Source organism: Stegostoma tigrinum, chromosome 34, assembly GCF_030684315.1.
Source record: "Stegostoma tigrinum isolate sSteTig4 chromosome 34, sSteTig4.hap1, whole genome shotgun sequence".
Lineage (NCBI taxonomy): Eukaryota > Metazoa > Chordata > Chondrichthyes > Orectolobiformes > Stegostomatidae > Stegostoma > Stegostoma tigrinum.
The window spans coordinates 18,764,247-18,908,425 of record NC_081387.1 but is presented as its reverse complement, the minus strand read 5'-3'; the positions used below and the strand labels follow the sequence as shown (position 1 = coordinate 18,908,425).

Here is a 144,179-nt window from a genome sequence, read left to right as displayed (position 1 = left end):
GACTGAATTCGAGGCAGTCGATTTGAGGTAGTTCCAGGAGGAAAATAGCTCACAACAGGGCATTAAGAGTTGAGGATGGGGAATGGGCTGTCCAATGGTCAGCTCCTTACCCCTTATGTAGAGAACGTCCTGACTCCCACTACCCCATGTGACTGACTAACCATGTTCATTGCTGTCAGGGGCTGCCTTTGACTTTCTGGGGCTAGGGACCACCCTGAGCGAAGGGTATCTCCCCTCACTTGACTGCAGCGTGCTGACAGCCTTCCTGGGCTTTAATCTGCACTAAAATGGCAAGGCAAGACAGAAGTAACACGAGCCCAGTACCACTGGCAGAGGGGTCCAAATTTAAAACAGCAAGGCAAGGCAAAGATGCTGTGAATGACCAGGCAGGCTCAGAGTCAGTGAATGAGTCCAGTCCAGAAGCTGCGTGTGTGTCCCTGAGCGTACAGTGTCGTGGCTACCCCATTACAATGATAGCCTGAGGTATAGCAATGAAGTGCAGAAACATCGAAAAGTGGATTGGATTTTACCACACAGGATTTAGAGACTGGTATGTTAGACAGACAGAATCCCTACGCTGTGGAAACATGCCCTTCGGCCCAACAAATCCACACTGACCAATAGAGTATCCTACCCAGACCCATCCCTGAACGCTACAGGCAATTTAGCATGGCCAATCCACCTAGCCTGCACATCTTTGGAATGTGGAAGGAAACTGGAGTACACGGAGGAAATCCACGCAGACACGGGGACAGTGAGCAAACTCCACACAGACCGTCACCCAAGGGTGGAATTGAACCTGAGTTCCTGGCGCTGTGAGGCAGCAGTGCTAACCGCTGAGCCACCGTGCCACCCTAAAGCTACCAACCTCACTCGAGCTGGGGTGGGATTTGAACCTACAATCTTCTGATCCAAAGTCAAACGCATTATCCATTACGCAACTCGCCCCCATGCCCCCTATGTTCTAGATACCGACGTCATTGGATTGGGGCGGCGGGGGGGGGGGGGAGTGTGGCTGGCACTCGTAAAGCATGGCTTGAGATGGGGTCTGTTTCTGTGAGGTGCATTTCTATGACTCTTCGAACCGACTCGACCACGCCGAGCAGCTATCGTAAACTGATCTGGTTCCATTAACCAGCGTTTGGCCCGCATCCCTCCAAGCCCTTCCAATTAATGCTCTTGGCACCTAGCGTCCAATATGGAGGCCCTTCGGAGTCAGCAGTGACTTAGTCAGCTGGTATCTGCTCTTGATACCTGACTAACATCAAAGATCCGCGACAAGAGCTCGGATAGGAAGCTGCTGAGGTGAGCTGTGCACTAAATAAAGTAAAGTAATTAACAGGGGGTAACTCATGGGTTGCTGCCTCATAAGAATCTTGCCCCAATTCCCTGAGTTAACTCAGTTAAAAGATCCCGATGTTGCGATGGGCTTTGCTGGATCCCTTGTGCAATCTGTCTCACTGTCGCTAATGTTGTTCAACTCCCTGCGAGATCTTACCCATTGTCCTTACATGACCAGCACTAAAGGTGAGCCAAGTCTCATCTCAACAAGAAAACAACAATGTCAACAAATGGTGCTTGGTAGAGATATTGATTCTAATGTACACGCGATCAATAGCAACTGAGCTCAGCATCATTTTAGTCAGTAACACGTGGGTTCATTCCCTCAGTGACCCAGGTTATTATCCCACTCCAGAGGCCAAAGCAGATAAGCCTAGGCTTCAGCCCAACACTGAAGAGGGGCTCTGCTGTGCCTCAGAGGAGACCTCTTTCAGGTCAAACACAGCAGGCTGTTTGCACACTGCAAGGCCCAACACACAGCAGCCCATTCGTCGCTGCTGGCCAAGGATTCTGTAACCCACCCTTGCCAGAGTTGTGGCCATGGGATTGTACATGCCCAGAGGATGGATAGGGCCCTGGTATTACATCTCCTCTGACCATCAGCGCTCCCTCAGCGTTGCACTTGTTGGGCCCTGGGTGAGGGTTGGGGATGCATCAGCCCAGAGGCATGGAGTTTGTACTCAAGTGGGCCTTTAAACCAGAACGCTCAGACTCACAGAGTGCAGAGACACCCACTGAGATACGATTGGCACGACAGCTCCTGCCCTGTGCCAATGAGGAGGCTGGAACGTAACTGTCAATCAAACCTTTATACACCACTCTTCGCTGTGTCTCAAGAAGTGCAGGCACGCCATCTTCTGGTTGGTTGAGAAGAGATTTTTTTAAAAAAAAGTCCCCCCATCAAAATGGGCAAATGGTGAATCGATAATAATTCATTCCTAATTCCAATCAATGTACTAATTTGATCCTACTTTTGTTCCAAAGCATGATGTGGGAGAGGCTGAATGGAAAGGGCTAATGGTTACACCCCTGCTGGAAATTCCTGAAGGCAGGTTGGCAGAGTATAGAACTGGAGCCAGTGTTCACATGGGTTAACAGTCCCTTAAAAGGGTTACACATTGCAGGGAAGCAACTTCTAACCCCAACACCACACTTGCAATCAGTTTCTTCTTTATGGCTCTCTAATGATCGCCCAGTTAATGCTCACCACCTGGATACAATTAAGCATAATTAATGTACAATGAGCATAGAGCATTTCCCGAGCAGTTATTAACCCCCGCCCCCACCCCCACCCTGAACTGTAATCACTGTTGTTCGACAGAGAAACCCAGCAGTCAGGCTGCGCACTTCAACCTCCCCAAAACATCGGCGAGGCACATGAGCAGCTCCATCTGGTATGGCGGTACCTCCAGGACAGCTCCCGTGATCCTTGTACAACACAATTTACATTGGACCGTTTGCAGCGATGCACCAAAGCAGTTTTAAAGCCCAGGCTGAATCTTTCCAGGGAGATTCCAGTCGGAAAACCCAACTTGACAAAGCGCCCAATATGCTTGCATGGTGTCTACGAAATCAAAGACAAATCTATGGCTTCAGGGCCCTTTTGCTTTTGTACCAAATACAAAGTGTAAATAATGGCCAATGCTGTTTGAGGGGATTTATGGCAGTGTCCCTATCTTTGGACCAGGAGATCTAGGCTCAAATGCCACCTGTTCGAGTGATGTGTCATGACGTCTCTGAACAGGTTTGATTAGAAAGTGTCTACACAGTGTTGGATAGAGTACTGGAGGACAGGAGCTCAGCTTTTTGTTTATTTCTGTAAGCAGACTCCCATCAGGTCAGGATAATAAAATGTGAGGCTGGATGAACACAGCAGGCCCAGCAGCATCTCAGGAGCACAAAAGCTGACGTTTCGGGCCTAGACCCTTCATCAGGTCAGGATGAGGTTTCTTCCGTTCTGGGAGAACAAACACACATTTGGTGACTGCTTTGTAGAAAACTTCCCTCCAGGAGAGCTTGCAGTCGCTTCTCATTTCAATCTTTCCATCTTCTCCCTGGCTGGCCCCTCTGCCCTCAGCACTGGTAAAACAAAGATCACAAAATACAGCACTGTAATAGATTAATGGCTAGAGGAAACTTATATGACAAGGCTGAAAGTTATCAAACAAAAAACAATGTTGTCCAGGATGATGATACACCTCAGCCCCTCTGGTACTCACTGCCTCTAAAATCCTATCCATGGACTCCTGAGCGCGGATGTGATGACGAAAGGTGGGCAGACAGTCAGCAATGATGACCTCCTCTGTTGGCCACTGCCTGGACCTGCTAATGACCACCTTGGCCAGGCCCAGAACTGCAAGAAGGCTCTCCGACTGGTCTGCCTCTCACCAGCACTGTAGATCAGGAGCATGGGACTGAAGAGCCAGCCGTAAATTTAAGTAATGGAAGAAAGGGACTGTGAATGGAAACACTGGCTGTCCCAGTGATACACTGCTTCATCCAGGCCACAAAAAATCTATGCACCTACAATTGCATGGGAGCACCGTGTGCAACATTCTCCAATGCAAGTCCCTGATGGAAAGTGGGAGGACCGCTCTGCAGTGGGCTCTCCACCATTGGAGAGTATAACACTACACTGCCTTGTATCCGAGCGATGGGTGAAGTGGGGAAGTAGACAGTGCATAGCTGCAGCCTGTACAGGGACGTCTCCACACCATACACTCTTCCTATAAGAGCCAACGCTTGAAGAACAGAGCCTTATCTTTCCATTTGGTGTTTTACAGTCTTCAGTTCTCAAAACCGAGTTCAACACTTTCAGTTGTTGTTGGCAGGCAGAAGGCCTTTCATTAATAGTGGGTCACTGGTAGCTAGACCAATGAGCTACTTGTTGCTGGCTGAAACATCCAACGTCAACACCCCCTGGCTCCACTACTGCTCGAACAAGCAGCTGTGTAAACAGCACTGAGAACGAGGGTCAGGTAACTTGCTCTAAGAAGATGCAGCAATGGCTGATTTTTAACTGTTCTTTTCCCATTTCAATCCAGAATAAAAAAAAAGGTGAAAGGATGTGGCCTTTAATTTTGTGTTTCTTATGACTGTGTGCAAGAAGTATGCAGGTGTGCCCACTTCTGGCTGGCCTTTCAAAATGATGACCGACCGCACAATATTTCACTGAGTCTTTGTGTACAATTAGATGTAAATCTTTGGAGGGATTTTTCAAGTCTGTCTACCTCTGAGGACGTGTTTGTATGATAGGGGTCAAGGAATGGGAGGAATCATTGCAGGCCATACCGCCTACCTTTCCACAGCAACGTCCCACCTTATAAACCCCTCTAAGTCCCTGCTCCTCTTACCCCAATGCATACAGTCACCCAGCATCTCATCTTTGTTCAATGTGGGAATATCACACACAGGAAAGCCTTTGGACAGTTCAAACCATTCACCAACATTAGAATTAGGATTAGGTTTATCGTTATGTGTGCTCAAGTTGCAAAAGAACAGGGTAATAATGTGTAAAATGTTGCCAACACAGCGCATCATCTTAGGGACAGAGTGCCTAGGTACAAAAAAGAGAAGAAAATAAATTACATCAAACACGAAACGTGAACAGAAATGAAACAGTCAAATCTGCATCTCAGAACAGCTGGGAGTTGCTTGCCTCTTGAGCACCAGATAGTTTGACATTCATTGAGTGGCCATTGTGCCTAGCTCTTGTCTACCAGAACCAGGTGTTAATGAAGTCTTGTTTGTGCCTGATGCCGCTGTGCCTTATCCAGCTCTATGTCCTCTTCCTCCTCAAAAAAAACTGCTGCCACTCTCCCAGCTCCTTGGCCTCCATCATGTTCCCTCTTTGCTCACTCCAATCTGGTAGAGAGCAGAGTACTAGGCAATATGGCCACATTCTGGCTGGTTCATACTTTTGGGGCTTGCTGAGACCAATCCCAGCAGCAGAACCTCACCTTCGGCATGCTTACTATTTGCTCCAAGTTGATCCTGGTAAAGCAATGGGTTGCATTATATTTACACTTTGGGCCTCATGTTAGGAGGCTCAGTAATGGAGTAGTCAGTCACACTCAGAGTGAAACTTGTCTCCCAGTAACTATCCTCATTAGGTCTACAGGTCCTAAAACACAACAGCAACTTCTCAGGGCCATTGGCCTCATGGTGACTGCAAGGGTATAGAATTCTTAGAAGTGCAAGAAAGCCATTCAGCCCATTGAGTGTGCACTGACCCTCCAAAGAGGATCCCACACTATCCCTATAACTCTATTTCCCATGGCCAATCCACTCAGCCTGCACATCCCTGGACACTATGGAGCAATTTAGCATGGTCAATCCACCCAACTTGCACATCTTTAGACTGTGGGAGGAAACTGGGGCATCCGGAGGAAAGCCATACTGACACAGGGGGAATGTGCAAACTCCACACAGTTGTCTAAGGGTAGAATCAAACCCAGGTCCCTGGCACTGAGAGGCAGCAGTGCTAACCACTAAGCCACCGTGCCACTCTACCTGACGGTCACAGGTGAATTGCACATTGATGGAATGGAAGGCTTTTGATCAGCGACCTCTGCTGCATTGCGATATGGGCCCATCAGTTCATTGTAGCTATGGTCTTCCTCACCTTGCCACTTTACTGTCACGAGGCTGGCATACATTGCACATGGGCTGTGTGCACTATGGACCTGGAAATGTTGGCACTGGGCGTCCAATATGGTGGCCCAGAGGAGCAGACAGCTGGCGTTGCAAGCCACCAGCTCAGACTTTGCAGTCAGGGAGTCTTTCTGGGCTAGGTTCTATCCTGGAGAGTGAGAGAGAGGGTGAAAATGGGGCATAGTTTGGTAGGAATGAGAGGTGAGCGATAGCGGCGAGGGAAGCCTTCAGGATCTCTGCCTCCACCCACAACTTGGGCAGTGAATCCCAGAAACAGACTAGCCTATGGGTATAAAAGGGCTTCCTCACGTCCCCTCTAATCCTTGGACAGGCTGCTTGGCTCCATTTGGATGCATTGGCTGTACTTGGAGAAGTAAGAAGGAGAAACGAGGAAAACCCAGGGATTACAGGCCAGTTAGCCTAACATCCATGTTTGGGAAATTATTAGAGTCTGTAATCAAGGACAAGGATAAGGAAAATGTTCAATCAATCAAGGAGAGCCAGCATGGATTCATGACGGAAACTCATGCCTGACAAACAGAAGTTTTTTGAAGGGGTTACTACGAAAGTGGAGAAGGGAATGGCTACAGATGTTGTTTGTGTGGACTTTGAGAAAGCTTTTGATGAAGACCTCATATAAGGAATTGTTAACTCAAGAAGAAACCCATGGAAGTGATGGCCAAAACCACCTGGTTTGAGAAATTGGTTGAGTGGCAGGTGATAGAATGTAGGGTTAATAGGTAGGTTACTCAAAATTGATAGGATGTGACCTGAGGTGCCCCATTAGGATCTGCATAAGGAGCTCAATTATTTACAGCATTTATTATCAACATGGATAACAGCACAAAGGCATATATTCAAATTTGCTGACGTCACAACATTGGCCTGTAGATGATGTAGACGACAGCTTAAAATTACAGTGGGATATTGGTAGATGAAGTGAATAGGCAAAACAGTTGCAGATAGATTTCAATGGAAGCATGAGGCTATCCATTTTAAAATCAGAAAAGGTTATGTGAAGTTAAATACACATGGGTATCCAAAGAGACACGAGGGTTCAGGTGCACAGATCTTGATAATGACATTAACAAATGCGGAAAATAATCAAGAAAGCTCTTGAGTAGAAGTTGATCTCATGTGCAAGTTGACCCCCTATTTTTGACCAAAATATCTGGAATTTTCCATACATCTCATGTAAATGTCAACCCTAGCTCTTTACAGATAACAGATTGGGTGGCATGGTGGCTCAGTGGTTAACACTGCTGCCTCACGGCACCAGGGACCTGGGTTCCATTCTACCCTTGGGTGACTGACTGTGTGGAGTTTGCACGTTCTCCCCATGTCTACGTGGCTTTGCTCTGGTTTCCTCTGACAGTCCAAAGATGTACAAGTTTTGGTGGATTGGCCATGCTAAATTGCCCATTGTGTTCAGTGATGTGTAGATTACAAAGGGATGGGTCTGTTTGGGGTGCTGTGTGGACTTGTTGGGTCAAAGGGCCTGTTCCCACTCTGCAGGGGTTCTATGACTTCTCCAGAGATCAACATTTGTTGACAGCCTCTAGTCTTCTGGCCACTCCACTCCTCCAGAATTACTGTCATTTTCTGTGTTTTGTTTTCTTTATTTGTTTAGGGGATGAATTGGGCTTCTACTAATGATATGGTATTATGGGCTGTCGTATGAATTTCAACCCCTCAAAAGTAGTACCCATGTAATAGTCCACCCCATAAATTTAACCTTATAAAATCTTAAGAAATTTCACTTCTACACGAATATACATGGTAATGGAATGCTGGCCTTTTTTTCTAGAGGACTGGAGGACAAAGATGTAGAGGTTATGTTGCAATTGTACAAAACCCAGGTCAGACCCCACTGTGAGCAGATCTGCGACCACACTTTGGGAGGGTTATGTATGCCTTGGAGTGAGTGAAACATAAGTTTACAAGAATGATACCTGGACTTCAGGGATGAAATTATGGGGAGAGATTATACAAATTAGACCTGTTTTCTCTAGAATTTAGAGAACGAAAGTGTGATCTGATCAAAGTCTTCAAGATACTGTTAGGAGAAGACAGAGCAGATACAGATGAACTATTTCCACTGGTTAGGGATTCTATATTGAGGGCCATTGTCTGAGAATTAGGGCCAGACCATTCAGGAGAGATGTGAGGAAGCCTTTTACAAACAAAAGGTGGTAGATGATTGGAACTCTCTTCCACAGAGGGTGGTGGATGCTGGATCAGTTGTTAACCTTACATCTGAGATGGATAACTTTTTTTGTGAGGCAAGCGTTGCAAAGAATGTGGGCCAAAGGCAGGTGTACTAAATGAATTTGTTGACTTGCTTACCAATCTGGTTTATTTTTGTTCAGACGTTTTGTCATCATGTTCCTTAATGTCTGTACATTCAGACAATGAAGGCCATCAATTTAATTGGGACACAGTAACCATAGCAGCCCAAGCCAAACATAGACACGCACGGGAACTCCAGGACGCATGGTTCTCCCACCCATACCTCAATCAACAAATATACTGAATTGAACCCCATCCAGGTCAAAACCGGAAATGACAATACTCACTATAACAGACTGGACAGTATACATTCCAAGCAAAGTAGAATTGCTTCATCACTGACGATGTCAGCTAGCATGGTGATGAAATGTCTGAACAAAAACAAGCCAGCTCAGCGAGTAAGTCAACAACTTCATCCATAACCCGAGCTACAGATCTTAACTTTAAGCGGGTGTATGGAGTTAGGCCACATGATTTTATTGAATGGAGGAGCAAGCTCGAGGGGCTGAAAGGCCTAAACCTATCCCAACATTCCTATGCCAGTGAGGTGACTGTCATTTCAGGACAAGGACAGAAGCGTGACGAGCAGGAACTGCCCAGCTATGCGCCCGCTTTGTCTGGCCAGCTATCTGAATTGTCAGGTCTCTCTTTGTTTAGACATTAATTGGAAAGATGAAGTTAATTCCAATGAGTTATTGTTTTAATGAGAGGCAGATTGATCTCAATCACTTACTGACTGTGTACTCGACCAGACTCAGAAGGAGGGAGCTCTCATCGCTGATGTTTATCTTGGTGGTAAGAATGCAAATGTTTGCTTCCGATCTGCTACTCTCTCAGAAACCCTGCATCTCTTTCAAATCTGAAACTCCTCTTGCGGACTCCCCACAAGTGCCATCAAAGCAGCTGAGCCGCTATAGAAAAAAAAAACATTCCAGGACACTCCTTACAAAAAGGAGAGAAATTCTGGACTTTTGTGTTGTTTTGGTCCTCAATCAACTTGTTCAGAAAAGTTGTATCAGAGATAATGGGAGCTGCAGATGCTGGAGAATCCGAGATAACGAAGTCTGGAGCTGGATGAATACAGCAGGCCAAGCAGCATCTCAGGAGCACAAAAGCTGACATTTTGGGCCTAGACCCTTCATCAGAAAAAAGCGATACGGTCTAGGCCCGAAACGTCAGCTTTTGTGCTCCTAAGATGCTGCTTGGCCTGCTGTGCTCATCCAGCTCCACACTTTGTTATCTTTGTTCAGAAATGTTGCCACCCACCTCTGGAGCAGGTGGGACTAGAAGCTGGACCTCCTGGCTCAGGGGGTGGGACACTAAGACAAAACCTCCTAATTTCCTGATGTTGTCAAGCCCCTATAACTGTTGAGGCAGTCCATTGTCCTGTGAAATGTTTGGTGTGTGCTCAGGCTTTGGTTAGGTCACGTGTTGTGTGCAGTTCTGGTCACCACACTGCATGATGGACGTGGAGGCTGTGGAGAGGGTACAGGAATGACTTAGCAGCGTGCCTGCCTGGTTTGGAGGGTACGAACTGTGATGAGAGATTGGATAAACTTTGTTTGTTTCCTCTTGAACACTGCTGGCTGTGGCGGGTGAATCTACAAAATTATGAAAGGCAAAATGGATAGCCAGAGCCTTTTACCCAGGGTAGAAATGGCACTTACTAGGGGACATAGGGAATAAGTTTAAAGGAGATGTAAGTTTTATTTCCCCACACAGAAGGTGGTAAGTTCCTGGAACACGCTGAAAAGAGGAGCTGACAGAGGTGGATATGATTGCGACATTTAAGCGGCATTTTGACAGAGAAAGGAATCTGTGCGGAATACAGGAATATGGACTGCGCAGAGGCAAAAGGCTCTTAGTTTGTGTAAGTGATAATGGGAACTGCAGATGGTGGAGAATTCCAAGATAATAAAATGTGAGGCTGGATGAACACAGCAGGCCAAGCAGCATCTCAGGAGCACAAAAGCTGAAGTTTCGGGCCTAGACCCTTCATCAGAAAAGGGGGATGGGAAGAGGGAACTGGAATAAATAGGGAGAGAGGGGGAGGCGGACCGAAGATGGAGAGAAAAGAAGATAGGTGGAGAGGTAGGGAGGGGATAGGTCAGTCTAGGGAAGACGGACAGGTCAAGGAGGTGGGATGAGGTTAGGTAGGAAATAGAGGTGCGGCTTGAGATGGAAGTAAGGGAAGGGTGAGAGGAAGAACAGGTTAGGGAAGCAGAGACAGGCTGGGCTGGTTTTGGGATGCAGTGGGTGGAGGGGATGAGCTGGGCTGGTTGTGTGATGCAGTGGGGGAAGGGGACAAGCTGGGCTGGTTTTGGGATGCAGTGGGGGAAGGGGAGATTTTGAAGATGGTGAAGTCCACATTGATACCATTGGGCTGCAGGGTTCCCAAGCGGAACACGAGTTGCTGTTCCTGCAACCCCCGGGCGGCACCCCCGCGGCACTTGCAGGAGGCCCACGACGGACACGCCATCCGAAGAATGGGAGGGGGAGTCAAAATGGCTCGTGACTGGGAGGTGCAGTTGTTTATTGCGAACTGAGCGGAGGTGTTCTGCAAAGCGGTCCCCAAGCCTCCGCTTGGTTTCCCCAATGTAGAGGAAGCCACACCAGGTACAATGGATCCAGTATACCACATTGGCAGATGTGCAGGTGAACCTCTGCTTAATGTGGAATGTCATCTTGGGGCCTGGGATGGGGGTGAGGGAGGAGGTGTGGGGGCAAGTGTAGCATTTCCTGCGGTTGCAGGGGAAGGTGCCGGGTGTGGTGGGGTTGGAGGGCAGTGTGGAGCGAACAAGGGGGTCACGGACAGAGTGGTCTCTCTGGAAGGCAGACAAGGGTGGGGATGGAAAAGTTTGTGTATATATTTTTAGCAATGTGTTGGCATAGTCTTGCTGGGCCGAAGAGCCTGCTCTGTGTTGTGCTGTCCTTTATGATGTTGATATCCTGGTGCTGATGCCAGGTGACCTGCAGAAAGGTGCACACAATCCTGGGGAAGGCCCTTTCGTTATCCAGGAGGGTATCCAGTAAACATTAGCACCTCTGTCTCTGACCTGCAGAAAGTCAAGGTCAGTATCTATGCTCCAGCAGCAGAGAGGGAGGCCTGGTATTTGACATGAGGCTGAGCTGTTTTGGTGGGTAGGGGACGGTGCAGTGTGGAGGGCAGTGTGGAGCGAACAAGGGAGTCACGGAGAGAGTGGTCTCTCCGGAAAGCAGACAGGGGAGGGGATGGAAAAATGTCTTGGGTGGTGGGGTCGGATTGTAAATGGAGGAAGTGTCGGAGGATGATGCGTTGTATCTGGAGGTTGGTAGGGTGGTGTGTGAGAACGAGGGGGATCCTCTTGGGGCGGTTGTGGCAATTCTTAAAAATAAAATTAAGATTACGCCCATTTCACGGCTCTGGTCTTAAGGACCAGGCCCCCAAGTTGGAACCCTAGGCCAGGCCCACCACATCATGGAGGCACAGACCAAAGCCAAAAAAGGCCACAAGCAGGCCCAGGCCAACATCGATGGAAACAGCCACCGAAGCTGCCAGATGGAGCCCCAGGCCCCGGCCAGACTGACCAAGCAGCTACAAAGTCACTGCAGAGGCCTGAGGGGAAATTTGGGCCTGGGCCCATCTCAGCTTCAGCCACTACCTTAGCCACCACACGAAAGAGCCAGATCCATGTTGGTGCAACAGCCTTCCGAAGCCTCCTCCCTCTCCCAAAGCCTCTAAAAGAAGATTTCGATGCGATTGATGTCGGGGAAAGATACTCCAAAAAGGAGAAAATAAAGAAGGATGTGCTAGGCCTAGGGCTAAGAAGCGGGTGCACTCAGGGGCCCGATTATCTCTTTCTATTTCATAGAATCCCTACAGTGTGGAAACAGGCCATTTGGCCCAATAAGCCCACACTGACCCACAGAGCACCCCACCCAGACCGATCCCCATATAACCCACCTAATCTACACATCCCTGAACACTACGGGCAATTTAGCATGGCTAGTCCACCTGGCCTGCACTTCTTTGGACTGTGGGAGGGAACCGGAGCACCCGAAGGAAACCCACGCAGACACGGGGAGAACGAGCAAACTCCGCACAGACAGTGGCCAGAGGGTGGAATTGAACCCAGGTCACTGGCGCTGTGAGGTAGCAGTACTAACCTCTGAGCCACCGTGCCGCCCCCATTTGAAGCATAGTGTGGTCAACAGGGATGGAGTGGGGGACAGGGGGGTGTGGAACGTGTTACATTCATTCTCAGGGCAGTCCCAGAGGATGTGAGCCGTGACTTTACGGATTGCTGTTATGATACTGCAGGAGGGGATAAACAGAAACCTGGTTTTGGGGGAACCGAAACGGAGAGATGCAAGAAAGAAGGTGATAGACCTGTGGGGCTTGCGGCAGTATGTTTGAGGAGGTTGGCGAGGGAAGGGGAGGGAGCAAGTTGATTGGTTTTCAGAGAAAGGAGGAGCAGTGGTGGTTAGTTTGAAGAGGATGGGGTCAGTTCCTGAAGATGGCCGCGGATAGGACGCTCCAGCCGGAGTTCATCCACTTCGCTCATTCATTGTTTCTTCCTTTACCTTCTGCCTCTCTTCCTCCTTGCTCTTGGCCTTGGACGCCCAGTTCCAGCCTCGGAAGATGGAATGCCAGTGAGTAGCAGCCCAGTGCGGGAGTCGGGTAGCGGCCTGGTGTGGGAGGAGTTGGGGAGCTAGCCACTGGTCGGACCATGTGATGGTCCCCTGCAATGGTCTGCTGCGAAGCGCCCTCAAAAGAGAAACTGCAATGTTTGTCTTTTTAAAATTTGCTTCTTGTTTTTCTGACTTAATGTTTCACTGTACTCGTGTGACAATAAAGCTCATTCAATTCACCTTATTTGATTTGCTGACATAGACTGCAGCGTGTGTGTGTTTGGATGCACAGGACCTAGAATGGAGTTGATGTTGTCTGTGAGCAGAACAACAGCTGTCTGCATCTACATTGCAACTTGAGTGGAGACGAGGCACTTCACTGGAATGAAATCCAATTAGAGTTAGAAACTAAGCCCAACAAAAAGAAATGAGGACAGGGGGCCTGGAGCTTGGTCAAAAATGGTGGGATTTAAAAGAATATCTTAAAAGGGATAAAGGGAGATAGAAAGCCAGTGGGGAGGGAGTTCCAGGATTCACAAACTTGGAACAGAGAGCAGATGGTTACTAAGCGAGGAGAGACAGAGTGTGGGGAGGAGTGCAGCAATCTTGGAGAGTTGTAGGTCTCAAGGTTGGTTGTAGGTTGGAGGAAGGTGGTGGGGTGGGGCAGGGTGGTAGAGGTGGGGAACGGTGATGAAACAGGGAGGCAGTGAGTCTGCAAAAGGTGTTTGAAAAAAAGGATGAGAAGTTTGCGATTCAAGGCACCTGCTGGTTAATGAAACTGACACAGGACGTATATGGCCAGTGGTTGAGCCAAACTTGCTGGAGAGAGAGAGCTGTATCCGAATCAGTGCTACCTTATGGCACCGACACAGCAATAGACTGTTCATTGAACCTCAGTTCGACAACCACCACTCAATTCCAGAGCCCAACACAGGCTTGGCTCTAACATTAATGAAAGACTGAATACTCAAAGTGAAGTCACTGTCCTGGACATTAGATATCAATTTCAATTTGCCATTGATGATGGGAGCCTGGTAAAATTAAAGTTAGTAGGAATCAGAGGGGAGGCAAACTTTCCACTGTTTGGAGTTATACCTGGCATGTAACAGGATGGTTATGATTGTTAGAGGCCAGTGATTTCAGCTTCAGAACATCTCTGCAGGAGTTCTTCAGGGGAGTGTCTTGCGCCGAACCATATTCAGTTGCTTCATCGATGACCTTTCCACCATCATAAGGTCAGGACTGGGGATTTTCACAGATGATTGCACAATGTTCAGCAGTATTTATGACTCTTCAGTGCGTGCTCCAATGTGACAATATCTGGACAGTGATAATAAAATGTGAGGCTGGATGAACACAGCAGGCCCAGCAGCATCTCAGGAGCACAAAGGCTGACGTTTCGAGCCTAGACCCTTCATCAGAGAGGGGGATGGGGTGAGGGTTCCCTATTTATTCCAGAACCCTCATCCCATCCCCCTCTCTGATGAAGGGTCTAGGCCTGAAACGTCAGCTTTTGTGCTCCTGAGATGCTGCTGGGCCTGCTGTGTTCATCCAGCCTCACATTTTATTATCTTGGATTCTCCAGCATCTGCAGTTCCCATTATCACTAATATCTGGACAGTGGCCAGGTTTAGTCTATTGCTTGGCAAATGACAATATGCCCTGGCATCAACCTCACTCTGGGCATGTGAATTCCACAGATTCACGACCCTTTGAAGGAAATAATTTCTTCTAATTTCTGTTTTAAATCTGCAACTCCCTTATCCTAAAATTATGACCTCTCTTGCTGGATTGCCCCATATGGGGAAACATCCTGCTTATGTCTACTTGGTCAATCTCCTTTAGCATTTCATGTATCTCAATTAGATCTCTTATCATTCTAAACTCCAGGCAGTGTGGGCCTAATTTGCTCAATTGCTCTTCAGAAGACAAAGCCTTCAGCTCTGCTATTAATTGAGGGAAGCTCCTCTGAACTCACCCCTAAAGCTGTGAAAAATATTCAGGTGACACACGCACACGCACAGACAGATCTGCACTGAAGCATCTGAGCAACTGAATTCTAGGCCCGAAACGTCAGCTTTTGTGCTCCTGAGATGCTGCTTGGCCTGCTGTGTTCATCCAGCCTCACATTTTATTATCTTGGAATCTCCAGCATCTGCAGTTCCCATTATCTCTGAGCAACTGAATTCATTAGCTTTCCATCTCACAGCAGGGAGCTGCTTTTTTTTAAAAATGGAGAATTGAAAATAACTCCCTCATTTTGCTGGGATTAAGTTTGTTCCTCTTTACATGATGGTGGGTGCTTGAGTGTGGAGGCCAGCCCTTACACAGAACCTATGGTAGATTTTCTGCCTGATTGCAGCTAACGACAAGTTGACTGTTCATACCCACATTGTGCTGTAAATGTCGACTAGTGTCTGTTTAAAACCATTTAGATTTATATATGGAGGACGACAGCCAAGAGGCAGTGAGGATGCCCTGCTCTAATTTGACTCCTATGAATATGTAATTAATCTAATTTCCATCTCTATTATCATTTAAAATCCTATAATCACCACACTTTACTGTTGTAATTGCTTTTTAATTAGCTGCTTTAATTGCTGTAATTGCTCTGATTGTCAAAGCTTAGGGCTGCCCATGCTAAGTGCTGGGTAATTCATTTCAGCTTGTTTCTCTCTGCCTGTGTGTTGCCATGTTTTCTCTCTGCCATCTTCTGCCCCCACCCTGTTCCTTCCTCCTCGCTGTTTGCCAGGACTGGTCTCTGCAGGTTTGCTCACAGTCCTTGCTGCAGCTTGGGCTGTGGGTGACTGCATATTGGGACAGGGAGGGCACCACAATCAGTCTGATTTGGCAATCTCCTGTTACATGTGAAATAAACATTTGAAGCATCGACGCTCTGTTTCTCTCTCTCTCTCTCTCTCTCTCTCACGCTCACTCACTCACTCACTCACTCACTCACACACACACACACACACACACACACACACACACACACACACACACACACACACACACACACACGTAGGGACACACATGAACTCTAACACACAGATATAGACACAAACGCAGATCGACTCACACACAGAGAAGCACATACATTCACTCTATCACATGCTCGCTCCCACACAAAGACACAGATAGATACAGACACACACAGACACACACACATGCACTCTATCACACACTCTCACACACAGAGACATAGACACAAAACCACAGACACATTTACACACGCACACACACATACAGGCACACACATATATACGCATCTAACACATAATCTCTGACACACACACAGGCACAAACACACAGACACGCATATGCACTCTATCACACACCATCTCACACACAGACACATAGACACACACACAGGCACAAACACACAGACACGCATATGCACTCTATAACACATTCTATCATACACAGACACACACAGAAACACACAAGCTCTATCACACACTCTGTCACACACAAATAGACACACACACACTGTATCACACACTTTCTCACACACATGCCCTCTGTCACAGACAAAAGACACGCACACGCACATGCATGCGCTATATCACACAGACACACACACACACACACAGAAACACATGCACTCTATCACACATACACACATACAGACAGGCAGACAGACACACACGTACACACACAGAGTCACACATATAGATGGAAATTGACACTCATAGGTGTGTAGAGATACACACAGACATACACACACATTAAGACAGGCATTCACACATAGCCATCCATATTTGCATGGATGCAGACAGACACACACACATAGACATACAAAAACATAGACACAGCTGTGACAAATACAGAATGTACATACACACTTTTGCAGCCATATACACAGGCAGGCACAGGGTGATAAACCTAAAACACATCTGAATAATCAGAAACATGCACATGCAGACACACAAATGTACATAAGACACCAACACACCAATTAACACACAGGGCTGCATTAGTCAAGCCTCCCACTCTGGACGGCAGTGGGTGGGTCAAATTGGGTCAATTCCCCTAACCCTGCCCTGGCCTCAATGTGGTTTGTTGACAGCAGGACCAGAAGGGAACAGTCTTTACTAGCCCTCCACAGGGAGGAAGACGCTGTGAGTGTAATGAGGAGCTGTGTTACAGTGTGGAGTGTCAGGCCCAGGGCTGGCCTGGGGGGAAGAGGGAAGAGGTGGTGATGAGGGAGTGAGGGAATCAGGAGTGGAGGAAGGTCATGAGGGTACCCATCAGAATGAGGAAACAATAAAAAGATATGATGTTTTTTCACCAGTTAATGTCTGTGATAACCAGAGGACTTGGAGATGGTGGGAATGGGCTGTTTATGGTCAAGCATTCTCCAGGCACTACAGGTGACAAGAGGACAGTGATAATGGCTAACTCAACAGAAACCCTTACAAACAGATTGTCTATCAAACCAAACTGGATAAACCAATGCATTTTCCAACAGTTAATAAAGTGTGGAGCTGGATGAACACAGCAGGCCAAGCAATGCTGCTTGTCCTGCTGCATTCATCCAGCTTCACACTTTATTATCTTGGATTCTCCAGCATCTGCAGTTCCCATTATCTCTCATTTTCCAACAGTTGCCAGCTTTGATTGGGCATATTCCTGGAGTCTTCTGCACATGACCTCCAGCCTCCAGGTGGCGCCTTCTTCAATATTTTCAAAACTAATAACCGCATTGATGCAAAACAATTGTAAAGAGGCATCACTAGTTTGGAGTGTAACTCATTTTTCGTTCCTGCATTTTCCTACACGATACTCTAAATAATAAAGCCTTTTGTTCTTGGTGGCTTCGGGGTAATCTGGGATGTGGCAATCTGAACGTTTTCAGTGCATGTGCCCATTAACTAGTATATCTTAGTAATTTCGATCCATGCTCCCATTAACCAGCGTATCTGATATTTTTATAACCCATGTTCCCCTTTACCGAGATATCACACTTGTTCAAATCCTCGCTCAATACAGCACCTATCCCAGGTTTTAAACAGGTGACTCTGGTGGCACTGTGGTTAGCACAGCTGCCCCACAGTACCAGGGGCCCAGGTTTGATCCCACCCTTGAGTGACTGTCTGCATGGAGTTTGGACATTCATCCTGTGTTTAAGTAGATTTTCTGCGGGTGCTCTGGTTTCTTCCCACAGTCCAAAGATGTGCTGGTTAGGTAGACCGGCCGTGCTAAAGCGCCCAGGGATGTGACAGTTAGATCGATTAGCCATGTGAAATGCAGGGCTATGGAGTTAAGGAAGGAAGGGTGGATCTGGCTGGGATGCTGTTCGGAGGGGCAGTGTAGACTAGATGGGCCAAATGACCTGCTTCCACACTATAGGGATTCTATGATTAACCTGCAGTCTACACAAGCTAAACTCTGTTGGGTCTCGTAGTGGTGGAGTCATAGAGCCTTCCAACACAGAAACAGGCCCTTCAGTTCAACCAGTTCATGCCGACCCAAATTAAACCAGTCCCGCCTGCTTGTGCTTGGGCCTTATACCTCCAAGCCTTTCTTATTCTTAACCCTATCCAAATGTTTATTTTTAAACATTGTAGCTGTACCCACATTCACCACTTCCTCTGGAAGTTTGCTCTACACACAAACCACTCTCTGTGTGAAAAATTGCCCCTCGCGTCAACATTCTTCTCCACTAAATCTAAAAATAAGCCCCCCCCCGGTGTTGAAATCCCCCACTCTTGGGAAAAGGCACCCACAATTCGCCTTATCTATACTCCTCCTGATTTTATACCCTTACAAGGTCACCCCTGAATCTCCTATGTTCCAGTGAAAAATGTCCCACCCTATCCAGCATTTCTTCATAACTTAAACTTTCTATACCCAGCAACATCCTGGTAAATCGCTTCTGAACCCTCTCCAGCTTAATAATATCCTTCCTATAACTGGGTGACCAGAGCTGGACACGGTGCTCCAGAAGACGCCTCACCTGTACAATCTCAGCATGATGTCCCAACTCCTACACTCAAAGGTCTGCGCAATGAAGGTGAGTGTGCAAAATGAAACTGTCCTGTCTACATGTGACGCAAAGTTTAACGAATTATGTACCTGAACCCCTAGGTCCCCCTGTTTTACTTTAAATTGCATAAGTCCTGCCCTCGTTTGTTTTATCAAGGCACAATGCCTTTCATTTGTCCAAATTAAACTCCATCTGTCATTCTTGAGCCCATTGACCCAAATGATCAAGAATCTGAGATAACAACGTGTGGAGCTGGATGAACACAGCAGGCCAAGCAGCATCTTAGGAGCACAAAAGCTGACGTTTCGGGCCTAGACCCTTCATCAGAGCCATGAGCCTTGTGGCAACAGTACTCCTGAGATTATGTCAATTGCTTGGCTTAGACTTGGTGACAGTAAATAAAGGATATATGCCCAAATCAGGATGATGCATGACTTGGAACAGGGATTGGCAAGTGACAATGATTCTAACATAATAAAATGTGAGGCTGGATGAACACAGCAGGCCAAGCAGCATCTCAGGAGCACAAAAGCTGACGTTTCGGGCCTAGACCCTTCATCAGAGAGGGGGATGGGGGGAGGGAACTGGAATAAATAGGGAGAGAGGGGGAGGCGGACCGAAGATGGAGAGTAAAGAAGATAGGTGGAGAGAGTGTAGGTGGGCAGGTAGGGAGGGGATAGGTCAGTCCAGGGAAGACGGACAGGTCAAGGAGGTGGGATGAGGTTAGTAGGTAGCTGGGGGTGTGGCTTGGGGTGGGAGGAAGGGATGGGTGAGAGGAAGAACAGGTTAGGGAGGCAGAGACAGGTTGGACTGGTTTTGGGATGCAGTGGGTGGGGGGGAAGAGCTGGGCTGGTTGTGTGGTGCAGTGGGGGGAGGGGATGAACTGGGCTGGTTTAGGGATGCAGTAGGGGAAGGGGAGATTTTGAAACTGGTGAAGTCCACATTGATACCATATGGCTGCAGGGTTCCCATGCGGAATATGAGTTGCTGTTCCTGCAACCTTCGGGTGGCATCATTGTGGCAGTGCAGGAGGCCCATGATGGACATGTCATCTAGAGAATGGGAGGGGGAGTGGAAATGGTTTGCGACTGGGAGGTGCAGTTGTTTGTTGCAAACTGAGCGGAGGTGTTCTGCAAAGCGGTCCCCAAGCCTCCGCTTGGTTTCCCCAATGTAGAGGAAGCCGCACCGGGTACAGTGGATGCAGTATACCACATTGGCAGATGAGCAGGTGAACCTCTGCTTGATGTGGAATGTCATCTTGGGGCCTGGGATGGGGGTGAGGGAGGAGGTGTGGGGACAAGTGTAGCATTTCCTGCGGTTGCAGGGGAAGGTGCCGGGTGTGGTGGGGTTGGAGGGCAGTGTGGAGCGAACAAGGGAGTCACGGAGAGAGTGGTCTCTCCGGAAAGCAGACAGGGGAGGGGATGGAAAAATGTCTTGGGTGGTGGGGTCGGATTGTAAATGGCGGAAGTGTCGGAGGATAATGCGTTGTATCTGGAGGTTGGTAGGGTGGTGTGTGAGAACGAGGGGGATCCTCTTGGGGCGGTTGTGGTGGGGGCGGGGTGTGAGGGATGTGTTGCGGGAAATGCGGGAGACGCGGTCAAGGGCGTTCTCGATCACCGTGGGGGGAAAGTTGCGGTCCTTAAAGAACTTGGACATCTGGGATGTGCGGGAGTGGAATGTCTTATCGTGGGAGCAGATGCGGCGGAGGCGGAGGAATTGGGAATAGGGGATAGAATTTTTGCAGGAGGGTGGGTGGGAGGAGGTGTATTCCAGGTAGCTGTGGGAGTCGGTGGGCTTGAAATGGACATCAGTTACAAGCTGGTTGCCTGAGATGGAGACTGAGAGGTCCAGGAAGGTGAGGGATGTGCTGGAGATGGCCCAGGTGAACTGAAGGTTGGGGTGGAAGGTGTTGGTGAAGTGGATGAACTGTTCGAGCTCCTCTGGGGTGCAAGAGGCGGCGCCGATACAGTCATCAATGTACCGGAGGAAGAGGTGGGGTTTGGGGCCTGTGTAGGTGCGGAAGAGGGACTGTTCCACGTAACCTACAAAGAGGCAGGCATAGCTGGGGCCCATGCGTGGCAGGCATAGCTGGGGCCCATGCGATGTCCATTTCAAGCCCACCGACACCCACAGCTACCTAGAATACACCTCCTCCCACCCACCCTGCTGCAAAAATTCCACCCCCTATTCCCAATTCCTCCGCCTCCGCCGCATCTGCTCCCACGATAAGACATTCCACTCCCGCACATCCCAGATGTCCAAGTTCTTTAAGGACCGCAACTTTCCCCCCACGGTGATCGAGAACGCCCTTGACCGCGTCTCCCGCATTTCCCGCAACACATCCCTCACACCCCACCCCCGCCACAACCGCCCCAAGAGGATCCCCCTCGTTCTCACACACCACCCTACCAACCTCCGGATACAACGCATTATCCTCCGACACTTCCGCCATTTACAATCCGACCCCACCACCCAAGACATTTTTCCATCCCCTCCCCTGTCTGCTTTCCGGAGAGACCACTCTCTCCGTGACTCCCTTGTTCGCTCCACACTGCTCTCCAACCCCACCACACCCGGCACCTTCCCCTGCAACTGCAGGAAATGCTACACTTGTCCCCACACCTCCTCCCTCACCCCCATCCCAGGCCCCAAGATGACATTCCACATCAAGCAGAGGTTCACCTGCACATCTGCCAATGTGGTATACTGCATCCACTGTACCCAGTGCGGCTTCCTCTACATTGGGGAAACCAAGCGGAGGCTTGGGGACCGCTTTGCAGAACACCTCCGCTCAGTTTGCAACAAACAACTGCACCTCCCAGTCGCAAACCATTTCCACTCCCCCTCCCATTCTCTAGATGACATGTCCATCATGGGCCTCCTGCACTGCCACAATGATGCCACCCGAAGGTTGCAGGAACAGCAACTCATATTCCGCATGGGAACCCTGCAGCCATATGGTATCAATGTGGACTTCACCAGTTTCAAAATCTCCCCTTCCCCTACTGCATCCCTAAACCAGCCCAGTTCATCCCCTCCCCCCACTGCACCACACAACCAGCCCAGCTCTTCCCCCCCACCCACTGCATCCCAAAACCAGTCCAACCTGTCTCTGCCTCCCTAACCTGTTCTTCCTCTCACCCATCCCTTCCTCCCACCCCAAGCCACACCCCCAGCTACCTACTAACCTCATCCCACCTCCTTGACCTGTCCGTCTTCCCTGGACTGACCTATCCCCTCCCTACCTGCCCACCTACACTCTCTCCACCTATCTTCTTTACTCTCCATCTTCGGTCCGCCTCCCCCTCTCTCCCTATTTATTCCAGTTCCCTCCCCCCATCCCCCTCTCTGATGAAGGGTCTATGCCCGAAACGTCAGCTTTTGTGCTCCTGAGATGCTGCTTGGCCTGCTGTGTTCATCCAGCCTCACATTTTATTATCTTGGAATCTCCAGCATCTGCAGTTCCCATTATCTATGATTCTAACATATTGCTCTGGTTGATCTTTGTGGCAAAAGAACGGACAGGGAACAGAGAACATGGCAGAAGTATGTGCCCATGGCTTTAGCCGAGTGGATGATCCATCTCAGCCTTCTCCAGAGCTCTCAGCATCACATATACCAGTCTTCAACTGATTCAATTCATTCCACGTGGTGTTGAGAAACGGTTGGAGACACAGGATACTGCGGGTCTTGACAACGTTCCGGCTTGAAGCCTTGTACTCCAGAACTTGCCGCTCCCCTAGCCAAGTACTTCCAGTATAGTTACAGCACTGGGATCTACCCGACAATGTGGAAAATTGCCCAACAATGTCCTGTACATAAAAACCAGGACAAACCCAACCCGGCCAATCACCACCCCATCAGCCTCCTCTCGATCATCAGTAAGGTGATGGAAGGTGTCAGTAACAGCGCTATCAAACAGCACCTGCTCAGCAATAACCTGCTCAGTGTCTCCCAGCTTAGCTTCTGCCAGGGTCACTCAGCTCCTGACCTCATTACAGCCTTGGCTCAAACATGGACAAAACACCTGAATTCCAGAGGTGAGGTGAGAGTGACTGCCTTCACTGATGAACATATTACAGTAGTTTTATTGGCCAGAATTACATAAAGATGTGATGAAACTTTAGAAGACAAGCCATATATATGTGGCTGAGAATCGACTTGTAAAATCCTTCTGGTATGCTCCAGTGGGAGGCGCTGAGAGTGAAGGGAGTAAAATTCTTGGACAGCCTTGAGGTTGAAATGAAATCATACCCTGTATCATCGTGCATAGCTCTTGGCTACAATGTGCATGTGAATGTGTATTTCGCCATGGAAACACAGGACCCTTGGTGCAGTGTTCCAACAAAGCACAGCACAAACATGAGGCGCGTCAAAACGAAGCCAAGAACTGCAGATGCTGGAAATCGGGAGCAGAGGCAGAAATTGTTGGCAAAACCCAGCAGGTCTGGCAGCATCTGCAGGAACAGACCAAACTCTGATGGACAGTCACCGGGCTTGAAGCATTGATTCTGTTTCTCTCTGTCTCCACAGATGCTGCCAGGCCTGCTGAGCTTCTCTAGCATTTTTCTGATTCTGCACCTTATTTTCCACTGAGATATGTGAAAACTTTGAGGTCTCAAAGGTCATTCACTGTATTGTATTTGTTCATTTTTCTTATATTCTCTCGCCCGACAAATAGTGTTGTATTTTTGTCTTGTTTATTTTGCCCTTAACACTGAGGGTCAATTTTTTCTCCCTTTCACACGTCTATTTTACATCTTTTTTTTTCTTTCTCCAGTGTTAGTAGCCCCTTTGTCTTTGGCATAGGGTCTCTACACCATCTGCTCTCTTATTCCTCCCCTGCGTTTGTTGACCCCACTCAGCCAGGCTGCTTCTATTGTTCCAACTCTTCTTCAAAAAAAAAACCCAAAGCCTCACAAACTGTTCAGTTTATTGAATTTAAATAGACAGTTCTACCCATCTGTATTAAAATTCCGTATTGAGTTGTGAGGAAGGGCCATCGGACCCAAAACTTTAATTCTGTGCTTTCCCTCATAGATACTGCTGGACCTGCCGACCTTTTCCAGCTATTTTGTTTTTGATGCCTCTATATTAAAACCATTCTTTAAATAAAGGGATAAAATACATCTCTTAAAGCCATGATATCATTGCAGTTCCATAGATTCACCAACTTTTGGCTGAAGAAATTCCTCCTCATCTCAGTCCTAACAAGCTGCCCCTTAACTCTGAGGTTATGCCCTTGGGTCCAGTCTCTCCTATTAGTGGAGACACCTTCTCCATGTCCACTTTACCCAGGCCCCTGTATTATGGGCTAAGTGGAGGTGTGTTGATTTTAGGAGTCTCGGCAGCCTCATATGGGCAGCCAACAATTTGAGGCAATGTTCTGATGGTTGACTGAGAGGCAGCAGTTTAGATTTGGTGCATCGGACACCTTAGGGCAAAGTAAAGAAAGAACCCATGACAGATACTGCTGTGCAGCCATTCTGTAGAATGGTGCTGTCATAGTGTGCCTACCTCTGCATTAGGGGGCCCACGTTCATTACCCCACCTGCTCCTGGAATGTTCAAAAGACATTGCTGAACAGATTGCTGAAGAACGCATGCACCATCCCCATTTTTATGATGTAAAAGTAGACTGGCAAGACCGGGATATTTTTTCCACTGGAGCATAGGAGGCTGAGGTGTGACCTTATTGAGGTTTACCAAACCATGGAGGGGTGTAGATAAGGTGAATGACAAGGGTTTTTTTCCTGGGGTGGGAGAGTTCACAACCATATTTTTAAGGTGAGAGGAGCAAGTTTTAAAACAAACATGAGGGGCAAACGTTTTTTGCACAGAGAGTGGTTCATGTGTGGAACGAACAGCCAGAGGAAGTGGTGGGTGCGGGCACAGTTACAGTGTTAAAAAGACATTTGGGTAGGTGTATGAAAAGGAAAGCTTTGGAGGGGTAAGGGCCAACCGCAGGCAGGTGGGGTTAGTTTAGTTTGTCGGCAAGGACGAGTTGGACCAGTTGCTGTATGACTCTATGGCTCTATTGAAGCACATTGAGCTGCCTTTCTCGCCCCCATTAATCCAAGTATCCGTGATAACAGTGCGACCATCTTCCTTGTGTTTAACATGTGTACATTTAAACGAAGGGAAATGGCTGTACTGTGTACTTGCTGGTCTTTGATTCTTCTGCCCTTTCGGGGTCGCAAGTTTAATGTTCCATTGCCAAATCAGAACGGGCATCAACTTTGCCCTTCCTCTTGTAGCCACTCGTGCACAAAGTTGGAATCTATCCTTGTGACAGGCTTCAACCACAGACTGCTGCCACACTTTGTAACGTGCCTCATTTGCCCTTCAAGCTGATAAATTTCACAATGTTCTTGATCATCAGCTTTATGCCCCTTGGTGACAAATCTTGCCATATCGTATGTCTGTGAAATTCTGCGAAGATTTCATTATAGTGAGATTGTTACATAAATGTCAATTGTGTTTGCTAACTTATACTTGTTAAGTGGCCTCACCCTGCTATGCTTCTGCACCCCATGGATTTGAATATCATCTGCCAGGAGTGAGATTGGTATCACTACCCCACCCCCCACCCCCGTCCCCCTGAACCTCAGATTAAACGGGCGGTGACTACCAAACCCAGCTGACAGAGCCCAGATGGAAAGATTGGCCGATTTCACTCTTCATCGGTTTGCACCTCCTCACCACAGAGCGAGGGGAGTGGGAAGTACGGGGTTTGCTGGGGTGTAGGTGATGTTGTCTCTCTCATTCTCTGCTTCACTCCAACAAACACTCTGCAGCAAAGCACAGTCAGGGAGAATAATAAGGGAGACAGCTTTCTGCCTGGCTTTGGTAATCCATAACAGCTCTAAGTGCAGTTTAACAACCTCCACTTTGGCCTCATGTTGAACACAAGGGTCCAGATCCAGCTTCTTCAAGGGCACTTGCTGAGCATGTGATGCCAGCAAGGGACCTGGAACTAATCTCTCCAAATGTAAAGGAGTTTTTACTCTGCATCGAACCCTGTGCTGCCCCTGCCCTGGGAGTGTTTAATGGAGACAGTGTAGAGAGAGATTTACTCTGTATCTAACCCCATGCTGTCCCTGTCCTTAGCAGTGTTTGATGTAGAGGAAGCTTCACTCTGCATCTAACCCTCTTGCTGCCTCTGTCCTGCAAGTGTTTGATGGCGTCAATGTAGAGGCAGCTACGCTCTGTATGTGACCCCTTGCTGACCCTGTCTGGGGAGTGTTTGGTGGGGTCAGTGTAGAAGAAGCTTTACTCAGTATCTATATTGTCCCTGTTATGGGGTCATACAGCACAACACGGAAGCAGACCCTTTGGTCCCACCAGTCCATTCTGAACATAATCCGAAGCTAAAATAGCCTGACCTGCCTACCCCTGGCCCATATCCTTCCAAACCTTTCCTGATCACATACTATTCCAAATGTCTTGGAAATGTTGTAATTGTAACCACATCCACCACTTCCTCAGGAAGTTCATTCCACACGCGAACAGCCCTTTGTGTAAAAGCGTTGCCCCTCCTCTTTTTTCAATCTCTCTCCTCTCACTTTAAAAATGTGCTCCCTAGCCTTGAAACCCCCCCCCCCATCCGAGGGAAATGATTCCGACCATTAACCCTATTTACACCTCTCATCATTGTATAAACCTCTATCAGGTCGTCTCTCAACCTCCTATGCTCCAGTGAGAAAAGGTCCCAGCCTCTCTAGCCTTTCCTTATAACTCAAACCATCCATACCTGGCAACATCCTGGTAAATCTCTTCTGAAATAGTAGGAACTACAGATGCTGGAGAATCTGAGATAACAAGGTGTAGAGCTGGATGAACACAGCAGGCGAAGCAACATCAGAGGAGCAGGAAAGCTGATGTTTTGGGCCAAAACGCTTCTTCAAGAAATCAAATTTTCTGAAGAAGGGTGTCTGCTCGAAACCTCAGCTTTCCTGCTCCTATGATGCTGCTTGGCTTGCTGTGTTCATCCAGCTCTACACCTTGTTATTTCAAATCTCTTCTGACCCCTGGAGTGTTTGATAGGGACCATGTAGAGGCAGTTTTACCAGCCTGGTAGTTGCACTGAGAGTGGATAATGCTAAGTCACCACAATGTGATAAGGAAATTGAGTGACACCATGAGGGGCAGTGAGTTAGGAAAGAGCAGGTGGGTTTTTTTTAGCCGCTGTGTCACTGGCCACGCTGGAGTGCACTCAGAGTGAAAGGAGGAAGTGCAGTGTCTAAAAATACAAAGCAGTGGCTTCTGGTGCTAAGTCTCACACACATACAGTGCCTGGGGCTGCAGAGGGAGAGTGAGCCTCACACAAACACACACAGACACACGGACACAAACACACACAGACACACGGACACAAACACACACAGACACACAGACACAAACACACACGGACACACAAACACACACAGACACCCATACACACAGACACAAACACACATAGATACACAGACACACACACACACACACACACACACACACACACCCTTACACACACACACACACACACACACGCACACCTCTTACACACAGACACACCCTTACACACGGACACACACACACACACACACACACACACACACACACACACACACACAGACACAAACACACAGTCCCCACAGATGGAGAACTCAATGGCACACAGTCTGAACCAGGACCTGAGCTGTACCATCTGTGCCCAGATGTACACTGAGCCTGTCACCCTGGACTGTGGCCACAACTTCTGCAAGGAGTGTGTCTTGGAGCGGTGGGATACAGGTGCTGCAGAAGTTTCTTGCCCCCATTGTGGGCAGTGCTTTCCCAGGAGGGAGCTGATGACCAACCAGCTCTTGGCAACCATCGTGTCCAGCCTGCGGAACCTGAACCTGCAGGAGGAGGTCAGGCTGGGTGGGCAGATGTGCCTACTCCATGGTCAACAGGCACAACTCTTCTGCTCCAAGGATCTCAGGCTGGTGTGCCCATCTTGCTCCCTGCAGGGCCAGGATGGTGGTAGCTCGACACTTATAGCTGTTGAGGAGGCCTACGCATTCTGTAAGGTAGGCTCAATTTCAGGGAACACCTCCACAGACTCACGTCCTCTGGCATCGCTTGGGCTGTGGCAAGCTTTCTGTAGGAGTGTGTATGTTTGCGAGAGTGTGTGTAAGGGTGTGTGTGAATGTATATGTGTGTGAGTTTGTGTGTGTGTGTGTTGTGTGTGTGTGTTTGAGAGAGAGAAAGGGTGTGTGTGAGTGTGTATGTTTGTGAGAGTGTGTGTAAGAGTGTGTGTGAATGTCTCTGTGTGTTTGTGCGTGTGTGTGTATGTGTGTGTGTGTGTGTGTGTGTGTGTTTGAGAGAGAGAAAGGGTGTGTGCGAGTGTGTATGTTTGTGAGAGTGTGTGTAAGGGTGTGTGTGAATATCTCTGTGTGTTTGTGTGTGTGTGTGTGTTGTGTGTGTGTGTGTGTGTGTGTGTGTTTGAGAGAGAGAAAGGGTGTGTGTAAGGGTATGTGTGAATGTATATGTGTGTGAATTTGTGTGTGTGTGCATGTGCGTGGGTATTTTTTTCCCTATAGTGTGGAAACAGGCCCTTTGGCCCAACAAGTCCATACTGCCCCGTGAAACATCCCACCTAGACCCATCCCCCTAAAACACACTCATCCCTCATAGAAGTGTGTGTATGTGTGTGTGTAAGGGTGAGTGTGTGTGTGTGTGTGTGTGTGTGTGTGTGTGTGTATGTGTATGTGTGTGTAAGGGTGTGTGTACGTGTGTGTGTGTGTCTGTTTAAGGGTGTGAGTGTGAATGGCTGTGTGAGGAGTGTGAGAGTAAATGTGTGATGAGTGGGTGTGGCTGTGTTGGCCTATGTGCATGTGTGAGAGTAGGGTGTGTGTGTGTGTGTGTGTGTGTGTGTGTGTGTGTGTGTGTGTGTGTGTGTGTGTGTGTGTGTGTGAGAGTGAGAGAGAGAGATTGAGTGTACATGTGTCTTTTTGTGTGTGCATGTGTACGCGTGTGTGTGTGTGTTTGAGAGTTGGACCGAGGAACATGTTTCCATGTTTTATGGCTCTAAGACTCTATGGCTCTATAACTATATCCATCCTTCTTGAAAACAGTCAATGATTTGGCACTTTCTGTGGGAGACAATTCCTCTCCCTCATTCCTGAATGGCCTACCCTGTATCATTAGACTCTGACCCTCTGGTTCTGGGCTCCCCAGAAGTCATCAGGAACATCCTTCCTGCCTTTACCCTATCTAGCCCTGTTAGAATTTTATAGGTTTCCATGAGACTGTGCCTCCCCCCGCCCCAGATCCCCTTTCCTCCTACACCCCGGACTCATTCTTCTAAAGTGCAGTTAATACAGCCCTAACCCAACCAGAGATAACATAACCAGAAAAGGGTCTAGGCCCAAAACATCAGCCTTCCCGTTCCTTGAATGCTGCTTGGCCTGCTGTGTTCGTCCAGCTCTAAACTGCGTTATCTCAGACCCCATTTCTGAAGAAGGGCCTAGGCCCGAAACATCAGCCTTCCTGCTCCTCTGGTGTTGCTTGACCTGCTGTGTTCATCCAGCTCTACACCTTGTTATCTCAGGTTCTCCAGCATCTGCAGTTCCTACTATCTCTCTAGCCCAACCAGCCTCTCTTCATGCATTAGTCCTGCCATCCCAGGAATCAGCCTGGGAAAGGCCCCACTTCTCTTCCTCAGGTAAAGAACTGACAGAGATGTGGATGAGATTGGTTGATGAGGAAACATGAGCAGGTTGTAGTGAACTGTAAATGCCTGTACAGACCAAGTGGAGCAAATAGCCTTTCATTGTGTTGTGCGCTTGATATATAACCCGAGGATGGTTTAAGCAGAAGCAAGGATCAGGCAGTGACTATCACAAGCAGCTGCGTCTTTTTTTTCACTTCTTGCCTGCTGTCCTCTTTTCAATCTGAGATTGAAGTACCATTCTCCCACTGCTGAGGAGAAGCAAATCATTCCACCTGGTTTTTACCCAATTCTTTCTCTGCTCCCTGCCCCAATTGCCCCTTGAACTGAGTGCTTAGTTCAGTTAGGAGGCAGCCAAGTTATCGTGGATCTCAATTTAGGCATTGGTTTGGCCAGACCGGGTACGCACGGAAGATTTCCATCCCCATTAGTGATCCAGACGGATTTTACTCCCAGTGATCATGGACGATAGTCACCATCACTGAGACTAGCTTTCAACTCCAGATTTAATCAACTGAATCCTGATTCAAAATCCAAAGTACTTGAAAAATCAAAGCACTCTACCTGTTGATCCCCAATTTAACAGAACTAGTATCAAAGCATCTTTGATTATTTGCTATCAGTTGGAAATCTGACTGCTACCCCACTGAGAGGTCTGGTAACATTTTATTTCGTGTGAAATGAACCCACAGCAATACTGGTGATCTCCTCAACAGTGATGAGGGTTAGTAAGGTTATAAAGTGATCTTGATCAATTGAGTCAATGGGCTGAGGAGTTGTAGATGGAGTTGAATTTGGATAAATGTGAAGAACTGCATTTTGGCAAAACAAAGCAGGACCGAACTTACACAATTAAAGTACGGCCTTGGGTAGTGGCTGTAGAACAGAGAGAGCTAGAGGTTCAGGTAGAAAATTCTTTGACTTTAGGAGTTGGGGCATCATGTTGAGGTTGTACAGGACATTGGTGAGGGCTCTTCTGGAGTACTGAATGCAGTTCTGATCACCTTGTTATAGGAAAGATATTATTAAGCTGGACAGTGTTCAGAAAAGACTTACCAGAATGTTGTCAGGAATGGGGTGTTTAAGTTTCATAAGGACAATTTGGATAGGCTGGGACTTTTTCACTGGAGTGTAGGAGATTGATGTTCATAAATTCATGAGGGATATAGATATTATGAATAGCAGATTTTTTTTCCCTAGAGTGGGAGATTTCAAGACTAGGGACAGTATTTTTAAGGTGAGAGGAGATATCGTTAATAAAAGACATGCAGCGCAACTTTTTTTTACAGAGAGTGGTTTGTGTGTGCAATGAACTGCCAGAGGAAATGGTGGATGTGGGTACAGTTACAATGTTTAGAGGACATCTAGATAAATAGGTGGATAAGAAACGTTTGGAGGGATATGGGCCAAGCTTGGGGAGACGCATTTAGTTTAGTTGGGGTTTATGGCCAGAGTGGACTGGTTGGACCAAAGGATCTGTTTCTGTGTGGAATGAGAAGGAGAGGATTAGGCAAAATGGGAGGATATTTAATTGGGGAAGAGGAAACTATGATGCGATTAGACATGAGTTAGGAAGCATGGACTGGGAGCAATTGTTCCATGGTAAGGGAACTATAGACATGTGGAGACTGTTTAAGGAACAATTGTTGCGAGTGATGAGTAAATACGTCCCTCTGAGACAGGCAAGAAGGGGTAAGATAAAGGAACCTTGGATGACGAGAGCGGTGGAGCTTCTTGTGAAAAGGAAGAAGGTAGCTTACATAAGGTGGAGGAAGCTAGGGTCAAGTTCAGCTAGAGAGGATTACACGCGGGCAAGGAAGGAGCTCAAAAATGGTCTGAGGAGAGCCAGGAGGGGGCACGAGAAAGGCTTGGCAGAAGGAACCCGGGAAAACACAAAGGCATTTTACACTTATGTGAGGAATAAGAGAATGGTCAATGAAAGAGTAGGGCCGATCAGGGATAGCATAGGGAACTTGTGTGTGGAGCCTGAGGAGGTAGGGGAAGCCCTAAATGAGTTTTTTACTTCTGTCTTCACGAAAGAAACGAACTTTGTAGTGAATGAAACCTTTGAAGAGCAGGTATGCAATCTGGAATGGATAGAGATAGAGGAAGCTGATGTGCTGAAAATTTTGTCAAACATTAAGATTGACAAGTCGCCAGGCCCGGACCGGATTTGTCCTCGGCTGCTTTGGGAAGCGAGAAATGCAATTGCTTCGCCACTTGCGAAGATCTTTGCATCCTCGCTCTCCACTGGAGTCGTACCTGAGGACTGGAGAGAGGCAAATGTAATTCCTCTCTTCAAGAAAGGAAATAGGGAAATCCCCGGCAATTACAGACCAGTAAGTCTCACGTCTGTCGTCTGCAAGGTGTTAGAAAGGATTCTGAGGGATAGGATTTATGACCATCTGGAAGAGCATGGCTTGATCAAATACAGTCAACACGGCTTTGTGAGGGGTAGGTCATGCCTCACAAACCATATCGAGTTTTTTGAGGATGTGACTAGAAAAGTTGATGAGGGTCGAGCTGTGGATGTGGTGTATATGGACTTCAGTAAGGCCTTTGATAATGTTCCCCATGGTAGGCTTATTCAGAAGATCAGGAGGAATGGGATACAGGGGAACTTAGCTGCTTAGATACAGAATTGGCTGGCCAACAGAAGACAGCGAGTGGCAGTAGAAGGAAAATATTCTGCCTGGAAGTCAGTGGTGAGTGGGGTTCCACAGGGCTCTGTCCTTGGGCCTCTACTGTTTGTAATTTTTATTAATGACTTGGATGAGGGGATTGAAGGATGGGTCAGCAAGTTTGCAGACGACACAAAGGTCGGAGGTGTCATTGACCGTATAGAGGGCTGTTGTAGGCTGCAACGGGACATTGACAGGATGCAGAGATGGACTGAGAGGTGGCAGATGGAGTTCAACCTGGATAAATGCGAGGTGATGCATTTTGGAAGGTCGAATTTGAAAGCTGAGTACAGGATTAAGGATAGGATTCTTGGCAGTGTGGAGGAACAGAGGGATCTTGGTGTGCAGATACATAGTTCCCTTAAAATGGCCACCCAAGTGGACAGGGTTGTTAAGAAAGCATATGGTGTTTTGGCTTTCATTAACAGGGGGATTGAGTTTAAGAGTCGTGAGATCTTGTTGCAGCTCTATAAAACTTTGGTTAGACCGCACTTGGAATACTGCGTCCAGTTCTGGCCGCCCTATTATAGGAAAGATGTGGATACTTTGGAGAGGGTTCAGAGGAGGTTTACCAGGATGCTGCCTGGACTGGAGGGCTTATCTTATGAAGAGAGGTTGACTGATCTCGGTCTCTTTTCATTGGAGAAAAGGAGGAGGAGAGGGGACCTAATTGAGGTATACAGGATAATGAGAGGCATAGATAGAGTTGATAGCCAGAGACTATTTCCCAGGGCAGAAATGGCTAGCACGAGGGGTCATAGTTTTAAGCTGGTTGGTGGAAAGTATAGAGGGGATGTCAGAGGCGGGTTCTTTACACAGAGAGTTGTGAGAGCATGGAATGCGTTGCCAGCAGCAGTTGTGGAAGCAAGGTCACTGGGGACATTTAAGAGACTGCTGGACATGCATATGGTCGCAGAAATTTGAGGGTGCATACATGAGGATCAATGGTCGGCACAACATTGTGGGCTGAAGGGCCTGTTCTGTGCTGTACTGTTCTGTGTTCTATGTTCTAATAGATTACATTCACTGTGGAGTAGAAATAGGATTTCCAGCAAGTAGAATCAATGGATATACAATAGAAACATGAATTCTGGATGTACCTCAGTCAGTTGGGGTAAAATCAGTCACAACTTTTGATCAATGGGTCTAAATGGTTTATTACAGTTCCCGTGTCTTCTGGTCTTATGGTGATTCATTCAGTTGGAAGAACATGGACATAACATTAAAAAAATGATATCCTTCTAAAAGGATTGCAGAAGCAGAGGGACTTGGATGTATATGTCTGGAGAGTTGGAGACAGCACTTAATAAAGAGGTGTATCGAGGAAAGGTCAAGCAAAGGTATTAAGGAATACGGGCCAAAGGAGATTTTTTTTGGAGAAACGATCATCTCATTGAATGGTTCAAGACGCTGAATGGTCTACTCCTGTTCCTATGTTCCTGAGCTTTATAATAAGGATGTAACGTATAAAAGCAAGGAGATGATCCTGAATTTGTGAAAATCACTTGTTAGATCTCAGCTGCAGTGTTTTACATGGTTCTGGGCTCCACACTCTAGGAAGGATATGAGCAAATTAGACAGAGGGCAGATGAGATCGACAAAATCGATTCCAGGGATGAGAAACTTCACCCAGGAGGTTAGACTCGAGAGTTTTGAACTGTTTGCTTTTGGAGCGGACAAGGCCAAGAGAAGATCTGAAACAAGCTTTCAAGCCAATGAGCTGGCCGGACAAGGTATCCAGGGAGAAGGTGTCCCTGTTCCTGGAGGAATCAAGAACGACAGAGAGTAGATTTAAAGTGACATGCAAAATAAGGCCCAGAAATGTGTGAAAAAATAAAGCATTTACACTCGGGGTATGAAATACATTGTCTGGAAACAGCGGAAGCAGGTTCATTTGAGGCATTCAAGAGAGGCATTGAATGGTTGTTCCAATAGAAACTATCTGAAAGGATATTGGGAAAAGACAGGAGATTGACGCCTTATCATGATGCTCATTGGGGGACTAGTGCTGACATGATGAGCTGAACGCCTTTCTCTGCGCTGTAACACTTCTGTGCTTCTGTGGATATTTATCCAGTTAGGCAAAGTTCAGCCTACCCAAGGCATGTATACACTACCATTTCTACCTAGTGCTGGATGCTGGAATGAGAAGGGTGGGGGAGAGAAAACCAAAATATGGAAAGTTATAGTTAAGAATTCTGATGAAGAGTTGCAGGACTCAAAACGTTAATTCTGTTTTCTTCCCACAGATGCTGTCAGATCTGCTGAGTCTCTCCAGAAAATTCTGTTTTTGTTTATGGAATGTTATTGTTCAGTATGATTACGTTTACTCACCAATTTCCAAACATTTCCTGGTCAGAATGAGAAAAATAGGCATCAGCAAGATATTTTTGTCTTTTGTTTTGAAAGCCTGTAAAATCTCCCTACTCCCGTAGAGACAACGACTGCAAATGGCTTCAGGCATAGGTCATTTCAGCAATTCTCCTTCAACTAAAGTAAATGGAAACAAACAGGAGCCGAGCAAGAAGCAGACAGTAAATACTTCTGTAGGCTTCCGAAGAAGTGGCGTATCAGACCTGAAACCATTCCTTTCCCCCCACAATGTTACCAGGCCCCTCTGAGTTTATCTTGGTGTTCTCTGACTTTGATCCAGATTTCTAGCACCCACAGTGTTTGTTAAGTAGTAAAAAATGGTGGAAACAAAAGGTCAAAGGCCCTCGTACAGTGAAAATACATTGGAGAGCAGAAACTAAATTGGAGTACTTTTCTCACTGTACTCCCTCAGACAGTGGACTCCAATGATCGCAGATGAAGACTTTCAAATACGGTGGGCAGTGAGAATAGTTCTAGACATCTCAGGCCTAGAGGTCCAGCCTCAAATCAGGCTTAGCTTTCCTATGCTGCTGTGTCGGCGTCTTTTACCAGGGGTCACCACATACTTCTTGTCAAACAGTGGCCCACGGAAGGGAATTGTTAGAACCAACAGTCTGCTTGTTTAAGAATCCCTCTGTAAATTCCCATATGTGCTCTGTGCGCAATTTGCAACAGGTCTGGACTCAGGTGAGGGGTAAAAATAACCAATTCAATTTCCCCAAAGTGGTCTGCCTTCCAATTACTTTCCTCTAAACTAGTATGCCCCAACTGGGCAGGGAAGAGGTGGGAATGGACAAATGCCTCCTTGATCGCCCAAAGGGCCAGTATCGGTATGATGGGCCGAGTGGCTTCGTTACACACTCTATCACTTGCTGCATGATTCTGAGTGGCGCCCGACACCATCAAGGCCAGTGGACAATGTTTACGAGCACACTCGTTGCCCCCTCTCGAGTCAATGTTTCTTTTAAACTGCACAATGTCGGACGCGCAGATGGCTGACTCTCCGAGGCAGTGGTTTCTGGTGTCAGAACAAAACCATCAAAGCTGCAGGAAATGAGAGTCATTGAATGCGTGTGACACTGCACCGAGACACAGCAACAGTGCACGCTATAACTGCCAGCGTGTACACGTCACTGAGCTGTCCAAGCGGCAGGCTCTTCTACAGTCAACCTCAGCCATACTTAGCTCCAAGTGGAGGCTCTCAGTCCACACTCACTAGACCACCTCACCACAGTGGCTTCATCTGCAGAAAGTGCTATTCTCGCTGCACTGAGGGCTGATCGCGACTTCAGATTAACACAACTAAAATAAAGCTGAGCTGAGCATGGGCTAGAATCTCACTCGACTGAGTTCCATGCAACTTAATCTCACACATTTTCAGGAAGTGACTGGCTGATGATGATTCCAGTACAGAAACCTGCTACTCCTGTACCTAACCCCGTGCTGTCCCTGTCCTGAGATTGTTTGATAGGGGTATAGTGTTGAGGAAGCTTTACTCTGTATCTAACACGTGCTGTCCCTGTCCTGGGAGTGTTTGATGGGGGACAGTGGAGAGGGAGCTTTACTCTGTATCTAACCCCGTGCTATCCCTGTCCTCGGAGTGTTTGGTGGGTAAGGTACAGAGGGAGCTTTACTCTGCATCTATTCCTGTGCTGTACCTGTCCTGGAGTGTTTGATGGGGATGGTGCAGAGGGAGCTTTACTCAATATCTAAATCCATTCTGTCCCTGTCCTGGACATACTGATGGGGACAGTGTCGAGAGAGTTTCACTCTGTATCAAACCCTGAGCCCTCTTGTATCAAACATCAAATTTTCCATAACGTGTGATTGGAAATGTTCACAGATACATCGGAAATTAGAGCAGGGAAGTGATGGCGTGAGAAATGGAGAGAGAAAAACTGAAAAAGAATCAAGCACTGGAGAAAAAGAAGAAGAGAATGGAATGTTTAGAGGACAGTCAGAGTATTTACGAAGGGATGGTGGAGGCATTGGACCCTGGGGCTGCTGGCACAAAGCTCCCCCTTGCTCTTGAACAATCCCACTCTTCCCTATTCTCTTCCTGTCATCCCAAACATCAGAAATACAACCTCCCCCTCCCTTCCTCAACGCCTGCTCAGCCAACCACTCCACCAATAATTTTCCCACACCCGGGACCCTCAGAATCTCAGGAGCAGGGTGCTATTTCAACACAACCTCTTCCAGGGCACTGCTGGGCACATGGGAACTGATGGTGTCTGTCTGCCCAAGCCTGGGGTCTCGATCAAGGGAAAGGTGGGACAATGTGTAGACCCTTAGTCAGGGCTGATTTGGAGTATTGTGCACAGTTCTGACCACCACGAAAAACCATGTGGAGGCTTTGGAGAAGGTACAGAAATGGTTTACCAGGGGATTGTCTGGCTTGGAGAGTATTAGCTGTAAGGAGAGATCAGATAACTCGGTTTGCTTTCCCTTGAGCATTAAAGGGTGAGGGGTGACCTGCTGGAAGTTTACAAACTATGAGAGGCCTGGATAGAATGGGTAGTCAAAGTCTTTACATTCTGGGTAAAAATGCCAATTAATCAGGGACCTAGGTTTACAGTAAAAGGAGATGTGAAAGAAGTTTTTTTTTTACACAGAGGGTGGTAAGTACCTGGAACGGAGGATCTGGAGGAGGTGTATACATTAGCAATGTTTAAGAAGCATCTTGACAGATGTTTGAATGTTCAAGGAATAGAGAGAGATGGATGCGTAGAAAGGCAAAAGGTTTTCATTTCAGAAAGATGCCATATATTGGCACAGGCCTGGTGGCCAAAGGGCCCGTTCCTGTGCTGTACTGCTCTTTGATGGTCTTGCCATTGCCTGGTTCTCATAAGGTTTGGTGGACCTTCTCTGGAAGAGGCAGAATGGGTTCTGAAGAAGGCTCACCATACCTGAAACATTAACTCTGATTCCTCTCCAGCAATCTCTGATTTTGTTGCGGGCCTTTTGTTGGCTCCCCAGCTGGCGAGTGAGATTCCTGAAGCCTCAGCGAGACTCTGTTTGATTACTGTCTCACCGTGTTATGAATGGCTGACATTTGTAGGCTGCGTGCCAATGTGCAGCAGGTGCTTGGCATCTTCAATGCCCAGCCAGAGAGTATGGTGGAGGGGGACGCAGTCTTGCTTTTCAAAACAGGCTTGGATCATGATCTGAAGAGGAAAGTGTCGCATAATGACTTCAGGAAGTTGAGTTGCACATCACTGGCTCTAAATAGTACAGCGTGAGCTAAAACAGACTGGCACGCTGAAAGACATGGACATGCAAACAACATAGAGTAGGTTGCCTTGAACCAAAGCTCACAATGTGTCACTTTAGATAAAAGCTGAGTGCAGCAATAAGCTCCACCATTGAGAAAACCATGGCTTAGTAAAAAGGAAGGAACAGATTTGAGACTGTCTAGAGAAGGGGGAAACACAAAATATCATTTTTGCAGGTACCTATTGGTACAGCTTTAAAACCAGCTAGTCAGAAATGTCACTGATCTGAAAAACTACTGTGAGGAAAGCATCTCTGAGCAGAAAACTACTCAAAATCCCCAGAAAATTGTAGATCTGAAAACAGCTTCTGCAGCCAGTGATAAGGGAAATGAGCCTTTGCAAGAAAAGTGAGGGCAGTAACAGCTCACAAACAGGTTAAGGGAACAAATTTAAATCAAGCACCACAAAAAGAGGCTGATTAGTGGACACCCAAAGCAAAATTGTTTCTCAAAGGGAGGAGACACAAAAGTGTTTCATTTTCACTGAAAAAAAACAGGTTGAGGATCAAAGTTAAGACCTCCAACAGTGTGTTAACAATTGTCTAATTTATATATTCTGTGACAACATCAGCAATATTGCCCAGAGACCAGATTTAAAGAAATCAATTGAATAAAGATCAGGAACAAAAATAATTATTGAATTTTGCGGTACCTCACTGTGGAATTAATTAAATCGTGGTAATTTTGACAAGTTGAACAATAAATTCAAATTTTATTTGACAACCATTCAATTTTGTTCATTGAAATATTTTTAGAAAATTGGATGAAGAGAAGGTACAATAATCTGATTATGTGATGTCGAATTCAGTGCTAAAATACCTCAGAAACAGAAAAATAAACAGATTGATCGATGTCACAACAGCGATCTTTGATATAACCAAAAAAACACTGATTCTAATTGAGTGATTTTGAGGATGTCCTTCCTGCATGTATTCTGAAAATCCTCTGGCACCTTGGAAATGAGTATCCATACAGTTGGTAAAACAAAACCTAAACTTTACATTGAAATCAGCATTTAGAAAATTGAAAATTTAATAGTTTTTCGGTTTAGAGCTACAACCACAATATTCACAACAATAAGGATTTGACAACAACTGTCATCATAGAGGAACACCGCAACACCACAAAACAGAAAAATGAGCATCACAGGAGGAGATTGAAATCCTAGCAATATAACCCTCAAAAATAATCAAGAAATTAATCAGTGACAAACTGGAACTGTTTTGACAAGAAATGTTTGAGCAACCAGATCAATGTGATAAATCAGTGAATTGGCAGATGTGGAAAAACCAATTCTTAGTATGTCAATAAGCTTCTGGATTGGGTGCTAAATAAAATACTCTACAGGTTAGGACATTTCTTGACTGCACAGGAAGAACATCAGATCACGTGTTACACAGACAACAGGCTGATAGAACATTTGACTATCTACTGAAGGTTTTGATCAATATTTCACTTCCAGAGTAAATAGTACTCTGGTGTGACAATGCTTTAGTAGCAGATGTTAACTCCCAGGACAGTCTGTAGATAGTGCATACAGGTCATCAATGAAACCATCTGATACCTTCAGTTATGGAAACTTTCAACAAGAGTTCATTTGAAATAGTGATGTTATTATTCACTTAAAGAAGTCAACTACTGAACTTCTTCAAACAAAAAGAGAGTCTAACTCTGGAATGAGCAGACCAAATCACAATGGATATAGCATTAGAAAATTGTTCAAGAAAGATTGTACTGCAAGGATCTATTAAATCCAAAAATAATTTACAAAGGGTGTTGGTAGAAAGAGAAACATAACCAACTTGTGAGCTCCTTCAGCCCAGCTAAACTGAATCTCTGGCCGAACAGAATCTAGCAGAGAAAGTGCAAGATCACTAGTTTTTCCCTTTCTCTTATACCTTGGTATACTTGATCCATCTACCGAAACAGTTGAATAAAGTCAGGGGAAGAGCCAGAGACAGAAACAATAAATGTAAATAAAAGTAAGTGTTGTAAAAAAGGGAATGATCTTGGTAGATCATTTGAGAATGCATGTAACCGTTGACCAGTGTTTATGATGGAGGAAGGAAGCTGGGAAGTGTTCTGTGTAAGGGCTGTAGGACCCTGGAGAAAGTTTGTGATGATGTGGTAGACCTTCGTATCATTGATCAGACAAGGTATATATCTACAGGTCCCTTTGTACTGTGGGTCTTTGACTTCTGAAATGCTTTTCGATCTTGACTGCTTTACCACCCCATGGTATTCAATCTGTATCACTTCATGTTGATTGTTTTTAAAGAGACAAATCCACCATGTAGTAGCTGCTTGTGGTATTATGTGTAATGCAAAGTAGATACAGGGATTCCATTTATTTGAATATCTCTGGTGGGTTTATTTACAGCTAAAGCTAATACAGACAATACAGACTGTTGTCTAGACACAGCTTTTGTCCAGGGTACAGCAATGCATCATGGCTTTGGGTCCTGGATGTGTAATGACATCCAGGAACTTAGCTGACTTGCAGGTTGATCTTCTTAAAGGGAGATCACCCTTAAAATGATAGCACTCGATGTGTGCAGGAGTGAATGCAAGGGACATTTTTTCACACAATGAATAGTAGTAACCTAGAATTTCCTCTCCTAAAGCTAGTGTAGATATTTGGAAGCCAACTGCTAATTTCAAGACTGGGATGGAGAAATTTTGGTTGGATATGGTTAATGTGGTAAAATAAGACTTGTCTAAACCAAGAGGATATAACTAGTCACATGATTCTTAAATCAGCGAGTGAGAACACATCAACCTGGAAAAAGGATTTGAACTGTGGGCGGTCTTAGACTCTGCACTAAAGAGTTATATTTGGGTAACCTACTTTGTGCAGGTGTAAATCAAGGAGTCTTGTGTGCTAAGTAGTCTTACTAACAGGAAGGGAGCAAGAGGTAACAGGGACAATGACACGGATGAAAGATTAATTGGGGATATGCTAGAATGTGTAGTTGAGGTTGAAATCAGATCAGCCACCATCTTATTGAATGGAGGTGGCAGATAATTGGCCTGCTCTTGTTTCTTGCTTGTGTGTAAGCGTTGATACTTGCAGCTAGAGATACATAAAGATAGAACAATATTCCCAATTTATAGGTGGCAAACAAGGCTCAGGGCAAAGGTCAAGCAGGAATGAAGGGATTGAGAATAAAGGTGGGTAATTGAAATTAAAGTGCAGGTCAGCCACAGTTTGATGAACTTCTGTATGCTTTCCCTACAGCACAAGTTGGAGAATTCCATGAGATTCCTTGAGAGGAAGTTGGAGGAGTTTTGCGAAGCACGGGTCTCCCAGGGAATCAAGATCACCAAGACAGTGGTAAGTCTTTTCTTTTGTAAGCCTGGTTGTGGGCAGGAGGGGCTGTGGATGAGGATAGCACTTTGGCAGATGGAGTATAATATGAGGTCATCCTCCTTGGCAGACAGCATTCACAAAGCAATATCAGGCATTATTAAAGAGCCCTCCCACCCCAGTTATAATCTCTTCCAACCTCTTCCATTGGACAGAAGATACAAAAGCTTAAACACATGAACCAACTGATTCAAGAGTAGTTTCTTTTGCGTTGTTATTAGACTTCTGAACGGACATCTCAAATTTTAAATTTTATGTTGACCTCGATCTTGGTGCACCTTCTCTGCAGCTGAGACATTGTATTCCTGGCTGTGTTCTACTATCCTAACACACTTTGTATGGTTGGCGTGTACTGCATGCAAAACAAAACTTTTCACTGTACTTGGTACATGTGACAATAACAAATCAAATCAAATTAAATCATTTTAAGTCAGAGAGGCTGCAGAAAGCTACAGTGTAGCTGAACCTGGGCAACCTTGGATAACTGGCAGTATAAAAGAAAAACATCACCACTGAGGTTTCTTCCAGCTGTTCTTTTTACTCTTGAGATTTCCAGCATGCAAGTGTTTTACTTTTGTATTCCAGAAGGTTGGTATATGGGTTCAGCAAGCAGTTGAGAAAGGCAATTTAATATTGGTCTTTATTGCAAAGGAAATGGGAAATAAAAGTAGAGAAGAGTAATTGCACAGACTTTGGTGAGGCCACGCCTTGGGTGCTTTAGTCTCAATATTAAACAGAATCACAGCATAGTTACAGAAGTAACTAGTGCAGAAGGAGGCCATTCAGCCCAAATGCCTGTTACTGGTTCTATTATCCAGTGCTAATCTCTTGCCCTTTCCCTATATTTTGCACATTACTCTGAATGAGCTAATTATCTAGTAATCCCTTGACTTCCTCAATTGAGCCCATCTCCGCCACATTTCCAGGCAGTGCATTGTATAAAATAAACTGAAAGAACTGCAGATGCTGTAAATCAGGAACAAAAGCAGAAGTTGCTGGAAAAGCTCAGTAGATGCGGCAGCATCTGGTGAAGGAAAAAAAGAAATCAGAGTTAATGTTTTGTGTCCAGTGATCCTTCCTCAGAAGTGGTGGTAGCTGGGAAAACGTCAGTTTATGCATTGTATACCCTAATTAGTCACTGAATAAAACAGATTTTTCTCACATTTCCTTGCTTCTTTTTGGAAATCACTTTATATCGATGCCCTCTCATTCTTAATTCTTTCATGAGCAGGGGCAGCTTCTCCCTTCCTATTCTGTCCAGCCCACTCATGACGTAAAAAACTTCACTCAAAATTCCTCTCGGTCTTCTTCTCTCTTAAGAAAGAACACTGTCCCAAACTATTCAACTAATCCTCAAAAACTGAAATTAATAAACAAAGAATGTATTTTTTTTTGGAAATCGTTCAGGGCACGTTCATTCAGTAGATGCTGGGATGATAAAAAGGTGAGCAGTATGTCCCTGTACACAGCGGTGTTTAGAAAAATTATTGTTGCTCTCGTGGATTCTGAGCATGGTTGACAGGGTGAATGTCGACAAGATGTAACTCTGTATCTAACCCCGCACTGTCCCTGCCCTGTCCTGGGAGTCTTTGATGGGGGCAGTGTGGAGAGAGATTTACACTGCACCTGGCACGGTGGCTCAGTGGTTAGCACTGCAGCCTCACAGCACCAGGGACCTGGGTTCGATTCCACCCTTGGGCGAACGTCTGTGGAGTTTGCACATTCTCCCCCGTTTCTGCGTGGGTTTCCTCTGGGTGCTCCGGTTTCCTCCCACAGTCCAAAGATGTGCGGGCTAGGTGGATTGCTCATAGTGTTCAGGGGTGTGTGGGTTGTAGGGGGATGGGTCTGGGTGGGATGCTCCGGGTGGGGGGGGGGGGGGGGAAGCGGTGGTGGGCCGTGTGGACTTGTTGGGCTGAAGGCCCTGTTTCCACACTGTAGGGAATCTAATCTAATCCCATGCTGTCCCTGTCCTGGGAGTGTTTGATGGGGACAGTGTAGAGGGAGCTTTGCTCTGTATATAACCCCGTGCTGTCCCTGAACTGGATTTGTTTGATGTGGACAGAGTTTGCTTCTACTTTATTGATCCTTGAATGTTAGCCCTGGACTATAGACCCCCCCCCCCCTCCCTGCCATTACTGCTTTGCAATACTCCATCTGTGTCTGAATAGTCCATCTCTTTGCATCTTGTGAGAATATACTCACCAATCTACTCCCTCTTCATTTACAGGAGCTGGTGAAGGTTCTTGAGGAAAATATTGAGGCAGAATTTAGCAGACTGCACCAGTTCCTGCAGGAAGAGGAGTGCACGCTGAAAGAGAAACTGAGGAGGGAGTCAGAGGAGTTGTTGCACTCACTGGAGGGAAACCTGCATCTCGTTTTGAAGAGGACCAGGTCCGTCGAGAAGTTCATCACTGAGATAAACTGCCTGATCCAAACAGATGATCAGGACCGATTACTGATGGTGAGGACTGTTGCTCTGTATAACAAGGGAAAGAAGCTGTAGTCCAAGGGCAGGGTATTGGGGCAAACACCAGCAATTACTGCACTCTGTTAGAGCCTGCAGGAAGATGCAAGTGAGCTTCTGACTGTAAATAACACACTCCATGTGAATGAAGATCTCTCTACATCCCTGTCTGGGGGCAATTACACAGCACCCTTTGGGGGGGTGGGGAAATTACACAGCACCCTGAGGGGGGGAGAAATTACACAGCACCCTTGGGGGGGGGTGGGGAGGAGAAATTACACAGCACCCTGGGGGGGGGGGGGAGAAATTACACAGCACCCTGGGGGGGGGAGAAATTACACAGCACCCTGAGAGGGGGGGAGAAATTACACAGCACCCTGAGGGGGGGGGGGGGAGAAATTACACAGCGCCCTTTAGGGGATGATGCAATTACACAGCGCCCTTCGGGGTGGGGGAGAAATTACACAGCACCCGGGGGGGGAGGGGGGAGAAATTACACAGCACCCTTGAGGGGGGTGATATTTACACAGTGCCCCGTTGGGGTGGATAATTACACAGTGCCATTAGGGGATAATTACACAATGCCATGGGGGGGGGGGGTGGGGGGCGGGGACGGTTGAAGTACACAGTGCTGCTGGGGGGTAAGTACACGGAGCTTACCGCAGAGAAGGCGATGGCCTAGTGGTATTATCACTGGACTGTTAGTCCAGAGACGCAGATAATGTTCTGGGGTATGTCCTGAGTGAGGTTATGCAATTGCCTTCACTCAAGTGGCATTCCCCAAGCTCAGTCAGGCTGGCGAGAGTGTCCACTTCCATCAGAACATTCTGCAATTTGTCTGCTCCACCTGTCACATTTTACAGTGATAACGCCAGTGGTAGTGCCTGTTTGAAGTCCAGTTGGGCTTCAGCTCTTGGGAGCTTTTGCATGGATTAAGTTCAAACCAAAGTCACATGCCTCTGTCACTTGTTTTAACCTTGTCAAAAATCCTGACATGGATTCCCCTGGTTCCTGAACTGCCAAGAAAAGCCAATACCCTCTGAGAATTAGAGGAAGCTCGGGGTTGTAACATTTCTCAACTAAATCCATCAACTCTTGAAAGGTTTTAGTATCTGGTGCCTCAGAGAAGGTCAGGCTCTTAATAACCAAAAAAGCCGTGGTTTCACGAGCTGTCAGAAGAATTACCCATTGCTTTTTATCAGCCCTAATGTCTTTTGCCTGGAAAAAAACCCCACAGTCTTCCCACGTACTGGTCTCGGCCTTCAACAGCAGGATTGAATGAGTTGAGCTTCCCAAATATCAGCATGATGCCACAAGTGCTTACCCCAACTCAAAGATGACTATTGTGAACAAATTTCTTCCAGGGCACTCTTTCCTATGATTGCCAATGAAATAACTTCACTGAGGCTGGTTTCCCAGCCCTAAGTCACCCTTTATTTCCATGTGGAAAGTCCTTGACACGGATGCAACTCTCAGGGTGAACACAACCTCTGATACTCCTGTTTATATCCTGTTAGCTGTGGCTCCCTGATTGGACCGAGTTAACAGCCCCAGTCAGGGAGCTCATATTCTATGGGGTCCACCTCACTGACCACAATACAATCATTACAGTGGTATTCACACAGTAACATTTGGTTGCTCACACATTTTGTTTGGATTATATGCATACCGTGCTGTCTGCCTGCTTCTCTGAGCTGATTAGCATTATCTGCAGTCCCTTGCTCTGGAGGTTGGGTGAGTGTTAATTATGTTAAATATTTGAATAGTAGAATCACTGTCTAAAACAAGTTCCAAAACTGAATTTTGCTGGAGCAGGCTATAAATATCTACTTGTGTTAATTTTTTTCTTTACTGCTGTGAACAGGTTATTAATTATGTTGTTTTATCTATATAGGATACCAAGAGTATTCTTCAAAGGTAGGTAACTCCATAAAACACCCCTCTATTTAAACTGCAAAAGTGTCCCTAACATTGTGTGTGTGTGTTAACTTGTGTGCTTCAGGGAGGAGGTCAGAAGCTCGGAATACTGCGACTAGTAACTCACCTCTTGACTTTGCAAAGCCTGTCCACCATCTACAAGGCACAAGTCAGGAGTGTGTTGGATTCTTCCCACTTGCCTGGATGGGTACAGATCCAACAGCGCTGAGAAATATTGACACCATCCAGGATAAAGCAACCATGTGATGGGCACTACATCCAGAAGGACTCACTCCCTCCACCATTGACACGCAGTAGTAACAGTGTGTATGATCTACAAGACACACTGTAGAAATTCCCTGCCTTGGGCAGCACGGTGGCTCAGTGGTTAGCACTGCTGCCTCACAACGCCAGGGACCTGGGTTCTATTTCACCCTTGGGTGAACGTCTGTGGAGTTTGCACATTCTCCCCCGTTTCTGCGTGGATTCCTCTGGGTTCTTCAGTTGCCTCCCACAGTCCAATGTTTTGCAAGTAAGGTAGATTGGCTAAATTACCCCTAGTGTTCTGGAATGTGTAGTTAGGTGTGTAAGCCATGGTGATGGGGATGTGTCTGGGTGGGATGGTCCTCAGAGGGTTGAGCGAATGACATGTCTCCACACTGTAGGAAGTTTAACTTCAAAGCTCCTTAGATAGGACTTGGGGAAGTGATAGCCTCGCGGTATTACTGCTGGATTGTTAATCCAGAGACCCGGATAATGTGGTGGGGACCTGGGTTTAAATCCTGCCATGGCAGATGGTGGAATATAAATTCAATAAATGTCTGGAATTAAGAGCCTAATGATGACCATGAATCCATTGTCGATTGTTAGGAAAACCCATCTGGTTCACTAATGCCCATTAGGGACGGAAACTGCCATCCTGACCTGGCCTGGCCGATATGTGACTCCAGCAATGTGGTTGACTCTTAACTGCCCTCTGGGCAAAAAGGCATGGTCAATGAATGCTTTTAGGCCAGCGACACCCTCATCCTGTGAATGAATAAAAAAAAACTTCCAAACTCACAACCACTTCCATCTAGAAGTCGAAGGGAGGCAGATACCGCACTTCCAAGTGGCCCACCAAGCCATTCAGTATTCTAACTTGGACATGTATCACTGTTTCTTCGCTGTCACTGGGTCAACATCCTGGAATTCTCTCCCAAACAGCGCTGTGGGCTTCAGCATCTCATTTTCCTCTTGGGAACCCACAGCATTCAGAGCTCAATAATTTTAGGACCTGAATAACCTATTCCATGTGGTTCACCCACCCCTGTGCCCAGTTAGGGAACTGAATCCTTACAGTTTGGAAACAGGCCATTCAGCCCATCGAGACCACACCGACACTCTGAAGAGCATTCCTACCCTCTTCGGCTCTCATGTCCTTTGGGGAAGGAACCCTGTTGCCCAGGCCTGGCAAAAAATGTGACCCCCACAGCAGTGTATGTGAATCTTAAGTGCCCTCTGAAATGGCCCTAGCAAGCCACTCAGTTAAAGGGCAATTAGGGATGGGTATCAGCCAGTGATATCCACATCACCACGATTGAAATAATGAACCAAAAAAAACCCATGCTTTCATTTAAGTACAACACCAGCGAAGTGCTGGTAAAGCGATGTCCCACATCGACTTAGCCAATCGTGTCGCTGACTTTTTCAGAACTGATTTACACAACAAGCCGATCCTGCAGCCTTCTGACCTCAGTTTGGGGGAGTTTAAAGGGCCTTTGCAGTATGCAACATGGAAGCAGATGCTGAGCGTCGTCAGTCCAGGTAACTCCATTGGTCTTGCGGATTTATAGGGTGCCATTCACACAGCAGCCCATTGAACACTCTACGTCAAAATGAACCAGCTCCAAATTCAGCTCGACACTGTCAGCTGCAGGTTTAGATGCCGCCATTCTAGTTTATTCCCAGCTGAACTTTATACAGAGCCTCAGGGTAAATGACTGCCACCTTACGATGCAGGTGATTTTTGATTTAATAGTTAATGCCAGTGAATTTCTACAGTGGTACATACAGTTATGTGAAGCCAAAAACAAGACCTGAAGCCCACCTGAGGCCTAACTATTTAAAAAATAAAGTTACATGCAGAAAAGAAGGATAGAATCTATTTTCATGGTATCACCTATACGTTCACTAGATACCAAAGTCCTTTCAACTCTCTAGGAACTCACTGGGCCTGCTTCACCAGCCTTTGTCATGCAACTCCCCTGTGTAGGTGCTGGCCATTGCTCACTCAGTGGCACTGCGGACTCTGCGACATTCTGGGTTCAGAGGCTTTGAGCAGCAAATCGAGGCAGATCCTGCCACTGCAGCATATGGGGTGTGGTGTCCCGCCAGAGGTGCCTCGTTTCAGACCATCCAAGACCACACACCCAAGCCATCCCCCACCCCCCCTCCCCACAACACCTCAGGTGAACCTAAAAGAGCATCAAACATGCACTGAAGAGCGGCAGAGGGTCTTCACGGCACAGAAAGTAAGCCATTCGGCCCATCAAATCCATGCCATTTCTCTGGATCAATCAAACCAGCCCTGTCAGCCACCAGCACCTGCATATATCTCTCTGCAGGTTATTTCCCCGAATTTCTGTTTCAGATCATTCATTATCTGTTCTTGTGCCCACTGCACTATGCACCCCACTGCGCCCCTCAATCCCATGGGCTGCCTGTTTCTGGTTAACTCCGTTTCTCTCTCCACAGATTCTGTCATACCCACTCAGTTTCTCCAGCATGTCGGTGAATATCTGTGTGTGTGTGTGTGTGTGTGTGTGTGTGTGTGTGTGTGTGTGTGTGTGTGTGTGTGTGTGTGTGTGTGTGTCTGTCTGTCTGTGAGTGTGTGTGTGTGTGTGTGTGTGTGCCTGTGAGTGTGTGCACATGTGTTGTGAGTGTGTGTAACTGTATGTGTAGGTGAGTGTATGTATATATGATTGTGTGCACCTGTGTGTGCATGTTTGCATATTAGGTGGTTTGTGTGTGTCTATATGAGTGTGTAGGTGTATGATTGTGTGTGTGTGTGTGTGTGTGTGTGTCAGGGGGTTTGTATGTGTCTGTATGAGTATATGTGTATGTGTGCCTGTGACTGTGTGTTTCTGTGTGAGTATGTGTGTGGCATTTTTGCTGTGCCTAGATTAGTTGCCATAACTTCTACATTATAATACTGTAAAGCATGGTTCATTGGGAACTTTGGGATAACAAGGTGTGGAGCTGGATGAACACAGCAGGCCAAGCAGCATCTTAGGAGCACAAAAAAGGAGCACAGCTTTTGAGCTCCTAAGATGCTGCTTGGCCTGCTGTGTTCATCCAGCTCCACACCTTGTTATCACGGATTCTCCAGCATCTGCAGTTCCCATTATCTCCATTGGGATCGCTCTTGGCTTATTTGATGGTGCGAGGTGCTGTGCTCAAAGGCTGTGAGAAATATGGTCTAGATGCAGGTACTTGGAGTTAGGCCACAGATCAGCCATGATCCCATTGAATGGCATAACAGTCAGTCAGGGGCTTTGTATGTATGAGTGTGTGGGCGTATGATTGCGTGTGTGTTTGTGAATGCCTATGTGTGTGTCAGGGGGTTGTATGTGTGTGTATGAGTATGTGTGTTTATGATTGTGCATGTGCGTGTCTGTGTATGTATGTGCATCTATGTGAGTGTGTACATATATGTATGTGTGTGTGTGTGTGTGTCTGGGAGGGGTGTGTGTGTGTGTGTGTGTTTGTGTGTCTGGGAGGGGTGTGTGTGCGTGCGCGTGTGGGTTTGTCTGTGTGTGTGTGTGTGTGTGTGTGCGTGCATTTGTGTGTGTGTGTGTGTGTGTGTGTGTGTGTGTGTGTGTGTGTGTGTGGGTATGTGTGTGTCACTTTAGCTATGCCATGATCTCATTGAATGGCACAACAGACAGTCGGGCCTCTTGTATGTATGTGCCTGTATGAGTGTGTGGGCATGTGACGGTATGTGCATTTGTGAGTGCGTATATGTGTGTGTTTGGGGCTGTATGTGTGTGTATGAGTGTGTGCATATAATTGTGTGTGTGCCTGTGTGTGTGTGTGTGTGTGTGTGTGTGTGTGTGTGTCAGCATCTGTGTGAGTGTGTACATGTATGTGTGTTTGTGTGTGTATGTGTCTGTGTGTGAGCGCCTGTGTGTGTGTATGTGTATTTGTGAGTGTGTATGTGTATGTCTGTGTGTGAGCGTCTGTGTGAGTGTGTACATGTATGTGCGAGTGTGTGTGTGTGTGTGTATGTGTCTGAGCGTCTGTGTGAGTGTGTATGTGTCTGTGTGTGAGCGTCTGAGAGTGTGGACGTGTGTGTGTTTGTGAGCGTGTGTCCGTGTGAGTATGTGTGTGGCACTTTCGCTGTGCTATGATCTCACTGAATAGCACAACAGACATGAAGGGCTGAGTGGCCGACTCCTGTTCCTATATCCCAACTAATTTCACAACTGTGTAAGGTGTTGAGTGGAGTGTCTCCCCCTATGCTCGCTGTGCTCCTTATCGGTATGCTCAGATGGTAGTAAGTCTCTCACTTGCCCTGTCCTGTGCGCAGTGCCAGCTGCTCTGGCCTTCGACCCAGACACGGCGAACCCCAGCCTAGTCCTGTCCAAGGATCACACCATGGTGAAGCAACGCTCCAGGTTCAAGCAGCTGCCAGAGAGCACCAAGCGGTTCACCTTCTGCGCCTCGGTGCTGGGGGATGTGGGCTTCGCCTCGGGTCGGCACTACTGGGAGCTGGACTTGGAGAACATGTCCGGGTGGATCGTCGGAGCGGCCAGTGAGACGGTGAACAGGAACGACGATGTCCCGCTGACCCCCGCCAATGGCTTCTGGACCCTCCGGCTGTGGAACGGGAAGGTGCACACCGCCGCCCACGGCAGCTCCGGCTCTCTGTGCTGTTCCAAGGGCAAGCCAGACAGGGTCGGGGTCTACCTGGACTACGATGAGGGCCAGCTGTCGTTTTACAACGGCTCCGACATGTCCCATCTCTACACCTTCTCTGATCACTTCCAGGAGAAACTCTACCCCTTTGCCCTCCTGCTGCCAAACCTGGAAACAGCCGAGGTAGAGGTCCTGAAGCTTTTCCATTTGTACTTGTGAGATTTCAGAGGGAACAGGAAGGCACAGACTGCTGAATATCAAAGGTGACGCTTCCCAGGTGGAGGATGGAATTTGGTTACAGTCCCACGAAAATAAAAAAAATGATAAAACCCACCTCCGATGTTGATGGTTTTCACTTGTGCGAGGGGGCTTTGAATGCAAGAGGAGCTGGTATTGTATCTATTTCCCAGTAGCTAGATCCTGAAACCGAAGGTTCTCTGACTCCGTGGATACTGTCCAACAGTAGGAACTGTGTTTTTCAAAGTGGAACACTGTATGTCCAAGCCAAGACCCGAGTGTGGTGAGCCGTAAATTTAAGCTGATACCTTCAGTGTATCACCTCACAAAAGGGGCTGCTTTCCCAATAGTTGTATCACTGTGAGGACTCCAAGTCCCAACTCTTCTCAGCTCAATGTAAGTGGTTCCCTAGACACTATTTTGGGGAAGGGAAAAGCTGCTCTCACAGAAGAACACCCCCAACCAAAACAAAACACGCTCACAGACGCCCACACTCACAAAGACACACAAACTGACGTGTGCACACAATCACACTCAGATACAATCACACACACACACTCAGACAGGTAGGCACACATACTCTCACACACAGACACTATCACGCACATGCACACACACACATACATGGGAATGGGCAAACGACAGACATGACTACACTTTGCATTGTTACAATTTTCACAGAGAACAAAGTAAGAAATGAAAATATTAACCAGTAAAAGATACACTAGAGGGTGCTGTTCTACATTTTTACTGAGGACTCCCTCCACCAGTTAACAGGGAGCTTTACACTGTGTCTAACCCCATGCTGTCCCTGTCCTGAGCTGTGCTTGATGGGGACAGTGTAGAGGAGCTTTACTTTGGATCTAAACCAGTGCTGTCCTTATCCTGGGAATGTTTGATGGGGACAGCATAGAGGAAACGTTACTCTGTTTCTAACCCTGTGCTATCCCTGTGCTGGGAGTGTTTGATAGAAACAGTGCATGGTGCTTGTCTGTTACATTCAGTGTCACTTGCTTGACTGATAATTGTCAGTCAGTGATGGCCTGTTAGTTGAATCTGGAATATTTGCACTCTGTTATAATATTCTATAATTTGTTTCGTAGAAATGCTGCTCTCGAAAACATGTTGGAACATGCTCCTCCTTGTTGGTTTGCCTGTCACACCTAAATGCTATCTCTGTATTCTGAGAGACATTGTCTGTAAAATTCTTAGAGCAGCCTGGGGGAAAGGTCGTGTCTTTGGACTTTCCTGTGACTTTCTCTCTTCTAGGAAGGTATTAATGAGAAAGAAAGACAGTGGCCACTCTTTTATATTTGGTTTCCCTGTCTCTCTATCCTGTCTGTCCGTCATCTTGTCTCTCCCTCTTGTGACTCTGTGTGTGTGTCTCTCTCTCTCTGTTTCGATCCACGTCTATTTCTGCATCTCAGAGCCTCATGACTCTCTTTCCCTTTGGCCTATAGGTCTGCCCCATGTATTTCTCCCTCTCTCTGTCTGTTACTGCCGAGATCTCTGTCTATATCTCTTGCTGAAGTAACTGCACGAGGCTGGTTTCCTGTCAATAATTCACCCTATATTTGTTTGTGCACAGTAGACTGGCTGTGGTTAGCCAGCTCAGAGTCAATCCCATGAAATGAAGAGATTCTAAATCCACTGGTTGCTTTTTTTTTCAATTAACTTTATTAACAGGGGAAAAAAAAACTTTTTTCACACCCATGTGGCCACAGAACCAGTATCAAGCAGGCCCCCCAGGGGCACCAGCTATGTGAAAGAAAAAGCGAGGGGAAGGGTAGGTATTAAGTCAGAGTTTGAAGATGGATATGAAGCTCTCCACATCCCCCAGGGCCCACCGGTCCCAAAAGGCATTGTAAGTGCCGGTGCTCCTTCTCCAGAGTGTGGACATAACCATGGAAGACAGTCAGACAGACAGTCGGACATAATGACCCTCTCCATGGCCCACTGCCTGGATTAGCTCATGGGCAGAGATAATGGGAACTGCAGATGCTGGAGAATCCAAGATAACAAAGTGTGAAGCTGGATGAACACAGCAGGCCAAGCAGCATCTCAGGAGCTCAAAAGCTGACGTTTCGGGCCTAGACCTTTTTCTGACGATGGATCCAGGCCCGAAACGTCAGCTGTTGTGCTCCTAAGATGCTGCTTGGCCTGCTGTGTTCATCCAGCTCCGCACTTTGTTATCTCTACTCATGGGCAGCTTGGCCAGGCCCCAGGAGCAGATCCACGAGGAGATCCTCTGATCTGCTCACACCCCCACCCACTGTGTTCCCAAAGATCAGGCGCATGGCGCCGAAGTGCAGCCAGAAACACACACAGATAAAAAACTGGAAAAGAAAGGAGTGCAAGAGCATTCACACGCAATACATACACAGCCCAAGGGGTCCACAGTCAGGCTGGGAGGCTGTGAACCACCTCAATCTGTGGTTACGCAGGACCACAGTGTGCAACACCCTCCACCCCCGGACCCCTGAGGGAAAAGTGGGGTTGGTGGGGTGAAGAGGGAGCTCTCCCATGTCGAGAGCCCTCCACTGGGGATCCCCGCCACCTGGTGGTAAGTGGGCAGTGGTACGCGCAGACGGGATCCCACCACACATCTGAGCATCCTCCAACTGGTGCACAGCGTCAGCTCTGAGCACTGCTGTTTTAAGGAGTTGGATGATGGTGGTCTGCGATTCCTTGTTATAATGGTCAACCAGTGCTGACCTGATTGGCTCAGGTTATTAGTACCAATCAAGGACCTCGCAGTCAATAAGGTTCACCTGATTCCAATTCCTACGCTTCTTCTGTCTTTCTCACTCTCAATCTCTCTTTCTATCTTTCTACCACATTCTCTCTTTCCATCACACTCTCTATTTCTCCCTGTGTATTTCTCTGTGCCTTCTTCTCTCTGGACATTATTTCATCATCCATCACTCACTGTGTTTCTCCCTGTGTATATCTCTGTGCCGTCTCTCTTTCTCTCTCTACCATATTCCCTCTATCCAACATTCTCTGTGTCTCTCCCTTTCTATATTTCTGTATCTTGTTCTCCCGATGTTATCCTGTTTCATTATGGCTCACTTTATGTCTGTCTGTCTCTCTCAGTCTCTCCCTTTCTCACTCTCAGCCTCTCTCTGTGTGTCCATCTCCCTTTTGACTCTCCCTCTCTGTTTTTCTGTGATGCTCTGTCCTTCAGTGTCCTTCTCTGTGTCTCTGTCTCAATTCCTGTCACACCTTATTGCACTCTTCGGTTCTCTCTATGTTTCCATTTCCCTGTCTCTCTCCTTTGTCTGTGACACTTTTTCTCTGTGTCATTCTTGTTTGTTCTGCCACTCTCTGTTTGTGTCCCTCTCCCTCTCTCTCGCGCTCTCTCTATCCCTCTGCTTCTTCTCTATCTCTCTCTCTCTGTCTCTCGTCCTCGATCTCAATCACTCTCTCACTCTATTGTATTCTTTGCCACTCTCTCCCTGTCCCTCACTATCTCATTTTCTGTCCCAGTCTATCTCTGTCTCTGCTTTTCTCCGTTGCCTGCTCCCCCCTCTCTCTCTCTGTGTCTCTCATGCTGACACACCACTTCCATTTCTCCTGTGAGCGTTCCTTCCCACTGCTCAAGTGTAAAGATTTTGGGGAAGAATTCAGTAGAAAGCCTGCGAGCGCTGCACATCAGGGCCCTATTCATGAGCCTGTTGAGAAGGAGGACCTTGTGTAGGTGTAGAAATCCTGATGTCTGCATAGAACCCTTCATAGAATCCCTAGAGTGTGGAAACAAGCCACTTGGCCCATGGGGTCCGCACAGACCCTCCAACAATCATCCCACCCTGACTAACCCTATCACTGTAACCCCTAACCATCTCTGCACATCGCTGGACAATTTAGCACAGCCAGTCCACCTAATCTGCACATCTTTGGACTATGGGAGAAAACTGGAGCAATCACCCAGGAAACTCACCCAGACACAGGGAGTAAGTGCAACTCCGCAGATCCTGACGCTGGAATCGAGCCCAGCTCCATGTTGCTGTGAGGGAGCCATACCAACCACTGAGCCTTTTGGACACAGTACATTGACCGGCGACCATAAGCTTACTGAGGAAGGATGCTCTTGGTCTCAAGGCAATGCAGCGTAGGTTTACCAGGCTGGTTCCGGGGATGACGGGTCTGACGTATGAGGGGAGATTGATAAAGGTTAGGACTAGAGTTTAGACAAATGGGGGAAATCTCATTAACACTTGTTAAATTCTAACGGGACTAGACAGGGTAAATGTGGGAAGGATGTTCCTGACGGTGGGTGTGTCCAGAAAGAGGGGTGAGGATTTGAGGGAGACCATTTAGAGCGGAGATGAGGAGACATTGCTTCACCCAAAGAGTGGCGAGCCTGTGGAATTCATTACCACAGGAAGTAGTTGATGCTAAAACATTGAATGTATTCAAGAGGTGATTAGATATAGAACTTGCGGTAAATGGAATCAAAGGTTATGGGGAGAAAGCAGGATTAAGCTGTTGAGTTGGACGATTACCAATGATTGTGATGAATAGTGTAGCATGCTCGAAAGGGCAAAATGGCCTCCTCTGCTCCTATCTTCTATGCTTCTGTGTTTCTATGTTTCTGTCTAGTCTGACTGCTCTCTCATTGTACAGCATTGAGGAAATTGAATTCTTTCGAAACTTTTGTGAAGAAATTATGTCATGCCCTAATAGGAACAATAAAGTAGTTACTCCCCTATAAATGAAAGCTGGAATAACATTTGAAAAGGGCTCACTGTTTGCTTTAGATACAGCTTTCCATGTTGAGGCTTATGTCTTTTTTTACGGGAATAGACGAGAGGACCACTGCTAAGAAGAGCATACACCCAAAAGTGATGTCAACAGAATGTTTTGTTGTTGTCAGAAAGATGACATCGTGCCGGATTTGATAAAATGAATTGACACGGTGAATCTCGAATCGTACACACAACTGTCAGTTTTGCAACCTTGAACCACATTTTTAAAACACAGCCTTCTGGTGAATGGAACATTGAATCCCGGCACGTTTCATTTTCCTAGAATAGATACAGCACCTTGCTTATTTAGCATTTGACAGTTGTATAAACTTGTGCTTAATTGAAAAGGGCTGTCATTTGCAGTATAAGTCTGCAAGGGTTTGACAGCGTAAACACCGAGGACAGCATGCCCCAATCTGATGTTCTCATGTGGACACGAAGAACCGATCGGGGCTTTAAGGGGTGAGGCCCAGCACTGAGATCTTGTTTCAGTCTCAGCAACAATGTCTACCGTATCAGCGGTGCATTGGTACAATAGAATGCAATTCCCTTTAGACAAGAACCCCTTCTCTTGAGCCTGTGGGGAGGTTTTCCTCTGCCACACTGGATATAGCCAGCCCTGACAAACACTTAAAGAGGATGATGGCCACAGCTTCCACGACGGACAGCGGCTCATGCGCAGCACTGTAATCTGACTGCGCCTACAGTATAGTCAGCAATTGTGTAGTTGTGACTGCCTTTTTAAAAAACTCACTCATGGGATGTGGGCAATCACTGGCCAGCTCAAAATTTGTTGCCCTTCCCTAATTGACCAGACGGCAGTTGAGAATCAACCACATCGCAGTGGGTCTGGGGCCACATCCAGGCCAGACAGGGTAAAGATGGTAGTTCCATTCCCTAAAGAACCATTGGTGAACCATACGGGCTTTAACAACAATTTCAAATTGTTTTCTTGGTCATCATTAGACCCTTAATTCCAAATTCTTTATTGAATTTCAATTTCACCATGTGCCTTGACAGGATTCAAACATTAGCTGGGTTTTTTGCAGCAATCATCTGGTGGAGCTGGTATTGATCACACAGCATATTGCGAGCAGCAGTGAGAGAAGATGTAAGGAGCCTGCAGGCTGGAAGATGTGGTGCACCTTTCCAGATTGGCAGTCTAAAGGGAATATCAACAGTAGCTGTCACAATGGGCAGCAGCTAACCTTTTTTAGTGTTCAGACCACTTATGCAATATGGTCAGCAGTAGAGGAATCATAGCTTCCTATACCACATGCTTCAATAGAAATTAGCGGGGTTGACGTCCAAATTTAGAGTGATTACACTGAGGATGAGGTACCACGATGATAATACCTCTGTGCGAGGTCTCCACATGCCCCAGTTTAGGCCTGGAGACACTGATTCATGGCAGGTCGAATTCAATTGATTCAATTAATTGATAAAACCAGCATTAAAAAATAATTCCAAAAATTAAAAGATGAATCAATTCACACAAAGGCTTCAATTACCAGTTGGGTCAGACCATTATAGGTTTGATTGGATGTTCCTCCTGGGCTCCCAGTAATGTCACCATGAAGCTCTGGTCAGTCATGATCAAAAACCATTCGGTTCACTCATGTCCTTTAGGGAAGGAAACCTGCTGTCCTTACATAGTTTGGGCTACATGTGACTCCAGACCTGCAGCAATGTTGTTGATCATTAAAAGTCCTCTGGACTAGCCTGGAAAAGGAGTGTGTTTTTTTGTACACTGCCACAGAGAGGACAACAAGGAGTGAACCAGAAGAAACTCCTGGCATTCACCCCAAGGCAGTGGAAATGACAGACCCAATTCTGACCACCTTGCCCAGTCCCCTTTATTGTTCAAAAGTTTGTGCCCAGATTAGGATTTCTATCCCACAGACTCAACTTAAAGACAATGCCCTGGACTACCATCTTTGGGTAAGGAAGGCATAGGACGAGGCAATGGTCTGGTGGTATTATCATTGGCCTTTTAAGCCACATAATGTGCTGGAGATCCAGGCTCAGATATTCCCAAGGCAGATGGCGGAATCTGAATTCAATAAAAATCTGGATTCAGAGTCTATGCTGACTATCACTCAAATGTGGATTGTCAGAAAAACCCATCTGGTTCCCCAAAAACCTTCAGGGAAGGAAACTGCCATCCTTACCTGGTCTGGCCTGCATGTGACTGTAGACCCACAGCAATGTGGTTGACTCTTAACTGCCCTCTGGGTATTTAGAGATGGGAAATAAATGCTGCCGAACATTCATACCACTAAGGAGTAATAAAAAAAAGTCCTATAACAGCGGCAGGACAAACATAGCAGAGGTGGTGGCACAAAGGTACATAGTTGGGAGGCAGCTGCCCTGGGACCCCTTAACATTGACTCTGGGCACCTTGATGTCTTGAAGCATTTGGTGAAATGTGGGTAAGGAGATCTCCGACTCATTACCACCTATCACTCCTCCAAATGTTCCCTCACCTGGTGAATTGGTGATTCCCACTGTGTGTGGTTGACATACCCCAGCCTGTTTGTTTGGTGTCTGAAAATAATCATGGAATGGTTATGGCATAGGAGGAGGCCACTCAGCCCATCGTGCCTGCACCAACTGTTCAAACGAGCACAATTCCCCAATGTCAAACTCACGCCTTTCCCCCATATCCTTTGCACACCATTTCTATTCAAATAATCATTCAGTGCTGCTCTTAAATGCCTCAACTGAACCTGCTTTGAACACATCTCCGGGCAGTGCATCCACACCCTAATTGCACAATGTGTGTAAAAGCATTTCCATAGTTTGCCCTGGATTCTTTTTCAAATCGCTTTGAATCTACACCCCTTGTGTTCTTGTCCCTTTTAAGTGTGGGAACAGATTCTCCCTATCTATTCTGTCCAGCCCACTCATGCCTTTGAAAACCTAGATTAGATCTCCTTACAGAAGTCCCAACTTCTTCAGTCTACCCTCATAAACCAACAGTTCTCATTCCCCAGAAACATTCTTTCTGATGTGTTCAGAACATTCCTACAATGTGATATCGACTGTACACACAGTACTCTAACTGAAGCCTACCAATTGACTTATACATGATCAACATCGCCTCCCTGGCCCTATTATTAAACCAAACCTTAATGCAACAAATCTTAATATTTGGGTGAATGAATTGTGAATTGAAAGTGTAGTATCGTCTTTTGGTTTCGACAGTCTGCCTCCAGACTATTATTCATACACTTCTAAACACATTTTAGGTTCAACTTGATGTTTCCTGTTGCGAATACTTTTGTGTTTCAAAGCAATAGAAACTCTCCCCCATGACTCAGGTTTGCTTGTGGATTGTTGAGCTGTAAGGCATGAGGATAATGTAAAGTTAGTGGAAAGAGAAAGGATCAGTGGGCACAGAGTGATGATACTCAGCCGAAGAACCGACGGATATACAATAAAGTAAAATAATGCTTTCGTACTCCAATGGGGTTTGGAGTGTGCCGTCTGAGAGTGTGGTAGAGGGAGGGCTGGCCGAGTCCTTGGAAAGTGAATCGGATGATTATCTGAAAAGGGAACACATGCACAGGTATGGGGAAGAGGCAGGGAAGCCGCTCTGAGTGGATTGCTCCTTCAGTGGGCTAGCACAGGTAGCTGCGGGCTGAGTAGACCCTGTATACAGCTCAGAACCATTGCATGATTCTCCTGACTGCTGCTGCTACTGAAGGCTAGAAAGGTGTGTATTTGCACTTTAAGCTTCATGATGCAAGCACACACAAGGCTACGGGCAGCTGAATGTGCAGCCACTAAAGAGCAGAGTGATGTTAATCACCGAACCTCCAGGTGCCAGAATTAGAGGAGAAGCAGAAAACTCAGAGGCTGGGGAGGTCAGAGGAGAGCCAGCAATGGTTTTGGAAACAAGCATGGAATGGGTCACTTCACAGGGAGCCAATGTAAGTCAGCGAGTGCTGGTAGATGATCCGAATACTGGCAGAGGCAGCTGAGTTTTGGATGAGCTGAGGTTGGGGATGGGCAGGTGTTGGAGGCTGTTTGGGAAGGCACTGGCTGTGTGAAGTCCAGAGGGAACTTAGGGAGGGCATTCTCAGGAGGAGGACTGAGGAAGTGATGACACCCTTGAAAGAGCAAATGCCACTTTTTACATCCAGCAGGAAGTACAGTGTAGTGACTTTGTTGGTCAATGTATTAAAGTAGGAGTCAGGATTTCACGTTATGGCTGTACAGGACATTGGTTAGGCCACTTTTGGAATACTACGTTCAATTCTGTCTCCCTGCTATAGGAAAGACGGTGTTAAACTTGAAAGGGTTCAGAAAAGATTTACAAGGACGTTGCTGGGATTGGAGGATTTGAGCTACAGAGAAAGGCTGAATTGTCTGGGGCTATTTTTCCTGGAGCATCAGAGGTTGAGGGGTGACCTTCTAGAGGTTTATAAAATCATGAGAGACATGGATTGGGCGAGTAGCTAAGGTCATTTTGCTGTGGTAGAAGAGCCCAAAACTATACAGCATAGGTTTAATGCGAGAGGGGAAAGATTTAAAAGGGACCTGAGGGCTAACATTTTCGCACAGAGGGTGGAGAGCGTTCGGAATAAGCTGCCAACGGAAGTGGTACAGGCTGGTACAATTACAACATTTGATAGGCATCTGGGTGGGTATATGAATAGGAAGGGTTAAGAGGGATACGGGCCCAATGCTGGAAAATGGGACTAGATTTATTTAGGATATCTGGTCAGCACGGACGAGTTGGACTGTCTGGCTCTATAAGGATGAGGAGTAGGATGACAACTCCAAATGTGCAGTGATTCCTCGCTGACTCCATCTCTCTTCGGGCAGGCTTGGATCAGACAAAATCTCCACGGATAGAACACTACAGGTCTTAGCCAAATGTTTGGATTTGGACTGTGTGCGCGTGGCAGGTGCTCTGCACCGCTGGCTGATGTTGGGACTGTGGCTGTGTAGCAATATTAATTCTGGCCAACATCGCAAAATGGATGGTATTGAAAATCACAAGATATGTGAACGGAAGAAAGTGAATGACGGCCATTGGTGTGAGCGACAAGGTCAAAGCAAGAGCCGTGGATCAAACCAGAACATAAAAACCAGAAGTGAAAGAAGGCCATTCAACCCTTCTAGCCTTCTCTACCATCCAATATGATGGTGGCTGATCATCCATCTCAATTCCATGTTTCCGATTTCACTCCGGTATCCTTTGAGCCCTTTAACACCAAGAACAATATCCTTCTTGAAAACATTCAATGTTTTGGCCTCAACTGCTTTCTGTGGCAGAGAATTTCACAGGCTCCTCACACATTTCTTCTCATAGAGTCGTAAAGGTCTACAAGCACAGATAAAGGCCCTTCAGCCCCTTGAGTCTATGCCGGCCAAAAAGAATCACCTAATGATTCTAATCTAGCCTACTCCAGTCTGCAATGGCCTACCCATAGACTATGTTTCCTGGTTCTGGACTCCCAGGTTATCAGTAACATCCTCCCAGCATTTAGCTTAGCTAGTCCTGTAGAATTTTAGACGGTTCTGTAAGATGATCCTTCTGACGTCCAGCAAAAACAAAGTCAAAACACAGGGCCATGGCATGGTGGCTCAGTGGTTAGCACTGCAGCCTCACAGTGCCCGGTACCGGGGTTCGATTCCAGCCTTGGTTGACTGTGTGGAGTTTGCACACTCTCCCTGTGTCTATATGTGTTCCCTCCCACAGTCCAAAGATGTGCAGGTTAGGGTGGCTTGGCTGTGCTAAATTGCCTGTAGTGTTCAGGAATATGTAGCTTGAGTAGATCAACCGTGGGAAATGCAGGGTTTGGGGATGATGCCCTTTGGAGGGTGGGTGTAAACTCTATGAACTGAATGACCTGTTGCCACACTGTAGGGATTCTATGTCGTGAGACACTGAACGAGGAAAGATACCTGCACTGAGTAAACCGTGAACTCAGCTCTCCACATTTGCATTCTTGCTCTTTCCCTCAAATACAAGAACAGTGGACTTCACCACCAAGATTTGTGGACCAGGAATGAATTCCTCCATTGCAGCTGGAAATTCCCCCCTGTGGGGGAAGAGTGCTACTGGGGATCTCCTCCTGGCAATAGGGGAGGAGCTCCTTCCTTCAGGATTCCCAACTACAGTTTGATGAGTCAGATGTCAAGCAAATCTTCAGGCATTCCGAGCAACAGGCGAGAAAAGAAACTGAAACTCTTGATTTTGCTTTTGTTTCAAGTTTAAAGGAAGAAGGGAACAGGCCCAACAGGTTCTGCAAGACAGAGAGAGAGAGAGAGAGAGAGAGACGGGTGGGGGGAAGAAATTGCGGACAGTTCTGGAAAGTTTCTTACATTTCAATATTTCCTTTCAAGCACTTGAAAGTTCTCAGGTTGGGCTGGTTGCCAGGGAAAGCCCTTCATTTGGTGACATTCTTGCTCATCTCACGGGGTTTTTAGGTTCACAAACGAGATTTGGGAATTTATTGCCCAGTCCTGATTACCAAGAGGGCAGATGAGAGGCATCCCGGTTGCTGGAGTCGACAAAGGCCGTAAGATATAGAAGCGGAATTACACCATTCGGCCCATCAAATTAGATTTGACCGTGGCTCATATGTTTCTCGATCCCATTTTCCCTGCAAGCCCTGCAAATCAGGGCGCAGTTGTACAGGGCATGGCTGAGGCCTGTCCTAGATAACTCATGCACTTCTTTCCCTTTGTTATTAAACGGGAGAAGCTTTAGCTGAGAAACAGAAGTTGCTGGAAAAGCTCAGCAGCTCCGGCAGCATCTGTGAAGAAAAAAAAAATCAAGAGTTAACGTTTTGGCTCAGCTCTGAGGAAGGTTCGCCAGACCCGAAACGTTAACTCGGATCTTTTTTTTCTTCACAGATGCTGCCGGGCCTGCTGAACTTTTCCAGCAACTTCTGTTTTTGTTCCTGATTGACAGCATCCGTAGTTCTTTCAGTTTTATTGAGGCTTTAGAAGAGATTTACCAAAATGTTGCCAGGAAGAGGGGATTTGAGGTATAAAAATAGATTGGAGAGGCTGGGACTTCTTTCACTGGAGTGAAGGAGGCTGGGGGATGGCCTTATGGAGGTTTATAAAATCATGAGGGGTGTAGAAAAGGTGAATAACAAAGTTGCTTCTTCCTAGGGTAGGGGAGTTCAGAACTAGGTATTTTTAAAGGGGGAGGAGAAAGATTTTAAAAGGACACAAGGGGCGACTATTTTCCACAGAGTGTGGTTCATTTGTGGAATGAACTGCCCATGGAAGTGGCTGACGCAGGTATAGTGGCAACATTTAAGTTTGGATAAGTTTATGAATATGAAAGGTTTGGACGGGTGCAGATCAAGCGCGGGCAGGGGGTACTAATTTAGTTTGGGCAGTTTGCTGGTCTGGACTGGTTGGGCCAAAGGGTCTGTTTCCAGGCTGTATGAGTCTGACTCTCCAACCCTTAATTCCTTACTATCCATAGAACATAGAACAATACAGCGCAGAACAGGCCCTTCGGCCCTCTGTCTCTCTCGGTCTTAAATATTCTCAATGACCTGGCCTCCACAGCAATGGGTTCCACAGATCCATGTAGGCGAGAACAGGTAGGGACAGCAATTTCCTTCCCTAAAGGACATCAGTGATCTAGGCACGTTTTCCTCAAAAATCAGCAACAGTTCCTTGGTTATCAGATTCTTAATCTTCAGTCAGATTTTCCTTGAATTCAAGTCCCACCACAGTGGGATTTCAATCCAGAATCCCACAAACATTACTAGGTTCTCTGGGTTAGTAACCTAGAGGTGATACTGTTAGCCCAATCGCTGCTTCCCGAATAAATTATGGTGTGCAGAATCACAGAGCATAGAACAAGGAAATTTGGCCCATCACCTCGGTGCTGGCCACATGGCAGATCCCTCTAGTTAGTCCCATATCCAGAACTTCTCTTCGTTCCGATCAGAAATAAGTCCACATGCAGCAGCTAAATGTGGTTCAGTGCAATTTATCCCTGTGGGGTTGTTAATTGTCCAAATTTCTACCCTTAAAATCGACGCGAAACGTACCTGCTTCCACGCCGGGAGTAACTTAGAATATAAAGCTCCCAGCCTGTCCACATGAAACGCATTCAGAAATAAGACTCCCTCTCTCAATGGACCATCCCAGTCAGCTACAGCATGGGTCACACAAAGATGGTGACCACCCCACTAGCCCATACTCCCCCACTGTCCCCCAGGGTGGTCCGTGAATCTGTGCCACAGCGCTAAACATCGCACTCAGAGCAGCGAGGCTTCGTGCTTGTCTAGTTCTTCCTTCTCATTCAGGCGTCTCCACCAGCGAGTGTTGCCCATCCCTAATTGCCCCCTGAGAAAGTGGCGGTGTGCCACCTTTTCAGAATCACTTGCGGCAGTTTCTCACCAGCGAGTAGATAGGTCATTGTGGTGGGACCGGAGTCACTTGTAATCCAGACCTAGGTAGGACGGCAGCTTTCCTGCCCCGATGGACAGCGATGAGCCAGATGGCTTTTCAACCGACAGCAATTTCCTGCCCATCACTGGGTAGGTTCATAGAGGTATACAGCACAGAACTAAGGCCCTTTGGCCCATCGAGACTGTCCCTGTCAGAAAGACGGAGTTTACTATTCTAATCCCATTTATCTTAAGTGAATTTAAATTCCGCCAACCACAATGGGGAGTTGAGAGTTGGGTGGGGGGGGGGGGGGCGTGGGGTGAGGGTACAGTCTTGAACCAACGTCTCTGGACTATCTTGGTCTCTGGGTCCCTTAGCCCAGTGGCATTGCCATGCGGCATCTTCCTGATGTGGTCATTTCAGAGTGCGGTCTGTGTTGGCCATTTCCAACAGCTGAGAATGAACCACAAATTGCAAACACCAGTTTGGACCCAGTGGAAGGAGAGAGTTCTCCAGACAGTATGTCAAACCGTCAGGAGAGAGAGAGAGCTGCCCTCAGCCTAGAACATCCGTTGTCTATCTTTTGTGAATGTCACATCGGTTTCTATTTGTCTCTAATCTGCAAGCAGACTGTGTTGATGTGCAAAGGCTCTGGAGCTGGGTGGTGTTACAATACTGTCGGAATTTCCCTCTGGTGTTCCGAGTTCTTAAATGAAAACGAAGCGACTGTCGTCAGAAGCAACGGAACGAGGAACTGGTCGCTAGAAACCACAGTCGCTGATCATTTACAAACAGACTGCAACTGAGCAAGGGAGGGAGACTTTAAAAAAAAGATAGAATCTGAGATAACAAGGTGTGGAGCTGGGTGAACACAGCAGGCCGGGCAACATCGGAGGAGGCGGGAAGCTGACGTTTCGGGTCTGGACCCTTCTTCAGAAATGAGATAGAAACTGATGGCCAGGGAGATAGGTACCAGCTAAGCAAGCAAAGAGCGTAGTGTACTGGTAAAGTGGTACCGTGCGTAGAGGATAAAAGAAACTGTGTGAAAACAGAGAGACAGTGTTAACACACAGACAAATGAGTAGAGGGGGAAACGGGGAGAGGAAAGAGAGGGAATCAGTTAGAGAGACAAAGTGATAACAGATAAATGAAGAGAGGTAGAATTGGGGAGAGGAAAGATAGAGAGAATGAGTTAGAGAGAGAGTGATAACACAGATAAACGAATAGAGGTAGAAACGGGGAGAGGAGAGACAGAAGATCAGTTACAGAGAGTGTGATAACACACGGACAGATCAGTAGAGGTAGAAACGGAGTGAGGAGAGACAGAAGATCAGTTACAGAGAGTGTGATAACACACGGACAGATCAGTAGAGGTAGAAACAGAGTGAAGAGAGACAGAATCAGTTACAGAGAGTGTGATAACACACGGACAGATCAGTAGAGGTAGAAACAGAGTGAGGAGAGACAGAATCAGTTACAGAGCGTGTGATAACACACGGACAGATCAGTAGAGGTAGAAACGGGGTGAAGAGAGACAGAATCAGTTACAGAGCGTGTGATAACACACGGACAGATCAGTAGAGGTAGAAACAGGGTGAGGAGAGACAGAATCAGTTACAGAGAGTGTGATAACACACGGACAGATCAGTAGAGGTAGAAACAGAGTGAGGAGAGACAGAATCAGTTACAGAGCGTGTGATAACACACGGGCAGATCAGTAGAGGTAGAAACGGGGAGAGGAGAGACAGAATCAGTTACAGAGAGTGTGATAACACACGGGCAGATCAGTAGAGGTAGAAACAGGGTGAAGAGAGAGAGAATCAGTTACAGAGAGTGTGATAACACACGGACAGATCAGTAGAGGTAGAAACAGGGTGAGGAGAGACAGAATCAGTTACAGAGAGTGTGATAACACACGGACAGATCAGTAGAGGTAGAAACAGGGTGAAGAGAGAGAGAGTCAGTGGCTGAGTGTGCAAGACGAGAGGAAGTGATGGCCGACAGTAGAGGTAAGGCTGCCCAGCGACGACCAAAGGCGGCCGATGACCTGAGCACTGACCTCAGCTGCTCCATCTGCCTCGACTTCTTCTCCGACCCGGTGAGCCTGAGATGCGGCCACAATTTCTGCAGGGAGTGCATCCAGCACGCCTGGCCTCAGACGGCACACGCCTGCGGTGGGATCTCCTGTCCCCAGTGCCGGCAGCGATGTAACAGCCTGGATGTGAACAGCAACCGGCTGCTGGCCAGCATCGTGGACAGCTTCAGGAGGCTGTGGAAGCCGAATCGAGCCTCCACGCCTCCTCTCAAGTGCCGGCTCCACCAGCGGGAGCTCGATTTCTTCTGCTCCGACGACCTGCAACTTGTCTGCCAGGTTTGTTGGAGGTCCGAAGAGCACAGGAACCACAGCCGCACCACCATCTGCGAAGCTTACAAACTCTGCAAGGTAGGAATGCCAAGAGACACGTTTTCTTTTTTTTCTTTCTGTATATAGACCGGGCAAGTCTCTCTCAACGAGGCAAGGTCGAGAGAGCTCGGGATAGAAGGGACTGCAGATGCTGGAGAATCTGAGATAACAAGGTGTAGGGTCACCGGACCCGAAACGTTAACTCTTGTTTTTTTTCTCCTTCACGGATGCTGCCAGACCCGCTGAGCTTTTCCAGCAACTTTGTTTTTGTTATAACAAGGTGTAGAGCTGGGTGAACCCAGCAGGCGCGGCAGCATCAGGGGAGCAGGAAGGCTGGCGTTTCGGGCCTGGACCCTTTTTTCAGAAAAATCATCCTGCTCTGCACCTTGTTATCTTGAGCGAGCTCGGGCTTTTCTCTTTCAAGCGATAAAGGATGAGAGGTGACTTGATAGAGGTCTACAAAATGGTCAGAGGTATAGATAGAGTGGCCAGCCAGAGACTTTTTCCGAGGGTGGTGGCAGCTATTATGAGGGGGCATAGTCTTAAAGTGAGTGGAGGTAGATATAGGAGAGACATCAGAGGTAGGTTCTTTACTCAGAGAGTGGTAGCAGCGTGGAAGACATCGCCAGAGAGGGTAGTGGAGTTGTCCTCATTCGGTGTATTTAAGTGGCTATCAGGCAGGCAAATGGATGCTAGTATAAGGTAGGGGTGGAGGTTAGATAGACCTTAGATTTAGGGCAAAAGTTTGGCACAACATTGTGGGCCAAAGGGCCTGTACTGTTCTATGTTCTCTGTGTAAGTCAAACCAGTAACAATGCTGTACAGGAATCTGTATGGGATGTTTTTCTGAATCAACTCATTGAAGAAACCCAATGAGAGAACAAACCATGCTAGACTGAAAAAGTAATGTGCAATGAGAAAACAACAAGGGTGCAGAGGAGATTTATGAGGATGCTGCCTGGAGTGGGGGTGCTGGGCAAGTTTTATGATGAAAGTTTGAGGGCGCTAGGGCTTTTCTCATTGGAGCCAAGAAGGATGAGAAGTGACTTGATAGAGGTGTACAAGATGATGAGAGGCATAGATATAGTGGGTGGTCAGAGACTTTTTCCCAGGGCAGAAATGACTATCACGAGGGGGCATAATTTTAAGGTGATTGGAGGAAGATATAGGGAGATGTCAGAGGTAGGTTCTTCACACAGAGAGTGGTGGGCGTGTGGAATGCTCTGCTGGCAGTGTTATAGGAGTCAGATACATTAGGGACATTCAAGCGACTCTTGGATAGGCACATGGATGATAGTAAAATGTAGTGTAGTTTGATCTTAAAGTAGGGTAAGAGGTTGGCACAAAATTGTGGGCTGTAGGGCCTGTACTGTTCTATGTTCTCATAAAACAGGAAACAGGCCCTTTTGCCCCAACAAAGTCCACATAGACCCTCAGAGCACCCCACCCAGACTCATCCCCGTAATCTACAAGTCCCTGAAAACTATGGGCAATTTAGCCTGGCCAATCCACCTAACCTGCACATCTTTGGACTGTGAGAGGAAACAGGAGCACCCAGAGGAAGCTCACGCAGACACAGGGAGGATGTGCAAACTCCACACAGACAGTCATCCTGTGGTGGAATTGAGCACAGGTCCCTGGTGCAGTGAGGCAGCGGTGCTAACCACTGAGCCACTGTACCATTATATTCTATGTCTTAACAACTATCAATCTGGCTTTGGGAGGCCCCTTGGGGAAGAGTGATCATAAAATGACAGCATTCTTCATGAAGATGGCAAGTGATATAGTTCATTCTGAGATTAGGGCCTTGAATCTAAATAGAGGATGCTATGTTGGTAAGAGGTGGGAGCTGGCTGTGATAGTTTGGCAAATTTTACTTAAAGGGATGACAGTCTACAGAAAATGGCACACATTTAGAGGAACTGCAGCAGTTGTTCATTCCTGTCTGGCACAAAAATAAAACAGGGAATGTGGCATGACATTGGTTGACAAGGGAAATTAGGGATATCATTAGATTCAAGGAATATAAGGCATACAAATTGGCCTAAAGCAAAAGACAGCAGATCTGAGGATTGGGAGCTGTTTAGATTACAACAAAGGAGTGCAAAGGGATTGATTAGTTGGGCGTGGGGGGTTTGAGGGAGAAGCATACAAGAGTAACTTGGCAGGGAACATACAAACCAACAGTTAATAATTCTACAGATATGTGAAGAGCAAAGGATTAGTGAAGACAAATTGGGGTACCTTTCAATCAGAAACAGGGGAAGTTATAATGGGGAACAAAGACAATTAAATGCATATTTTACATGTCTTCACAAAGGAGGACGCAAATAGTTATTCAAAACTATGGGGGAACACACTGTCTAGTGAGAGAGAGAACATAGAACAGTACTATTGTATGGAAATGGTGTTGAGAATATCAATGGGATTAAATATTGACAAATCCCCAGGGCCTGATGATCTACCTCCCAGACTACTTGACGGAGTGGCCCTAGAAGTAATGGGGGCATTGGCGGTCATCTTTAAAGATGTGTGGAAACAAACCCTTTGGCCCAACAAGTCCACACTGAACCTCAGAGCATCTCACCCAGACACATCCCATCCACACATAAGGCAATTTAGCATGAACAATCCACCTAGCCTGCACATCTTTGGACTGTGGGAGGAAACCCAATCATCCCCACACACAGATACAAGGAGAATGTGCAAACTCCGTAGAGGCAGTTGCCTGAGGGTGGAATCAAACCCAGGTCCCTGGTGCTGTGAGGCAGCAGCACTAACCTCTGAGCCACCATGCTGACCTACAATTTCTATGAATTGGAGAGTAGCTGATGTAATCTTACTACTTAGAAAATGGCGGTAGAGAGAAAACCACAGAAAAGGAAAGAGCTAGAGTCAATTATAAAAGATTTGATAGCAGAGTACTTGGAAAACAGTGACAGGTTGGGACAGAGTCAACATGGATTTACAAGAGGGAAATCATGGTTAACAAATGTACTAGAATTCTTTCACGATGTGACCAGTAGAGCTGATAAACAGAAGCCAGTGGATGTGGTTTATTTGAACTTTCAGAAGGCTTTCGATAAGGTTCCATCTATGTGTAAATAATTTCGGTGAGAGAACTAAATGTAATATCTCCCAAGTTTGAAGATGGCTCAAGCTGGGTCAGATGTTGACCTGTGGAAACAATGTAGAGATGTTTCAGTGTGATTTGGACAAATTAAGCAAATGCGGAATTGCATGGCAGATACACAATAAAGTGAATACTTATGCGGTTATCCACTTTAGTAGCAAAAACACGAAGGCAGATTATTATCTGAATGGCAATAAATTGGGAAAGGGGACGTGCAATGAGGCATGGGTGTCCTTGTACACCTGTCACCAAAAGTGAACATTGCAGGTGCAGCAGGAAGTGAAGAAGGCAAAAAAAGAAGACAAGTGATGAAGGAGGATACAAGTACCCAGGCAGGGATGTCTAGTTGTTGTTTACATGGTCTTGGTGAGATCACACCTGGAATACTGTGTGCAGTTTTGGCTCCCTTATCTGAGGAGGAATGTTCTGGCAATGGAGGGAATGGTGAGACTGAAGTATGAAGAGAGGCTGGATTGGTTAGAACTATATTACCGGAGTTTAGAAGATTGAGGTGGATCTCATAGAAACTTACAAAATTCTGACAGGACTAGACAAGGTAAATCAGGAAAGATGTTGCCAGTGACTGGGAAATCTGGAACTTGGGGTCACAGTCAAACGGTATGGGGTTAGCCATTGAGGACTGAGTTGAGGAGAGAATGGTGAGCCTCTGGAATTCTCTGCCGCAGAAGGCGGTTGAGGCCAAACCATTGAAGATATTCAAGAAGGGCTTAGATATAGTTCTTAGGGCTAAAGGGCTCAAGGGGCATGAGGTGATAATGGGAACAGGGCACGGATTTGGATCAAATTTAATCGAATTGAATGGTGGAGGTGCTGAATGGCCTACTCCTGATCTTGTTTCCAGGCCCGTCCCTCAGCAACCTCCTGCCCATCTGCCATGCCCACCCCAATAAGAGAGATGCCTCAACAAGGGGCTGGGGGCAGTGGTTTGTACCTGTTTTGATGGGTCAGAGACCTTGCCCAAGTGGTCACTCTTCAGGCAAGCCACTGGGGCAGCAGGCAATGGCAAAATCACAACAGCCCTCCTCCCTTGGCCTGGGACAGGGTGGAAAATTGTCGGGTTTCTGCCCGTCCTGTGCCAGGCAAAGCTGGCATTCTGAACGCAGCACCCACAGGCCCTGGGCTCCGAGGGCCATGTGAGTTTGGAGCTTCACTGCACAAAACAGCTGGAGCAGCAGTGAGGGAGTGCTACTACAAGAGACACACTCTAAAAAGGCCAGACAGCTTGGATACCCAAGCTGCCCTCCGATAAAGGGGAGGTAAAATGGCGAGTAAGGCATGGGAGCTACAGGGCGTGGGTGATGGGCAGAGGTGACTTTCAGTATCTGTGGAATTATCAAGGGGAGAGAGGATAGCCTTCAACAAGAAATGGAGGGATGAAGCAGAGAAGAGAGAAGGGAATCATCATGTGGATTACAAATGTTGGACTGGACATTCTTGAAGGAGTAGGATTGCACAGAGCTTCTGACTGGTCCTTTAAGAGCTCTGTGTTAGCTTAAAATGAAGCTTTGAATGAGACTGAGTGAGTTGGTGATACTGATAAACAGACATTTTATTCTCTCCAACACATCAAGTTCAAGTCAATTCAACTCCTGCGGGAGAAACTGAAAGAATATCGTGAGGCCCAGGCAGAAAATGGACTGAAGATCTCCAAAACCCTGGTGAGATTTTACATGTGAAACTGCAGGCGAGGGCTTGGATGATGAAACTGTGGTATTCGTTGGGAGTGTGGGCGGCTCAGTGTGTGGGGGGAATGTGAAGAGGCACATTTGCTTTACAACCCCTTGGCTTGATGATCAGTTTTTTCAAAACCCACAGGCTCGTGCGATATCTAATTGACCATGTCATAGAATCCCGACAGTGCAGGCAGAGGCCATTCAGCCCATCGCATCTGCAGCGACCCCCGAAGAACACCCTACCCATCACCCTACCCTTGCAACCCCTCTTAGCCTGCACTTACTGGACACTACGGGACAAATTTCATCATGGATAATCCACCCTAATATGCACATCTTTCAACTGTTGGAGGAAACCAGAGTACACAGAGGAAACCCACACAGACAGAGGCAGAGAGCAGATTTAGCAACTTGAGTCCAGTGACTCTTTTTCACCTGACATTATCACATGTCATTACTGGACTTGCTGTCTCTCCAGAGATGCTGAAGGACCTGCTGAGTTTTTCCAGCGGTTTCCGGTTTTGTACCTGGTTTCCAATATCCACTAATCACTGTTAGCTCTTCAGTTTTGAAGCAGAGTTATCTTGGATTGAAAATGTTGTCTCTGTTATTGACTCTGTTTTGTTTTTCTCTCTCTGCAGATGCCCCCCTGGCCTGCTGAGTTTCTCCAGTGTTTCTCTGTTTCGCATTCCGATTGTTTATCATTTTAAAATTCTTTCACAGGATGTGAGCATCACCTGTTGCCCATATCTAATGGCCCTTAAAGTGATTGACTCTTTAGAGTATTCAGAGGCAACCACATTGCAGTTGGTCTGGAGTCACGTGTAAGGATAGAAGATTTCCCCTTTCCCCAAAGGACATTGTGAGCCATATTATGCTATGACAAATATGGACAGCAACTATGTCATTATCAGGAAGCTGGCTTTGCAATTCCAGTTTTTTGGTCTTTGGAAGTTGATCAAATTCAGTCCCGACTATTTGCCACAGTGGGACTTGATCCCAGGCCCATAGAGCATTAGGCTGCATTGCTGGCCTCATGACATCACCTTGATGCCACCACCTCACCTTAAGGGCTTTATTGCTGCATTTGATCATGAATGTACTTTATTGTGGGTAATCAATCCAAGTTACCTTTACTTTGGCTACTTATCAAGAAATCTCACAGATAATCAAACACTGAAACAATGATTTAAATATAAACTGAAAGAGCTGCGGATGCTGTAAATCAGGAACAAAAACAAAGTTTTTGGAAAAGCTCAGCAGGTCTGGCAGCACCTGTGAAGGAAAAAACAGAGTTAACGTTTCGGGTCTGGTGACCAGTTTTGAGGAAGGGTCACTGTACCTGAAACATTAACTGTGTTTTTACCTTCGCAGATGCTGTCAAATCTGCTGAGCTTTTCCAGCAACTTTGTTTGCGTTGAACAATGATTGAAACTTTATTACAAGTATCAGTCAAAAGAAGACCCAATAAGTAAGCAAGTCAAACTTCGCAACTCGACTTGGCCATTGTCTGATTAATGATGGAATTTAGCTAAGATTCCAGCCAACAGTATCTGTCTCTGAACTTCCAGGTTCAATCCTTATGCAGTTGTTCTTCGAAGGCCCGCTGCTGAATTGTTCTGGTGTTGCATTCTTGAACAGATTTTCTCTCTTTCAAGTTTGTGGTGTGATGTTATTGCTGATGCATTAATTTTTTTTCAACTCCAACATTGGTTAGATTTCTGGAGATCTCAAGTCTGCAGCTTTCCTTTTTATCAGAAGTAGCTCCCCTGTTCCTTATTGCATCAGGGTTAGCTGTCTGTTTAAAACACAGCTTTTCCTGCAATGAGCCCCTTTACTTCAGGACATTCCTTCTGCAAGCAGACTTAATTGCCGTTTTGTCACAAGGCTGCAGATTAACCAACAGTGTGATGTCCTCTCTCCCAGGAAACGGCTTGTATATGTTGCTTCTCCGCAGAGTTGGTAAATTTGCACGTTGCTTCTAATTTTTTTTTGACATCTTTTCATTGTCCCTTTTTTCTCGGGAAATAGTTCATTCCAGAAGGATGTTTTTATGACTGTCAATCCCTCAAACAGTTACTGAAGTTCTGAAGTTTACATTGTCTCAACTTAGATTGATATAGCACTTCAGATGCCAGGACAAGCTGAGAAACTGTGCAACCGGCAAAATGCTTTAGAAGCGGCAACTCCACCGTCGCGTAGAAAACGTGACTGGAAATTTGGACACAGCGCGATCCCACAAAGGTGGTGGTCAACCATACCACGATGATTGGCAGTTGACTGCCATGTGGGGAGGACGGGGACGCGTCTGGTGGCTGGCGCCTGTATGCTAACAATGACCTCTGGTTCCAGGAATGGATGAACCTCCTGCAGGACCAGATCACGGCTGAGTTTGCGGAACTTCGGCAGTTCCTGCAGCAGCAACAGCGAGCTGTCACCCAGAGGCTGAGAGATGCCGGGGTCTCTGCCATCGATCAGCTGGTGGAAAACATGGAGCTGATCTCTGACCGCTGTGACCTCATCGAGGAAGCCCTCGAAGACATACAGTCAATGCGGAACAAGACACAGCTTCTGACGGTAAGACCAGCCTCGGGCTAAGTAACAACCAGCAGAATCTGACATGCTTTGTTGCTTGAATAACAGCTGAGGGTGCTGCCTTTATTGTTACATGGGGTCTGGCTATCACGGACAAGATCAGTGTACAGTCCTCATCCCTAATTACCCTTGAGCTAGCTATTTCGGGGGGCAGTTAAGAGTCAACCATAGGTCTGGAGTCACATGTAAGCAAGACCAGGTAGAAATTTTTCTAAAGATTCGTTTTTGGAATGACAGCATCGCTAGCTAGGCTAGCACTTGTTGCCCATCTTCAGTTGTTCAGAGGTCAGTTAAGAGTCAAACACATTGCTGAGGGCCTGTAGTCACATGTCACACAGACCAGGTAAGGATGGCATATTTCCTTCCCTGAAGGGCATTAGTGAACCAGATGGATTCATGGTTATTACTTAAACTCTTGATTCCGCATTTGTTTTTCTTAAACATTGAATTTAAATTCCACCATTTGCCACAACGGGATTTGAACCCAGGTCCCTAAAACCTGACTGGGGTTCTCGGCTAACTCACCAGTGATAATACCACTAGGTCATTGCCTGGCCAAAAGCACAATCGCTTTTTGTTTGGCAGAGCGTGGCAATGACGCTGATTGGTGGTTGAGGCGAAGATTTGCATTGGTCCAGTCACCACCACCAAGCAGGGGTTTGTGAAGGAAGTGTTGAACAGTGTTTACGACTGCATGGAAAATTATGAGAAAAGAGATGGGAAAGGAGAACCCAGGCGGGGTTATTAAAGTCTCCAACATAGACGCAAATAGGACAGAGTGTTTGGAAATCAAACTTCAAGCACATGGGATTAACAAATGGTAATAAGAAGAGGGATACTTAATGCAGGAATGATGGTATTATATCTGAATGCACACAGTGTAAGATAGAAGGTAAATGAGCTTGTGGCACAGATAGAAATTGGCAGAAAAGATGTGGTGGGCTTCTTGGAGACATTGCTGCAAGGAGATTAGGATTGGGAGCTGAATATCCAAGGATGTACATCTCATCCAAAAGTTAGGCAGGTGGGCAGAGGGTGTGGGGTTGCTTTATTAGTTAGAAATGAAATTAAATCCATAATAAGAAACAAAATAGAGTCACATGGTTTAGAATCTGTGTGGAGAGGGTTGAGGAACTGCAGTGGTGAAAGAACCAAATTTGGAATTATGTACAGGCCTCCAAACAGAAGTCATGAGCTGGGGTGTAAGATACACCAGGAGTTAGAAGAGGGTGTAAGAAAGGTAAAGTTACGGTGATCGGGGGGGATTTAAATATGCAGGTGGACTGGGAAAATCAGGTTGGTAGTGGATTGCAAGAAAAGGAATTTGTGGAATGTCTGCGAGATGGCTTTTTGAAGCAGTGTGTGTTGTAGCCCAGTACAGAATAGGAAATACTGGATTTAGTGATGTGCAATGAGGCAGACTTGATAAGAGAGCTTAAGAGAAAGGAACCCTTAGAAGGCAGTGGTCATAATGTGATTGAAGTTACTCTGCAACTTGAGAGGGAGAAGATAGAATTAGAGGTAATGGTATTACAGCTGAATAAAGGCAAGTACAGAGGCATGAGGGAGGAGCTGGGCAGAATTGACTGGGAGAGGAGCCTGGCAGGTAAGACAGTGGAACGGCAATGGCAGGAGTTTCTAGGAGTAATTCAGGAGACACAGCAAAAATTCATCCCTAAGAGAAAGAAGCGTGATACAGGGATGATGAGGATGATGTCAAGGTAAGCTTACAGATTGAGTCAGTGGTTAGGACAGCAAATGAAACTTTGGCATTTATTTTGAGAAGACTTGAATGTAAAAGCTGATGTACTTCTGAGGCTCTATAAGGCTCTGGTCAGGCCACATTTGGAATGTTGTGCATAGTTTTGGGCCCCATATCCCAGGAAAGATATACTGGCCCTGGAGTGGGTTCAGAGAAGGTTCACGAAAATGATCCCAGGAATGAAAATATGAGGAACATTTGAGACTCTGGGTCTATACTTGATGGAGTTCAGATGGTTGAGGGGTGATCTTTTTGAAACTTACAGAATACTGAATGGCCTAGACAGAGTGGAAGTAGGGAAGGTGTTTTTATTGGTAAGAGAGACTAGCACCTGAAGATATAGCCTTAGAGTAAAGGGAAGATGTTTTGGAATGGAGATAAGGAAAAACTTCTTCAGCCATGGAATTCACTACCACAGAAAGCAGTGGAGGCCAGGTCATTGAGTATATTTAAGACAGAGATAGTTACGTTCTTGATTGTCAAGGGGATCAAGGGTTATGGGGAGAAAGCAGAAGAATGAGATTAAGAAACGTATCAGCCATGATTGAATTGTGCAGCAGACTTGATGGGCTGAATGGCCTAATTTCTGCTCCTATGTCTTATGGTCATCTTTAGATCATGCTAATGAAGCAATTTATAGCCAATGCCTTTAGACTGCTATTCTTTGGGATGAAGGCTTATCGAGAACAGCTAAACAATTTGGGCTTTTATTCATTAGAGTTTCAAAGAATGATCTTATTGAAACAAACAAAATTGTTAAGCCCGAAAGGGCTTGAATCTTGAAAGAGGGAACACAGTTACAGAATAAGGACAACACTCATTTATGGCTGAGATGGCAAGGAATTTCCTCCCGGAGGCTGGTGAAGGTTGTCTGGAATTCTCTATCCCAGTGAGTTATGTAGGTGAGACTAAAATGATTTAAAGAAGAGGAAGAAAGATTTTTGAAACATTGGGGAATTCAGGGTTATGAGGAGCTGGCGCAAAAGTGGAGCTGAGGCCTGGGGCAGAACCATCATGATCTTGTCAAATGACAGGACAGGATTGAGGAACTGAATGGTCTCCTCCTACTCCTATTTCTTATGTCCTTAGATGACCTGGACGCTCTATGTATGACTTGAAGCCCACAGCAATGAGGTCAACTCTTAACTTTCCTAAAGAGCACAACTTGTACAGTAGATGCTGGCCTAACTAGTGTAACTCATGTCCTTTGAATGAACAAGAAAAAAAAATGAAAATCAACGATTCTTTCCAGATTTAATTTAATCAAATTTACATTTCTACCAATGAGCCTGATACATAGGATTCTGGACTGCATGACTCGGTGTACATAATGTAAGGAAGCTAATGCTAAACTATGAGAAATCGCTGTTTCGGATCATTCACTACGACAGACAGACTGCTCTCTGTTAGAGGATGGTCCGTGGTGTTGGGGTGAGTTGTTAGGATCCAGACAGCCTGACATTCAGGGGACAGTTAGGCTCAAATCCCACCATGGGACGTGAGGAAATTTAAATCCCAGCAATGGAACAAATCTGGTTGAAAAGCTGGCCTTAGCGAGCAGGAATTAAGAAAACCACCAGATTGTTACGAAAAGCTCATCTGGTTCATTTGTTTTGTTCAGGAGAGGGAAATCTATCTGACACATGACAACACAATGCTTGACTTTTCACCGCCCTCTGACAGGGCTAAATGTATGGCTGGAGGAGTAAGCCTGAGCTAGCCAGTGAGACTTGCATGCCTCCTCTGTTCTCCCTCTCTGCTGACCTTTCCCTGGACAATTATTGATTTAGAGACTGACACGAGTCTGCTTCCAACTGCTGCTCAGGCAGTGCTTTCCAGATCGTAACAAATAAATTGCTTCCCCATCCCTCTCCCTGCTTTCTTTTGTCTTAAATTTGTACCTTTTGGAAGGCAGGCCAATAGAGGTAATTTATCCTCATCTAGCCTGAACCGTCCATGTTAATTCAAACTCCCCTTTCCCCCTCCGGTGGAGGGAGGGTATGCTGGTTAGAGTGTTGTCCCTACTCTTTGCAATTAACTGAAGTCGAACAACCATGGTTTGATCCCAAAAGCCTGGTCCTCTCATACACTTGGGCACAACATGGTGTCAATTAGAATTTAATCTTTTTGACAAAAAAACGGAGTTAAAAGCAAGCCTAAAGGTGACCATATTCATTTATTATAAAAAAAGATGCTTGGTTTGCTAATTCTCTTCAAGGGATGAAATCTGGTTTCTGGTGCAGTGTCCAGAAAAAGACGAGGCATCAGGTCCCTGCATGGTTTTGTACTTCAGGCTTTGGTTTGTAAAGACCCCAGCATCTATTGGTTTAACAGTTGCATCAGTTAGTAACTGCCCCTTCACGCAGTTTTGTATCTGATTATGTGCGCCACCTGTCCTGGGAGGGTCTGACTGGGACAGTGTGGAAGAAGATTTCCTCTACATCTAACCCTGTGCTCTCCTGTCCTGGGTGTGTTTGCTGTGAACAGTGTAAAGGCAGTTTTTACTCTGTGTCTAACCCTGTGCTAACCCTGTCCTGGGAATGTTTGATAGGAGTGTCATAGAGGAACATTTATTTTCATATATAAAAGAGTAGAGGAACATTGCTCCTTCTCTAACATCATGCTGTATTTGCCCTGGAAGTATCTGAAAAGGCAGTGTAGAGAAACCTTTACATTGCATCCAACCTTCTGCTGTCCCTGTCCTGGCAAGTTTAATAGTCATAGTGTAGAAGGAGCTTTAATCTGTAACTAACCTTGTGCTGTACATGCACTGGGAGTGTTGGCTGGAGTTAGTTTAGAGGGAGCTTTACAATGTGTCTAACCCAGAGCTGCCCATCTCCTGGAAGTGTTTGTTGGGTATAGTGTAGAGAGATCTTCACTCTGTATCTAACCCTGTGCTGTCCTTATCCTGCAAGTGTTTGTTGGGTACAGTGTAGAGAGATCTTCACTCTGTATCTAACCCTGTGCTGTCCTTATCCTGGGAATGTTTGTTGGGGACAGTGTAGAGAGATCTTCACTCTGTATCTAACCCTGTGCTGTCCTTATCCTGGGAGTGTTTGATGGGGACAGTGTAGAGAGAGCTTCACTCTGTATCTAACCCTGTGCTGTCCATCTCCTGGAAGTGTTTGATGGGTACAATGTAGAGAGACCTTCACTCTGTATCTAACCCTGTGCTGTCCTTGTCCTGGGAATGTTTGATGGCGACAGTGTGGAGGGAGTTTTTGCTGTATCTAACCCTGTGCTGTCCCTGTTCTGGGGATATTCAATGGGGACCAGATTAAGCAGTTCCTTGGCTCAATATTTGGATGAGTTTGAGCACTGGACTGGCTTCCAAGCATGACCGATTTGGGGCACGTGGTGTGAACTACCTTTGTGGTTTGTGCTACTTAGCAACGCCCTTGAGCAAGATGATACCTACACAGCCCACAGGGGATGTGAAACCGCGGGGTGAGCTAATCATTGTTTGAGACACTATGGTTAGAAAAAGCAGGCTGTATCATGCAGCAGCAGCAGCCGCACAGCGTTAAAGCTGCATGGGGTTTGAGTTCTGAAGCCTTACATGTTGCTTGTGGTTAAACTCAGCAATTGAGTGAGATGGGGTGGGCCGAGCATTGTTGTGCAGTGGGAAGCAGACAGAGCGCTGGGCAGGATTTCAACACTTGGCCGCCCATTACAGACCACACTTGACAATTCCCTTTCAGGGTTTGTTTACTCTGATGTGCAGGCAAGCTGGATTTATGCTAACATTCCAGCCCAAGGAATGTGAGAATTCAATGTCATCGATACACCTCCCCAGGCCTTGGCTTAGGTCAATTGAATGAAAACCATTTTGGGGCAAAACAGGATACCAGCAATTTTGACATCATTTTCTGCCCTTCCATATTATTTCAAATGATTGGAATTTCCAGTGCAATTTCCTAATGCATTTTAAATCTATATTTACATGTTTCAATTTGGTTAGCACTCTTTTATTTAAATGACTTGTATCGATTCAGTGCTTTATTCAGAGTAAAACATCACAACTCCCATTGCGGGAAGTGAATATCAGTCAATTTGACCTGCTGTGTTTGGCAACACAGGTGAGAGAGGTCAAAGAGGTATGTTTTAAGGAATTTCCAGAAGCAGGACCAAGAGACAAGGAGGATTTCCTGAGGTTAGGCAGTGGTACGGTGATGGAATTCAGGAATGGCCCAGGAGGCCAGCATTTGGAGGAGCAGAGAGATCCCAAATGGGCTGGCAGGCTGGAGAAGCCTTCTTGATACATCGGGTTTTTAGCTGAGATCTTTACAGAGGGAGCTTGCTACGTCAGTTAAATGTTACAGTCATAGAGGTGTACGGCAGAGAAAACCCCTTCAGCCCATCGAGAAAGCCTCTTCGGCCCATCCAAAAAGGCCTTTCAGCCCACTGAGAAAGTCTTTACAGCCCAGTCGAAGTTGCCCCAAAAGGATAGGTTGGACTGGCTGGGCTACTTTGAGCTGGAATTTTGAGAAGCGAGGGGTTAATTGATTGTAGTGTGTCAGATCTGCACAAAGTGGCCATGGGAAAGATGATTGTTCTGGTGGGTCATTCCTGAGCAGGGAAGGGTGGGGTGGAGGTTATGTGATAAAATTAGAGATCATCCTTTCTAAACCAAGAATAAAGATAATTCATTATTTTTTTGTTACCTTGTCAGAGGTCTGAACAAGTTTGGAACTCTCTGCCCAGATGGACTCCACAGGTGAATTCCTGTGGGCCGAGGAGAACCCTAAGGGTATGATGGATTGTTGGGAGTGCGGGATTCAAAGCACAAACAGATTACACCTTGTGGAATGGCAGAGCAGGGTTGAAGGGCCGAATGGTCGACTTCGGGTCCTAAAATGTAAGACATGAACTATCTAAAGGTGACTGCAATATGTTCCTGGCCTTATTTGGGCTTGGCGACAAACTACACATTCAGTCACGGCGATTGTGATCCTGTGACCTGTTAACAGAAGCTTCATTCACTCCCAGTGAACTGTCTGTCTCATTGACAGGACAGATCATCAGCTTGAAGAAATGATCATGTACAAGTGACTATTTACTTAACAAAAGACACCCTCTGCTGACCTGAGTGAGAACTGCGATAATGAAATGTCGAGCTGGATGAACACAGCAGACCCAGCAGCATCTCAGGAGCACAAAAGCTGACGTTTCGGCCTAGACCCTTCATCAGAGAGGGGGATGGGGTGAGGGTTCTGGAATAAATAGGGAGAGAAGGGGAGGCGGACCGAAGGTGGAGAGAAAAGAAGATAGGTGGGGAGGGGATGTCAGTCCAGAGTAGACGGACAGGTCAGGGAGATGGGATGAGGTTAGTAGGTAGGAGATGGAGGTGCGACTTGGGGTAGGAGGAAGGGATGGGTGAGAGGAAGAACAGGTTAGGGAGGCAGAGACAGGTTGGACAGGTTTTGGGATGCAGTGGGTGGAGGGGAGGAGCTGGGCTGGTTGTGTGATGCAGTGGGGGGAGGGGATGAACTGGGCTGGTTTAGGGATGCGGTGGGGGAAGGGGAGATTTTGAAGCTGGTGAAGTCCACATTGATACCATTGGGCTGCAGGGTTCCCAAGCGGAATATGAGTTGCTGTTCCTGCAACCTTCGGGTGGCATCATTGTGGCACTGCAGGAGGCCCATGATGGACATGCCATCTAAAGAATGGGAGGGGGAGTGGAAATGGTTTGCGACTGGGAGGTGCAGTTGTTTATTGCGAACCGAGCGGAGGTGTTCTGCAAAGCGGTCCCCAAGCCTCCACTTGGTTTCCCCAATGTAGAGGAAGCCACACCGGGTACAGTGGATGCAGTATACCACATTGGCAGATGTGCAGGTGAACCTCTGCTTAATGTGGAAAGTCATCTTGGGGCCTGGGATAGGGGTGAGGGAGGAGGTGTAGGGGCAAGTGTAGCATTTCCTGCGGTTGCAGGGGAAGGTGCCGGGTGTGGTGGGGTTGGAGGGCAGTGTGGAGCGAACAAGGGAGTCACGGAGAGAGTGGTCTCTCCGGAAAACAGACAGGGGTGGGGATGGAAAAATGTCTTCGTGGGAAGGTGTTCACCTGTATTCCGCATGCAGATGGCCTCAAGGCCCTCCGCTTCTTTCTGTCCCGCAGGCCCGACCAGTCCCCCTCCACTGACACCCTCATCTGCCTAGACAACTCGTCCTCACCCTCAACAACTTCTCTTTCGATTCCTCCCACTTCCTACAGACTAAGGGGGTGGCCATGGGCACCCGCATGGGCCCCAGCTATGCCTGCCTCTTTGTAGGTTACGTGGAACAGTCCCTCTTCCGCACCTACACAGCCCCCAAACCCCACCTCTTCCTCCGTTACATTGATGACTGTATCGGCGCCGCCTCTTGCTCCCCAGAGGAGCTCGAACAGTTCATCCACTTCACCAACACCCTCCACCCCAACCTTCAGTTCACCTGGGCCATCTCCAGCACATCCCTCACCTTCCTGGACCTCTCAGTCTCCATCTGAGGCAACCAGCTTGTAACTGATGTCCATTTCAAGCCCACTGACTCCCACAGCTACCTAGAATACACCTCCTCCCACCCACCCTCCTGCAAAAATTCCATCCCCTATTCCCAATTCCTCCGCCTCCGCCGCATCTGCTCCCACAATGAGGTATTCCACTCCCGCACATCCCAGATGTCCAAGTTCTTCAAGGACCGCAACTTTCCCCCCACAGTGGTCGAGAACACCCTTGACCCCGTCCCCCGCATTTCCCACAACACATCCCTCACACCCCGCTCCCGCCACAACCGCCCAAAGAGGATCCTCCTCGTTCTCACACACCACCCTACCAAACTCCGTATACAACGCATCATCCTCCGACACTTCCGCCATCTACAATCCGACCCCACCACCCAAGACATTTTTCCATCCCCTCCCCTGTCTGCTTTCTGGAGAGACCACTCTCTCCGTGACTCCCTTGTTCGCTCCACACTGCCCTCCAACCCCACCACACCCGGCACCTTCCCCTGCAACCGCAGGAAATGCTACACTTGCCCCCACACCTCCTCCCTCACCCCTATCCCAGGCCCCAAGATGACTTTTCACATTAAGCAGAGGTTCACCTGCACATCTGCCAATGTGGTATACTGCATCCACTGTACCAGGTGTGGCTTCCTCTACATTGGGGAAACCAAGCGGAGACTTGGGGATTGCTTTGTAGAACACCTCCGCTCGGTTCGCAATAAACAACTGCACCTCCCAGTCGCAAACCATTTCCACTCCCCCTCCCATTCTTTAGATGGCATGTCCATCATGGGCCTCCTGCAGTGCCACAATGATGCCACCCGAAGGTTGCAGGAACAGCAACTCATATTCCGCTTGGGAACCCTGCAGCCCAATGGTATCAATGTGGACTTCACCAGCTTCAAAATCTCCCCTTCCCCCACTGCATCCCAAAACCAGCCCAGTTCGTCCCCTCCCCCCACTGCACCACACAACCAGCCCAGCTCTTCCTCTCCACCCACTGCATCCCAAAACCAGTCCAACCTGTCTCTGCCTCCCTAACCTGTTCTTCCTCTCACCCATCCCTTCCTCCCACCCCAAGCCGCACCTCCATCTCCTACCTACTAACCTCATCCCACCTCCTTGACCTGCCCATCTTCCGTGGACTGACCTATCCCCTCCCTACCTCCCCACCTATACTCTCCTCTCCACCTATCTTCTTTTCTCTCCATCTTCGGTCGGCCTCCCCCTCTCTCCCTATTTATTCCAGAACCCTCACCCCATCCCCCTTTCTGATGACGGGGCTAGGCCCGAAACGTTAGCTTTTGTGCTCCTGAGATGCTGCTGGGCCTGCTGTGTTCATCCAGCCTCACATTTCATTAGCTTGGATTCTCCAGCATCTGCAGTTCCCATTATCACTGAGTGAGAACTGCGGTAGCCATGTGGAGTCCAGGTCTCAAAAACAGAGTTGCTGGAAAAGCTCAGCAGGTCTGGCAGCATCTGTGGAGGAGAAACAGAGTTAACCTTTCGGGTCTGGTGACCCCTCCTCAGAACTTGGATGAAGGAAGGGTCACTGGACCCGAAATGTTAGCTCTGTTTTCTCCTCCGCAGATGCTGCCAGACCTGCTGAGCTTTTCCAGCAACTTTAGTTTTGTAGCTGATTTACAGCATCCGCAGTTCTTTTGTGGTTTTTTTTTTGGAGTCCAGGTCTCCACTGCCTCAGAAAATTCCCCTACAGCCAAAGGCCACTCCAAGTGAATGCAGCACCTTTTTCGCAGTCTTGTTTGATTTTTATTTGACTCTGCGATCAAGACCAGCCGAGGAGAGCTGTGTGACTGAGGTTGCATGTCCACAGATACTCAAGAACAGAAGGACAGGAAGTTGAGAAGTTTATAAAGAACGACGGGAAAATTCCCTTTACTGGTATAGGTCCAGGTTACACCAGAACTGCATGTAAAGCCCTTGCTAGATGCCCTTGTGGCAATGTCAATGGATTAATGGCTCTACAACCCTAGACTAATGCCTTGGTGCTTTGGATTCAAACACTAATGTGGTGGCAATTGGGATTTAATCTTTTTGACAAAAAAAGGAGTTAAAAGCAAGCCTAATGGTGACCATTTTCATTTATTTATAAAAAAAGATGCTTGGTTTGCTAATTCTATTTAAGGGAGGAAATCTGGTCAGGCAAGACCCATTCAATGTGGTTGACTCTTAACTAACTTCAGAAATGGCCTTAGCAAGCCACTTACATCAGGGGGCAATTAAGGAGGGGCAATGAATGCTGACCCAGAGAGTGAGGTGCCACGCCCGTGAAATCAAAGAAGTTTGTGGAAATTTAAAGTTTAGGCAGGGGAATGATTTGGTAATGTGGGTTTCCTATTTCCTTCGGAATAGAGGAAGGTGAGAGGGGATTGATTTGGGGTTGATAATTTTATAAGGGGTTTATAGAGTGTCTAGCAGTGTTTGATACTACTGCATTGAAGGATGTGTAGATCCATCCAAGTAGGAATCTGATCAACTGACCTAGCCCTGTCAACAGGTGAAATGGAGTGTTGGGATGCATGAATCATGGGTAAAGTGTCCCTAATTTCAGAATAATGTTTCCATATTACACATTATGTTGTTAGCAAGTTGCAAGATAATTGCACCTTCTTAAAGCCAGTGTTGCTTTGTTTTCTTTTTCAGGAGATCAAAAGCATTCTTCAGAGGTGGGTAAGGTATCAGTTAATTTATATTTCCTGTTCCTGTTTTCACTTTGTCAGTATCATCCCACAAAATTCCACATCTCCTAATGTTTTCCAAACATGCCACAGAATGGATTCAATGGATAGTAAAGCTCTGTCTACCCTGTCTCCATCAAACACTCTCTGGTTAGGTACAGCAAGGGGTTAGGCACAGACTGAAGCTTTTTCTGCACTAACTCCAACAGTCACACAACAGGGTTCGATGCAGGGTGAAGCTTTCTCTACACCGCCCCATCAAATACTCCCAGGACAGGGACTGCAAGGGGTCTGGTACAGGATGAAGGGAGATTGTTGAGGTGCAATACCCATTTTATATCGCTTCTTCCCCACTTTTAGTCCAACATGGTGAAAGCTCATCAAGCCTCTTGTGTTGTTGTGTAATCTGAATTCGGCTTCTTTGCTGAAGCAACCTTGGTTTTTACTGATGAGCTTATTTTTGCTTTCCAGATGCGACTCACAGATAAAACCTGTTCCAAAGATGCCTGAACTGAATCTGGGGGAGTTTAATGGACCTCTGCAGTACGCAGTATGGAAACAGATGCTGAATGTTATTCGCCCAGGTATCGCTTTCTTCCGTCTCCCCTTCTTCTCTCCTCCTCTCATCTCATCTCCTCTCCTCACTTCACCTTCCTCTCCTCTCTTCTTCTCTCCTCTATTTACCTCTCCACTTTTTTTTTCTCGCCCTCCTCTCCTCTCTTTCACTTCTCTTCTCTGGTTCTCTCTGTCTCCCCTCTGCCTCTTCTCTTCACTCTCATGCTGCCCCTTTCTTGTTTACACCCTTTTATCTTCTCCCCTCCTCTCCTCTCTCATCATCTCCTCACTCTCCCCCTCCTTACTCTGACTTTTACCTCTCTTGCTCCTCTCCTGTTCATTCTGCTTCCTGCACACCCTCTTCCAATGACATTAAACTGTCACAAGAATAGCACTTTGCGAGCTAAGTCCTGATTAAAGTGCAAACCAAAAGAACACTGTGTCTACCTGCAACTCTACATTGTGTTCCTTCTTAGATTGTTATTGCTTGTCACATCTCATGGTTTGGGGTTGCGGGGGGGGGGGGGGGCACTAACATATTGGAAATCAAGCCTCACTATTCCCAGGTTTATTACAAAATTATAAATTTGATCAAAGTCACAAAGTGCTCAATTTGCCAGTTGTACAGTCCCAGGCTAAAAGATAACATAGACCGGGCTCATGTCATCAAACGGACTACTATTCATTACAAATAAGTAGATTCTAACCACAGGCAAACAACTGTGATCTGTTGACATATGACTCTAGTTATTAAAACTCTAACCTATCCCCACCCCGCCACCATCCCCATATAAACTCCCCTAAACACACATATGGATAGAGCAAAAAAAATGGTATTATGGGTGCAGGGAAAATTAACTGGGAAGCAATTCACTCGCCCCTGCATACTGAGATGATTTTTTTAGGTGGGCAGGATTTTCTCTTCTTCAATTTCTCATCTCCAGGTTCTTTTCACTTGTTCACAGGAGGCACACACTAACTGCAAAGTCTCTTAGTTCCTAGTTACTTACAGCGGCTGGTGAGGGAAAATAAACTGACTCTCTTCAGGTACGAGGCGTTTCACTAAGCACAGCAGTGATTCTAACAAGGTCAGCTAGCTGGACCTCATAGAATAGCAGTTCCCTGATTGGGGCTGCTAACCTGGTCCAACTCGGGAGCCCTGGCTGACAGATGCAAACAGGAGTGTCAGAGGTTCTGCTCACTCTGAGAGCTAGCTCTGAGGTAGGTGAATCAGTGTCAAGGACTCTCATGTGTAAATAATGGATAACTTGGTGACAGGATGCGGGCTCCTGTGGAGTTATTTCACATACCGTCTGCCTCTTGCAGCCGTCTGAAAGCTTATTCCAGTATCGTTCTCACGGTGAAGCTGTCCATCTACTGAGGAGCCAATCGGATACAGGTCTCTGGCCAATGGCCTTTGTCATCCAGAATTGGTCATACCTTCACAAACCACTGGGCGAACCTCATTTTGTACACACACCCTAGTGCACACACAGCCTATGCCCCAATAGCCTCACCCCTCCTCTGCACTACTTTGACAAAGCAGCAGTGTAAAAATGATTCACAATGAGTTTCAGCGGCTTGCAGCAATTCCTTCCACAAGCTTTGGTGAACAGATCAATTCTTTTTCCATTCCTTTCTTAAAATACAGAAAGTTAAAAGATATGGGTCTCTTAAAACATCTAAAGTTGGCCTAATGTTCTTTTGAACTTGCAGACTCTGATTGGGATAATTTATGTTTCGGTTGCACCTGTAGATAATCTGTTTCTCTCTCGATTGCAGTTCCTGCCCCATTGACACTGGACTCAGAGACAGCAGGTTTGGACCTTGTCCTCTCCAAGGACCAAACAACGGTGAAGGGCTGCTCGAAGCTGAAAGACTTACCAAACAGTCCCAAGCGGTTCAGTAATTACCGCTGTGTGCTGACACGGGAAGGGTTCACTTCAGGCAAACACTACTGGGAGGTTGACGTGGAGAGCATCGATGAGTGGATTGTTGGTGTGGTGAAGGAGTCCGTGGACAGGCACAGGGCTGTTTCGCTGACGCCCTCAAATGGGTTCTGGACCTTGAGAAAGTGGAACGGGAATGTCTACGGCCCTGAGCACACAACAAAATCCAAGTGCTGCTTAAACGTAAATCCGAGGAGGGTGGGAGTTTACGTGGACCACAAGGAAGGGCAGGTGTCCTTTTATAATGGTGATGACATGACACATCTCTACACCTCCACAAGCGCGATCACAGAGAAGATTTACCCATTCCTCCTGCCTTTCCCAGAGACAGTGACTGAGGAGGCCCTGAAGCTCTTCCACTTGAAACTGTAACTCAATGGGACCCAGACAGTGGCCTGTTCAGAGCATCTCCCCTGCCTGTAATAGGAAAAGCAAAGCACTTATTGCCAAAGGAATAAAGTGTAAAAATAAGGAAGTGTTGCTGCAACGGTAAAAGTGAGACTGCTCCTGGAGTACTGTCTACAGTTGGAGTGTCTTACTTACACAGGGGTGCAATTGCATTGGAGGTAGGTCAATGAAGGCTCACTGGATTGATTCTAGAGATGAGGTGTTAGCCTTATGAAGAGAGATTGAGCTTCTTTTTAAAATTCAATCGTGGGATGAGGGCGAGGCAGCATTCACTGCTCATCCCTAAGTCAAAGTCAACCACATTGCTCTGGGTCTGGAGTCACATATAGGCCAGACCAGGGAAGGATTGCAGCTTCCTTTCCTAAAGGACATTGATGAACCAGATGGGGTTTTCCAACAATTGACAATGGATTCATGGCCATCATTTTGTTCTTACTTCCAGATATTTATTGAATTCAAATTCCACCATCTGCCGTGGTGGGATTCGAACCCAGGTCCCCAGAACATTACCTGGGTCTCTGGATTAACAGTCCGGCGACAATACCACTAGGCCATTGCCTCGCCAAGCCTATACTTGCTGGTGTTTAGAAGAATGAGTGGAGATTTAATTGACGAATATAAGATGCTGGAGACGATTGACATATTAAATGTAGAGAGGATGTGTCCTCATGTGGGGCAATCTAGAATGAGGGGTCACCATTTTAGGACAAGGAAATTGCAGATTTGAAACTGGGATGAGGTGAAATTACTTCTCTCAAAGTGAGAGGGACCTTGAACCTTTGGAACTCACCACCCCAGTGTTAGTGTGGTGGATACCAGGACATTGAATAAAGTTAGAGAAGGAAGGAATTGACTGATCTTTTCATTAGTATTGGGACGGAGGGTTATGGACCAGACAGGAAAGTGGAGTTCAGGTCCAGGTGAGATCAGCCACGCTTGTATCAAGTGGTGGAACAGTCTCAAGAAGCTGATTGGTCTACTCCTGCTTCTATTTCTCATGCTCCCAGTCTGACCGCGCACCAAGGTAGTGGTGAGACTCACTTTCTCCATGCTCAGCTGTTCCATCGAGAATCCAAAGCTACAACTGGTCTTACTGGCTGCATATTGTTTCTACAAATTAGAATTCATATCATTTTGCTTTGGGCTTCATGAGTCCCAGTGGCTGTTGCAACATGAACATATCCATAATGATAAAGCTCAGAACTGCCGAAGCAGGAAACCTGAAAACGAAAGCAGAAAGTTCTGGAGAAACTCAGCATCAATGGAGGGAGAGAGAGAGAGAGAGAACAACAGTCAACATTTCGAGTCTGATGACCCTTGGGTCAGAAGAGCTCATGTATCTTCAGCACTTCCTGTTTTTTTGGTTTTTATAAACCAGCCCATGCTTGTTATTGATTGGAGCAATAGACCCTGGTAGCTAAGACTCCAGCTCATAAAGGATCACCTCCTGCTCCAAACAACCGCTGTTGGCACTTATCGGAAAATGTACAGACTTATAATCAGAGATAGTAGGAATTGCCACTGCTGGAGGTATAGAGCTGGATGAACTCAACAGGCCAAACAGCATCAGAGGAGCAGGAAAGCTGACGTTTCGGGCCCAGACCCTTATTCAGACTGATAATCATCCTGTTTCAGCAGCTTCAGAGCGCACCATCCTTATCTATCAGGTCCTGGGGTGTGACTCGAACCTGGAATTTCTGAGGCAGAGGCAGTGACGCTACATTGTCTGCCACATTTATCCCACATCTGTCACATTTACCTGCTGCGCCACTTTTACTGTCTTATCTTGAGAACTTTGGTGCTTTTCATTTCTTTCCAATAAAAACAATTGAAATTGTTGCTTGGTTGAACATAAATTGGAGTACGGCTGTAAAAAGGTACATCTTGCAAAGATTTTTAGTTCATGCCCATCAAAATAAGCACAATGACGAAATGCGACTGTTCAAATTGTTGTGAAGTCAGCATATTGTCACTGTCTATTGCAGGGCAGTGCAGTGACAAGCGGTGGTGACTTCTAGCTGAGGGTCACCACACGTCAGGCAAGGGAATAGATTGAGGAGTAGAAATCTTTCATGTTAACATTAGATGATTGTGGGGATTGAACTGACATTGTTTAAAAAGGGCAGCAAGGATAATCCAGGTAATTATCGACCGGTGAGCCTAACGTCAGTGGTAGGGAAGCTACTGGAGAAGATACTGAGGGATAGGATCTATTCCCATTTGGAAGAAAATGGGCTTATCAGTGATAGGCAACATGGTTTTGTACAGGGAAGGTCATGTCTTACCAACTTAATAGAATTCTTTGAGGACGTGACAAAGTTGATTGGTGAGGGAAAGGCTGTAGATTTCATATACATGGACTTCAGTAAAGCGTTTGATAAGGTTCCCCATGGCAGGCTGATGGAGAAAGTGAAGTCACATGGGGTCCAGGGTGTGCTAGCTAGATGGATAAAAAACTGGCTAGGCAACAGGAGACAGAGGGTAGTAGTAGAAGGGAGTTTATCAAATTGGAGACCTGTGACCAGTGGTGTTCCACAGGGATCTGTGCTGGGACCACTGTTGTTTTTGATATATGTAAATGATCTGGAGGAAGGTGTAGGTGGTCTGATCAGCAAGTTTGCTGATGACACTAAGATTGGTGGAGTAGCTGATAGTGAAGGGGACTGTCAGAGATTACAGAAGAATATAGATAGACTGGAGAGTTGGGCAGATGGAGTTCAATTCGGGCAAATGCGAGGTGATTCATTCTGGAAGATCAAATTCAAGGGCGAACTATACAGTAAATGGAAAAGCCCTGGGGAAAATTGATGAACAGAGAGATCTGGGTGTTCAGGCCCATTGTTCCCTGAAGGTGACAACGCAGGTCAATAGGGTGGTCAAGAAGGCATATGGCATGCTTTCCTTCATTGGGCGGGGTATTGAGTACAAGAGTTGGCAGGTCATGTTGCAGTTGTACAGGACTTTGGTTCAGCCACATTTGGAGTACTGTGTGCATTTCTGGTCGCCACATTACCAAAAGGATGTGGATGCTTTGGAAAGGGTGCAGAGGAGGTTCACCAGGCTGTTGCCTGGTATGGAGGGTGCTAGCTATGAAGAGAGGTTGAATAGACTAGGATTATTTTCATTAGAAAGACGAAGATTGAGGGGGGACCTGATTGAGGTCTACAAAATCATGAGGGGTAAAGACAGGGTGGATAGCAAAAAGCTTTTTCCCAGAGTGGTGGACTCAATTACTAGGGGTCATGAGTTCAAAGTGACAGGAGGAAAGTTTAAGGGAGATATGCGTGGAAAGTTCTTTACACAGAGGGTGGTGGGCGCCTGGAACACATTGCCAGTGGAGGTGGTCGACGCAGACATGTTAGCGTCTTTTAAGATATATTTGGACAGGTACATGGATGGGCAGGGAGCAAATGAACACAGACCGTTAGAAAATAGATGACAGGTTAGACAGAGGATCTTGATCAGCGCAGTCTTGGAGGGCCGAAGGACCTGTTTCTGTGCTGTAGGTTTCTTTGTTTCTTTGTTTCTTTATTATTGGCATCGCACAGCAGGCATCCAGTCAACTGACTACCATTCAAGCTGCAAAACACCCAAAGAATCATTTTGAGTTATTCCCTCCACATGCTGACATGGGGCATACTGAATGGTTATTCAGATCCAGGGTTTTTATTTTAATGCTTTCCAGTGCAAATTCATGGATTTGTTTATATGACAGCACACAGGGGACCATTCAAACACAACGCATCTGATGGCATTGACATGTTTAATACCACATTGCTACAGCCAGGCATCTCCTTTCCAGTTATCTACCCTTCAGAAACTTGCTGTTGAACCAGCTCCCACTTTCCTTTCTGTTAAAACTTTCCTAATCACTATATCAGCATCAGACAAATTCAACATGAAATAATCGTCAAATTCTGATGACTAATGGAACTTTTATTTTTCAGTTTGCTGCTGGATGAAATGATTTATTTTCTTGTCCTGAATCCTCTCCTAAGTACTCCCTTGCTCAGAGAAAATGACTGCAAATAAAACACAGTGATGGCTGATCCTGTTCTATCACCGCTGAGCCTCAAGATCATAGGGTCAACTACCCCACCTTGGATTGCAACGTAATGATCAAACATAGAAATATATAACAGTAGTGCAGCATGCCTGAGGCTCTGGGTGCCAGATTAAATGTTATATTCTCTTAGCATGAACTTTGTTTCTCCTTCATTCGTGGGATGAGGTTATAGATAGCTAGCCCAGCATTTATTACTGATCCATAACTGGCCCGGAGTAGGTGTACTGAGCTACCTGCTCAAACTGCCGTTGTCCCTGGGATGGAGGTGCACTCACAAGGCTGTTAGGTGAGGGAGTTCCAAACGTTTGACCCAGTGATACTGAAAGGACAGTGGTATATTTCCTAGTTAATATAGTGAGTGGCTCGGAGGGGAATTTGCAAGTGGTGGTATTCCCATGTGTCTGCTGTCCTTCTCCTTCCAGGTGGAAAAGGCTGTGTGTTTAGAAAGTGCTACCTAAGGATTTTTGGTGAATTTCTGCAGTATATCTTGGAGATAGTGCACACTGTTGCTGCTGACCATTGATGGGGGAGAGGGGGGATGATTGTGAATGTGATGCCAATCAAGAGGGCTACGTTGTCCCGGATGGTGTTCAGCTCTTGAGTGTTGTTGGAGCTGCACTATCCAAGGCAAATGGACAGTATTTCATCACACTCCTGTCTTATGCTTTGTAGATGATAAACAGGCTTTGGGGGTTCAGGAGGTGAGTTACTTGTCTCATGATTTTGAGACTCTGATCTGCTCTTAGAACCAGTGTATGTATGATTGTGTACGGTGAGTCCATATGAATTTCTGGTCAATGGTAACCCCTATGATATTGAGTTTCAGTGATGGTAATGCTATTAAATGTCAAAGGGTGGTGGTCAGATTTTTGATTATTGGAGGTGAACATTGCCTGACATTTGCGTTACTTGCCACTTGTCAGCCTAAACCTGGATATTGTCCATATCTTATTGCATTTGAACATAGACTGCTTCAGTACCTGAAGAGTCATGAATGGTGCAGAAAATTGTGCAAACATAAGTGAAAACCCTGACAAGGTGTGGTGCTGCGTTTACTTTGATTTGTCATTTCTACAGATTTATATTTATATAAGTTTTTTAGAAGAAGAGTATAGAAAGCACAGTTAGAACGTTTGTGGGCAACACCAAAATTAGTGGTACAATCAATAGGGAAGGTGGTTATCTAAGATTACAATGAGATCTTGACCAATTAATTAAATGGGCTGAAGATGGATTTTAATTTGAATAAACCCGAGGAATTGCATTTTGACAAATAAGCAAGGGCAACATGTTTACAATTAAAAATAGGTCCTTGGCTAGTGCTGTGGAAAAGAGAGACCAAGGGGATCAGGTACATAATTCTTTGAAGTTTGTATCATGTATAGATGCATTAGTTAAGAAGGCATTTAGCATGCTTCCCGCCATTGCTCAGATCTTTGAGTATACGAGTTGGGATTTTGAAGTTTTACGGGACATTGGTGAGAGGCCTTTTCCGGATTATTGTGCCCAGTTTCTGACACCCGGCTACAGGCAGTGTATTATTAAGCTGGAGGGTTCAGAAGAGATTTACCAGGATTTTGCCACGAATATAGGTTCAGTTATGCAGAGAGGCTGGATAGGCAGAAACGTTTTTCACGAGAGCATAGGAGATTGAGAGGTGACCTTATGGACGTTTATAACATCATGAGCGGTATTGATAAGGTGAATAGCGGGTGTCTTTTCCCTCGGCCAGGGGATTTCAAGACTGGGGACATATTTTTAAGGTGGGAGGAGAAAGCTTTATAAAAGGCAGAAGGCCCTTTTTTATCCCACAGTGAGTGGCTTGTGTGTGAAATGAATTTCGCGAGCAAGTGGCAAATGAAAGCACACTTATAATGCTTGAAAAACATTGAGATAAGTACATGAATAAGAAATGCTTGGAAGAATATGGGCCAAGTTGAGGCAAGTGGAGCGATTAGTTTGGGATTATGGTCGGCATGGACTGGTTGGACTGAAGGGTCTGTTTTCATGCTGTATGATCTATGACTGTATGACTTCTGACCTAATGATTGAGGGAAGATCATAGGTGAAGTAGATAAAGATTGGTAGGTCTAGGACACTATCCTGAGGAACTCCTGCAGACAGGTGCTGGAGCTGAAATGACTGACCTCTGACAACCATAATTGCCTTCCTACATGCCAGGTGGGACTCTAACCAGCAGAGGCTTTTCCTGTCCAAGACCATTTCAGTCAAGTTTAGCTGAGTCTCCTAGATGTCCCAGTTGTGACCTTTATGTTAAAGACAGTTACACTCAACTTACATTTCCATGTTGTTGATTTGTGGCTAATTTTCTTTAATGTTTTCCAAGGTTTATTTGCTTCCATATGCTTTGGTCTCATTGCTAAATCCATTTCATTCAGTTTTCCTCTCACATCCATATACTTGGGTCTGTTTAAATTCAAGCTTAACAAGTTTTGGACTCGTTATGTCTCTCTCAAGTTTAAATCGAGTCCAATGATAGTATGATCACTATTTCCCAAAGGATCATTTGTTATAAGATTGATAATTAACATTGCTGTATTATCTAAAATAGAGCAAAACCTTGTCTTCTCACACTTCTCTCCCCCACAAAGTACATTGGCCAAACTTTTCTGGATTGGTTTCTATTTGCCTGCTGTACCCATCTGACTAGTCTGCTGATATCCTCTTGCAGTTTATGGCTATGGTCCTTAGTCACACCAAGAATGGGAACATCATACTTTGTGCTAGAAGTGTGGGAGTCTGGGAGATTCAGCCACCAATCAGTGTGGAGTCAAATCAATAGAATCATTCAAATTTTTGATCTAACCTCAGAATTTTGTGCAATCAATTGGTCAAATTATTGATTCATCATTATCCAGCAGCTTAAGCTTTTTCATCAACGACCTTCTCACCACCGTGGGATCAAAACTGGGCATGTTCCTTGATAATTGTGCAATGTTCAGTGCCTTTCACAATTGAACAGAAAGCGAAGCATACATAGAGTCATATAGCATGGAAACAGAGCTTTGGGACCAACTCATCCATGCTGACCAAATTTGTTAAACTGAACTAGTCCCATTTGCATGCATTTGGCCCATATCCCTCTGAACATGTTCATGCACCTTTCCAAATGTTTTCAAATGGTTTTAATTATACTCGCCACTACCACTTCCTCGAGCTGTTCATTCCGTATATACGCCACTGTCAAGTCCCTCTTACACCTTTCCCCTCTCATCTTAAACCTGTGCTCTCTAGATTTAGATTCTCATATCCTGCGAAAAAGATCTTGGCTATTTACTTTATCTATGCCCCTCATGATCTTATAAATGTTTATGAGATCACTCTTCAGCCTCCTACAATCCAGGGAAAAAAATGGTCTCAGTCTATCCAGTAGCTCCTTATAACTCAAACTCTCCAGCCTCGGTAAGATGCTATAAGTCTTTTTTGCAACATTTCCAGTTGAGTAACATCCTGCCTATGGCAGGGAGAAAAGAATTGTATGTAGTGTGCCAAATGTGGCCTTACCAAATATCCTGTACAATAGCCACATGTCACCCAACTCCTATACTCCGTGCTCTGGCAAATGAAGGCAAGTGTGTCAAATGTCTTCTTCACCACCTTGTCTATCTGTGATACCACTTTCCAGCAACTATATACCTGCACCCCATGACTCTCTGATCAACACCATTCTCCAGGGGCCTACCATCAATCTTCTATGTCCTGCACTGGTCTCTCCTACTAAAATGCAACACCTTGCATCTATTTAAGTTAAAGTCCATCTACCACTCCATGTGGGACAAGATCTGAACAACGTTCAGGCTCAGGTTGATAAGTTGTAAGTATTGACATACCACCTAAAACCTTCAAAATTAATTACTTGCACTACCAAAGCACATGTTCAGCAAAATGGGCCATCCGGAAGCAAGAGACGCTGCAACAACTTAAGGAGGCTCCTCGGGACAACATCTTCCAAATCTGTGACCTGTGAATTCTTCTTGTCTCAGCCTGAACCCATTCTTCAATATTGATCTGGCCACTGCTTCCATCAGTAACTCTGACAATCTATCCTGCACTTTCGGATAGTCAAGGGTTAACAGAACCCTCTGTTTTCAGTTGGAAGTCTTTCCAACTCATCTCTAAATTGATGTCCACTACTTTTAGACCCATAAATCATTGATCCTACCCACTCTGAGCCAACCCGTCACTATTCTAACTGCATCTATCAATTGAGCCTCTTTGATTCAGGATGAAAAGAAGTCCAATGTTTTGAGATTCCACGTCATAGTTGCAGAGATTTGTATGTGGTATTATCCCAGTTAATGTGGGGAGGTGATGGCTTAGTGGTATTGTCACTGGACTGTTAATTCAGAGGCCCAATAACATCCAGGGGATCTGAATTCAAATCCTGCCATAGCAGATGGTGGAATTTGAATTCAATTAATATGTGGAATTAAGTATCTACTGATGATCATGAATCCATTGTTGGCGGGAAACCTCCAAACCTCCACCTGGTTCACTAACATTCTTTAGGGAAGGAAACTGCAATCCTCACCTGGTCTGGCCTACACGTGACTCCAGGTCCACAATAATGTGGTTGGCTCTTTACTGCCTTCTGGCAATAAATGCTGGCCCAGCCCTCATCCTGTGAATGAATAAAGGAAAAAAAAACTCTTCAAACAATCAGTATGAGCCCCGCAAATGACCAAAAGCACATCAAACTCTGCAATGTGGTCTCACTAATGTCTGGTGTAAAATTACTGAAAGTCTCAAAGTTGAACCAGCCCGGTCATGTGTGATCATACAATCCCTACATTGTGGAAACAAGCCCTTTGGCCCAACAAATCCACACCCACCCACAGAGTATCCCACCCAGACCCATTCCCTGATAACCCACCTAATCTACATATCCCTGCACACTACGGGTAATTTAGCACGGCCAATCCACCTGACCTGCACATCTTTGGACTGTGGGAAGAAACCGGAGCACCCGGGGGGAACCCACGCAGACACGGGGAGAATGTGCAAACTCTGCACAGTCACCTGAGGGTGGAATTGAACCCGTCGCTGTGAGGCTGCAGTGCTAACCACTGAGCTACTGTGCCAACCTGTGTTATGCTGCAACTCTGAAACAGGTGGGGCTTAGCCCAAGCTTTCAGGATCAGATGTGTTTCATCGAGAATTATAAAATGCAGGTGCTGTACAAATGTATTTTGTTAATTAGGAGACATTGTCATTACCGGCTAGGTGGGCATCTATTGCCCAGAGGGCTCTAGGCCTGATGTCACGAGTGGGCTGACTAAGCAAGGATGGCAGAATTTTTCTCTAAAGGGCATTAATTCTGAGATGACAATTAACTTTCAGGCTTGTCAATCACGATTGGCTACATCGGCGCTATTAGGCGAGATTTTTATTGACTGGAAATTTCACTAATTGACATGATACAATTTGAAACTGTATCCACAGGATATGAGCTTTAACTTCTGGATTACTGGCCCACTGAGGTTATCATTGGATCACCACATCCCACTGCAAAAGCAAATTATTTCTGTAGCTTAAGGAGCAGATAATAGGGAGATTTCAGCAGATTCTTTATCTCCTCTCTGAATCTCCTCTGGGTCAGTGCGTAAATACAAGTGTTTGTGCAGGAGCTGGTGCACGTCATCAGGAATGTCACCCTGATTGCCAAATAGAGAGAGTTGGAACTTTGGTAAGCCAAAAGGTGGGTGAAACTGACACAAATTGAAATGACAGTGATGGGCACCGACAGCACCATGAAGCAGCCAGAGATGGTGAAGAGCAGAACAATGGAGGTCTTCCTGCTCTTCAGCTCGTGGTCACTGCCCATCTTCCCAGCACCACCACTACTGCTCTTCAGGGCTCGCCGAGCTCTGCTGGCCACGAGGATGTTTCGGGCAGTGAGAGTATTCAACAGCAGCAGCAGGGTAATAGGAAGAAATGTGCTTGAGATATTGGTGACCCACCGATGGGCTGCCCATGCTGATGAAGTCAAGTAACCACTGACAGTGCGGCAGCCCCTCTGTACATTGTTCAGAACGTAACTGGGCTCAAGGCGAAAAGAGAAGGGAATGTTGATCAAAATGTTAAGCATGGTTAAGGTGGAGATGACCACGTTGGCCGTTCTTTCAGTGCAATACCTCATCTTTAATTTGTTGCAGCAAATTGCTACAAAGCGGTCAAAGGTGAAGGCTATGGTAAACCAGATGGAGAGTTGGAGGCTCAGCCCTTGCAGGAAAGCATTGAGTCTGCAGACAGGAGTGTAGGTCAGCAGCCAGCTCGGGAAATGATAACTGATGATTTGGCTCACAATCACATTGAAGACAAGGACCATCAGATCTCCTGTTGCCATGGCAGTCATGTAGTGAGTGATTCCTCGAGAAAGGCCGCACTTCCCTTGGGAAAGAATGAACATTGCCATCAAGTTTGCTGAAAAGAAAATCCAGATTTTGAAATGTATCCTCTTTACTCCATTTACCAAATAGTTTCCCAATTACATAAACAATCATTGTCTCTCTGTAAACTGTTTATAACCCTCTCACAATCTGCCTTTTCTCGCAGTGTTTTGTGTCATTGCAAATTTAGTGACTTCCTTCCTTTCTCCATTTCATTAATATATATTGCAAACAGCTGTAATCCCAGCATGGATCATGGACGTGGATCGCCAACCTGAAGAAGAAACCTTTATCCGCACTCATTGTTTCTTGGCCATTAGCCAATTCTCTATTCATACCAGTATACCATCTCCCACAGCCTGGGGCTCTTATCTTATCACATAACCTTTGGGAGGTACCTTGTTGAATTCAAAGCTCAAAGGTACATCTACTCGTTCCCCTTTATCCACTCTGAGACTTCCTCATAGTATTCCAAACAATTTGTCAGACATGATTCCACTTTCATGCAGCTGCACTGACTCTGCTGGATGAGATTGGGATTTTCCAAATTTTCTGCTATCCCATCTTTATTGATTGATTCCAATTCGTTTTCAACAGTAGATATAGTTACTTTTTGCCTCTGACTTTATCCAAATAGGAGTGGCACATTGACTGTTATCTAAACTTCTGGTACTACTCCAGATTCCAAGGGTTTTAGGAAGCTACAACCAATGTATGCATTGTCTCTGTAGAAACCTATCAGGGCCAGGGAACTGATTTGCCTTTTGGATCATTCGGTGTTTAATACTTCTTCCTTAGTGATGAAGATGAGACTCAATTTTTCCACCCATATTCTTCAGAATTAATAGGACGCTCAAAGTATCTTCCATTGTAAAGAGTGATGCAAAATACCTGTCCAGGTTCTTCACCATTTCTTTGTTCCTTCTGATTATTTCCCCAATTCATTTTCGTAAGTGCATCCGTTTACTTTGATCATGATCTTCCTGTTTATATCTTTAAAGAAACTACCACTGTCAGTTTTTATATTGCTTGCTGGCTTGCACTCACAGTTTACTTTCTCTCTCATTATTATCTTTTTAGTACTCCTTTGATGAACTCTGAATTTATCCCTGTCTTCAAGCTGTCACTGATTTCTGCCTCTTTGTCTGCTTTATCTTTCAATACAATAACTCCCTTGATTAGCCATGCTTGGCTTATCCCTCTCTTAGAATCTTTGCTACTTACCAGGGTTCCATTTTTCTGAAAGTATGATTTACCTTCTTGAATGTCTGACAATGCTTGATTACAGTCATTTCTGCTAATCTATCCAACAAGTTCACTGTAGCTAACTCTACATCATTTCATTGCAATTCCCTTTAATCAGGCTGAACATAGGTATAGGACTAATTGCGCTGAATCTGAACCTGATAGTAATGAAGAGCAGACAGACTCAACGAGAAGCAGGACATCCATTCATCGGGTGCAGCTTCAAATTGCAGAGGTGAAATTCAATGCAGAAAACCAGCAACAAAAATGTCACAGAAACTTTAAAACCATTTACCAGGAATTCCAAGGATTGCAAGAATGTGAAAAAGAATATCTAATGGAAGAGCCTGTAATCCCATTTTCAGGTGAAAACAAAAAGAGTTAAAATGAGGCAATGCATTGAAATGCACTTGGCTGATATATGTAAGCCAAACCTCCAGTGAGAAAGTGAACAGATTTAATTAAACTTATCATTTCTAACAAACAAGTTAATGAGCAATATTTGGAGTGAGCTCTGTGATCCCTGGGGAGTCAGGACAGTTCCCAGAGCACTGTCTTCTGGAAGGGCCATAAAAGATCTGATTGCCGCAGGTCTCTTCCATCAGGTACAGAGAATAATTTAGCCCATGACCTAGATACAAAGCAACACTTTTCACCTGTTTAAATCAATGTGTGCTATGACAGGACTTTGGAGAAAATGAGAATTGAACACCGGGCTTCGAGCCCAGAGAGAGGGATTCTAAATTGTGCCACATTATCCCTCAGTCGCACCTCTGCTCTTTCTCAGAGTAGTTACTGCATCTGGGAAACAATGAAAAGGTGTTCTCAAGAGGCAGTTTGATATTCTATTAAAAGTCTTTATTGATATATTTTATTCAAATCTGTTTCAATTAGGACATTTTAATGTATTGGTTTAATTCACAATTGCTCCTGCCAATGTGTCCATTAAAGTGTTCTTCTCGCCAGTCAAATGAATGATTTTTAAATCGAACATTTGTACTATTAATCCCTAAAAGGACTTTATTTTGTATTTTCCACAAGGTATCTTCAGAAGAAAACAAAACTGTGGTCAATATAAATAAGTCCCTTGAAAGTTAACATCATAAGGAATTTGGACATGCACATTTTGAATGCCTGTAGAGTCAATACAAGATTTAGTGTCTCTTCCTACACTGTAGACATCATTGTCAATCAATCCATTTTTTGTGAAAAATAACTGAGTGGCCCTAATTCTACCCTGACCCAAACACCAGACCCAGGGTCCACAACTAAGGGGTTGCCCATTCAATCAACCATTGTCAGAGCAACCTCAAAAGGGCCAAGTGGCCAAGTTTTAGTGCGTGTGTTCGTATGTTCAATCGCCATCTCATGTGCTCTCAGTAAAATGACACTCCCATCAAGTTAGGCTGTCCTCAGCAGTCAGACTGTAATATTTGACATTGCCAAAACCAAGTGTGTTTGCCAGCACAACTTTCAATTTATCATAGCCCCTGTCACGTTCCTGTGTTTATTCAAATAGTTTTCTTTTTTCCAATAAATTTCTGGCAGGATGTACTTCCACGCTGAAATTTAGAATGAACTTCTGACAGAATCCATTCATGTTAAAGAATCTTCCTTATCATCTTAGGAACCAGGAAAACTCTGATGCTTTATCCCATTACTAATGAAACAATCTGTCTTTGTTCCCCTACATTTACTCTATGTTGCAGCATCCAGCACATCTTGCACTGATTCATGACTTGTGTGGTGAGAAATTTCTTCTCATCTCTGTTTCAACTCTGTTACCACTTATTATAGAAACCCTACAATGTGGAAACAGGCCTTTTGGCCCATCATGTTCACGCTGGCCCTCCACAGAGCGTCCCACCCAGACTCACCCCGAACACTGTGGGCAAATTAGCATAGCTGAATCAGCTAAACTGAACATTTTTGGGCTGTGAGAGTAAACAGGAGCACCTGGAGGAAACCCATGCAGGCACAGGGAGAATGTACAAACTCTACACAGATGATTGGCCAAGGCTGGAATCAAACCTGGTTACCTGGTGCTGTGAGGCAGCAGTGCTAAACATGGAGCTGCCATCTTACCTTAAAATGGTAACCCCTAATTCTAGATTGTCCCACATGAGAACACTACTTTGTCAAATATCAAAGATACAAGAAACAACAGTTTTTGCAGATGCCTATGACGTCTCATACACACTGTTACATATGGGGATTTGGGGAAGTAGGAATTCAGAAGGAGAATGAAGAGACCGAATATCTGGGAATAGAATGAGTTTAAATGAGCACATGGAGGTGTGCAAAAACAAAAAAGCTGAAAGTCCTGAATTTACAATGAAAAAAAAAACAAATGGATCCATTGAAATAATGCTTAGTTGGACTTTAATTTGGAAACCAGTTGCAGTGGTGGGAATGTCTAAGGAGTCCTCAGAGTGGCGTCTGCAAAGGAAATGAGTATTCAAACCACAAACGTGTTCCAGAAGACACATTCTTCCTCAACTCTTGACAAAAAAATCCCCCAGAAGAATGGAGGTTTTGCATCGTCTATTTCAAAAGGTGTCTTTGTTTTATTCGCCTAATCAATAAGTTAAACAACAGGAGCTAGTCATTCACTAATGTTGACTGAAGATACAACTTATATTCCAGTCAACTTAGCGGAAGAGAAAATGTGAATTGGAGGCAAACACGGAGATTACAAATTAATCCATTATATAAAATTGGAGTAAAGAGTGATGAGATAAATGGTGAACTTGTGTGGGGAATAGAGCAACAAATCCTTATTGATTCAGTCTTGAGAAATGGCCTTTCTGCTTCAAAAATATTGGCCTCACTGTGGATGAACCCAAAGAAATAAGATCACCTGAAATGCTTCCTGACTGTATTGTGACGATATCTCAGACCAATAGAATTAAACAGGGTGAGGTGGGGAGAAGTCTTCAGAACAGAGAAGTGACTAGAAATTGAGTTCTCTGACAATCTTCAAAAACAAATTCATAACATTGATGAAAGAAAAGAGAGAGAGAGAGAGGCTGATAATGCTGAGTTCATTTTGCTAATGGAAATTCAGTTCCTGAATTGAGACAGTTACGTCAAAATAGCCTACTCTTATACTGGGTCAGAACAAATCCCTGAATGCTATTATTTGATCATGTGTTAATGAGGGAAAGGGTTACATCTGAGGTACCATGAGTACTAAGTCATAGACCATTGCTTGCTAGACAATGTTAGAAGTTATTACTCATTACATTTTTGCAGAACAGGTAGAAAAGGTGAAGGTGATTGGGCAGAGCCAAGATGGTTAGGAACAAGGCCATCATGCTTAAATGACTTATTGGAGTTGATTAAGAAAGGATGGTGTGTTATGAAGAGATTCCAATGGTTTTACTTTGCTTCAATATCCAGGAGATATTTGTTAAGGTGCTACATTAAAGGTTGTGCAGAAAGTAAAAGCTCATGTTGTAGAGGAGAACATATTAGTGCAGAGAGAAGATTGGCTGGCTCACAGGAAAGTAGAGGTTAGACGTAAATAGTTATTTTTCTGTGTGCCAATATATGATAAAATGGTGCACCACAGCGATCAGTTCTGAGGCCTCAACTATTCATGATTTATATCAAACACTTGGTTAAATGAATTAAAGTTGTGATTGTCATATTTGCTGTTCCGCCAAAAACGCATATAGCGTAAATTATGCTGAGGGTATAAGGAGGCTACGAAGACAAGTACATAAGTTAAGCACTGGCAACGAAATGAAAAACAGACTTTGACAGACAGAATATGTGGAATTATCAATTTTGGCAGTAAGAATGAAAAATACCATCTTTTCTAAATGATGACATGGTAGAGCTCTGAAATGCAGAGGGATCTGGTTGTCCTCGCATACAAATTGGTCAATGGTAGTTTTCAGGTTTAGCAAGTCATTAGGAAGACAAGTCGAATGTACAATCTTTGACCTTTGCAATGAGGCTGAGATTAACGGGACTAGTTTGCCAGTTCATTACTCCAGTGTGGCATTTATACTACAGGTTTTTATCAGAACAAAAACAACCACTTTTTATATTTCAATAATGCCTATGTATATGCTGACTAAGCAACACAGATACGTCTCCTGTTCTATCCTGTTAACATGCCTTGCTCAAGTTGTCAATGACATGACTATACCTTGTTGATGACATTGTGCAGTCACTTATCTGTTGGAAAAGTGCTTCCGTGCAGTCAGAGTCACTTCAGATTCATTAACAAAGTAAATGATATTGAAACAAGTTACGGGAAAAATGAACACTTCTTTCATGTAAAATGATTTTGAAAGCTCATAAACTCACCTGTAACTTGGACGAATATATGATCAGGAGAAGGGAAGGGTGAAAAATCAGACATGCTTAAATTAGTTTATTGAGTTGTTTCGACTTTGGATAAAATCAGTTCAGTAGACAGATCTATGTTCTATGTTTACAATATACACAAGCTGACTAAAGAACAAAGAAATTCAACTAGTGTTAAACAGCGAGCAGACATTTTCGGATGCTATTATTATGATATTGCATTCAAATTAGTTAAATTTGGCAAAAATCAAAATTCACAAGAATCTGAAATATTGACATAAAATATCACAAACCCACGTCAGGTCAGCAAGCCTCTGTGGATCATGGGGGTGGTGGAGGAGGAGAGAGACAGAGAGAGAGAGAAAGAAATGGTGAGACTGTGAGGGAGTTGAAATGGCGCAGCAGAGAGAACAGGGCAGAGAAAGAAAAGATAAGAAAATAAGGTATTGTGAGGGACAAAGCTGTAGGTGAGTTCATAGAGACAGAGAGAGAGATAGAGAGATAAAGAGAAACAGAGGGACAGTCAGAGTGGGATAGAGGTTGTGAAAGAGTGGGGCAAATAGAGAGAAAAAGAGAGGAAACTTAAAAAGATCTTCTATTGTTCCACATATTAAATTGAATCTAAATGAGTCCATGTTTCATAGTTGTTGCTGGCAAAGGAGCTGATGATTGAACAGATGTTTTATGGCAAGGGCCTTGACAGATAAGACATTGACAAACAAGGTACCCCATCAAAGCCACTCTTCACATATTGACGAGGCGAGAGTTTCTACTGATTCAGTTAGAAGTTGATATTTCATATTTTGGTTTCCTGTGATGAGAGCTGGCTTCTTTGCATGAATAGTAATTTCTTGTTCCAAACTAAAACCTGGTTGGTGATTTCTGTTAATCTAAGTTGATCAGTAAAGTAAATTGAGCACATTTTAGTAACTTGTTTAAACGTTTAACATATCAGGTCACTTTCCAGTCGGCCAAGAGACTATCTTAGTTCAATTCCATTCTGTCATCCATATCTTGATAACGACTTTCAGTAGATCTGGACCACAAATGTTTTTGTAGAATCAACACGGAATTTTGGCTTCACCAAAGAATCTTTCAAAAGTTAGTCTTCCTGAAGTCCTTCCAACACTTCCTGGCGACAAGCTAATACTCACAAACTTGTCTTAACTCATCTATCCATGTCAATCCTTATCTCAATATAGAGATTCCAGCCTTTCATCATCTTCAAGTTCAACATTGATGACTTAGCTAAAGTTGGTCGCGCCTGGAATACAGCCCTGAGGAACTCATGGAGAAATGTCCTGGAGCTGAAATCACCAACAACCAACAGCTATTTTCATAATTGCCATGTCGGACCACAGCCATTAAAGTTGCTTCCCCTCCGAGACCTATTAAGTCAAGTTTGGCTCAGGCCCCTTGATATCACAGTGAGACAAATATGGCCTTGATGTCAACAGTCACACTCAACTCACCTGTTCATGTTGCTGACATGTTGTTTATTTTTTTCAATATTTTCCAAGGTTTATTTGCTTCCATCGTTTTCAGGTTAATTCCAAAATCAACTTCATTCATTGAACATAGAACATAGAACATGGAACAATGGAGCACAGCACAGGCCCTTCGGCCCATGATGTTCTGCTGAAACATTATCCTACTACCCTGCATGCCTTAAATTTTACTATCATCCATGTGCCTATCTGAGTATCGGTTAAAAGTCTCTAAAGTATCTAACTCCGTTACCACTGCCGGCAGCACATTCCGCACATCTACCGTATTCTGTGTAAAGAACCTACCTCTGATATCTCCCCGTACCTTCCTCCAATCACCTTAAAATTATACCCCCTCATAATAGTCATTTCTGCTCTGGGAATAATTCTCTGACTACCCATTCTATCTATGCCTGTCATCATCTTGTACATCTCTATCAAGTCGCCTCTCATTCTTCTTCGCTCAAATGGAAAAAGACCCCTGGTTCCCTCAGCCTTCCCTCATAAGACTTGCCCTACAGTTCAGGCAGCATTCTGGTAAATCTTTTCTTCACCCTCTCTAAAGCTTTCACATCCTTTCTATAATGAGATGACCAGAACTGAACACAATATTCCAAGTGTAGTCTAACCAGGGTCTAGTTAGACACCATTTAGAATGCTGTGTCCAATTTTGGGCCTCACACCTCAGGAAGGACATACTAGCCCTGGAGCATGTCCAGCGGAGATTCACACGGATGATCCCTGGAATGGTAGGTTTAAGGTATGATGAACGGCTAAGAATCCTGGGATTGTACTCATTAGAGTTTAGAAGGTTGAGGGGAGATCTAATAGAAACTTACAAGATAATGTATGGCTTAGAAGGGGTGGACACTGGGAAGTTGTTTCTGTTAGGCCGGGAGACTAGGACCCATGGGCACAGCCTTAAAATTAGAGGGGGTAAATTTAAAATGGAAATGAGACGAAATTTCTTCAGCCAGAGAGTGGTGGGCTTGTGGAATTCATTTCCACAGAGTGCAGTGGAGGCCAGGATGTTAGATGCCTTCAAGGCAGAGATCGACAAATTCTTGATCTCACAAGGAATCAAGGGCTATGGGGAGAGTGCGGGTAAGTGGAGTTGAAATGCCTATCAGCCATGATTTAAATGGCGGAGTGGACTCAATGGGCCGAATGGCCTTACTTTCACTCCTATGTCTTATGGTCTTCTGGTCTTATGGCTTTGTAGAGTTGCAGCATAACCTCGTGGCTGTTGACCTCAATTCCCCTGCCAATGAAAGACAACACACCATTCACCTTCTTGACAACCCTATCACCTCGGGTAGCAACTTTGAGAGATTTTTGGTCATGGTCCCCAAGATACCTCTGTTTCTTCACACTGCCAAGAATCCTACCATTATTCTGCATTCAAATTCACCCTTCCAAAATTAATCACTTCACATTTTTCTGGTTTACGTTCCATCTGCCAGTACTTTTCCCAGCTCTGCATCCTGTCAATGTCCCGTTGCAGCCTACAACAGCCCTCCATTCTGTCCACAACTCCACTAATTTTCGTGTCATCGTCAAATGTACGAATCCACCCTTCCACTTCCTCATCCAAGTCATTTATAAATATCACAAAGAGCAAATGCCCCAGAAGAGATCCTTGCAGAACACCACTGGTCGCTGAGCTCCAGGCTGAATACTTTCCATCTACTACCACCCTTTGCCTCCTGTTGGACTGCTCTTTTTGTATTCAGACAGCCAAATTTCCCTGAATCCCATGATTTATGAACAAGCCTACGACGGGGAACTTATCAAATGCCTTGCTAAAGTCCATTTCCATCACATCCACTGCTCTGCCATCATCAATGTGCTTTGTCACATCCTCAAAGAATTCTCTAGGGCTTGTGAGGCATGACCTGCCCCTCACGAAGCCATGCTGACTATTTCTAATTAAACTATGCTTTTCCAAATAATCATAAATGCTATCTCTCAGAATCCTCTCCAATAATTTGCCCACTACAGAAGTAAGTCTGACTGGTCTGTAATTCCCAAGACTTTCCCTATTCCCCTTCTTGAACAAGGGAATGACATTTGACACCCTCTAATAATCTGTTACTACTCCAGTGGACAGTGAGGATGCAAAGATCATCGCCAAGGGGAAGCAATCTCTTCCCTTGCTTCCCATAGAAACCTTGGGTATATGCCATCTACCCCAGGGGACTTATCTATCCTAACGTTTTTCAAAATTTCTGGCACATCCTCCTTCGTAACATCAAATTGTTTGAGCATATCTGCCTGTTTAATGCTGTCGTCAAAAACGTTAAGATCCCTCTCACAGGTGAATACCGAAGCAAAGAATTCATTAAGGATCTCCCCTACTTCCTGTGATTCTGTGCACAAGTTCCCTCCACTATCCATGATTGGCCCTACCCTCACTCTGGCCATCCTCTTGTTCCTCTCACAAGCATAGAATGCCTTGGGATTTTCCTTGACCCTACCAGATTATTTTTTTGTCATACCCTCTTCTGGCTCTGCCTAGTCCATTCTTCAGTTTCTTCCTGTCTACCTTGTAGACCTCTAAAGCTTGTCCAGTCCTTGTTTCCTCAACCTTAAGTAAGCTTCTTTCTTCCTCTTGACTAGGTGTTCCACATGTCTTATCATCCAAGGTTCCTTCACTTTACCATCCTTTCCTTGCCTCAGTGTGACAAACTTATCCAGTACCTGTAGCAACTGCTCCCGAAACAGCCTCCACATTTCTGTCACGCATTTCCCTGAGGACGTCTCTTCCCAATTTATGCTCCACAGTTCTTACCTAATAGCATTGTAATTTTCCCTCCTACAATTAAATATTTTCCCATACTGTCTGCTTCTATACCTCTCCATGACTATCGTAACGGTGTGTGATCACCGCCACCAAAATGCTCTCCCACCGAGAGATCTGACACCTGGCCTAGTTTGTTGCCAAACACCAAATCCAATATGGCCTCCCCTCTAGTTGGCCTGTCTACATATTGAGTCAGAAATCCATCCTGGACACATCTGACAAAATCTGCTCCATCCAAACTGTGTGCACGAAGGCGATTCTAGTCTATATTACGGAAGTTGAAGTCACCCATGACAACAGCCCTGTTACCTCTACACCTCTCCACAATCTGTCTCCCAATCTGTTCCTCAGTGTCTCTGTTGCTTTTGGAGGGGTGGGGTCTATAGAAAACTCCCAATAATGTGGCTGCTCCTTTCCCATTTCTGACTTCCACCCTCAGTGAATAAACCGTTCTCCACGACTGCCTTTTCTGCAGCTGTGATACTGTCCCTGATTAGCAATGCCACTCACCCAACTCTTTTTCCTCCCTCCCTATTTCTTTTGAAACATCTGTATCCCAGAACATCCAACAACCATTCCTGCCTCTGTGTTATCCGAGTCTCCGTAATGGCCACAGCATTGTTGTTCTAAGTACTAATCCATGCTCTAAGTTCATCACCCTTATTCCTGACAGCTCTTGCATTGAAGTAGACACACTTCAACCCATCACACTGACTGCAACTTTGCCCCATCAACTGCTTATCCTTCTTCACAGACTCTCTGTATGCAGTATCTGTCTGCACACTGGCTACCGCATCCTCTGACCTTTAGCTCTGGTTCCCATTCCCCTGCCAGGCTAATTTAAACCCTCCCAAAGAGCTCCAGCAAACATCCTGCAAAGGATACTGGTTTCCCTCCAGTTCAGAAGCAACCCATCCTTCCTGTACATGTCCCACATTCCACAGAAGATATCCCAATGATTTGCATATCTGAAACTCTCCCTCCTACAGCAGATCAGTCGCCATGTGTTCAGCTGCACTTTGCTTTCTATTCCTGGCCTCACTAGCCCGTGGCACCACTAGTAATCCTGACATTACTACTCTGCTCATCCTGGCTTTTAGCTAACACCTTAACACCCTATATGCACTTTTCAGGTCCTCATCCCATTTCCTAGTTATGTCATTGTACCATGACTTTTGGCAGGTCTTGCTTTCAGCTTTCTTCTTCCATCAACTTTGTTTAAATTCAAGTTTGAGCTTCTTGTTTTGGGCTCCTTGTGCCTCTCTCAAACCTAACAAGGAATCCACTTGTATTATGATCACTATTTCTCAAGGGATCATTTATTATGAGATTGCCAATTTGTACTGATGTCATATACAGCACTGGGTGTGAAATAGCGGTGACTCATGACCTTGTCATTTTTCTCCCACTCCAAGAACATTGGTCACACTTTTCTGGATTGGTTTCCTTTTGCCTGTTCTGCCCATCTGACAATTCTGTTGCTATCCTCAGGCAGTTTACAGCTACACCCCTCAGTCACACTTTGTACTGGAAGGGTAGGAGACTGGGAAAGTCAATCATGAATCAATATGGAAGGCAGGTCACCAGAAAGATCAACATTTTCCTGGACCTCTCAGTCTCCATCTCAGGCAACCAGCTTGTAACTGATGTCCATTTCAAGCCCACCGACTCCCACAGCTACCTAGAATACACCTCCTCCCACCCACCCTCCTGCAAAAATTCCATCCCCTATTCCCAATTCCTCCGCCTCCGCCGCATCTGCTCCCACGATAAGACATTCCACTCCCGCACATCCCAGATGTCCAAGTTCTTTAAGGACCGCAACTTCCCCCCCACGGTGATTGAGATCCCTCACGCCCCGCCCCCGCCACAACCGCCCCAAGAGGATCCCCCTCGTTCTCACACACCACCCTACCAACCTCCGGATACAACGCATTATCCTCCGACACTTCCGCCATTTACAATCCGACCCCACCACCCAAGACATTTTTCCATCCCCACCCCTGTCTGCTTTCCGGAGAGACCACTCTCTCCGTGACTCCCTTGTTCGCTCCACACTGCCCTCCAACCCCACCACACCCGGCACCTTCCCCTGCAACCGCAGGAAATGCTACACTTGTCCCCACACCTCCTCCCTCACCCCCATCCCAGGCCCCAAGACGACATTCCACATTAAGCAGAGGTTCACCTGCACATCTGCCAATGTGGTATACTGCATCCACTGTACCCGGTGCGGCTTTCTCTACATTGGGGAAACCAAGCGGAGGCTTGGGGACCGCTTTGCAGAACACCTCCGCTCAGTTCGCAACAAACAACTGCACCTCCCAGTCGCAAACCATTTCCACTCCCCCTCCCATTCTCTTGATGACATGTCCATCATGGGCCTCCTGCAGTGCCACAATGATGCCACCCGAAGGTTGCAGGAACAGCAACTCATATTCCGCCTGGGAACCCTGCAGCCATATGGTATCAATGTGGACTTCACCAGTTTCAAAATCTCCCCTTCCCCCACTGCATCCCTAAACCAGCCCAGTTCATCCCCTCCCCCCACTGCACCACACAACCAGCCCAGCTCTTCCCCCCCACCCACTGCATCCCAAAACCAGTCCAACCTGTCTCTGCCTCCCTAACCGGTTCTTCCTCTCACCCATCCCTTCCTCCCACCCCAAGCCGCACCCCCATCTACCTACTAACCTCATCCCACCTCCTTGACCTGTCCGTCTTCCCTGGACTGACCTATCCCCTCCCTACCTCCCCACCTACACCCTCTCCACCTATCTTCTTCACTCTCCATCTTCGGTCCGCCTCCCCCTCTCTCCCTATTTATTCCAGTTCCCTCCCCCCATCCCCCTCTCTGATGAAGGGTCTAGGCCCGAAACGTCAGCTTTTGTGCTCCTGAGATGCTGCTTGGCCTGCTGTGTTCATCCAGCCTCACATTTTACTATCTTGGAATCTCCAGCATCTGCAGTTCCCATTATCTCTCCTCAACATTATCGATCCAATTTTTGCTGCAACTTCAGAATTCAGTGTAATCAACGGGCCAATGGATGAGTTCATCATTATCCAGCAGTTAAACTGCTTCACCAGTGATCCTCTCACCACCAAACGATCAAAACTAGAGATGTTCTTTGAAAATTGCACAATGTTCAGTGCCGTTCACAATTGCACAGAACTAAAACAGTCATAGTGTCATGGAATTTGTGACAATGCTGTGACTTTAAGAGGTAGTTTGTCCAGGTTTTTCTTAAAAGTGAGGTTGCAAGGCAGAGCTGTATCTCAGTCTCCAAAAACCACTGAAGTAGTCAGCTTCGGCCTTAAGGTATTTTTAAAAATGTTGGAACAATAAAAGCAGCCTGGCTGTGTGTCACCAGCTGCAACAGAACAAGACTTCCTAGTTATTTTCAGTCTTTAGGAATAGTTTTAAGCAGTTGCTGTTGTGGGCTTAAAGAAACATAAGCTATCTTTTCTCTCTCTTGATCACTGCTGCAAGCTCTGGTTTCTCTCTGCGGTTGCATCACCTGTGAAAAGAATCTTTTTTTTCTGAATTAGCTTTTTTCCAAGTGTGTTAATATGTTGAAACAGTTAATTAATAATAGGTACTGTACCTATCATTCTGTTAAGTTTTCCAATAGAGTTAAACTATTCTAACTGCTTTCTTTGGTTGTATTTAAATATCATCTACAAATAAATTGTTTTAGTTTAACATCAAGTAGTTTCACTGGTCACATTGCGCCTGGAACTGGCGCAAATATTTTGAGGGGTCTGATCTGGTCCATAAAAAGCCACACAACACAGAAGCACACTCATTGGCCCAACTCATCTGGAACAACCAGGTTTTCCGAGCTGAACTAATTCCATTTGCCTGCATTTGGCCCACACCCCTCCAAAGCTTTCCTATTCATGTATCTGCCCAAAAGTCTTTTAAATTTTGTAATTATACTCACCTCTACCTGGCAGTTGGTACCAAATACCCTTCTGTGCTGTATGACTTGTCATGGATCAGAACCAGATCCCTTCAAAATGTTTTAGGAAGGTGGCTTAGAACCTAATTTTTTTCTTATTTCAAATGCAAAAGTAAAGTTCCAGGTGAAATTCCTCACATCCGCCTAAGTTAAATTCCATGTGCCACTCCATGTCAATATGTAACAAGAGCTGGGCAACATAGAAGCTTTGGCTGATAAGTGGCAAGTATTGATGTATCATTTAAACCCTTCAACATTCACTCCCTCTACCACGATGGCACATATGCAGCAATGTGCACCGTCTACAAGATGAAACAACTTATTACTTCCCTAGGTCAACATCTTCCAAACCTGCCATTTAAAACAAGGAGAGCAGAAACAAGAGAACGCCACTGCTGCAAACTCCCTTTCAATTCACACAATTCTGACTGGGAAATGTATTGCTACTGTCTCTGGGTCAAGAAATCTCCTCGTCTAGTCTTAGCTCATTGGTCTAGTTGCTGCTTCTCCCAATAACTCTGACAATCTATCCCACAGTTTCAGATAGCCAAGAGTCGTCAAGTTCATCTGTTGTCAGCCAGATGTCATTCCGCCTCATATCTACGTCAATGTCCACTACTTCTCGACCAATAAATCATTGTTCCTATCTATTCTGAACCAAACCTCCATCATTCTAAGATCTCGTAAAAACTACGTACGCTGGAGACAATCGTAGGAGCTGCTATACCTGCCCCTATACTGTCCCCCTCACCACCATCCCAGACCCAAAAAGAACGTTCCACATCAGACAGATGTTCATCGGCATGTCCAAAAATGTGATCAATTGTATCCACTGCTCCCAATACATCGGTAATACCAAGCAGAGGCTCAGAGACTGCTTTGTGGAGTACTTGCACTCGGTTCATGGTAAACGACACCTTTCAGTCACGAACTAATTCACTTCCCCCTCCCACTCCCTGGATGTCATGGCCATCCTGGGCCTCCTCCAGTGTCACAATTATGTCACCCAGAAACTGGAGGAGCAGCACCTCATATTCCGCCTTGGGAGCCTCCAGCCCAATGGTCACAATGTGGATTTTATTAGCTTCAAAATTTCACCACCCCCGGCCTCATCCCATGACCAACTCTCCCTCTCATCTGTGCTTCCTTGATTTGCCTGTCTTCTCTCCCACTTATCCACTTCTCCCAAAGCACTGACCAATCGCCACCACTGCTTACCTGCACTCACCTATCGCCATCCCACCAACATTCCCCAGCCCCTCTTACCCCGTCTCCTTGACCTGACCATCTTCCCTCCCACGTACCTGGTCCTCCCATCTGACTTACCAATCTCCACTGCTACCTACCTGCACTCACCATCTATATTCCCCAGTCTAACTCCCCCTCTCTCTTTATTTCAGTGCCCCCTTCACCTACACCATTACTGAAGAAGGGTCCTAATCTGAAACATCAGCTTTCCTGATCCTCTGATGCTGCCCGGCCTGCTGCACTTCTCCAGCTCCACATTGTGTTGCCTCCATCATTCTCAGTGCCTCTATCAATACAGTAACTTGGATTAAGGAAACACAGTGTGTCAGATTCTGCTTCATAGTTAAAGGGATTTGTATTTAGGATTTTCCCAGTGAAACTCCTTCATACCCGTAATATTAACCAGTCAGTTGGTTTGACTCACAAAACTACACCAAGCTCTGCAACTGTAGTCTCACCAACGTTTGGTGTCAAATTACTATAAGTCCCAAAATATCTAGATACTTGAACTAATCTGGTCAGCTGCATAATAATGCATCTCTAAAACAGATGGCATTTAGCCCAGGTCTTCAGGATAAGCGATAGGGGCACTACCATTGCACAAAATGACCCTTACCACTACATTTACATCGTACACCTCTCCTCGCCCCTTCTCATTGTTCAAATCTCTTCTGGAATTCAGAAGCCGAGTGGACCCTTCTAAACCATAAGATGTGTTGCACTGAGAATTAAAACAAAATCAAAAATAGACCAGCATAAACGTATTGCTGGAAAAAAAATTACAGCAGGTGCTGGAATCTGTGATGAAAACAACAAATGCTGGAGATCACAATGGGTCAGATGGCATCCATGTAGAGACACATATATTTTGTACATTTGGGCACTAGCTAGGTTGGCATCAAATCATCAGAGGGCAGTTAAGAGTGAAAAACATGGCTGTACATCTGATGTCACAAGTAGCATAGACCAGGTAAAGATGTTAGAATTCCTTAAGGACATTAGTTCTGAGATAGCAAGTAACTTTCAACCTTAACAATCCATAATGACTACGTGGTCACTATGAGGTAAGATTTTTATTCAATGGAAATTTCACTGTTTGGTGGGATTTGGCTCTTAAACCTGGGACATTAGCTTTGATTTTTGCATAGCTGCTCCAGTGAGGTTATCATTACACCACCGGCTCCCTCGTAAAAGTAAATTATTTGTGTCATTTACAGAGCAGAGAATGGGGAGATTTCACCGGATTCTTCATCTCCTCTCTGAACCTCCTCTGGGTCAGTGCATAAATACGTGTGTTTGTGCAGGAGCTGGTGCACATCATCAGAAATGTTGCCCTGATTGCCAAATAAAGTGAGTTTGATCCTTCAAATGCCACTCTCTGGGTGACACCGACACAGATATGGATCACAGTGATGGGCATCGACAGCACCATGAAGCACCCAGAGATGGTGAAGAGCAGAATGATGGAGGTCCTCCTGCTCTTCAGCTCGGGGTCACTGCCCAACTTCCCAGCACCTCCACTGCTGCTGACTTTCAGGGCTCGGCGAGCTCTGCTGGCCACTAGGATGTGCCGGGCAGTGAGAGAATTCAACAACAGGAGCAGGGGAATAGGAAGAATCATGGTTGAGATGTTGGTGACCCACCGGTGAGCTGCCCAGCCCGGTGAAGTGTGATAACTGGTGATGGTGTGGCAGCCCCACTGTACACTGTTCACAACATAAGCAGCCTCATAGCGAAAAGGTAAGGGAATGTTGATTATAATGTTAAGCACGCTCACAGTGGATATGACCACATTGGCCGTTCTTTCAGTGCAACATCTCGCCTTCAATCTGTTGCAGCAAATTGCTGCAAAGTGGTCAAAGGTGAAGGCTATGGTGAACCAGATGGAGAGCTGGAGGCTCAGCCCTTGCAGGAAAGCATTGAGTTGACACATGGAAGTGTATTTCATCACCGTGTCTGGGAAATGATTCATGATGATCTGGCTCACAATCACATCGAAGACAAGGACTGTCAGATCTGCTGTTGCCATGGCCCTCATGTAGCAAGCGGTTCCTTGGGAAAGGCCACACTTCCCATCAGAAAGAATCAACACTGTCAGCAGGTTCGCTGAAAAATAAATCCAGTTCATGAGATGTACCAAATGTTCAGTAGATCTGTGCATGGATAAGGTCAGGAATTGCAAGGCTGCTGCTGGTAATTCTAGTCTTGTACAACCATGAAAAGCATTGCCATCTCATCAGCCTTGTTTGTGTCATGGAATTAATCAGAAGGTGGTTTTGCACAGTTGGTCTCCATATCTCAAGAAAACAATTTTATTTTAAATCTAGAAGCAGCTCCGAGAAGATTTATCTGCCTCATTCATGGGATTAATGTCGTTGTGAAGAAAGGTTATGCCCATATCACTCCATTAGGATGTGAGGTGATCTCATTGAAACAGTTAAGATGTTGAGGGGACTGGATGAAGTAAAACTCAAGGACAGTTACAAGCAGTTTCTCATTTCAAACAGAGTCAATGAGATTTTTACTCTCTCAGAGGGTGGTTAGTTTCTGGAATCCTCTGCCCCTGAACATACTTGTGGCTGAGCCTTGGACACGGAGTTGGATACATTTTGGATACACTTGGGATTCAAGGGCTACAGAATGGAGGCAGGACTGTGGAGATCACTGAAATCAGCCATGATCCTGCTGAAATGTGGAAGCAGTTCAAAGTGCCAATTGGTCCATTCCTGCTTCTCATTCATATGTTCCCATTCTCTTCTTCTGTGGTTTGCTTCCATCAAAAAAGTTGTCATTTTGTAATGTCTGCCACTGCTATCGAGAATCTGTGTGTTTCAGGGCTCAATATAAATGAGGATTCTGCCTCCACAGCTCTGTCTGTGGCAAAATGATCCAGACACTTACAACCCACTGAGCGAACAAGTTCCTCCTCACCTCAGAATTAAATTTAATGCATTAAATCAACTATTCTGTGGTTATTCTCTCTGGAACATTTCAGAACAGGACAGACAAGAAAAATGTCACAACAGCTTTTAACTACTGATCAGGAATTTCAATCATGGGAAGGAGAATTTCTATTAGAACTGCTTTTGGTCTCGTTATCAGGTAAAAGGAGAAACAGCCAAAGAACTCCCACGTGGGAACCATCCTCCAGCATTTACCTGGTTAAGCCCCTTAAGAGTGCAATATGTCTCAATGAGGTCACTTCTCATTCTTCTACACTCCAGTGTGTCGAGTCCCACGCTGTCGAATTTTTGCTCATGAGACTGTCCCTCCACACGTGATCATTCTGATGCTCCTTGTCTGAATTGAGTCTTATGATTTATTTCTTTTCCTCAATAACAGGCTGAAAACTGCACACAATACACCAGCACCATATGTGGTTGCAGTAAGACTTCCTTACACTAATACTCCAAACCCCTTGAAATATGGATGAACATTCTGCTAGCATTCCCGATTACTGGCTGTACCTTTGTGCTAGCTTTCTGTGTTTCATGCACAAGTACCTTCATTCCCCTTGTGTTCCACATTTCTGCAGCTTTTTTGTGTTTAAATCAAATTCTGTTCTTTTGTTCTAACTTCCAAAATGGACCACATAATATTATTCCACATCACGTGCCATTTGCCAATGTTTCTCTCCACCTATCAATATCTCGCTGTAATCTGTTGTACCTTCTCACAATCTGCCTTTCCGCCTATGTTTGGTGCCTTCTGCAAATTTGGCGACAGTACATTCACTTCATTCCTCCAAGTTGTTGATATATATTGTAAATAGTAGCAATCTCAGCACTGATCCCTGTGGAACCTCACAAGTCATGGGTGACTAAGCTGTAAGTGAATAATTTATCAACACTCGCAGTCTCTTGGGCATTGGACAATTCTCTATCTGTACCATTAACCTACCTCCAGCACGATGGGCTCTTATAACTAAACCCTTTGCGAGGGACATTGTTGAACTCCTTCTCCAATCCAAATTTAAATACATTTACTGTTTCCGCTCTCTCCATTGAGACTTCCATATAAATTTCCAACCAATTACTCACAATTTTCCGTTCATGGATTTTAGTAAATTACAGCCAATGCATTCAGTATCTCTGTACCTATATCTTTTTGGATCAGACCAGAGAACCTCCATTAGTTTTTCAAACATTCCTTCTTCAGTGACGGTGACGAGACTTAAATCATCCATCAGACTCTGTCGTGTCAATCAATGTCCAAAGTACCTTCCACTGTAAGGGTTGATGCAAAATATCTGTTTAACTCCTCTAACATTTTCTTGTTTATCTTATTTGGGTTAAGCACAGTTATTTCCAACCCAGTCAGCTGGAACAGGACTAATTGCACTCAAACTGAAACTGATTGGAATGAAGAGCAGGCAATCCCAGCAATAAGCAAGAGATTCATTTGGTTGGTACAGGTGCAAATTGCAGAGACTCAGTTCAACACCTAACAGGCAAGAGTAATGTCACAGCGGCCGCTACACACTTACCAGGAATTCCAAAGATTGCAAGAATGGGAAAGAGAATTTCTATTGGAAGTGTCTCTGGTCCCATTTCAGGTGACAGCAGGAACAGTCAAAATGAGGCAATGTATTGAAACACTCAGAATTTATACACAAGCCAATCCTCGAGTGAAAGAGTTGAACAGATCTCATTAAACACAGTGTTTCTAAAAAAAACCTTGATATTTCATATCCTTGAGCAGTCTTTACAGTGAACCCTGCGATCACCAGGGAATCAGGGCCAGTGTCTCTAAGGTTCCACAGCTCTGACGTCTCAGAGGGCCACGAGGGACCTGACTTCTTTGGTCTGACCTTAATCAAGTGTGGAGAATGGGGTAATCCAGCAGGCAGATACAAAGCTTCAAGTTTCACCCTTTGAACTGAACCTTTGCTACAACACGGCTCTGGAGAAATTGATACTGCAACCCATGCCTTCTCACCCTGGAAGAGAAATCATACAGCAATGCCGCATGAGCCCTCAGGTTGCACCTTTCTAATCTTACCCTTCTCTTCCCCACTTTAATTATGCATCCAGTCAGAAATGGGAAAGAATTGTTAAGAGGCATTTCATTTTCAATTTGAAAGATCTTCACATGATTTCTATGGTATACACCAACATTAGTGATATTATATATCTACATATACAAAATATATTGATTGTCACAGCAACCACATCTTAATCAAGTCTGTCTTGCTCAGGCTGTTTTAACTTAGACTGGTTTAATTCATATTTGCTGTTGACAAGGGGTTTACAATGATATTATTGTTGCCAGCCAAAAGAAAGGTTTTTAAATTGTTCCACTGCAGTGTTAAACTCCAAAACAATATTTTTTTTCACACTAGGTCCATAGTAAAAACAAAAAAGAAATAAAAGTTTGTGATCCATATGAAGAAGACTCTTCAGAGTGATTTAGGCTATAAGACCATAAGAAATTTGGATGCATTTCAAACCTTTATAGAATCAATACAAGATTCCGTGTATCCTTCTCTATTGTTGAAACCCTTGGCAATCAGTTCCTATTTGTGAAAAATTACTGACTGGTCCTAACCCATCCTGAGCCTAACACCAGACCTAGGATCCATAGTTAAAAATTAAGGCATTGCCAATTAAAGGTAGAGATGATAACAAAAGATTTCTCTCGGAGTGTTGTTAGTCTTTGAGATTCCCTTCCTCAAAAAGCAGTGGATGCAGATTATTTAATCAGTTTTAAACTGCAGGTAGATAGATTCTTGCTTATCAAGTGAGCTAAAGGTCATTGAGGATATTCAGGGATGTAGCTCTGATGTCAAAATTATGATCAACTGTTGTCTCAATGAGTAGCAATGCAGATTTAAAGGACAAAGTGGCCTACTCTTGTACACATGTTTGTGTTTTCAATTCCCATCACATGTTCATGTGGTAAAATGTCACTCAATCAATGTTGCTGACATCCATAAGCAGTATAAACCGCTTCTCATGATGTGGTGCTGTTCAAAAAGAATGCGCTTGTTCAGACAACTTTCAAGCTATCGAAGTTCCTCGAACACTTCTGTTTCGTGCAAGTGTTTTTCTTTTCTTCAAGAAATTTCTGGAAGAAGCTACGACAGTGGTGAAAATTAGAACAAACGTCTGGTAAAACCAATATGTGTCAATGTATCACAAAATTTTGCTTTTCATCTTAGGCACCGGGAAAACTTCAACCCGTTACTAATTTAATGTCCGTCATGCTCTCTTTAAAATTTACTCAATTAGCATTCACCACACGTTCCAAAGATACCCTTGTGGGAAGAAATGCCTCTTCATCTGTGTTTTAAATCTGCGACCACTTATCCTAAAATGGTGAGCCGTGTTCTGGATTTCCACACATCAGGAAAGATTGTTTCTATGTTTGCTTTATCAAGTATCTAGTCATGCGTCAAATGTACATGAAGCAGCAGTTTTAGTAGATGCCGATGATGTCTCATATACATCATGACATGTTGCTTGATGATCATGTGGGCATTCAGAAAGAGATTGGAGGGACAAAATAGCTGGGGATGGAACGAGTGTGAGGAAGAAAATTGAAGGATGCAAAGCCCATAAAACTGAGCGTTCAGAACTGAAAATGATATTAAGAAAATGACATGCATTCATTGAAATGATGCTTGAAATACAAAAGCTCATTGTTACAGTTGCAGTGGAACACCAATTGTAGTGTTGGGCATGTCTCAGGAATCATCAGAAAAGAGTGCAGCTGAAAAGGAGATAGTTACTGAAACCGAAAGTGTGTTTAACTCTTTTTCTTCAATTATTGACAAAAGGAATCAAATGGATGAAGGTCTTACATCTTTTATTTCAAAATCAATAGATCCTGAAATGATAGATAAACATCAGGCGTAAAATACCACAGGCCAGGAGTGGTCCCAAAATCTTGATTGGATTGACTTGGAAGCTGCAGGCAATAGGAGGAAGAAGAACAAAAGTGGAGGAGAAATAAGAAGTCCATCACAGCTTCATTTATTTCTCATGAACAAGTTGCTGATTACGAACAGACATTGTACAGAGCTGCAACTGAAGCATCAGATAAAGGTGACTGGTGGGACAACAATATGAATATTCTCACGAACAGTGCTGAGGAGGTTCCACAGCAGCCCATCATTTTGAAGAAGACTGTGTTTGTGGAGCATTGTTTGTTTGGGGGCAGCTGTAAGATGAGAATTGGTGGCTAAATCCTTCAAGAAAATATTCCACTGGAGGGAATTTCGAGATGTGGCAGAATTGTCGCTGAAAGTTGTGCTCCAAATGCTGAGTGGACTGTTCAGTAAATGCATTTGACAAGTCACTGTTGTGTGTGTACTTTCACGGGTAACAACAATTCTGTTGATCATTTGAGTTGTGAGAATGTGAGTTGAGGATTATCATACAACATGTCATTGAATGGAGAAGCAGATTCACCAGACAGAGTGGCCTATTTCTGCTCCAACATTTTCTGGTCTTATTATTACCTCATTCTGCAGAAAGATTAATTAATGTTGAAGCTGCTGAAGTTCTGAAATCAAGCAGAATGTGCTGGAAAATGACCGGAGGTCAGTGAGCATCCGAGGAGAAAGAGCCTTTCTCTCATCCATGAGAGGATAATGCTTGTCCTCACTCTCTATACAACCGGTACTGCATTCAAAGGATGACCATTCACCCACTTCATCTCCCATCAGCAGACTGCCATCAAACCCATCTTTCCTGCCATTATTCCAATGAACTATTCAAATCAATACACTTTGGTCCTTTCCTCCATCATTCCCAAATTGCCAAACATCTCCGACATGTAGGACTGACCTGTTTATCTCCTCTCTGCTTACAGTTCGAGACCCCAAACACTTCCTCCAGGTGAAGCAATGCATTTTACAGCTTTCAATCTGGTCTGCTACATTCACTGTCCACAATGCAGTCTCCTGTGCATCGAAGAGATGAAAGGCAAACGGGGAGACTGCTTTCAGTGCACCATCCTGTTCACACGCTCACACGTTACTCACAAGACCACAGCAGTTTTCTGGCGAAGATGAACACAAGTTAGAGGAACAGCACGTTATTTTGTTTGGAGATACTTTACAGCTGTTTTGGGGTCAATATTGAATTCAACAACTTCAGACTCTGATTCAGATTCTGTTCTCTGCTTAAATACTTTTCCGTTCACCACCAGCCATGGAGTACATGTACCGTCTTTCTCGAGGTTTTGCCTTCATCAGAACTTATTTTCATTGTGTCATTCGCACCTACATCGGATCTATGCCCTTTCTCTACAACCATTACCATTGCTTTGAGTTTTGTTTAGACATTAAAGGCCTATAACCCCCACTATCTCTCCTGCTCCAATTGCCTACATCTCTTTTCAACAACACAAAACTCGTGAATTTTCCACCTTTCTTCAGTTTAAAATAGCAGTCATTCAGCTTGCAACACCAAACTGTCAGTGGCGCTGAGGGTTTATTAAGAAATTCCACAGTGAACATTTTTCCACTGTTCTGGCACAGAACAACTGTGTACGTGCCCCAAAAGATTTAGTTTAATTGAAGAGATGCGGTGTTTGGGCAAGTTTCTGTTTTTCTACAGTGGGCAGTTCCCTGTGTGTGTGAATGCATGAGGTCTTGGCTCAGCAAAAACTTAAACTGAGGAGGATTGAGTCTCTGTTTTTTGAATTTTTCATTCATTTATTATCATCCCTCTCCCATCCAGATGTTTCTGACTCCAGCTGGCGTAATTCCTACTCTCTACAATCTGACTCTTGTGTGAGCCACGTGTGCCCAATGTACTTGTGTGCTAATAGGAGCGGGATATCCATACTGTTCTACAATTTCGTGAGATCATGGTTGATAACTATATTAGCTCCTCGTCGTGACCAATTGGAGCACTGTTTCATGTATTGTCATCAACGAGGTAGCTCACAAAAGCGTTAATCAGGCAGAAAGTGGTGCCATGCAACATTCCAACATTCAAACAGGAATCGCCAGCACACTCTCAAGGCGTTTTTAAAGGCACAGTTTGTGAGGACGAAGGAAGAATTAATTGATTTGGAGGCCAAGTTCCGAAACCGAAAGGATTCCATATTTTCAATGGTGATTAATGGTAGATATGCCTACCCGGCATACATCGCGAGGGAGAATACGGCCTATGAGACCGCCTTCCTTTGTGTTCGCCTGTCAGAGCGGAGACCATGGTTGTTACTTGTTGCTCGGTGACTTGGAGAAGCGATGACAACATGAACTTGCTCAAGTTTGTTGTCTGTAGGGCAGCAGTAGCTGAGGATTCAGCTCATAAGGGGGCCACTCTTTCTCTGACCAATGGTTGTTGTCTTTTGTTGGAAGTATGTACAGACTGACAATCAACCTGTTTGAACACCTTCAGAGCTCGCCGTTCCTCGTTTCAGGTCAGAGAGTGGGACTTGAACCTCCAACACCTGGAGTAGAGGCAGTGTCACTGAGTTTTCTGCCATTTTTTCCCACCATGAGAGATGTTCCTTCTGACAATCTCTCCCACATTATCTTGGGAATGTTGATGCTTTTCATTTCTTTCCAATAAAAATGAGTGAAATTGTCCCAGGGTAACACATGAACAAGAGTACAGCTGTCAAAATATGTTTTAACTCATTCCTAGCAAAATACTTGCACAATTAAATGTAACTGTTCAAATTACTGAAAAGTCAGCAAATTATTGTGTTGTCACTGCAGAGAGACAAATTGGTGTTGAGTTTGAGCTGAGGGTCACCATACCCTTGGCAAGGGGGAGGGATTGAAGAGGACAAGTCTTTCATGGTAACCTCAGCTTGTTTTTGGAATTGAACTCATTTTGTTGGCATCACACAGCAGTTACCCAGCCAACTGAAGATCGTTCAAGTTGCAAGCCCTAACCCACACCCCTCCCCAACCGCCACCCGACAGAAATCATTTTCGGTTATTCCTTCCAGACGCTGGCACGGGGAATGCATCATGTTTACTCAGATCCAAGATTTTAAATTTAATGCTTTGCAGATACAGAGGGGACCATTTGAATGCATGTCGTCTGATGAAGCTCTTTGAAACGTTGACGTGATCTCTCGTTGCTGCAGCCAAGATTGTCCGTTCCAATATCTGCCTTTCTGTAACTTCCTGTTTAATCAGATTGCAACACCCTTTATTAGAAAACTTTCCCAATCACTTTGTCACCATCAGAGACATTCAACATGTCATAATCATCAAATGTGTACAACTAATGTGCTTTTGCCTTTTTGGTTGAAAGTGGATAAAATTATTTATTTTCTCGTCCTGAATTTTGAACTAATCTCTCCCTCGCCTTGAGATACTTCATGATAAGAAAATACATTGTCAGTGACCAAGTCCTCTCCTTTCTGAGTCATCGTTCATCGAATCAAGTTCCCTGTTTCGACTTCAATACATTGATCAAGTGTTGAACTCTCGTACAGTATTGAGGGAATGTCTGACCCTCTGACTCCCAGATTAAATGTGTCATCCTCTTCGGGTTAACATTTTTGTAAATTAGATCATGCAATGGTGGATATTTATACCTGGCCCAGCATATATTGCTGATCACAAATTACCCTGGGGAAGGTGGTGTTGAGCTGCCTGTTTAAACTGCTGCAGTCACTAAGATGCAGGGACGTCCATAATGCTGTTAGGGAGGGATTTCCAAGTTGTCAACATTTCTTCAGTTCGTCTTGTGGATAGGATGCACTTCTGCTTCTAATTTTCAGTGTTGTAGGGACTGGGTGTTTGTCTTGTTTTGCCAGTAAGGGGTTTGGTTTGTCCAGGATGATGTTGAGCTTCCTGAGTGTTTTTGGAACTTCAAATGCCAGTATTCCATCACACTCCTGACTTATATCTTGAAGACGTGGGCAGGATTTGGGGATTCAGGAGGTGAGGTAGTTACCACAGTATTCTAACCTCTGACTGTCACTTGTGGCTACAGTGTGTATGTAAGAATGTTTATGGTGAGTCCAGTTGAAAATATTGTCAATGGTAGCCCCTGGGATATTCGTGGATATTCAGTGATGGCTTTGTTGTTGAATGTCAAGGCATGCTGGTTAAATTTTCTTCAACTGGAGATCGATGTAGCCTGCCATTTGAGGCACAATTGCTGATTGCAATGTGTCAGTCTGAGGATGGATATTATCCAGATCTTGTTGAGATTGTATCATGGAAAATACTGAACATTGTGCAACCATAAGTGTCCACCATCATTTCTAACTTTAATATGGTGAGAATGTCAGAAAAGTGAGCTGTGAATTATTTCTTTAAATAATTTCCAAGGGTGATTTGCTTCCATTGACTTTACTCCAACTCACGAAACAACTTCATTCACTTTTCTTCTTACATCCAAAGAATTGGCTTTGTTTAAATTCAATTGCAAGGGTTTTTTGTACTTGTCATATATCTATCAAACTTAATGTGGACTCCATTTGTATTGTAGTCAAAGCATTATTTAAATTTGAGATTGCTGGTTACATTGCCATAGTATTCAACACTGTATCTAACGTCATGATCAAATCTTCCCTTGTCACCATTCTCCCCCAACAAGCTCATTGCCTCAGAGTTTTCTGATAGGTTTCCATTGGCTTATTCTGCCCATCTAACTGCTCTGTTGATGCCCTCCTGCGGTTTATGGCAATGTTCCTCAGTCACACCAATGATGGGAACATCACCCATTCTGAGAGATGGGCAGCTGACTCGGAGAATCAGTCACCAATCAGGATGTAAGGAATTTTTCCAGAGAATCATTCCAAGTTTTGATCTAACTTTATGATACCACTCAATTGATTGGTCAAATGAGTGATAGATCTTAATTCTGGAGTTTAAGCTGCTTCATCAATGACCTTCTCATCACATTAAGGTCAAAAATGTGGATGTGCTTTGAGATGTGCACAATGTTCAGTGTCAATAGCTGTCATAGAGTCAGACAACATGGAAACAGAGACGTGGCTCCAACAAGTGCACGCTGATCAGGTTTCCTGATTTGAACTAGGCCCATGTGCGTACATTTGATGCCTATCCTTCTAAACATTGTAGTTTTCATTCAACTTCACTCATATCTTTTCAGTGGTTGTGGTATTATTCACCTCCACCACTATCTCAGTCATTTTGTTCCACATGCACACCACCCACAGTGTGAAAAGTTTAACCCTCAGGTCTTTTTAAAAATTACCCTGCTCATGTTATTTAATCTAATGCAGGTTCGAACTCCCATATCCTTGGGAAATTGTGAAAGCTACTCACTTTAGCTATGACCCTCAGGATTTTTTAAACTCTAAAAGTTCACCTCTCCACATACTGCAGTCCAGCGGAAATAATGCTAAACTATCCAATTTATCCTAATAATGCAAAACCTCCAGGCTTGGTAACATACTAGTAATTAATTCAATAACATCGTACCTTTACAGGCAAACCAAATTGCATGCAATATTCCACATGTGGCCTTAATAATGACCTGGACAGCTGCAATGTGATGTCCCAACTCCTGCAGTCAGTGCACTGACCAATGAAGGAAAGCATGACAACGCCTTCCTCACTACCTTATCTACCTGTGATGCCACTTTAAACAAACTATTTCTTGGAACTGATAGGTCTCTCTGTTCGACAAGGCTCACCATGGTCATACCATAAACTGTATAATTCCTGCCCTGGCCTGACTTACCAAAATGCAATATCTTGAATCAATATAAATTCAACTCCATCTGTCACTCCATCCCCATATGTATCAGACCTGGACCACAGTCAGGCTTGGAGTCATAACTGTCAAGAATTGAAACCGAATTGGAAAGCTTTAGAATTCACCCTCTCTGTCACCAAAACACCTGTGCAGCAAGATATACCATCCACAAGATGAACTGCTAAAATTGACCAAGGCTCCGAGGATAGCATCTTCCAGATCTGTGACTTTGACCTTTTAGAAGGACAAGGACAGCATATACAGGGCAATATCACCACTGCAACGTCCCTTTTTAACCACACACTGTGCTGGCTTGGAATTATATCGCCATTTCTTCATTGTCACTGCTTCAAGAAGGCACCAGATCTCATTCTCAGCCCATTGCTCAATATCAGAAAAATCATCCTGCTGTTTTGGATATCCAGAGGTCTCCAAGATCCTTTGTTTTCAGCCAGAAGTACTCATATCTCATGCCTATGTTGATATACACTAACTCTGTACCCAAAAATCACTGTTCCAGTCCACTTTGTCCAAAAACTTCATCATTCAAACTGAGTCGAAGACTTTCGTCTGTTTGGGTTTCTTTCCATTCTGAACAAACGTGTCAGGATCTGCTTATAGTTACATGAATTTGTATATGGTATTATTCCACTGAGTGTCTCCTACATCCTCAGTATTACACCCACCCTGTTAATGTGATTCTGAAAGCACATCAAATTCTGCAATTCTGTCCATCTGATGACGACTGCAGAGTTGTTCTCAGATTAAATGTTTGTATATAATTCAACGATGTGTTCCAGTACATCGAGTCAGATGTACTATAGCACAACTCTGAAAGAAGCTGGTATTAAGCCCACTCGTTGAGGGTCATCGGAATGCTCATTACCACTGAAATACATCATCCTTACCCCCAGATCTATATCTCATATGTTTTCTCCCCCTATTTCAAATTGTTCAAATCATTTGGGAAATTCAGAAACCTAGTGGTCTCTTCAAACCGTAATCTGTGTTGCACTGAGAATTATATTAAAAAAAACAGTAAAAATGTATATTTTCCATTTGGGTATGCAGACTGATTTGACAATTACTCTTGGCTACATGGTCACCATGTCGATGGGTCTTTATTGAATGTACATGAAACTGTAGCTCAATGGTGCACAGACAGGAGCCTCTTCAAGGCACCTCTCCATCATATTATAAAGAAAGTAAATGAAACATTGGCATTTACTGCGAAAGGGATGGGGTATAAGAAAGGGTATTGTAGCTGCAACTGTACAAGCCATTAGCGTGACTGCACATGAGATTTGAGTCATTATGAGACTCTCACTTGGGGATGGATGAAGTTGCATCTAAGATTGAAAAATATAATTTATTTTACTGACTCCACATTGTTTCTAAGGACTGGAATTCATGTCACATCGCAATATTTCACTGTTTGCTCTGAGCTCTCAGTCGCTGTAACAACATAAACTTATCAAATAAAAAACGCAGAACTGTGGGTGCCTGTCATCTGAACGAAAACAGAAAGTGCTGGAGAAACTCAGCATATGCAGAGAAAGAGAGAGAAACAGAGTCAAACATAGGTCAGGACAGTTCCGCGTATTGCCAGCAAGTTTTGTGCTTTGTTCTCTCAGTTTGCCCAGGCTTGTTGTTGTGTGTAGCAATGGATGGTGTGGCTGAGGCTCCAGCTGATATGGGAGCAGCTCCGAACCTGAATGACTGCTGTTGGCATTTGTCAGAAGGATAAACAGACTGATAATCAAGCTGTTTGGGCACCTTCAGAGCTCACCATTATTAGCCTTTACGGCCGAGAGTGGGAATTGCAACTTTAGCCTCAAAAGGCTGGGACAGATGCAGTGACATTCCCAGTCAGCAACACATACCAACTGCAACACTTTTACCACCTTGAGAACTTCAGGGTGTTTCATTTCTTTCCAATAAAAATAATTGAAATTGTCACTTGTTTGTACATGAATTGAGTGTGGCTATAAAAAGAAACATCTTGTCAAAGATTTTTACTCATAATCATCAACTGGAACGCACGATGAAATGTGACAGTTCAAATTGTAGTGAAGTCAGCATATTGCCATCTCTTGTTACAGAGAGAAAAAAAGACTTGGTCGTGGGTTTGAGCTGAGGGTCACCACAAATCAGCAACAAGCAGAGATTAATGAGTAAAATTCTTTCACGATCGTCGCAACTGGTTGTGGGAATTGAATTGACACGGTTGGCCACACGCAGCTGTTGTCCAGCCACCTGAGCACCATTCAAGTTGCAAAACAAATTCAAGTTCCGCATCTTGACATTGGTCCTGCTTGAGGGTTATTCAAATCCAGGATTTTAATTTCATACTTTCCAGTAGACATCCACGTTTTGTTTTCAAATTGGAGCACGGAGATGGGGTCATTTCAACACATTGCATTTGAAGAAGCTCTTTGAAACATTGCCATGTTTAGAACATCATCGCTGGAGTCAAGTCTCTCTCTTTATCTGCCCATCTGAATCTTACTGTTTAAGCAGCATCTACCGCCCTTACTGTCGAAACTTTCCCAATCACTATGTCAGCATCGGATATGTTCAACAGGAAATAATAATGAAATGCGAACCACTGACAGTTCTTCAGACTTTCACTCAGAAGCTTGATAAACAGAGTTCTTTTTGTGCCATGAATTTTCAAAGATTTTTACTCATAATCATCAACTGGAACGCACGATGAAATGTGACAGTTCAAATTGTAGTGAAGTCAGCATATTGCCATCTCTTGTTACAGAGAGAAAAAAAGACTTGGTCGTGGGTTTGAGCTGAGGATCACCACAAATCAGCAACAAGCAGAGATTAATGAGTAAAATTCTTTCACGATCGTCGCAACTGGTTGTGGGAATTGAATTGACACGGTTGGCCACACGCAGCTGTTGTCCAGCCACCTGAGCACCATTCAAGTTGCAAAACAAATTCAAGTTCCGCATCTTGACATTGGTCCTGCTTGAGGGTTATTCAAATCCAGGATTTTAATTTCATACTTTCCAGTAGACATCCACGTTTTGTTTTCAAATTGGAGCACGGAGATGGGGTCATTTCAACACATTGCATTTGAAGAAGCTCTTTGAAACATTGCCATGTTTAGAACATCATCGCTGGAGTCAAGTCTCTCTCTTTATCTGCCCATCTGAATCTTACTGTTTAAGCAGCATCTACCGCCCTTACTGTCGAAACTTTCCCAATCACTATGTCAGCATCGGATATGTTCAACAGGAAATAATAATGAAATGCGAACCACTGACAGTTCTTCAGACTTTCACTCAGAAGCTTGATAAACAGAGTTCTTTTTGTGCCATGAATTATTCCCCTGACCTCTACCTCAGTTTCAGATACTTTCTAAAAAAAAATACAGCGACGGCTGATCCTGTCCTCTCTACTGAGTCACAAGGTCACATGACAAGTCCCCTGCTTAGATATCAGAAGGTCAAATAATCAGTACCTAGAATTTGTGTGGCACAAGTCTTACCACTCGACTGAGGATTTCCTGCAGAAATGTCCTGGAGCAGAGATGACCGACCTCCAACAACCAGAACCAACTTGTACCGTGCACATCCAGCAGAGGGTTTCCCCACTGAGCACTATTAAGACAAATTTAACTCTAGTTCCTTATTTTCACAGTTAGAAAAATGTAGCCTGGACATCGAGGAGAGTCACATTCAACTCACATTTCCATGTCACTGATTTGTGGTTATTTCATTAAATATTTTCCACGGTTTATTTGCTGCCACAACCTGCAGGACAGTTTCTAAATCAACGTAACTGAGCATTCTTTTCAAATCTGTACAATTGGCTTTCTTTGAATTCAAGAACAAATGTGTTCGGACCTGCTTATCGTGACATGAATTTGCATCTGTTATTACTCCATTGAATCTCTTCTACGCACTCAGTATGACATCCACCCTGTCAATGTAATTCTGAAAACATCAAATTCTGCATTTCGGTTCCTCCAATGTCTGTTGCAGATTTATTCTAAGACTGAACATTTATCGATACTTTTACGATGTATAATGATATATCAATGCAGATGTACTCTAACACAACTCTGAAGCAAATCGGTATTCAGCCCACTCCTTCAGGATAATAGGTATGTTCATTGCCACTGAAATAAATCATCCTAATCTCCACATCTATATCTGACAGGTTTTCTCTCCCGATTTCAAATTGTTCAAATCATTTGGGAAATTCAGAAAACGCATGTTCTGTTAAAACCATAATATGTGTGGCGCTGAGAATTATTTTCAAAAAGGCACAATAAGAATGCATATTTTCCATTATATGGAGAGATTTGACAATTACTATTGGCAAAATGTCACCCTGTGGATTGGTTTTTATTGAATGGAAATTTCTCCACTTGGCATGGTGTAATTTCACCTTGAATCCCAGGGCATGGTCTGGATCAGTGACTCGGGAACGTTATCATTACATCACTAGTCATCTCGGCTGCCAGCCCTTGCAGAGCAGTGAGTAGTGAGATTTTATCGCATTCTTCATCTCCTCTCTGAATCTCCTCTGCAGCAATGTGTAAATACAAGTGTTTGTGCAAGTGCTGGTGCACAACTGCAGGGTGTCACCCTGAGTGCTAAATAGCGTGAGGTTGAACCTTGGTAATCCACCACCTGGGGAAAGCCAATACAGGTGTGAAGGATTGTGATGGGAGCCGACAGAACCACAAAGTAGGCGGAGATGACAAAGAGCAGAATGATGGAGGTCTTCCTACTCTTCAGCTCGGGATCTTTTCCTTTCTCTCCAGTCCCACTACTACAGCTCTTCAGGGCCTGGCGAGCTCTGCTGGCCACTATAATATGCTGGGCGGTGAGAGAATTCAACAGCAGCAGCAGAGGAACAGGAAGAAATGTGTTTGAGATGTTGTTGATCATCCGGTGAGCTGCCCAGACTGGTGAAGTGTGATAATCGGCAACAGTGCAGCAGCCCCACTGTACAATATTCACAATGTAATGGGGCTCATACAGAAAAGGCAAGGGAATGTTGACCAAAATGTTAAGAGCGCTCACAATGGATATGACCACTGTCGCAGTTCTTTTAGTGCAGTACCTTGTCTTCAGTCTGTTGCAGCAAATTGCAACAAAGTGGTCAAAAGACTATGGTGAACCAGATGGAGACTTGCAGGCTCAGTCCTTGCAGGAAAGCATCAAGCTGGCAGATGGGAGTGTCGCTCAACAGCGAGCTTGGGAAGTGATGCCTGATGATTTGACCCACAATCACATTGAAGAAAAGGACTATCAGATCTGCCATTGCCATGGCTCTCATGTAGCAAGTGATTCCTTTGGAAAGGCCGCACTTCCCTTGGAAAGAATCAACTCTGTCATCAGGTTCGCTGAAAAAAAAAATCAGATCGTGAGATGTATCAAAGTGTCCATCAGAGACGCAGACAGATGAAGTATGGGATTCCAAAGGGAGGAATAACAACACTGTATGGTGTTGCTGGAAATTCCAGACTTGAACAACGATGGGAAACAGTGTGATCTCATTGCTAACACATTGTCTCTGTCATGGAAATGATACAGAATGGGATTCCATGATCAGTACATCCACTTGTTTGTCACATTGCACCACGTGGTTACATTATTTCCAGAAAAGAAATATTATTGCTTGAGAAGCAACCTAGTGAGGATTCATTTGCCTGATTCCTGGGATTAAGCTCTTTCGAGTTGAGAAGAATGTGAAAAATGAAAGGATTGCAGATGCAAAAAACAAAGTTGCTGGAAAAGCTCATCCGGCCGGGCAGCGTCTGTGAAAGAAAAAACGAGTTAGTGTTTCAGGCCCGGTGACGTTCTGAGGAAGGGGCATTGAACCCAAAACGTTAACTCTGTTTTCTCTTGAGGTATGCTGCCAGAGCTGCTGAGCTTTTCCAGCAACTTCGATTTTGTACCAGAAGAATGTGAGGTGGTTTCATTAAAACAGATCAGATCTTGTGGAGATGAGATAAAATGGAACACAAGGAAGTAGTTTCCTCTTGAGAGGGAGCAAAAACAAGGAGATACTATATAGGAATGAACTGTTTCCCTTTTCATTTCAAAAATAAGGAGATTTCTATTCTCCCGAAAGGTGGTTATTTTGCAGAATTGTCTTCCTGTGAGTGTGATGGGGACTGGCTCTACAACACTGTGCTCTCATCTTCAGGACAAAGCAGAAACAATCAAAAGACTCTCCCATTCGTGGAAACGTCCTCTCAGCATTTGTGATAATGGGAACTGCAGATGCTGGAGAACCCAAGATAACTAAGTGTGGAGCTGGATGAACACAGCAGGCCAAGCAGCATCTCAGGAGCACAAACGCTGACGTTTCGGGCCTCGGGTCTCGGCCTGAAACATCAGCTTTTGTGCTCCTGAGATGCAGCTTGGACTGCTGTGTCCATCCAGCTCCACACTTCGTCCTCTCAGCATTTATCCTGTTGATCCCGTTAAGAAATCTATACGTCTAAATGACATCACCTCTCACTGTTCCAAACTCCAGTGTGTTGAGGCTCAAACTTTAATTACTGTGCACACTGCAGTCCGCCCCGCCTGTGATCATCCTACTGATGATCCTTCTCTGAACTTTACTTTCCTTCAATAACAGACCAAAACTGCTCACAGTACTCCAGCTGTGATCTCATTCCCACCATTATACATTTGCAGTAAGACTTCCCTACTCTTACACTCCAACTCCCTTGAAATACGAGGTCAACATTCTAGGTGCCTTCCTGATTACTGGCTGTACCTGTGTGCTAGCTTTCTTTTTTTTGTGCACATGCTCCACATACCTTTGTGTTTCAGCTTTCTGCAGCTTTTCACCATTAAATAAATCTCTGTTCTTTTGTACTGCCGTCCAAAATGAACGAATTTATATTTTCCCACAATTATACATCATTTAGCAACTTTTTGCCCACTTATTTGACTTGCCAATATCTCTCTGTAAACGACTGACATCCGTCTCACAATGTACCTTTGCCTCTGTATTTGGTGTCATCTGCAAATTCAGCTACAGTACATTCACTCCCTTCCTCCAAGCTTTGAATATATACTGTCGTGTGCAGCAATACGACCTCTGATCCCTGTGGAACCCCACAGGTCATGGGTCCCAATAAGAAACCTCCAACACCATGGGGTCTGATCTTATGGCATAATCATTTGTGGGGTACCTTATTGAAAGCATTCTCAAAAAACAAATACAACACATCCATTGATTCCCTTCTGTGCATTTTAGTTGAGACTCCTGCAAAGAATTCACATAAATTGGTCAGACACGATTCCCCTTCATGAAGCTGTACTGACTTTGTTTGATGAGAAGAATATTTTCTCAATGTTCTCTATCCTACTTTTATTAATTAATTCCAATCCTTTTTCAACAATAGATTTTGTCACTGATACTTTGCCTCCCTTTTTTTAAAAATAGGAGTTTCACATTGTCAGTTCTCCAAATCTCTGGCATTTCTCCAATATCCAAGGATTTTTGTAAATTACAAAGATTGCATCCGCGACCTGTGTAGCTACCTGTTTTACAATCCGGGGTTGTAAGCCATCACAGCAGGAAGCAACTTTAACCCCACTAGTTTACCAAATACCCTTTCCTCAGTGATGGTGAAGGGTCTTAATTCCTCCACTACATTCTTTATAATTAATGGAATGTTCAAACTCTGTTCTGTCACAAAATCTGGTGCAAAATATTTGTTCAATTCCTCTTTTTTTTTACTGAGTTTAAAAATATTTCCTTCCAACGAAGTTAGTTGGGACAGGGATAATGGGAACTGCAGATGCTGGAGAATCCAAGATAATAAAATGTGAGGCTGGATGAACACAACAGGCCCAGCAGCATCTCAGGAGTACCAAAGCTGACGTTTCGGGCCTAGACCCTTCATCAGAGAGGGGGATGGGGAGAGGGAACTGGAATACATAGGGAGAGAGGGGGAGGCGGACCGAAGAAGGAGAGAAAAGAAGATAGGTGGAGAGGAGAGTATAGGTGGGGAGGTGGGGAGGGGATAAATCAGTCCAGAGTAGACGGACAGGTCAGGGAGTTGGGATGAGGTTAGTAGGTAGGAGATGGAGGTGTGGCTTGGGGTGGGAGGAAGGGATGGGTGAGAGGAAGAACAGGTTAGGGAGGCCGAGACAGGCTGGTCTGGTTTTGGGATGCAGTGGATGGAGGGGAAGAGCTGGGCTGGTTTTGTGGTGCAGTGGCGGGAGGGGACGAGCTGGGCTGGTTTAGGGATGCGGTGGGGGAAGGGGAGATTTTGAAGCCGGTGAAGTCCACATCGATCCTCCTGCAAAAATTCCATCCCCTATTCCCAATTCCTCCGCCTCTGCCGCATCTGCTCCCACGATGAGGCATTCCACTCCTGCACATCCCAGATGTCCAAGTTCTTCAAGGACCACAAATTTCCCCCCACAGTGGTTGAGAACGCCCTTGACCGTGTCTCCCGCATTTCCCGCAACACGTCTCTTACACCCCGCCTCTGCCACAACCGCCCAAAGACGATCCCCCTCGTTCTCACACACCACCCCACCAGCCTCCGGATACAACACATCATCCTCCGACACTTCCTCCATCTACAATCCGACCCCACCACCTAAGACATTTTTCCATCCCCACCCCTGTCTGCTTTCCGGAGAGACCAGTCTCTCCATGACTCCCTTGTTCGCTCCACACTGCCCTCCAACGCCACCACACCTGGCACCTTCCCCCGCAACCGCAGGAAATGCTACACTTGCCCCCACACCTCCTCCCTCATCCCATCCCAGGCCCCAAGACGGCTTTCTGTATTAAGCAGAGGTTCACCTGCACATCTGCCAATGTGGTATACTGCATCCATTGTACCGGTGTGGCTTCCTCTACATTGAGGAAACCAAGCGGAGGCTTGGGGAATGCTTTGCAGAACACCTCTGCTCGTTTTGCAATAAACAACGGCACATCCCAGTCGTAAAACCTTTCCACTCCCCCTCCCATTCTTTAGATGACATGTCCATCATGGGCCTCCTGCAGTGTCACACTGACGCCACCCGAAGGTTGCAGGAACAGCAACTGATATTCTGCTTGGGAACCCTGCAGCCCAATGGTATCAGTGTGGATTCACCAGCTTCAAAATCTCGCCTTCCCCCACCGTATCCCAAATCCAGCCCAGTTCGTCCCCTCCTCACACTGCACCACACAACCAGCCCAGCTCTTCCCCCCCACCCACTGCATCCCAAAACCAGTCCAGCCTGTCTCTGCCTCCCTAACCTGTTCTTCCTCTCACCCATCCCTTCCTCCTACCCCAAGCCACACCTCCATCTACTAACCTCATCCCACCTCCCTGACCTGTCCGTCTTCCCTGGACTGATGTATCCCCTCCCCACGTCCCCACCTATACTCTCCTCTCCACCTATCTTCTTTTCTCTCCTTCTTCGGTCCGCTTCCCCCTCTCTCCCTGTTTATTCCATAACCCTCACCCCATCCCCCTCTCTGATGAAGGGTCTAGGCCCGAAGTGTCAGCTTTTGTGCTCCTGAGATGCTGCTGGGCCTGCTGTGTTCATGCAGCCTCACATTTTATTATCTCCAGTTGGGACCAGACTAGCTGAGCTCAGAGCAAAACCGATGGAATGAAGAACGGGCAAACTCCGCAATCAGCAGAATATCCTTTCCGGGGGCGTCCGGACAAATTGAAGAGAAGAAATTCAAAATAAAACAGATCAGAAAAATGTTACAGCCTCTCCTCGTTACTTACCAGGAATTCCAAAGATTGCAATCATGGGATAGAGAATTTCTATTGGAAGCTCTTGTGATCGCATTTTCAGCTGAAAACAAGAGCTGGCAAAATGAGGCAATATGTTGAATCGAACTCGATTTATGCACAAGCTAATGGTCTCAGAGGAGTGTGAACAGATCTAATTAGGCTTAACATTTTGAAATAAAAAACAAGTTAATATGTATCAGCATTGAGCAATATTTAGAATGAACTCTGTGATACCCAAAGAGCCCGGCCAGTGTCTTTCATGCTCGACAGATCTGACTTCTGAGAGAGCCACGAGAGATCTGATTCTCTCGGCCTGACCCTCATCGGGTGCGGAGCATAATGTAGTCCAGAAGGTAGATTTAAAGAATCACATTTCACTCTTTTCAATCAACTTTTGCCGCGACATGGATCTGAAGAAAGTGGAGTTCTAGCCCAGGCTTTGTAGCCCAGAGAGTGAAATCTTGCAACTGTGTGACATTAGCCAAAGTTTCCTCTTTCAAACATTGCCCTTCTCTTCCTACCTGTAGTATGTACATTTAGTGACAAATGAAAACGCATTCTTAAAGAGGCATTTTTCATTTCCAACAGAAAGATCTTTCTGTCATGGTTTCTATGCTGTACACCATGAGGATTACTATATATATACATGTACAAATTAAAATGTTTGTCATTGTAAGGAAATTTTATTCAAATGTGTTTAAATCAGGGCATTTTATCTTACATTGGTTTAATTCATATTCGCTGCCGACATTGTCGATGAAAATTGTTCTCATCAGCGTACACCTGTAGTTTGAACCTCCAGGAAAACGTCTTTTTCTCAAGAGATCTCTGCACAAGGAGCAAAATGTCCCTCTACCACTCCTATGTTCATTCAAATATTTCTTTCCTTTCTTTAATACATTTCTGTAAGGAGGCACTGCACTGCTGTAATTTAGAATGAAAGTCCGATAAAGTCCATGACTGTCAACATATCATAGAACTTTGCATCTTGTCTTAGGCACCAGGAAGAACATAACACTTTAACTCGTGATGAAATAAAAGTCTGTCCACCCATTCTCTAAATTTACTCAATGCCCCAGCATCCTCTGTACACTGTCCAGAATGGTGACCCTTGCGGGAAGAAATTTCTCCTCATCCAAGGTTTCATCTTGCTATCACTTCTGTGAAAACCGTGATAGATCAAGATTGCCTCACATGAGGAAATATCCTCTCTGAGCCTGCTTTTTCAAGTGTCAATTCAAGTTTCAAAGATCCAAAAAGCTGCAGTTTAACAGATGCCTGTGTTGTCTGACATGGAGGGGATGTGGGTACTTGGTCTTGTGGGAAATCAGAAGGAGATTGGAGGCATAGAATATCTGGGAAGTGAGCGAGTTTTAGAGAGCAAATGGACAGATGCAAAAGTTATAAAGCTGAAAGTCCCGGACCTAAAATGATGCAAAGAATTAGATCCGTTGAAATAATGCTGGGTTTACAGAAGCTGAATGTTAGTTTTTAAGTGGGACACCAATTGCAGTTATGGGAAAGTCAGATGGATCGTCAAAAAACTGTGTATCCCGGAAAGAATTGGGCATTAAAATCACAAGTGTGTTGTTCATGGCATATTCTCCCTCGTCAGTTGATACAATGATTCGGAAGAATGCTGGTTTGCATTTTATTTTTATTTCAAAACAAGAGAACTTTCTTAATTCCCTAAACCAAGATAGCAAAGAAAGCAAAGAGCAGCAAATCAGTCAGTAATGTTGACTGATGATTCCACTGATCGTCTGTGGTGGAAGAACAAATGTGAAATTGAGCTGAACATACAGCTTCAATCGAATGTCTTTATGTCGAGACGAATTAAAGAGGGAATCATTAAATGGTGAATTTACCCTGGAAATAGTGTAACAAAAACCTGATTGACTGTATCTTTCAATGTGGCCTGGCTGTTTCAAATATGTTGGACTCACTTCGGATGAAATGGTCAAAGTTAGAACACTTTGGATGCTTCTTGACGATTTTGCAACTATACCTCAGGTTAATCGAATTCGAAGTGAAGTGGAGGAATCTTCAGAAAAGGGAGATGAATTGGAAATTCAGTCTCTGACACAATCACCAAAAAAAACCTCAGATCAGAAGCTGATCGAAAATAGAGGATTGCTGCCATGTTTAGTTCATCACTGCTAATAGAAATTCAGGCCCTGAATTGATAGAGTTACACCAAACAGCCTATTTAGATACCAAGTCAGAACAAATCTTTGGATTTATTATTTCAAGGACAAGCATTAATGAGGAAATAAGAAGAAGTGTCTGGAAAAGGGTCACTGGCCCTGAAATTTTATGTGTGCTTTCTCTTCCAATACACAGCCAGATGCAGTGATTTCTGCTTTAGTTTCTGATCTCCAGCACATGCAGTTATTCATTTCGAAAGTGCGCCCTGCTTCAAATCAAGATTGAGACTTTTTATCAGCCTGTGATGAATGCTGATGAAGCATCACTAACATCTGGGTGCACTGAGTTTGAAGGAAGAACTAAATGATTTTGGGTTTTTGGTTTTCTATTCGGTGAAGGTGGTTAGCGAAAAGAAAGTGTCAGAGAATCATTTATTGAGCTTATAGATAAATAAACATTTCTGAGAAATCATGTGGCTGAAGCAAAATGATCAGACATGCTACCTGATGAAGTTAAACTTCAGTTTGAGTGCTTAATTAATGATTTAAAACCCAGATTAAGGTTGATGATGAGAGAACCCGAGGAGGTCCAGCTCTAAGCGACTGGGATGAGGCCAGTAGGCCGGAGATGGTGGTGGGACTTGAGGTGGGAGGAGGGGATAAGTAGGAAGAAGGACAGGTTAGGGAGGCAGGGACAAGCTGGGCTGGTTTTGGGATGTGGTAGGGCCACTGGAGATTTTGAAGCTTGTGAAGTCCACATTGATACCATTGGGCTGCAGAGTTCCCAAGCAAAATATGAGGTGCTGTTCCTGCAAACTTCGGGTGGCATCGTTGTGGCACTGCAGGAGGCCCAGGATGGACATGTCATCTGAGGAATGGGAGGGGTATTGAAATGCGACTGAGACAGCAGTTGTTTAGAACGAAACAAGCAAAGCAGTTCCCAAGCCTCCGTTTGGTTTCCCTGATGTAGAGGAGGCCACAACGGGAACAGTGGATACAGGATACCACATTTGCAGATGTGCAGGTGAACGTCTGCTTGAAGTATAAAGTCTTCTTGGGGCCTGGGTTGGGGGTGAGGGGGCATGTCTAGGGGCAGATGTAGCACTTCCTGCCCCCTTGACCTGTCCATCTTCCCTGGACTGACCTGTCACCGCGATTACACCCAACTACAGTCACCTTTACTGGCTCTATCCCCACCTCTTTGACCTGTCTGTTTCCTCTCTACCTATCTCCTCCTGTACCCATTTATATCCACCTCCCCCTCTCTTCTTATTTATTTTAGAACCCCCTTCCCGTCCCCCATTTCTGAAGAAGTGTCTAGGCCCGAAACGCCACTTTTCCAGCTCCTCTGGTGTTGCTTGGCTTCCTGTGTTCACCCAGCTCTACGCCCTGCTATCACAGAATCTCCAGCATCCGCAGTTTCTACTATCTCAGATGCTAGAGATCACAGTTTGTCAGATGGCTTCCATGCAGAGACACATAAATTTTGTTCATTTAGATATTCGCCATATTGGCATCTATTGACCAGAGGGCAGTTAAGAGCTCAAAACATGGCTGTAGGTCTGATGTCGCATGTGGCACAGACCAGGTAAAGATGATGGAATTCGTTTAGGATGTTAATTCTTAGATGGCAAGTAACTTTCGAGCTTAAGAATCAGTAATGTCTCAGTGGTCACCATTCGTTGAGTTTTTTTTAATTAAATGGTGGCCTGCCGTGGAGGGCTTTGTCCCCAGAAGCCACAATATTAGCTTTGTACTGAGGATTGTTGATTCAGTGAGGTCATCATTACACCATCAACTTCTCCGTAAATGAAAATTACATATGTAGCTTACAGAGAATAGAATAGGGAGACTTGACTAGTTTCTTCATCTCCTCTCTGAACCTCCTCTGGGTCAGTGCATAAATACATGTGTTTGTGCAGGAGCTGGTACACATCATCAGAAATGTCACCCTGATTGCCAAATAGAGTGAGTTTGATCCGACAAATGTCACTGTCTGGGTGACACCGACACAGATATGGATCACAGTGATGGGCATCGACAGCACCACGAAGCACCCAGAGATGGTGAAGAGCAGAATGATGGAGGTCCTCCTGCTCTTCAGCTCGGGGTCACTGCCCAACTTCCCAGCACCACCACTGCTGCTGACTTTCAGGGCTCGGCGAGCTCTGCTGGCCACTAGGATGTGCTGCGCAGTGAGAGAATTCAACAACAGGAGCAGGGGAATAGGAAGAAACATGGTTGAGATGTTGGTGACCCACCGGTGAGCTGTCCAGCCTGGTGAAGTGTGGTAACTGGTGATGGTGTGGCAGCCCCACTGTACACTGTTCACAACATAAGCAGCCTCATAGCGAAAAGGTAAGGGAATGTTGATTATAATGTTAAGCACGCTCACAGTGGATATGACCACATTGGCCTTTCTTTCAGTGCAATACCTCACCTTCAATCTGTGGCAGCAAATTACTACAAAGCGGTCAAAGGTGAAGGCTATGGTGAACCAGATGGACAGCTGGAGGCTCAGCCCTTGCAGGAAAGTGTTGAGTCGGCAGATGAGAGTGTAGTTCATCGGCGAGCCTGGGAAATGATTCATGATTATCTCATTCACAATCACGTTGAAGACAAGTACCATCAAATCTGCAGTTGCCATGGCCCTCATGTAGCAAGTGATTCCTTGGGAAAGGCCACACTTCCCATCAGAAAGAATCAACAGTGTCATCAGGTTCGCTGAAAACAGAAAGAACGATCAGTAGATATGTGCACAGATGAGGTCAGTAATTGCAAGTCTCTGAGATGCTGCTGGTAATTCGAGACTTGTATAACACAGATACATCGTGCCATCAGGAACACATTGTCTGTATTGTGGCATTAATTAGAAGGTGATTTTGCACCGCTTGGTCTCCAAATGTCAAGATAACCTTTTTTTCTCATTTAGAAACAGATCAGAGAAGATTTACCTGTCTCACAAGTTGATTACGGTATTGTTTTGTGAAGAAAGTTTATGCCAATATCCATTCGACTTCAGAAGGATGTGAGGTGATCTCATTGAAACATTTAAGATCTTGAGGGAACTGGATAATGTGGAACACGTGGAAATGGTTTTCTCTTGAGGGAGGAGATTAAAATTGAGGACACAGTTTAGGAATAAGCTGTTTCCCATTTCTAACAGGGATAAGGAGATTTTTACTCTCTCAGACGTTGGTTAAGATATGGATCGTCTTCCCCCACACATGGTTGTGGCTGAATCTAGAAGACTGAGTTAGATGCATTTTGGACACACAAGGGATTCAAGGGCTATGGAATGCAGGCAGGACAGTGGAGATCACTCAAACCATGGTCCCTCTGAAAGGTGGAAGCATTTCAAAGCGCCAATTGGCCCATTCCAGCTTCTCATTCATATGTTCCCATTCTCCTCTTCTGTGGTTTACTTCCATCAAAAAAGTTGTCATTTTCAAAATTCTGAAACGTCTGCCACTGCCATCGAGAATCTGTGTGTCTCAGTGTGAAACATAATGAGGATTCTGCCTCCACAGCTCTGTCTGTGGCAAAAAGTTCCAAACACACAAACCACTGAGGGAACAAATTCCTCCTCATCTCAGAATTAATTCATCACTCCTTTACTATTTGAGTATTTGCTCTGGGACATTTTGTGACTGAACAGGCAAGAAAAATATCACAACAGGTTTAATGTGGAATTTCAAGGATTACAATGATGGGAAGGAGAATTTCTTTTAGAATTTCTATTAGAACAGGTTGTGGTCCAATTTTCAGGGCAAAGCAGAAACAGCCAAAGAACTCCCATGAGGGGAATGATCCTCCAGCATTTACCTGGTCAAGCTCCTTAAGAATCCAATATGTCTCAATGAGGTCAACTTTCATTCTTCTACATTCCAGTGAGTGGAGTCCCACTCTGTTTAACTTTTGCTCATAACACAGTCCCTCCACACTTGTGATCATCCTGATGCTCCTTGTCTGAATAGCTTCTGATTTTTTTTAACTTTTCCTCAATAACAGGCCGAAAACTGTACACAGTACTCCAGGGGTGTAACCTATGGGTTAAATATGGACCAATATTCCGTGACCCTTCCAAGCGACTGGTTGCACCTTTGTGCTCGCTTTCGATGTTTCATGCGCAAGGACCTCAACTCAATTCGTTTTCCAGCTTTCTGTCGCTTTTTACTGTTGATATAAAACTCTGTCCTTTTGTTCTACCCTCCAAAATGAACAACATGATATGATTCCACATTACTGTCCATTTGACAATGATTTGTTTAACCTATCAATATCTTTCTGCAAAACATTGTGCCTTCTCACAATCTACTTTTCCAACTATGCTTGATGTCACCTGCAAATTTAGCTGCAGTGCATTCATTTCTTCCTCCAAGTTGTGAATATATACTGTAAACAATAGCAATCCCAACAATGATCCCTGTGGTATCCCACAGATCATGGATGGCAGAACTGTAAATGAATACATCATTAATTCTCACTGTCTGTTGGACAATTGTCCATCCTGACCAATAAGCTACCTCCAAGAACAAGGGCTGTTATGACTCGACCTTCTGTGAGGAACATTGTTGAACACCTTCGAAAATCCCAGTTAAAACACATCTCCTGATTCCCCTCTATCCAGCTAGATGAGGCTTCGTTTTCCAATAAATTTGACAGTCACAGTAGTCCTTTCATGGAGCTGTACTGACTCTGCCTGATCAGATTAATATTTTCCAAATGGTACGCTGTCTCATCTTAACTAATTGATTCCAACGTATTTTCAAATATCTATATAATAACCCATGTTTTGCCTTCCTTTTCAGTTTTCCAAACCTCTGGTAATTCTGCACAACCCAAGGATTTTAGTAAATTCGTAAATTACAGCCAAAGCATCCAGTATCTCTTTTTGGATCAGGCCCAGGAACATAGTTTCCTTTAGCTCCAATAATTTTTTCAAATATTCCTTCTTCAGCAATGGAGATAGGACTTAAATAATGCACCATACTCTGTAGCAATGGTAAGAGGCTCAAAGTATCATCCATCGTAAGGAATGATGCAAAATATCTGTTTCAGTCCTCTGTCATTTTCTTGTATTCTTCATTGAGGTTAAGCACAATTCTTTCCAACCCAGGCAGGAGGAATTGCTCTCAAACTGAAACTGATGGTAATGAAGCGAAGACAAACTCAATAATCAGGAGGAGATTCATTTGATTGGTGAAGCTCCAAATTGCAGAGACTCAATTCAAAACCGCACAGGCAAGAACAATGTCAAAGCGGCTTTTACCAACTTACCAGGAATTCCAAAGATTGCAAGAATGGGAAAGAGAATTTCTATTGGAAGTGCCCCAGGTGCCATTTTCAGGTGAAAGCCGGAACAGTCACAATGAAGCAATGCCTTGAAACACGTTCAATTTATGCACAAGACAATCCTCCAATGAATTTCATTAATTAAGATTTCATTAATCTCAGAATTTTTAACAAACAAGTTCATATCGCACACCCTTGAGCAGCATTTACGCTGAGCACTGTGATCACCAGAGAATTCATGTCCTGAACTCTCAGCTTTGGCTTCTCAGAGGGCCATGATGGAGCTGCCTGCCTCGGTGTGACCTTAATTGATTGTGAAGAGTAAATTAATTCAGGAGGGAGGCACACAGCTTCGAGTTTCAACCATTTCAATCAAACTGTGTTACGATTTGACCCTGGATATAGTGATACTATAACCCAGTCCTTCTTGCCCTGGAAGTGAAATCATACAACAATGCCACATGAGCCCACAATCACAACATTCTAATCTTACCCTCCTCTTCCTCCCTTTCATTATGTATCCAGTGAGAAATGAGAAAGTATTCTGAACAAAATTACTGACTGGCCTTAACCCACCCTCACCCTCACATCAGAACTTGGTCCATTGCTTAAATATAAGGTTTTGCCCATTGAAGACAGAGAGGACAACAAAAGATTTCTCTCGGAGGGTTGACAGCCCTTGAGATTCCCTTCCTCAAAAAGCAGTGGATGCAGAATATTAAACTATTTTAAACTACAGGTCGGTAGATTCTTGATTATAAAGTGGATTACAGATTATCGAGGTCACTCAGGAATATCGAGGTGATGTCAAAATCATGATCAACGGTTTTCTCACTGAGCAGCAAGACAGACTGAAAGGGCAAAGTGGCCTACTTTTTTTTTATGTTTGTATTTTCAATTCCCATCTCACAATCATGTGGTAAAATGACTCAAGTCAATGCGCTGACATCAATAAGCAGTGAGAACCTCTCATTCTCATGACAAGTGCGGTTGTCCACACAACTTCCAAGCTGTCAACATCCCTCTAACACTCCTGTTTTATTCAAGTGGCTTTCCATTCTTCAAGACATTTCTGGAAGGAGCCACCACCTTACAGAACATTAGAATAAAATTCTGGTAAAACCAATACATGGCAATGTATCACAGAATTTTACTTTTTGTCTTAGGCACCAGGAAAACCAGAACACTTTCAGCGATTACTA

The 144,179-nt window shown here is 45.2% G+C and overlaps 4 protein-coding genes across 5 annotated transcripts; 2 read left to right on the top strand and 2 right to left on the bottom strand.

Moving 5' to 3' along the window:
* The first annotated feature begins 27,180 nt into the window (after nt 1-27,180).
* On the top strand, nt 27,181-50,854 carry LOC125446657 (zinc-binding protein A33-like). The gene is made up of 6 exons (XM_048520394.2): nt 27,181-27,935; nt 41,145-41,240; nt 43,501-43,734; nt 45,632-45,654; nt 47,348-47,460; nt 50,225-50,854. Exons 1-6 carry the CDS (start codon nt 27,522-27,524, stop codon nt 50,770-50,772), a joined length of 1,428 nt encoding a protein of 475 aa, XP_048376351.1. The 5' UTR covers nt 27,181-27,521; the 3' UTR covers nt 50,773-50,854.
* Nucleotides 50,855-64,892: 14,038 nt separating this feature from the next.
* LOC125446311 (zinc-binding protein A33-like) lies at nt 64,893-89,342 on the top strand. Its single transcript, XM_059639512.1, has 6 exons — nt 64,893-66,360; nt 71,047-71,133; nt 73,501-73,725; nt 84,653-84,675; nt 85,159-85,271; nt 87,025-89,342. Exons 1-6 carry the CDS (start codon nt 65,911-65,913, stop codon nt 87,561-87,563), a joined length of 1,437 nt encoding a protein of 478 aa, XP_059495495.1. The 5' UTR covers nt 64,893-65,910; the 3' UTR covers nt 87,564-89,342.
* A 7,823-nt stretch (nt 89,343-97,165) lies between these two features.
* On the bottom strand, nt 97,166-117,733 carry LOC125446671 (neuropeptides capa receptor-like). Of its 2 annotated transcripts, none has more exons than XM_048520418.2 (2): nt 117,627-117,733; nt 97,166-98,076 (listed from the first exon to the last, which is right to left on the bottom strand). In XM_048520418.2, exons 1-2 carry the CDS (start codon nt 117,688-117,690, stop codon nt 97,205-97,207), a joined length of 936 nt encoding a protein of 311 aa, XP_048376375.1. In that variant the 5' UTR covers nt 117,691-117,733; the 3' UTR covers nt 97,166-97,204. The 2 variants fall into 2 exon arrangements, with proteins under 2 accessions (XP_048376375.1, XP_048376376.1); XM_048520419.2 differs by lacking the exon at nt 117,627-117,733 and adding an exon at nt 99,616-99,695.
* Nucleotides 117,734-139,498: 21,765 nt separating this feature from the next.
* LOC132206237 (probable G-protein coupled receptor 139) lies at nt 139,499-143,026 on the bottom strand. The gene is made up of 2 exons (XM_059639615.1): nt 142,963-143,026; nt 139,499-140,406 (listed from the first exon to the last, which is right to left on the bottom strand). The coding sequence occupies exons 1-2, from the start codon at nt 143,024-143,026 to the stop codon at nt 139,499-139,501; spliced, it is 972 nt and encodes a 323-aa protein (XP_059495598.1).
* Nucleotides 143,027-144,179: the final 1,153 nt, after the last annotated feature.

What these genes read in the sequence shown, in the direction of transcription:
- LOC125446657 (XM_048520394.2), top strand. Translation starts at nt 27,522, where the DNA reads ATGGAGAACTCAATGGCACACAGTCTGAACCAGGACCTGAGCTGTACC. An exon ending in AGGCCTACGCATTCTGTAAG is followed by an intron (nt 27,936 to 41,144) that starts GTAGGCTCAATT and finishes CTTTCCCTACAG; the next exon opens with CACAAGTTGGAGAATTCCAT. An exon ending in ACCAAGAGTATTCTTCAAAG is followed by an intron (nt 45,655 to 47,347) that starts GTAGGTAACTCC and finishes TGACTTTTTCAG; the next exon opens with AACTGATTTACACAACAAGC.
- LOC125446311 (XM_059639512.1), top strand. Translation starts at nt 65,911, where the DNA reads ATGGCCGACAGTAGAGGTAAGGCTGCCCAGCGACGACCAAAGGCGGCC. An exon ending in ACAAGACACAGCTTCTGACG is followed by an intron (nt 73,726 to 84,652) that starts GTAAGACCAGCC and finishes TTTCTTTTTCAG; the next exon opens with GAGATCAAAAGCATTCTTCA. An exon ending in ATCAAAAGCATTCTTCAGAG is followed by an intron (nt 84,676 to 85,158) that starts GTGGGTAAGGTA and finishes TTTGCTTTCCAG; the next exon opens with ATGCGACTCACAGATAAAAC.
- LOC125446671 (XM_048520418.2), bottom strand. Translation starts at nt 117,690, where the DNA reads ATGGGACCAGAGACACTTCCAATAGAAATTCTCTTTCCCATTCTTGCA. An exon ending in TGCAATCTTTGGAATTCCTG is followed by an intron (nt 98,077 to 117,626) that starts GTAAGTGTGTAG and finishes TTCTTTCCCAAG; the next exon opens with GGAAGTGCGGCCTTTCTCGA.
- LOC132206237 (XM_059639615.1), bottom strand. Translation starts at nt 143,026, where the DNA reads ATGGCACCTGGGGCACTTCCAATAGAAATTCTCTTTCCCATTCTTGCA. An exon ending in TGCAATCTTTGGAATTCCTG is followed by an intron (nt 140,407 to 142,962) that starts GTAAGTTGGTAA and finishes TTCTGTTTTCAG; the next exon opens with CGAACCTGATGACACTGTTG.